At 39.7% G+C, this 144,179-nt stretch overlaps 2 protein-coding genes and 1 non-coding gene across 6 annotated transcripts; 1 reads left to right on the top strand and 2 right to left on the bottom strand.

Annotated features, from left to right (window-relative positions):
• Positions 1–39,700: 39,700 nt before the first annotated feature.
• Positions 39,701–40,963, top strand: GPR151 (G protein-coupled receptor 151). Its single transcript, XM_028119046.2, has one exon. The coding sequence runs from the start codon at positions 39,707–39,709 to the stop codon at positions 40,961–40,963; it is 1,257 nt and encodes a 418-aa protein (XP_027974847.1). The 5' UTR covers positions 39,701–39,706.
• Positions 40,964–43,999: 3,036 nt separating this feature from the next.
• TCERG1 (transcription elongation regulator 1) lies at positions 44,000–104,141 on the bottom strand. 4 transcript variants are annotated; one of them, XM_088023308.1, is made up of 24 exons: positions 104,056–104,141; positions 97,489–97,714; positions 95,093–95,245; positions 93,794–94,211; positions 93,395–93,484; positions 92,895–92,918; positions 89,063–89,305; positions 84,663–84,725; positions 83,308–83,508; positions 82,478–82,590; positions 81,629–81,717; positions 73,612–73,772; positions 72,134–72,190; positions 71,729–71,795; positions 69,090–69,225; positions 68,176–68,265; positions 59,897–60,015; positions 55,593–55,743; positions 50,964–51,128; positions 50,523–50,705; positions 48,418–48,597; positions 47,666–47,749; positions 46,254–46,354; positions 44,000–45,071 (listed from the first exon to the last, which is right to left on the bottom strand). In XM_088023308.1, the coding sequence occupies exons 1-24, from the start codon at positions 104,112–104,114 to the stop codon at positions 44,870–44,872; spliced, it is 3,375 nt and encodes a 1,124-aa protein (XP_087879434.1). In that variant the 5' UTR covers positions 104,115–104,141; the 3' UTR covers positions 44,000–44,869. The 4 variants fall into 4 exon arrangements, 3 of the variants coding, with proteins under 3 accessions (XP_087879434.1, XP_027974865.1, XP_027974867.1); XR_003611664.2 differs by lacking the exons at positions 92,895–92,918; positions 93,395–93,484 and adding an exon at positions 45,348–45,441 and having other exon boundaries at positions 44,986–45,071; XM_028119064.2 differs by lacking the exons at positions 92,895–92,918; positions 93,395–93,484.
• Positions 104,142–123,780: 19,639 nt separating this feature from the next.
• LOC114221033 (U6 spliceosomal RNA) lies at positions 123,781–123,887 on the bottom strand. The gene has a single exon (XR_003611669.1). It is a non-coding gene; the product is annotated as a U6 spliceosomal RNA (small nuclear RNA).
• Positions 123,888–144,179: the final 20,292 nt, after the last annotated feature.

Here is a 144,179-nt window from a genome sequence, read left to right as displayed (position 1 = left end):
AAAGTATGGATCTCAGGGCACCTGGGTGGCTCAATAAGTTAAGCGTCTGCCTTCGGCTCAGGTCATGATCCCAGGGTCTGGGATTGAGCCCCATGTTGAGCTCTCTGCTCAACAGGGAGCCTTCTTCTCCCTCTCCTTCTCTCCCTGCCACTCCCCCACTTGTGCTTGCACTCTCTCTGTCAAATAAATAAACAAAATCTTTAAAAAATAATAAAAAATAAAAATAAAAGTATGGAACTCAATCTCCTATTTTAGATCTTTGAATTTTTCAGACCTTTGAATTTCATGAATTGTACCCACCCAGCCCCAAAATGGAGATCCACAATATTTAGGGGATTCGTTGTTGTTGTTGTTATTTTGCCTTTTTGTCTTAGTGGGGAAAAAAGAGTAATATCTTACTTACCTTTACTATCATTTTCTTAGAAAGATAACAAGGGGCATCTGGCTGGCTCAATCAATAGAGCATGTGACTCTTGATCTCAGGATCATGAGTTTGAGCCACACTTGGGTGTAGAGATTATTAAAAAAAAAAAAAGATTAAAAAATATAGCAAAGGTAGGAAGGATATAGTCTCTGTAAAAAAACAAAACAAACCAAAAAGAAAACTTTGAAACAGATTCCACTTTATGAATAACAAGACATTCACTTGATATAGAGGAGCCTGAGAAGATGTCAAAATGGGAGGACACTACGCTCACCTCCTCCCATGGATACACCTAGATAACAGCCACATGAGTGCAGCTAACCCAGAAAACTACACAACCGGCCAAACAGAGTCTCCATGGTTAACTGTAGCGAGAAAGCCACACTGAAAATTGTAGGAGAGGTAGAGGCTGTATAGGGAACCAAACTCCCAGCAAAACTAACCAAAAGTGGGAGGGACACCACAAGCACAGAGAAGAGAGAAGAGACCCCAACCAGGCACCCCAGACACAGGGGACCTGCACTGGGAAGGTAAGTCCCCATAACATTTGGCTTTGAAAACCAGTGGGACTCACCTTCTTGAGTTTACACAACCAATGGAGTTTAATTCAAGGTACCTTAATTTTTTTATTATTTAAATTTTGTTAGTTAACATATAGTGCAATATTGGTTTCTGGGGTAGAATTCAGTGGCTCATCACTTACATACAACACCCAGTGCTCATCACAACTGCCCACTCGAATACCTATCACCCATCTAGCCCATCCCCCACCCACCTCCCTCCATCAACCCTCAGTTTGTTCTCTGTCATTAAGAGTCACTTATGTATGGCTTGTTTCCCTCTATCCGTTTTTTCTTTTCCCCCTTCCCATATGCTCATCTGTTTTCTTTCTTAAATTCCACGTACATCCAGGTACTTTAAAAGTCAGCCGACTCAGCTCTGAGAGAGCCATAAGGAAATAGGAAACTGAGTCTTCACCCTTAAAAAAGGCAGCATAACAAACAACCCCACTGAGAGATCATAGAAGCAGCGGTGTGGAAAGCACCTGGAGTATAAGGGAAAAATATTTACTAATCTCAGAACATGTGCAGGAGAGGCAAGGATCCTTAAGAGAACAAAAGAGTTGTCTGGTGCCATTTCTCCCCACCCCCATAACCTAGATAAGCTGACACCTGCAAGAACCAGCTGGAACACTCTCCACCTAGCTTGGTAAAGCTGTATCACACCCCTGTATTCTCCTGCGGATCCACCCCCTCTGGGCCTTCCAAAACAATGCCTCACATAACTCATTCTACAAGCAGGCATGACAGCAACCAGTGCCCCAAAGTGACTCCTGCCCTGGGGAGAGGGGAAGATAACCACACACACCAACTCAACTGCAGCCCCAGCAGTGGGGTGGGGGCAGACGTCTAGTCTGACTGCAGGCCATACCCACCAAGAAAGCCTTTAAGGGGATAATGCAGGGGAGATCCCTGCAGTTCAGTGTGGTCACAGCCCCCACAAATGGGCTAAAGGCAAGCATTTGGTCTGACCCAACTATAAACCCAAGGAGGCCCCAGACTTCCCCCTTGAGAGCACAAGGATCAGACCCCAACCACAATAGGCAAAGAGTCATTGCGGATAATTAGACCAAAGAAAAATGTGGCTCAGCCACAAGAACAGGGTGCATGCAACACACATAGGAGACACCAATGAAGTGCCTGGTTTTGGTGAGCAGGAGTCATTGTCCTACAGGACACTAAAAGCCCCCTTCTTCAAAGGGCACTACTTTCAAGATCAGGATATATAGCAGACATTTCTAACACAGAGAAACAAAAACAGAGTTAGACAAAATGAGGAGATGGAGGATTATGTCTCAAATGAAAGAACAGGACAAATCACAGCAAAAGAGTTAAACGAAATGAAGATAAGCAACATGCCTGATAGAGAATTCATGTAATAGTCATAATGATACCAACTGGTCTTGAGAAAAGAGTGGAAGATGACAGTGAGACCTTCAACCAAGAGATAGAAAATATAAAATAGAACCAATCAGAGCTTAAGAACTCTAATTCTGAAATTAAAAATACACTAGAGGGAATCAAGAGTAGATTAAAGGAAGCAGAAAAAAAAAATCAACAAGTTGGAAGATAGAGTAATAGAAAGCAACCAAGCTGAACAGCAAAAAGAAAAACAAATAATAAAAAATGAGAATAGGTTGGGGCACCTGAGTGCCTCAGTTGGTTGAGCATCCGACTCTTGATTTCATCTCAGGTCATGATCTCAGGGTCGTGGGATCAAGCTTCATTTCAGGCTCTGTACTCAGCATGGAGTCTGCTTGTCCCTCTCATTCTGCTCCTCTCCCCACTTGTGCTCTCTTTCTCTCTCTTTCTGTCTCAAATAAATAAATAAAAACTTTTTTTTTTAAATGAGACTAGGTTAAAGGAATGCAGTGACATCAAGGGTAATAACATTCATATTATAGGGATCCCAGAAGAAGAGAGAGAAAAGGGGGCACAAATTTAATTTGAAAAAATAATAGCTGAAAATGCCCCTAATCTGGAGAAGGAAACAGACGTCCAAATCCAGGAGGCACAGAGAGCACTCAACAAAATCAACCCAAGGAGGACCACATGAAGACATGTAATAAATAAAATGGCAAAGAGTGGTGATAGAGAATTTTAAAAGCTACAAGAGAAAAAAATAGTAACATGCGAGAGAAACCCTATAAGGCTATCAGCTGGTTTTTCAGCAGAAACTTTGCAGGCCAGAAAGTAGTGTAATGATAAGTTCAAAGTGCCAAAATGAAAAAAAAGTGCAACCAAGAATACTCAAGTCAGCAAAGCAATCGTTCAGAGTAGAAAGGTAGAGTTCCCCAAATACAAGTTAGAGTTCATCACCACTAAACCATCCTTCCGTGAAACATTAAAGTGACATCTTTGAGTAGAAAAAAAAAAAGGCCAAAATCAGGAATAAGAAAATAAGGAAAGGAAAATATTTCACAGTTAAATACTAACATAATAAAAGATGGGGCACCTGCCTGGCTCAGTGAGTAGAACATGCAACTCTTGATCTCCGGGTCCTGACTTCAAGCCCCATATTGGGCATAGAGCTCACTTTAAAAAATAAAAATAAAAAAGGATGTCAAGTATGATATCATATAGGTAAAACCTGGGAGGAAGGGGTGGAGAGTAAAAATTTAGTGCTTTAAAATGGGTTCAAACTTAAGCAATCATCAACTTAGTATAGACTGCTATATGTAAAGGATGTTACATATAAACTTAATGGCAACCACAAATCAGAAACCTGTAAAAGATATGGAAAAAATAATAATTCAAGCATATCACTAAAAAAAAAATCTATCAAACCACAAGGGAAGAGAGCATGAGAAAAAAAATAAAAGAACTACAAAACCAACTATAAGTAACAAAATGGCATACCTCTCAATAAGTACATTAAATATAAATGAATTAATGCTCCAATCCAAAGACAAAGGGTGACTATATGCTACCTACAAGAGATTCACTTCAGACATAGACACATGAAAACTGAACTGAAGGGATGGAAAAACATTTATCATGCAAAAGAGGCTAAAATAAAGATAGGGTAGGAATACTTAGGTCAGACAAAATGACTTCAAATCAAAGACTATAACAAACTGAATCCAACAATACAGTATAAAAATCATTCACTGTGATAAAGTGGGACTTATTCCAGGGATGCAAGAAAGATTCAAAATTCACTAATCAGGGGCATCTGGCTGGCTCAGTCAGTGGAGGTCTAACTCTTGATCTTGAGGTCATGAGTTCAAGCCCCACAGTGGGTGTAAAGATTACTTAAAAATAAATAAATAAGTTTTTAAAAATATTTTATTTATTTATTTGACAGAGAGAGACACAGCAAGAGAGAGAACACAAGCAGGGGGAGCGGGAGAGGGAGAAGCAGGCCTCCTGCGGAGCAGAGACCCCTACGCGGGGCTTGATCCCAGGACCCTGGGACCATGACCTGAGCTGAAGGCAGACGCTCTACGACTGAGCCGCTCAGGCGCCCCTAAATAAAATAAGTTTTAAAAGAACAAAATTCACGAATCAACTGTTTATATATGACATTAACAAAGCCAAGGACAAAAACATGATGACCTCATCAGAGGCATCAAAAGCTTTTGACAAAGTACAACATCCATTCATGATTTAAAAAACTCCTAACAAAGCAGGTTTAGAGGGAACATATCTAAACATGATAAAGGCCAAACAGGAAAAACCCACAGCTAACATCATACTCAAAGGTAAAAAACTGAGAGCTTTCCCCCAAAGATCAGGAATAAGAGAAGGATGTCCACTCTCACCACTTTTAACACAGTACTGGAAATCCTAGCCACAGCAATCAGATAAGAAATAAAGTATCCAAATTGCTAAGGAAAAAGTAAAATTTTCACTATCTGCACATAATTCTATATGTAGTAAACCCTAAAGACTCCACCAAAAAACCACTAGAACTGATAAATGAATTTAGTAAAGTTGCAGGATATAATAGCAATGTACAAAAATTCATTCAATTTCCAAACACTGATAATGAAGCAGCAGAAAGAGAAATTAAGAAAACAATCCCATTTACAATTGCACCAAAAATAATAAAATACCTAAATAAAAATAATAATACATATAAACTTAACCAAGGAGGTGAAATACCAGTATTCAAAAAACTATACAACACTGATGAAGGAAATTGAAGATGATACAAACAAATGGAAAGATATCCCATAGTCATGGGTTAGGAGAATATCGTTAAACTGTCCATACTACCCAAAGCAATCTACAGATTACCTATTAAAATACCGACAGCATCAATTTAAAAAAAAGTAAAATAAAATGCCAACAGCATCTTTCATAGAACTAGAACTAGAACAAATAATCCTACAATTTGTATGGAACCACAAAAGACCCTGAAGGCCAAAGTAATCTTGAGAAAGAACAACAAACCTGGAGGTAAAACAAAATCTCAGATTTCAAGATATACTATAAGGCTGTAATAATCAAAACAGTATGGTACTGGCACAAAAGTAGACATAGAGATCAATAGAACAAAATATAGAATCCAGAAATAAACACACAATTATATGGTCAATTAATCTACAACAAAGGAGGCAAGAATATGCAATGGGAAAAAAAGAGTCTCTTCAGCAAATGGTGCCAGGAAAACTGGACAGCTACATGCAAAAGAATGAAACTGGACCACTTTCTTACACCACACACAAAAATAAACTCAAAATAGATAAAAGACGTAAATGTGAGGGGCCCCTGGGTGGCTCAACCAAGCATCCAACTCTTGGTTTCCACTCAGGTTGTAATCTCATGGGTCCTGAGATCAAGCGCAGTGTCAGGCTCTGCACTCAATGGGGAGTCTGCTTGAAGATTCTCTCCTTCTGCCCCCCCACCCCTGCTCTTGCTTGCTCACTCGCTCTCTCTCTCAAATGAATAAATAAATCTTAAAAAAAAACTAAACGTAAGACCTAAAACCATCAAATTCCTAGAAGAAAATATAGATAGTAATTTCTTTGACATCAACTGTAGAAACATTTTTGTAGGTATGTCTCTTCTGGCAAGAGAAAAAAAAAGCAAAATTAAACTATTGTGGGTATACCAAAAGAAAAAGCTTTCACCTACCATAAGAAACCAGCAACAAACCATCAACAAAATGAAAAGGTAACAGAGTGAATGGGAGAAGATAAATGTAAATTATAATTCTGATTAGGAGTTAATATCCAAAATATATAAAGGATTTATATAACTCAACACCAAAAATAATCCTATTAAAAAACAGGCGGAGGACCTGAAGAGACATTTTTCCAAAGAAAGCATACAAATGGCCAATAGACATAAGAAAAGATGCTCAACATCACTAATCATCAGGAAAATGCAAATCAAAATGCAGTGAGTTAATCACCTCACACCTGTCAGAATGGCTAAAATCAAAACACAAGAAATAACAAGTGTTGGTGAGGATATGGAGAAAAAGGAACCCTCATGCACTGTTGGGAATGTAAAATGGTGCCCCTGTGGGAAACACAGATTCCTCAAAATATTAAACATAGAATTCCCTGCAATCCCTATCAAAAGACCAACAACATTTTTCACAGAGCTAGAACAAACAAAATTTGTATGGAACCACAAAACACCCCAAAAAGCTAAAGTAACCTAAGCTGGAGGAACCACAATTCTAGATTTCAAGTCATATTACAAAGTTGTAATAATCATAACAGTATGGTACTGGCACCAAAATAGACACATAGATCAAGGGAGTAGAAAACCCAGAAATGAACCCACAATTATATGTCAATTAATCTTTGACAAAGTAGGAAAGAATGTCCAGTGGGAAAAAGAATGTCTCTTCAACATAAGGTGTTGGGAAAATCGAACAGCAACATGCGAAAGAATGAAACTGGATCACTTTTTTACACCATACTACACAAAAATAAATTCAAAATGGATTAAAGACCTACATATGAGACTTGAAAGTAAAAATCCTAGAAGAGAACACAAGCAGTCACTTCTCTGATATCGGCCAAATTTCTTTCTACATATGTCTCCTGAAGCAAGAGAAACAAAATCAAAAATACGCAAACAATGAATCATGGAACACTACATTAAAAACTAATGATGTAATGTATGGTGATTAACATAACATTAAAAAAAAAGACTGCATCAAAATAAAAAGCTTCCGCACAGTGAAGGAAACAATCAACAAAACTAATAGGCAACCTACAGAATGTGACAAGATATTTGCAAATGACATATCTGATAAAGGGTTAGTATCCAAAATATATAAAGAACTTATAAAACTTAACACCCAAAAAGAAAATAATCCAATTTAAAAATGGGCAGAAGACACGAAAGGACATTTCTCCAAAAAAGACATCCAGATGGCCAACAGACACATGAAAAGATGTTCAACATCACTCATCATCAGGGGAATGCAAATCAAAACCACAATGAGCTACCACCTCACACCTGTCAGATTGGCTAACATCAACAACACAAGAAACAACAGGTGTTGGCAAGGATGCGGAGAAAGAGGAATCCTCATGCACTGTTGGTGGGAATGCAAACTAGTGCAGCCACTCTGAAACACAGTATGGAGGTTCCTCAAAAAGTTGAAAATAGAACTACCCTATGCACTACTGGGTATTTGCCCAAAAATACAGAAATACAAATTCAAAGGGATTCATGCACCCCGATGTTTATAGGAGCATTATCTACAATATGCAAATTACGGAAACTGCCCAAGTGTCCATGGATCGATGAATGGATAAAGAAGATGTGGCATATGTGTACACACACACACACACACACACACACACACACACACACACACACACACACACACACACAGGAATATTATTCAGCCATAAAAAAGAATGAAATCTTGCCATTTGCAACAACATGGATGGATCTAGAGAGTATTATGCTGTGAAGTAAGTCAGAGAAAGACAAATACCATATGATTTCGCTCTTAACATGGCATTTAAAAAACAAAACAAATGAACAAAGGGACAAAAAGAGACAAAACAAAAAAAACAGACTCTTAACTATAGAGAACTGGTGGTTGCCAGAGGGGAGGTGGGTGAGAGGATGGGTGAAATAGGTGATGGGGATTAAAAGTACACTTACTGATGAGCACTAGAAATGCATAGAATTGTTGAATCATTATATTGAACACCTAAAACAATATTACATTCTATGTTAATTATACTTGAATTTTTTACAAAGGTATTTGCCAGATTTTTTTCCAGACTTTACTGGAGAAAGAAAAACATCTGAAAGCAGCTCTAGTGCATAGCCTTAAATGCTGGTCTTCTGGAAATCTCAATACTTTTAATCTGCCTCCAACAAGCTCACATACGCGGAAAAGAAAGAGCTCAATTTTTTTAATGTAAAATATTAATTCTTTTCTTGCAGACTATTTACTTTGACTATAGTTGAGAGAAGGAGTAGATCCAAGCGTTCTTGCTTTCTTTCCACCTCCTATGGCTACTTAGAAGACTAATCGAAAACCAAGAAAATACTTGGTGATTGATTAAAGAGCGCTCCAGGACTTACGAAACAAGAGAAAATTCATAAGCGTCTCCAACGTAATAATCTGGAGTGGCCACAAAAACCCGTTAAATACAAAACTGCTCATAGGTACTTGGGACTGAGTATCACTACCCATCAAACACTGGAGCAATTGCTCCTCACCTGGATTGCCCTACTTCCCCTGCTAATGGTGGGATAGGAGATAAATAAATATGGCAATGCCATTTACAACAACGTGGATGGAGCTAAAAGTGTGTTACACTATTACACTAAGTGAAGTGTATTACACTAAGTGAAGTCAGTTGGACAAAGACAAATACCATATGATCTGACTCATATGTGGAATTTAAGAAAGAAAACAGACGAACACATGGGCAGGGTGGCAAAAGAGAGAGAGGGAAACAAGCTCTAAGAGACTCTTAACAATAGAGAAGAAACTGAGGGGTGATGGAGGGAGGTGGGTGGGGGATGGGCTAGATGGATGATGGGGATTAACGAGGGCACTTGTGATGAGCCCTGGCTGTTGTATGTAAGTGATGAATCACCGAATTCTACTCCTGAAATGATGCACTGTATGTGAACTGCCTAAAATTTAAATAAACAAACAAACAAAAACATAGCAATGGGAGGGCTGGGAAATTTTTTGTTTTTAACCTGTAGACCAGGGGTTGGCCAAATGCAGCCTGCTGCCTGTTCTTGTATGATCTTCAAGCTGGGACATGGTTTTTACATTTTTATCAGTTCAAGAAAATCAAAAGAATATTCCATGACACATGAAAATTATGCAATTCAAATCCATGTCCATGAATAAAGTTTTATTGGAAGACAGCCATGCTCATTCATTTACAAATTGCCTCCTACTGTTTTATACTCTAACAGCAGAGTTGAGTAGTGGCCACATGGCCCACAAAGCCTAAAACATTTACTATCCGGCCCTTTCCAGAAGTTTGCCGATCCCTGCACTAGACTAGTACCAGAAAGACAAAAGACTATGTTCTTGTTGTCAGTATTTGGTTATTTTGCTGCCCAGCATCCATCTCCTTCCTTCTGCAGGCCCACCCCAGTTCCTTTCAGGGGGAGGCCTTCCCTCTCAGCACAGTCCTTTGGGTGGGGCCCACCTCTGTAAGGCCAATTATTAAGCCAGTCCCCTTGGATTCAATAGTGGGGTTGGAGACACTTGTCTCAGTTAGTCCAGAGAGAATCCCGGGACTTTCAAGGGTTCTCTCACTTTTCCCAAGGACATGAACCTGAGATGTAGAATAGGAATCACTGGTTTCAGGTTTGAACTGAGCTAACACAGAGCGAAAAAAATGCAGGCATAGAAGCAGAGACACACACCAGATGCCTACTACATGGTTGGAGCCTGGATCACACCATATCTGAAGCCAAATATGCTCTTCAATTCGAGATAGTTTTGCTCTTATTTGAATTTTATCTTCTGTCACATGAAATTAAAAAAAAAAAAAGTAGTCTTCACCAATACAATTCCATTTCCATTTGATTCCTGACAGCACCCAGGTCCACAGCATTAACACAGGAAGGCTCTGTAAATGCCCATGAATTGGGATGACAGTTTGAACAGTTGAGAGCTAGGAAAAGGAATCCCTGCAGTCCTTTAGATGTACAGAGGTTAATAAACACAAAGAATGTAGAAGCCTCAAAGGCAAGTCAAGTTAAAAGTAACAGCAGCAGGGGCGCCTGGGTGGCTCAGTTGGTTAAGCATCTGTCTTTGGCTCAGGTCATAATCCCAGGGTCCCGGGATCGAGTCCCTCATCAGGCTCCCTGCTCAGCGGGGAGTCTGCTTCTCCCTCCCCCTCTGCCTGCCTCTCTGCTTACTTGTGCTCTCTCTCTCTGTCAAATAAATAAATAAAAATCTCAAAAAAAAAAAAGAAAAGAACAGCAATATCAATGATCATTGACTGTCAACGTGGGCGCCACATTGTGGCACATATTGATTCAATGTGATGTCTTACAACAACATATTAAAACTCCATGGAACAGAGAAACAGATGCTGGGAGGTCTTATTTGTCACACAGTTACAGGAGGAGATTGAAGCCAGGTCTGCCCAGTTTGAAAGCCCATGCTCACAAATGCTTTGACTATTAGAGGTCCTCTTCCTCAGACACAGGTCCTCTGAGGTAAGGCAGCCTACCAAGGTGACCTAAAAACTGGGGTCAAGGTGTACTGATGATCCCTTCCTATGTGACCTTCAGCAAGGGACATTTCCACATCCCTATTTCCTCACTTATAAAATAAGGTGGTCATCCGCCCATATCAAAAAGTTGCCTTGAGGATTCAAAGACCAAAAAAAAAAAAAAAAACCACCCATAAAGCTCCTAGCACAGTAATTGACACATCCCAGGAACCTGAGAAGTACCCATCTTAGGTTCCCATGCCTGGGCTGGGTCAGGGTGACCCTGTTGCCCTGAAGCCTCTTCACAACCACAGTTCAGCAGAATTCATTCCAAAGGAACATGCCCACACTTAGCTGCTCTTGTGGGACCCAGAGCAGGCACTAAACGCTGAGAGTGTATCCTTCACTGGCTCCTAGTAATGAATTGTGCTTTTAACCAGCCTGACACAGCCAAGCCTCAAGCTCCCAAGCTGAAGTACATTAGCATACACAGTCCCATTTACTGATAAATACATGTGATTGTTTCCAGCATGTCACCGTTTTATGGCTGCTTCCTGTCTTGGGGCTCAAGTGATGAAGTTTTATGCAGTTGTGGTTTTTTTTTTCTTTTAACTGGAGCTTGAGATTTCAAGAAATGAAAAATTTGTGTTTAATTTGAAATCTCTCCTGGGTTTGCAATCCTTTGGTGCATTTAAAGGGAAACGCGAAGAGGGAAAGAATGAGGGTGACATCTAATAGATCAACCCGGCTAAAGAAAATCAAGGCAGCTTATCTCATCAAATGAAGGAAACACCTTGTCACGTGTCCTTTGTGAAGACTAGGCCATTCTGTTGTCTTTCTGGGATGCTGTGACCATGCCTAATGGACCAGGGAAGCAGAGCTCAGGGTCCCTTACCCTGGACAATGGATGGTCAATGGAAGCAACTTATTCTGATATCCATCGTCTGTGAGATACCCAGCCCTGCAACATACTTGTACATGACCTTGGTCAATAATTTATGTAAGTTTCAGTTTCCTGTTCTGTGAAAGAGGTATAAAAGTTCTCAGTTCATAGATATGACCGGATACTTGGCTGCAGTCAAGAAGACCACATGGGAATCTCCAGAAGTATAGATGTGCACACATGGAAGATCAGCAGGAGCCCCCAGTGCTCTACAGACAGGGCAGTAAGTCTGTCCAGAATGCTACTGACAGCAGCCCAAACAGATTTCATCATCCCCATCTTTGCCCTCTTGTCTCTTAACTCATGCTCAAGTTCAGAGAAGCCAGCCTGGGTGTCTGCTTGGCTAACCTGCCTGCTACAGGCAGAGAGAGAGGAAGTGTGACACCCCTGGAGGTAGGGCACTACCCCACACCACAGAGAGTCCCATGAAGATATGCACCAAGCCAACTCTCCCTGAGTTGAGACATGTCCATGACAACAGGATGGTTCAAGAATAAACAACCTGACACACAGAAAGCCCTTAGCAACCGACTAAGAATGCAGCAGATGGTCAATAAATGGCAGCTATTATTATTGCTATAATTAGCATTATTTTTAGCAACTACCACTCTGGCCACCAGGGGTGAGACAGGCAGGTGATAAAAACAGACTCATTTTTTATGAATTCATGATGAGGGGTCATGAGGAGAGGGTACAACTATAGACAGTCAACAGAGGCCAATGCCTCAGAGGACTAATACCTAAGAATACCAAAGCTACTCCTGGACCATTCTTGGTATGTATCATAGTCCACCTGGACACTAGAGGACCATCTCCAGTTCTGCAGCAAACCTGGTGCTGTTATGCCAGGGCCTTCCTTCCATTTTACAGATTCCACCACACCATGAGCGGGGTCCTCAGCTCTGCTCATGAAGTTTCTTCCATTTGAATGATTTGCCTCAAGTCCCAAGTGTAAGCAAGATAGATCTGAGGTCCTCTGAAGTTAACATGAGGGCTCAAACCTTATAATTTCAAAAGAATATGGGTATGCTTGTACACTGTTTGCATCAAAAATACAGAAGTCTCAATATTAGCTCAGTGTAACTAGGCAGAAAATGAAGGTTGACATGGCAATTAATTCTTTGCATCTCTCTGCTGTGTACAATGGGGATTTTTTTAAGGGCAAAATTCTCACCATGGTTCAAGCCCTATTCATCAGTGGCTTTGAACTAAAATCAAAAGTGAAGTAATACCTTGGAAACTGTGGTCTTTGTAACATCCTAAAAAGGGATTATTCTCTTCAGTGTGTGATTTGAGTTGCTTCTAGCAGTCCTAAGATAACTTTGTATTACTTGGTTCTTCCACATAGCCAAGGTATATGATCATGTGTTAATGATGAACCTGAGGGCTTAGAGGACTCAGAAGAGACATCACAGTCAAGAAAAAACAAAAACAAAACAAAACAAAAAAACAAAAACACCCACACATTCAGTGTTGGGTAAGATTTAGTGAAATTAATAGAAAATTAGCATTGTGTTTAAGGTACTATAACCTAGAATATATAATTATTTAAAGATACTCCACTTCCCCACTATGCCAGATCTTTCACCCATCGTAATATGTTCAAAATGTAATCCAAGTTATGATAGTGACAATGCAAAATGATGGGGATTAATTAATCAAAATTTAGTTAAAAGTTAATATACTGGGTACTCATTCCTTCATCCAAACAGTGGCTATTCAGTGTTCCCATTTGCTGGGAGAAGTAATGTGTTCTGGAGATGCAATGAAGAGAAAAGGCAGTCAGGGAATGCTGGAAGTTTCCAGACTTTTGGAAGAAAAACACAGTGATTATAGAAAGAAATGCAAAATGTAGAAGTTATCACTGCTAACAGAAGGGTAAGCTCCCCAGGTAAGACAAATAAATTTTCTTCAACCAAGTGTAGCAAACAAGCTGAGAAGCAAAGAATATGAATTCGTACCCAGGTCAGGAGTGGATGAGGTAGGTAGAGAGGAGAAGTTTTATAAGGCAGTCATCTAACTTGCCTTATCCTCATTCCTTCCAAGGAAATTCCAAAGCCTCTGAACATCATTGTTAACTGGGAACTATTTATGTCCCTAGACCCATCCTTCGCATGCCAACCAACTGAAGGACAAAAATTCTCAAGTCCAGTGCTATTGTTTAAGCCTCTATGAATAAGACAAAGAAGATTATACAGATGACAATAAGATGTGGTTCACCCCTGCCATCCAAAAAACCCAATCTAGTTTTGCAAACATATCTATAAACAAAAATCTAACTGTTAAAAATCTAACCCTCATACATTGCTGGAGAGAATGCAAAATGGTACAGATACTCTGGAAGACAGTTTCCAAAGTTGCCAAAAAAGGAAGTTTCTTTTGAAACTAAACATGTTCTTACCATATGATCCAGCAATCACACACCTTGGTATTTACACAAAGGTGCTGAAAACTTATCTACACACAAAACCTGCACTTGGATGTTCATAGCTGTTTTATTCATAATTGCAAACACTTGGAAACAAGCAAGACATCCTTGTAGGTGAGTAGATACATTGGTACATCAAGACAATGAAATATTATCCACTAAAAAGAAATGAGCTATCAAGCCGTGAGAAGAGATGGAGGAAACTGAAATGTCTAATTCTATGTGAAAGAAGCCAATTTGAAAAGGCTACTTTTAAAAAATCATACTATAATTCCAACTATCTAACATTCTTGGGAAAAAAAAAAGGCAAAACTTGGAGACAATAAAAAGCTCAGTGGTTGTGGGGAGGCAGAGCATGTGAATAGGTGGAACACAAAGGAATTTTTAGAAAATTAAGAAAATACTCTGTATAGTATAACAATGGGTACGTGGCATTATATATTTATCCAAACCTATAAAATGTCCAACACCAAGAGTGAACCCTAAGGTAGTCTATGGACTTCAAGTAATTATAATTAATGGAGGTATATTCTTGTAGTTATCTTTGAATTTCAAGGACAAAGGCTTGGCTAATTGCTAGTATGTCTAGCAATACACATTCTGGTGAAATATACACATTCTGGTGGGGGCTGTTAGTAATGGGGGAGGCTATACATGTATGGATACAGTGCATATATGGGAAATCTATGTACTCTTGATTTTGTTATAAACCTAAAACTGCCCTAAAAAAAAGAAGAAACATGGGGTTTTCATTGGGTCTTCACAGGGAGTAGAAATTGGTGAAAAAGTGAAGAAATATCCCCAGGAAGATTTGATGGAGGAAATAAAGTCATAGATAAGAGACTGAATATCCAGTGTGATTGTAGCTGAGGAACTGATCGAGTTAGCCAACTTCTGCCTAATCTGTACCCAAGGCAGACAACTATGACTGATCTCCATTCTATTCTTTTCAGATTTCTAAAAATTTTTCTTTCCAGGCAACCAATCCTGAGAAGTTGAAATACAAAACTTACCCAGCAAAATGATGGCACCACTAACAGAAACAAGGGAGAGAGGAAAGAGAGCTGAACTTTGAGAGAAACAGAAAAGACAGATTTAATCTTTTAGTAAGGGTATGGCTAGGAGCAAACTAGTAAAATTCAGCAAGGCCTGTTAACCTGGGAACCAGCGTCAGAAAGGTGCTTCCAGATCAACATTCACTCTCAAGCCCTCTTTGCTATAGGAAAACTACAAACTACAAAACTTACAAACTTTGGATGGGGATGAATAAGCTCTTCAGTGAAGAGGCTTCAGAGTTGTGGAGACCAGCAGAAGTATGCTAATGGACTGGATCAGGGTTTTTCAAACTTCATTCATTAACTATTCATCAGTGTGGAAGAGGTAGTAAGAGACATACTAGCAATTAGCCAAGACTTTGTCCTTGAAATGCAAAGATAACTACAAGAATATACCTATGTCAGGGGCACCTGGGTAGCTCAGTCGTTAAGCGTCTGCCTTCGGCTCAGGTCATGATCCCAGGATCCTGGGATCGAGCCCCACATCCGGCTCCCTGCTCAGCGGGAAGCCTGCTTCTCCCTCTCCCACTCCCCCTGCTTGTGTTCCCTCTCTCACTATCTCTCTCTCTGTCACATAAATAAATAAAATCTTTAAAAAAAAAAAAAGAATATACCTATGTCAGTTAAAGGCTACCTATGTTCAGGCTGTGTGCTGCAACAAAACCATCTATTGGATCATTTCTGTCTCGTATTTTTTTAAACACTGGACAATGTGTAATTGAGTAAAATTTATTGATCATGAACCAGACCATTCTAAAAGATCTATGCTCAAAATAACTCTCTTATACAAAAAATACTTCCAGTTTATATATATATACATATATTACATATATGTATATATATATAAATATATGTCTCATTTCATATATATATATGAAAATGAGACAGAGAGGTTAAGAAATTCCCAAGGGTCACACTAGTGGAAATGGTAGAGCTGAGATTGAAACCCCATCAACCGTGCTCCAGGGGCTACCCTCTAATTATCAGACTATGCTGGCTGGCCAGAGAGAGTGGAGACCCTCTGTGGAGTGAGGTCATGGGAGCTTGAGCTGTGAGGCGGCTAAAGGGGTCATGCACAAGAGGGGAGGGTCTCTGGAAATCCAGAGTTCTGATGGATGGTATATATGCCATAGTTACACAAACATAAGAAACAGCATTTAACTAATGGAGATGGTTAAGGTGGGAACTTCACAGGTGAGAACATTATGGGATTAAGCATTTTCAAAGAATATAATTTAATATATAGTATATAAACTAACACAAATTCAAGATAGTATATCCGCATGGTGAGTATACGGGGGCAGGGGAAACAGGTTGTAAGGTTGTATTTATTTACTGGTCAGAGTTTGGTACAGAAAACAAAAACCACTCTAGATATCTTGAAAAGACTGGGATTGAATTCAGGGATTAGATGCTTACAAAAAAAAAAAAAAAAATCACTCCAAGAGTTAGCTAAGTGTAATTTAAAAGACTGCCTCTAGGCATCTGTGAGGGTCTTAAGTCCTGCTCACCCCAAGGAGTTCAGCTCTCCACCTCTGAGACCACTTCCTTCCCCTTGGTGTTTAGTGAAACTTGTGACTAGCTCTGATCACTTATTTCTTAGAGTAAGAGACATGCATTGCTTCCAGGTCAGAGCAGTTGATTGCCAGGACAACATCCCTCCACCCCGCTTCATCCCTCTGCCATAGCACCCGGCAAAGACTGAGTTGATGGCTACTTCATCTGTCTCAAGATTAGAGTGAGGAGACACAAAGCACAGCCCCTCGCCAATCCACATGGGGCAGAGAGCATAAACAAGAAATAAACTTTTGTTACGATAAACCACTTAAGATTTTGAGGTTGTTTGTTACCCAGCAGAACCTCACTTAGACTGACTCAAACAGGTTCTGCCTTGAAGATGATCAGCTATCACAGCCACCATCCAGGGAGCAGGAACTATGATTGCCAGGGAGCTACCAAGCAGTAGCTGTTTCCGTGGCTACCACCACAGCTGAAGCCAGACAACAAAAGTAAAGAACAAACAGTGATCATGGAGTCCAGCTGCTACCAACAATCACATTTATTGGCAGCACAAAAATCTCAGGGCAAACAAAAAAATGGTCTTTGCCTCCATACTACCTTCAAATTCTCAAGGTCATCCGCTGGCCAGGACCTAAATTCCATCAAGAATCCGAATGGCCAGAGTGACAGGAGAATGTGGATTTTAGCTTCCTCATCCACATGAGGGAGGAGTATGGGGACAGAGAAGGTGATAGACACCAAGGGCCAAAACACAAGAGTCTCAAAGCTTGCTCCAGGGACCCTCTGCCTCAGAACCACCGGGCGTGCCTCCCACCAGATGCCAAAAATACATAGTCAGAATTCCAGGGGGCTGGGCACCTGCATTTTGACAAGGACCTTGAGTAATCCTCATACACACTGTAGCTGAGGTCCTCTTGACTATGGCCAAGAGGATTTGCCTATAAAAGAGACCCCCCCCAAAAAAAATCCAAAGCAAAATGGCTCCTACATGAAAATTATTTTACTATTTTAAAGACTGCTATAAATTCCATGTTTCTTACATAGTTTTAAGTTGGAGATCATGAAAATTTCATTTAGACCTCAAAAAAGTAAAATAAAACCCAACTCTTTCATTTCACAAACAAGGATAATAAAGCACAGACAGGTTAACAATTTTGCTTCAGATGAAGATTTGTAGTGAGACCAAATGATTGAAAACCAAATAAATTAGATTTATCCTCAGAAGTCAAGTCTATTCACCAGCCACCTGAGTATTACCTGCAGAGAAAACAGATTTTGGGAAACCGTTCATCCAAAGCTACAAACGGCTAGGCCTCAAGCCATAGACATATTTTTTTCTATTTATTTATTTTTTATGTAGTGTTCCATGATGACATATTCTTTTATTATATACTATGTACTCCTTTAACATTTGAGCTAACATCTAAACTTTGGGAGATTTCACATAAAAATCTGTATACCCAGTTGCCTTTTTTTTTTGTTTTTTAAGATTTTATATATTTATTTGACAGAGAGAGAGAGAGACAGTGAGAGAGGGAACACAAGCAGGGGGAGAGGGAGAGGGAGAAGCAGGCTTCCCGCGGAGCAGGGAGCCGGATGTGGGGCTCGATCCCAGGACCCTGGGACCATAACCTGAACTGAAGGCGAATGCTTAACGACTGAGCCACCCAGGTGCCCCTCCAGTTGCTCTTGAAAAATTGAAAGAGCTGACCATTTGGGGCCCACATTCCCACTGGCTCCTCTAGAAAGCAGCTGCCAAACCCCTGCCCCAGCTCCAACATTTGCTGCAACTCCCACCAGACCCACTGTCACCTGGAATTTCAAACTGACAGTCGAGGTCCATTTATCGCCAGGCTTGTCTTTTTTACTACTAAGAAAGATTTCTTCTAGTTCAATCAAAACTATAGTAACAAATATAGACAATGATGCTGTGTGAGTTCCTAGACCTTCCCATTTCTTTCCCCCAACCCACTGCCTGGCCACTAGGGACAATTTGCCACCGTGGCTTGAGAGTATCTGGTGGCTTTTCCCACCTGAGGACAGATTTGAGGCATGCAGTCTGAACTCCAACTGAGGAGAGCCCCCACCTGGTCACCCTGGGGAGCTCACTAATTCTGTCTTCTGGCAGGCGGGGCAGTTAGACGTGCTTCTCCATACAGAATACCACAGCGCTGTGTTTGAGGTAATTAGTCTGGCTCTAAAATTAGCAGTTAAATAAATGTTAATGAACAGCTGTTCCCAATAAACAGAATAAATTGAAATTAATAATTGCCGTATTCATTTAACAAATGAATTATCCACTTTTTAAATACACCGACATAATGTGTAATCTCCTGCCAAGCCAGGCCAGTCTAACAAAATTTATTTAGTGGCAAAATAGGGCAGACTGGGAACTTAGCAGGCAGATGCTATGCCACCCACCCTAAAGATACCAAGAAAACAGAGGACTGCTTTGCTTGCATCTACTTTAAAGGTAAAAATAGCTGATTGACTAGGATCCAAACACGAGGGAGAAGAGAGTAATTGCTTTTTGCTGAAAGTAGGATAAAGTTGTGCCAATGTTTCTCAAAGGGACTTGCTTCTGACACCCTCACCCTTATTTTTTATTGAAGGCACTACTTGCTCAGGAATCTTTAAGGAACCCAACTGGACAGTGTCAAAGAGGTAGAAACCCGCTAGAAATCTTGAGTTCTCAAGCAGTGAGAAGGGCATGAGCTTGGGAGGGCCAGCTCTAGTCCTAACTATGCCCATTACCTCAGCTTCCCCACATGCCCGAGGGAAACAACAGGTTCCTCACGGGATTATGGTGAGCTTCACCTGAGATCATATAGGTCAAATAGCGTATTTATCTGCCACATAGTAGTTGCTTATTGGAGAATCATTTCCCCCTACACTGATTCCAAGGAACCAGGTTGCAAATAAACTACACCTTGATCTGCTTGAGCCTCTGCATTCATCATTCATACAACCACCTTTCACTGTGTCAGACTGTTCCAGGAAGGGATGCGAACGTGAACAAGGGCTCTGCGTGGAGCTGTTCATACACAGCCGTCCTCATGGGCCAGACACGCTGGTGAAGCCTGAGGACTTGTAGGTGAGGACCCTCAAGGGAGGAGAGGCGGGCAGGGGGAGAGCGGCTGCATGGTTATCACTGGGGTACCAGGACCTGGGGGAAACACCTCCCTGCAAGGAGCCCACGGCCTGCCTTGAGAAGATCTCCAGGAAGGGCATTCCAGAGAAAGAGCAAAGGTAAAGATCTTAAAATGAGAACATCTGGCACATTCCAGCAAGAAGACAAGTGTCATCAGAGTATAATGACACTGTATGAGTCCCATTTTTGAAAGGCCACTCCATGTGTGTGAGACAAAAGCAGCAGGAAGGAGAGGGGGTAGGAGGCTCTTGCATACAGTGGCTTCAACACAGGTTCTCCAGAAATTGCCACGACCTACCTCCTCCCATGCAAAGGGGTCCTCACCGTCCCAGGAACTCCCCTAGCACCCAGCGTTGGCTACACGATACAAGGTCGATATTGACAGAAGGTGGGACGGCGAGTACTAGCTGAGTCCTACACTCTCATCCCCACTAGCAGCTGGCCCTGAAGGCAATGACTGGGCTGTCTGCACGACCCTTAACCCTCCCATTCACTCCTCTGTCCCTCTCCCTACTCACAACATCCACAGCTCTCATTATCAGAGTGCTGTGCATATGGAGAGACTCAAAAGGGTGGTGTGTAAAATATTAAATGGCCACAGGCATGTGTAGCGTTTCAGGTTGCGTACGAAATCTTAGCCAGCCTGGTTGGAATCCCAATGCTGCCATTTCTTCCTGGGAAACCCTGGCCAATTTACTTCCCCTCCTTGATGTATTGGTTTCCCCATCTTTGGAAGTGGGGAGGACGGTCCCTATCCACCAAGAAGGTCAATGATAACACGTAAGAAGATCTTTGGACATGAGCATGTCAAGCATATAGGAAATGCTCAGTAAGGGTCAGCTGGTACTAATAGGCCCTCAGGACACAGAGTTCTTCTCTGATTCACACAAATCCCGTTGCCCCGATGATGCAGATGTAGCCATGTAGGAAAGAGCTGCCTTCCAAACTAGAAGCGAAATTAGTGGTAAAATTACTTAATGGACAAGAAGTTTGGAGTTGTAGATAAAAACTAATTTATAGATCTCCTGGCAAACTCTTTAATCTCAACAGGCATTTCTTTGAGGCCAATATGAGGGACCCCAAACTTTGCAGTAATGTAACATCTGGTGTAGGCAAAGGTAAGTGAGCCAGAACTCTCACCCACAGATGGAGGAGGTATCCAATAGGATGACCAGCTCAGAGGCAAAGTCGGCCTTAGCTGATAACACAGTGAATGTGCGTCAGTTTTGACTCAGCAATTTCACTTCTCAAACTCTCTTCCTTCCGAAGACACCTGATACCGTGTGAATATTTAAGCCCTCCCCAAAATCGCATGTTGGAATCCTCCCACCCACTGTGAGGGTGTTAGGTGGTGGGGACTTCGGGAGGTCATCCGTGGTTAGGTCATGGAGGTAGAGCCCTCAGAAACAAGAGACCTCACGGAGCTCCCTAGCTCCGCCTGCCACGTGAGGACCCAGCAAGCTGTCAGCAGCCTGCAGCGCCAGAAGAGGGCCCTCACCAGAGGCAGACCGGGCTGGCACCCGATCCTGCGCTTCCAGCCTCCAGAAATGGGAGGAATAAGTCCCTTTCATTTGTAAGCCACCCAGGCTGTAGTATTTTGTTACAGCAGCCTGAAAAGACTAAGAAAACACCCAAGTGTGCACAAGAAACATCCAAGGGTGTTCATGGCCATACTACTAATACTGAAAAGCTGAAGATAACCTAAGTGATTTCCCCTGGAGAAATAGCTCAACCAATCACAGTATTTTGGCAATGTGGAACACTATGCAACCACGAACAAAATATAAAATTGTGTGTCCTAACATGCGAATATCTCTAAACATACTAAAAAAAAAAGATGAAAAATTCTATGTGTGATAATGATCAATAAAAATAAGGCGACTTACTTTTATACACACACGTTTGCATGACAGAATTGCCAGTTGCCTTCTCCGCTGTTTTTTCATAGCAGAATCATGACTTTATTTATTGCAGCAATGAATTTGCCTGGAAGACTACAGCTCCCAGGATCTCTTGCAAATAAGTATAGCCTAATGACTAAATTCTGGTCAATGAGCTGTATTCAGAAATAAGTGCAAGTAAGACCTCCTTCCTTCCTTCCCCGTCCAGCCTTGGACGTGGAGAGAATGAATAATGCTCTTGCCACCATATTGGCCCAGGAGGTGACCCTGAGGATGGAGAAAATGGACAGAGGCTGGCCGACAGGTGCCTGGATCCCTGATGACACCTGCGAGCCTGGACCGCGTACACCCAGAATTTCCTTATGTGACAAAGAAACTTCTAACTTACTTAGGCTATTTGTATTTGAGTTCCCCTATCATAGGCAGCCAAATCTAAATCCTCAGCAATACAGAAGCCAAATCCAACAGTCTGCAGAGATACTTTCAGTTATCATCTCTGGGGAAAGGAGGGCAAGGCTGCAGTCACAGAGAAGGCCAAGGAAACGCCAGCTCTTTCCCATTTCGGTTTTGTTTTTTGTTTTTTGTTTTTTTTTTTAGCATTCATGTATCTGTACATCTGAGAAATGATTTAAAATAAAAGGGCAGCATCCATGTTAAATGAAAATGAGGGGCGCCTGGGTGGCTCAGTCGGTTAAGACTCTGCCTTCGGCTCAGGTCATGGTCCCAGGGTCCTGGGATCGAGTCCCACATCGGGCTCCCTGCTCAGCGGGGAGCCCACTTCTCTCTCTGCTCCTCCCCCTGCTCGTGCTTGCTCACTCTCTCTCAAATGGATAATTAAAACCTTAAAAAAAAATGAAATGAGGGAACGAGGCAGAGCCTGAGGAAGCAGCACCTGGCAGGGCTCAGGGCCTCAGGTGCTCTGGAGCTGCTTCTCAGCAAGCTACCCCGCCGCAGCCACAGAAGGGCTGGGCTGTTTCAGCAACCGCCTCCGCAGGGGACTCTCACCCTCACTTCAGCTGGGTAGCCCCTCACACACTGCACCTGCGGACTGACCGCCAGAAACCCCCAGCGGGCAACAAGCCTGGTTCCTTCCAGAGAAATAGGAATCCCAGCTGAGATATTTGCAGGGCTTTGTCGTCACTAATCATTAGGTCCCAGAAGGTGAGAGGTTCATTCACTTGCCCTCTCAGAAGCGTTGTCTTTTACCACCACTATTTCTAAGTCAGAGGGAGGCGTATGGATGTCACAAAGATGATGTCATGTCGGACTTCTCCTGTGCAGTAAGAGCGATGCCCTACAATTCCATCCTGAGTCAGCCAAGGGCCTGGGAAGAAAGCGTGACCTACATATTCTGCTGCTCTTGTGGACCCCCACACCCCAACCGACAGAGATAAGGGAAGCAAACGGAGTATGTCACTAAGATTTCACATCCAGTCAACTCACATTCACCAAGTTCAGATTATGTATTAGCAAAATCAGCAAGAAGCCCCAGATGTCTCAACAACAGAGCAGAAATGAAGAGCAATTTTTCCTGATTTCAACATGTCTGACCTCTTTTGTTCCAGATTTGGCAAAACCCCAAGCCTGAAGAGCCAACCATCAACGTCCTCTACACACACACCTGGGAAGCCTTGCCCGAGCAGACCGGAATCCTAATAAATCAGCATCCCCCATCTCAACTAGGCATTGGACCAGCTCCAGCAATTCTACTGTTTCAGAAGGACCACATCTTCACGCGTCCCAAGTCTCACATCTTCCACCTTCAGTCCCCCTGTTACTCGGCGGTCCCTATCAGAAAGACAGTGCTAGCCAGCAACTCCCCCACCTGACACTGCAAATGGAAAACCTCCCTGCCTCTATACCCATCTCCTGGTTCGGCACAGTCACACAAAGCAACTGCCACCTGTCTGGTGTGATTCATCTTCCTTTGCATCTCCACCATGCTTCCCAACACACGTTTACTCCAGTGAAGTAGAAAGGCTGGTGTTGTTAAGAGGAGACTGGGTCTCCTAAGAAATATCAGGCCAAGTTTCCCAGAAGAAGCAATGCTTGAACAAAGACCTGAAGAATGAGGACAAGTTAGCTTGGGCAAGAAGTGGGAAGAATATTTCCGGCAGTGGGGATTCACAGGCCCAACGACAGAACAACGTGTTCACACAGGACTTCCAAATTCATCTATTAGAATCACCCATGTATTTTTACTTGCAAAAATAAAGTCCTCCTGGCACTTTCTTAACCACCAAGTCATCTTCAGCTGGTAACTCTATTCATCTGTTCAGGCTGTTATAACAAAATACCACAGACTGGGAAGCTCGTAAACAGAAATTGATTTCTCACAGTTCTAGATGCTGCAGTCCATCATCAGGGCACCAACATGGTCAGATGAGGGCTCTCTTCCCCGGCATAGACTTCTTCTCATTGTAACGGGAATAATCACGTTCAGGAGGGCTCCACCCTCATGACCTAATCACCTTCTCCCCAAGGCCCCACCACCTAATACCATCACCTTGGGAGTTAGGATTTCAACATGAGTTGGGGGAAGGGGGAGACACAAACATTCAGACCATAGCAGTAGCCAATACACACATGTGGCTAGTCTAGTTAAAATTAAAAAGTTTAATTAAATAATATAATTCAAATTAAAAGTTTAATTAAAAATTACAACTAAGTATTCAGTTCCTTAATTGCACTAGCCCATTTCGTATTGGGCACTACAAAAGGAGAACATTCCCATCACCACAGAAAGTACTATCAGGAGCTGATCTAAACCACTGGGAGCAGAAGAGTGGATCTAAGATTCAAAATAATGTTTGTTTTTATTTTTAAGTGTATTGTTTGGGTTAATTATAGGAAGATTAGTTAACTCCTGGTCTTTGGTTAATATCACAAATTTAGTGATCAATATTCTTCTACAAACGTGTTAACAAATGCTGTTTTCCTTACAAATTCAAGTAGTTTCCAAGATACAAATCCACAATCCTCAGAAGATAACTCCTTAAGCCAACCACTGAGTATTACAGAAAAGTTCTTTGCCCTTTTTAAGTGAACACTTAGAAATTTACCTTTATGCTAAAAAGATGATCAATAGAGATTTCACTCAAATTTTGTTTCCCAGTGTCATTATCCTCTATCTTTTCCTTTATGTCTCTAAATAAAGGATAAAGAATAACCCAAATTCAAAAATACTTGTGTTGGGGCGCCTGGGTGGCTCAGGTCATGATCTCAGGGTTCTGGGATCAAGCCGTGCTTCCATCACGCTCCCTGCTCAGCGGGGATTCTGCTTCTCCCTCTGCCCCTCCCCCCACTAGTGCTCACACTCGCTCTAATAAATAAATAAAATTTTTTTAAAAACCTGTGTCGATATCCCCTTTACTCAGCATTTCTCATCGTGTGCCGCAGAGCTTACAGCTTGTGGTTTCAACTCTAACTAAAGCTCTATTTTGGGGCTTAAAACAGTTTTGTTCCAAAGCTGTGAGAGGAAGAAAATGTGGTAAATACGTGGCCAGGTGGCTGGAGGGCAGAGCGGAGGACACGGTTAAGACCAATCGGGGGAGCAGGCATGGGCCAGGCTAGGGAGAGTTTTCACTTTAACCTAATGAGCAGTAAGAAGCCACTCAAGGGTTTCAAGAGTAAGAAGGAACACGGAAGCAGGAAAAATGAGACCAAATTTGAATTGCTGCGCAGAGAGCAAGAACAAAGAACCGTCTGGAGGAAGACCAAAGTAAATACGGACACACCTGTGGGGAGGCAGGTGCAGCAGGAGTTGAGGGTCCACACTGGGGCACGAGCCGGAGGGTCACCACGCTTCCCGAGTCGTGAGTCAAGAAACCACGATGACACATGTGCAGTCAGGGGAAACCAGACAGAATATGTGAAAGACAAACAATCCCACAAACCTAGAGTGTGTGGTCATCCCCACAACAGGAGGCTTACTGGAAATATTGCTAGGTATAAATACTGATGAATACTCAAAAAGGAATATGTTGAAGGAGAATTCTTGACTAATAACTCCCACGTCAGGATTCCAAAACAAAAGTTTATCATCTTGAAATTTTAATCCCCGCAGGATTCAAGACTGCATGACTTTCCCCTGAAATATTAAAGCAACCCTACCTTTGTTTTCTATATGCCACTCTCCTCCCTTATACAGAAAGACCAGGATAATTTCCTTTTCTAAGAAGAGGCGGTAAGTCTGGGCCATTTATAATCCTAGGATTCTATAGGTCTTGGCAGACCACAGGGCAAATTCAACCCACAAACATGTCTTTTTTTGTCTGAATGATGCTTTAAAAGAAATTAAGAACTAGTTTTCAATCAGAAAATTTCACAGAGAAATCTGGAATACTTTCTTCTCTTGAAAAAGCACATCTGACCAAAAATGGGGCTGTCTTCATACAAGGCAACCAACAGCTAGCAACGAGTGCAAACTGGTCCTTTGAAATCCAGAGCCCCGCTCCAATTCGTGGGGGTCTCCACTGCCCACACATGGTGTAGGTGTTAGAATTCATACCTGTTACCCAGCATTTGTGTCCTCGCCAGCAAGGGACTTTTGTCCCTCGCCCTCTGCTGGCAAATCCATGCAACTGCATAAAGCTACCACATTAGTCCAGCTGGCTCATTACCAGCCGCAGTTAGGTCAGCCTCTCAAAAATTCTTTCACCATATTCTTGAACTTCTTCTAGCATCACATGATAGGTGTTCAAGAAATACAAACTGAATTTGACTTTAACAGACAACCATTTAAGAAGCGAACAGGCATGCCAAACATACAAATTACTCTTATTACGTTTAAGATTTGCGAAGAAAATTCAGAATTTTGACATTTGCATAACAAAGCCTCGTGGGTTTTTCCCAAAATAGTCAGTTTGAAATAATTCCCCCCCATATCCCTGAATGTGATTAACACATATCGATTTAGTCCTCAAGTTTAATGAGCAACACTGCACTTAGCCACCCCAAAGACTGGAAGCGTACCTTCTTGTCCCAACATGGTGCTCAAAGGAGCTGTGTCACAACAGAAAAGGGGCCAAAACACAAGAGGCTCTTTGTCCCTGAACTCATGCTAAATGCAGTTCTCCAAGCAAGGCATATCACTACCTTACAAGGCCTTCCCAATCAGCATGCAAAGATTTTTATTTTTTTTTAAAGATTTTATTTATTTATTTGAGAGAGAGAGAATGAGAGAGAGAGAGCACATGAGAGGGGAGAGGGTCAGAGGGAGAAGCAGACTCCCCGCCGAGCAGGGAGCCCGATGCGGGACTTGATCCAGGGACTCCAGGATCATAACCTGAGCCGAAGGCAGTCGCTTAACCAACTGAGCCACCCAGGTGCCCAGCATGCAAAGATTTTTATAGCCCACTCCAACTTAACACACTTTGAGAACTTAATTTTGTTTTTAATTTTTATCTATTTATTATGTTTTTTAAGTAAGGTCTCTACCCAACGTGGGGCTTGAACTCATGGTCCCAAGATCAGGAGTCGCAGGCTCCACCGACTGAGCCCGCCAGGCTCCCCTGACAGTTCTATTTTGAAAGACATATATTTAATTAGAGGTTTCTGCTCTATTTTTACCACCATTCTCTTCTCTCTAGAAGATAAAATATGACAGGAAAGCCAAGCAATGCTTTGATCCCACCCTGCAAGTTAATCACCACATTCCTAACTAGCAGCAGAACAGCCCAAGAATGTAAAATGCCAAATATTTTGCAGCTGAACTGAAAGTCTAAAGGTAATTTGCCAAGTGCACCTAATCAAATTAAAATTTGAAGACTAAAATTAAAAGACTTCCGTGGAAATACGATAAACCCCACAGGTGTGTAAAACCAATCCGAATTAGCAAAGCTGAGAAGTCAAATGCTCACAGAGACCATTTCATGCATTACAAGTACAACTCGGGGTCCCAGCAGAGCCCTGGCCCATTAAGCAATTAATTAATCTCAAAGAATAGTTTTTGCCTTCAACTACATCTATTTGTTTACAAAGAATGTATTCTCATCTTTTAAACCACCAGTTTCCTGGGAGTCCCTGAGACCCTTACAGGAGGCCCACGAGATCAAAACTCTTTTCTAATAATACTAAAATGTTATTTGCCTTTCTTACTCTCCTGCTTTCATGAGTGTACAATGGAATTTTCTAGAGTCTACATGATGAATGATACTTCAACAGACTGAATGAGAAGCAGATAGGGAGAATCCAGCTCTCTTCTATTGAACCAGGTATTAAGGAGATTTGCAAAAACATACAATACTCCACACTGCTCACTAGATTTTTTTTCTCTTAGAAAGTGTAGTTATTTCTTACAAAAAAAAAACTATTATGTATATTAAACATACCTTTAAATGAATTAATCTTTAAAATTTTTCTCAGCTTTTAGTTTCTAATAAGGTCAATATTGACAGATACAACCCACATCAACAAAAGCTCCGAGTGGGGCCTCAATAATTGTGAAGAGTGTCAAGGGATCTTCAGACCAAAAGGTTACAGAACCACTGTTTTAAACAGATATCCAGTTGTTTATTAGATTAAGCAAGATTTCTGAAGACTGGTTTCATCTTAAATAATCTTTTTTGCATCACTAATGAAGAGGGGTCAAGTTTGAGAATTTGGTCCTCAAAGCTCCCCCAAGGCCTTGGCACCCGGGCCCCAGGCCCCACCTGCCAACCCTACAGTCTTTGTGTCTTCTGTTGAAGCATTTCCATTCCATCCGCTTGCTCAAAGACCGTGCTGTAGGATTACAATCATCACGACCCGGCATTTTTTCCACTGGTGAGCGTTTACCGTTTGCTAGACATGCCGCCTGCAAGATCTCATTAAGAAGACCTCAGAACAGTGCCTAAAACGTGTGAGCCCTCATTCGACGTTGGCAGTGACGGGGGTGATGGCTGCCTTACAGTAATCCAAAGTCTTCCTCACTTACGGGTAAGGAAGCGGAAGCACCTGTTACTTGCTCAAGGGCACACAGCTGAGGATCGGCAGAACCCGGATTCCAATGCAGCTCTATCTAAATCTCAAGTCCAAGAGCTCAAAACTTCTGCTGTGCACCAGCGTTTCTCACACTTCACAGCGCAGATGAATCATCTGAGGTTCTTAGTAAATGCAGATTCTGACTCCGTGACCATGGGGTAGGACCTGGGATTCTGCATTTCTAACGAGCTCCCAAGAAGGCCAAACCTGCCGCTCAATGCAGTTTAGAACACTATACACCTGCCCTCTCATAAGAATCTTTAACTTTTTTTTATCTCTGTGTTCGTTTTCCTCTGTCTACAATGAGATGTCTTTATCCCAATTAAAAGTATTTTTCATCTTTGTCCCATTCAACAATAGTCCCTAGCCTTCATTCCACCCCTATTTTTGCCAGTTACTCACAGGCACTCAGCAACTACCTTTAGAACATCACATTGACTCTTTTTCCCATCAGTTGAACCAATACCTCCAGCTGTCGCCAGGGGGCACTGCCTGCTCATCAGTAGTTCAGGCTCGGCAGCAGTGTCTTGGTAGAGTTGAGTTACCACATTGTGTCATTACATGAACTTCTATTAAAAATGGATGGGAACTGGAAAACTCAAATTGCAGGTGGTGACCAGAAGTATAGGTCTCAAACACAGCACAAATTAAATAGCAAAAGACATCAGTAAGCACACCAAAATGTATTAAAAACTATCTGGCCTTGGTGGAGTGTAGGCTTTATGACCGTCAACTCTGTTTGTCCATGTAAGACAAAAAACAAGACCAAGAACTTACTTGATTCTGGGGCACCTGGCTGGCTCAGTTGGTAGAGCATTCAACTCTTCATCTCAGGGTTGTGGGTTCAAGCCCCACATTGTGCACAGAATTTGCTTAAAACAAACAAACAAAAACTTGTCTGATTCTAGGAAATATATCAATTAATTCTAAAGACAAGTTACTGGGTTTTTTATAATATTTGTTAATTGCACTTTGAACAGAGCTCTGCCCCACTTTTCCATAGGTCACCTCCATTCACACTCCAGGCATAAAAGCCACTTGTACCACTTTGTTACAGATATTACACAGCCAAAAACAAAGATTCATTCATGATGGAATCTACTAGGATCCCATTCACAACTGGATATATATATATATATATAGGTTTATTTCTAAATATGCAGAAATATATATGGAAAGTCTTTACCAAAGTGTTTTATATAAGCAGTCCTGTCTGTCCAATGAGAAAATGTCTAGATTCTAGTCATTATCACAGGAGAAATAACTAATTCATATCAAACACAGAGACAGTGTCTATTACACACATTTCTACCATTCCCCAGGAGCGGACCCCATAGCTCCCTTTGATAATTCATTACTTAGAGTTACAGTTATTAGAAAGAAAATTTATTTTGGAAACATTAATGTTTTGGAGCTCAAATGCCAAAGATAGACCACCTCGGATCAAATCCTAGGCCTATCACTTACTGACCACATGATTTTGAATTAGTTACTTCATGAAATGCAATGCTCAAGATTCAGTGGGCAAAGACCTCGTAATGGATAATGTGAAGAACTCAAGGATTCAATATTCCATTGTCCAGGTAATCCCAGTACCCACATGATACAGGAAATGCAAATGACCGTAGCAAGATTTAAAAGCCCAGTTCAATGATCTCCAGTGTCATGTGACATTTATGGGCAACAATGGCTCTTTAGTCATTGCTAAGTCTGGTTCTAAGTAAGGACTATACCCAAGTTTGATGGGAATGGCCTGACTTCAATCAGTGACGTGAAATCCTAAAAAAATCTCTTCCTCCCAAATTTATACCCTGTTCCGCACAAACACGTGACAGAACACTCAGCATCCATTTTAAAGATGTTGATCAATTGTTCAAAGTTATTTATGACAGAATATGAAAGAGCAAATTTACAAAGACATCTAGTTTCATCTTTTCAAAATTACATACGAAATATATTTGAAAATATGCATATAAAGTCATCTGGGAGGTGTCACATCTCTTTTCTCCCTTGCAGCCTCCCCTGAGAAACCCAGAAGCTCTCCTGCCTCTGAGCTTTTAACCTCTGTTCTAGATTCTGTCAGTGACGGATATACCCTGGAGTTTCCGAGACGTACCTCACAAGCCTCTATAGTAAGTGAAGGGGGCTCAGATAATAGGACCATGATTCACTCAACTGCTTCAAACAGAACAGCTCTCATTTTATCTGTGACAGATATTGGGCTCCTGCCTAAGATTTCATGTGAAGAAAGGTTTTCCATAGCTAAATTAAGAGTCAGCACCATTGACCACAGTATTAACTTGGTACTTGCTTTGCATTTCTAATGGTATTGTTTTTTGCAACATGACGGATGATCTTTCACCAAAGTACATACTGTCTCCTCAAAGAGACTAGCTTCAAAGACTTTACAAGACCTCAGTCCTACTGCCTTGATTTACCCACAGTTACATAGAACGGCTTCATAGAGTCTTGAACAATTGAGAATACTTCCACTAGGACATTCATGTTTACAGGACACTGTCAGATAACCAACAACCAAGATAGGTGTATCAAAGACTGGGACTCAATGGTCTACAGATCTCCACTGGCTTTTCTCATGACGCCTGAAATCCTGTTTTACTGTCATCTTCCACCCAAAAGCACATCCTTCTCAGAAGGATTTGAGAGAGCCCGAGCGTGCATAAGTAGGGGGAGAGGGAGCGGGCAGAGGGAGAGGCAGGCTCCCCACTGAGCAGGGAGTCTGATGCAGGACTCGAACCCAGAACCCTGGGATCATGACCTGAGCCAAAGGCAGAGGCCTAACGGACTGAGCCACCCAGGCACTATTATTACCCCCACCATGTGACTATTTCTATTTAAATAATTTAAATCAAATAAAACTTGCAATTCAGTTCCTCAGCTATCTTAACATTTCAAGTGCTCAATTGCCACAGGTAGCTAGTGGCTACCATATTGGCAAGTAGAGATATAGAATATTCCCATCATCACAGAAAGTACTACTGGTTAACATTGCTATCAAGGCCACCAAGTTTATCATTTCATAAAGTGTTCTGAAGAACACTAGCCTGGTAAGATGCTATAATGCTGGCTAGGTTCATCTAGAAAATTCTGCATCCACACCCCCTGCCTTACATATCAGAGTATTAACACCATGGAACTTCAAGACTCAAGCTCTAGCATCAGATAGATGTGAGTTTGAATTCTAGCTCCACCACTTAGAGCAGTGTGACCTTGAGCAAGTCATTTACCTTTGAACCTCAGTTTCTTCATCTGATGAATGAGAATAACTGAACTCCTTAGTATCGTCACAATGAGATAATCCACGTAAAATTTAGCAAAGTGCATCACAAATACAAAAGTTTCAACAAATATAAACTCTAATATTTTTTTAAGTGCTGAGAAGTCCTATTTAACTTTGTTTAGTCCAGCATTTCCCAAATTCACTACCACTGAACTTTTTTCTTTTAGAATACATGGAACAGAGAATAATACCCCTCCACCAAAGACGCCTGTGCTCTAGGAACCTGTGAATATTTACCTTACATGGCAAAAAGGACTTTCCAGGCGTGAAGTAAGGATTTTGAGATGAGAAAATGATCCTGGATTATCCGGTGGGCCTGATGTAATCACAGGGGTCCTTTCTATGAGGGAGGCAGTAGGCTCAGAGTCAGAGAAGGAGACGCCATAAGAAAAGCAGAAGTCAGACGGGGGTTTGGAGGGAGATGCTGTGCTGCTGGCTTTGCATATGGAGGACAGACCACAAATCAAGGAGTGCAGGCATCCTCTAGGAGCTGGAAAAAAAGAAGGAAATAGACTCTCCCCTATGGCTCCTGGAAGGAATGCAGCCCTGCTGACACTTCGCTTTAGGACCTTTGGTCTCCAGGACTGTAAGATGGTTTGTACTGTTTTAAGGCACTAGGTTCATGGTAATTTATTACAGCAGGAATAGGAAACCAATAGAGAATACCTGAAATCATCTGTCCAGGTACTGATGTCCCACTGGGAGGCTTACCTGGTAGGACAAGCTGGAACCAGAATCAGGAATCCCTCGTCTAGCTCAGTCCCGCAGTTAACCCACTTTGTAACTACTATCAGGTCAAAATCTCCGGGGTGCTTCATTTTCTTCTACAAAGTGATGATATTATCAACTCCTTCACCTTAAAAAATTTTTATGACAATGAAAATTAGAGACCTACTTCATGAGAGTAATTCCAACTTGCATATTTCAACTCTTGTCAATCACAAGTCCTTAGCAGGGGAGTAAAATAATGCATAAAGTAGAAAAGTTTTAGAAGAATGTCCTGAACTTTCATCAAGGATTTATAATGAAGGGCTGAAAAAGATTAATTTTTTTAATGCACTCAGCCTCAAAGCTACCCGAACCAACGTTGTATACCCAGTTGAAATATTTGGAACCAACTCCTTGCCTTCCTTCCCCTCCATCCAAACATTTCAAAGATTTGCAGTATGATAGTCATTAAGGATGTTTAACAAAATTTTTTTAAACTTTCTTTCCCTGCCAGAGTCAACAGGAAGGACAAAACCTACAGATCACAAGAGCTGCCTCTCCCATTTTTAAAAGAAAAACAAATCCCAGACTCAGGGATGGCAACGTCCTTTCTTCTTCCTTAACCTGCTGCGGAAACCAGGTGACCACCACACGTCTGAACACTGCACGTTCCTTCCCCTGCTCATCCTGTGCTGGGAGGTTTGTGACAATGCCAAGCGCCACCTGCTGGATTTGGCGGCCGTGGAAACAGCTTTAGTCAGTGCCGAGGAAATCATCCCATCAGGATGGGCACCCAGGTGCCAAGAGTAAATACAAAAAAACCACTGAATTGTACACTTGGCGCTGCTCGTATGGCATGTGAATCATAGTTCAATCAAGTTCTTTTTTAAAAAAGGTCAAAGAAATGGACATGGCAAAGGAACTGTTTTTTTTTTTAATTAGATTTTCCTCTAAATGATTGGACCTGTCATTCCTTAAGGACCAGCCACAAATGATATCCTAACAAAACAAAAGAGCTGGAGCCAGGGATGGGCTGACTGTGTCCAAAGCAGGATTTTAACCATTCTGGGCCCAAAGAAATATTTGTCTTTTACTTGCTGAAAAGACTCTGTCCTCCTAAGACAATGTGCACCAACAAACACCGACCTGTGTCATCTTCACAGTGGTGACATCAATCCCTGAGACTCCAGGGTCTTTTTGACTGGGCCTCTCATGACATTATAACAAAGATCATAGCTACAATTATCATTTGCATTTTAACAACAGAAAACAAACTCTCATTAAAAAAAAGATCAAAGAAAATACATCACGATATCGACCACAGCTGTGTTTCAATGGGACTAGCTAGGAGTGATTTTTTTCAAGTTCTGCCTAAGCAGGCAAGATGCATCCTATATTCTTACCATTCTCACGCTTTCCAAAGAGACTTCACATCCACATCCAAATTTTATCGTCCATAAAAATCAAAACATGAATTATTCACAAAGACAAAAATCCCTAGCAGGACAAAGTCCAAGACGATGGAAGAAACAAGAAGCCACTTGGCCTCACGGATCCCAGCCTGTGCCCTGCTAGCCAGGAGCCAGTGGCCTTAACAGGACAAGTCACGTCCACGGTCAGAGCATCTGTCTTCACAGCTGGACAATGAAGCTTTGACCCACACAATGCAGAGGGGCCTCTTTCGGATATAACAGTCTCGTTTTTTTCAGGGCAGGGTTCCGATCTCCAGACTCGCAGTCTGTGGAATTTGAAATCTACAGGATAGTCATCCAGACAGTGGACTTAAGAGGCACATAACAAACAGCAGAAACAGGAGGAGGGGTGCTGTTTTGTAGGAGTGGCCACCTAGACCCAGCCAGACCTAGTCAACACTTAACCTTAGAGACAGATTTTCACTCAGCTTGCACCTGAAGCCTGAAACAACCCTCCATGACCCTAAACCTGCAATAATGGGATGTGCCGGTCAGGAAGACCCCCAGCCAAAGTGACTCCACACCAACAAGGTAACTGTGGTCCAAAAAATGGCATGACCGGGGCACTGGGGAAAGCAACCCTCAACACAGCAAAGCCGTCAGCAAAGAAGGAAGCACCAACAGTGCACCGTGACCCCTCTTCAGCAGTGGGAGGGGGAGTGAGGGGATGGCAAGGAATTTGGATCGCTGAGGGCTAACTTACAGAGTGCCCGCACAGCCAGAGCGGAGCATGCTCAGCAAACTCCCCAGCTGCAGCTGGCCAGGAAAGCCCAGCCCGATCCACTCTGCGCCTCCCAGAGCTGCACCTGCCATGTTCAGAGACTGCACCTACAGGCAGAGAGAGACCTTAACTCTCGGAGACCTGATGTCAACCATGCTAACTTCTCTGATAAGAAAGAGCTGTTTTCTGCTGGGTGTCATACAGGGATACCGAATACACAGCACGCATGAACTCCACAAAGGCTCTAGCCGAGACGCGCAGGGAAGGGCAGGGCTGAGGTCCTGGCTTAGATTTCACATCTGCAGGAGGCTTTTGCCAGACGCTCACCACCGACTCTTGGTTTGCTCTAGGTGCCCCCACTCAGGCCCCCACAACAGCCAGCCTCTTACAGCCCTGTCTCTGAACTTTCCTGTAGGTTCATGCCTCTACCTGGATCGCGGCTCCTTAAGAAAAGGGACTCTTCCACCACCTGGGGGGCCAAGGTCTAGCACAGATGTTTGGTGTTCGGCACAGAGGAGTGGCTTGGTAAATATTCACTGAAAGGAAAATACACAAACTTTATATTCCCAGAGCCAATGGGCTCAATACCTGTTGTTGAACTGAACTCTACCAGCTTCAGAATCGTGATGAACAGGAAATATCCCACAGCTAATTCTTTAGGAGGGCAGGATAGCACACTATTTGTGGACACCACTTCTGGGTCCCTAACTCTGGGTCCTGATCCCAACTCTGTCATCTGTTGGCTGTGAGCTCTACAGACCCACAGGCAAATAATTTCGGGTCTCTGGGCCTCAGAGTCCCCATCTGTAAGAAGGCGGTCGGAGCAGCCCCCTCTCTAAGAGCTGTCCTGAGGATTCCGTGGGTAGAACGTGGAGCACCAAGGTTGGCACTGAGGACTCCCCCAGTAAATGATTGTTAGTATCACTCACCATTCCCTGGACCTGAACTATGGGGTAAGCTTGTCCCAGCCCCGGAAGAGAGCCCACTCAGCTCTGCTTTTATCAAAAGCCACTTTAGCACACCTGAAACTAAGGTAACACTGCAGGTTAACAACACTGGAATTAAAATTTTTTAAAAGCCACTTAAAAACATGGCCACTAGTTTGCTTTGTCTGGGTTCTTTTGAAGTTTAAGCTGGTTGAGGTCCTTTACAACTTGAAATTTTTTTAAAGATTTTATTTAGTTATTTGAGAGAGAGAGAGAGCACGAGTGGTGGGGAGGGGCAGAGAGAGAAGCAGAGTCCCCGCTGAGCATGGAGCCCGACACGGGACTCGATCCCAGGACCCCGGGATCATGACCTGAGCCAAAGGCAGACACTTAACCGACTGAGCCACCCAGGCACCTCTGCAAATTGAATTTTTTTTTAAATGTCTATGCCTTAAATTATCTGTTGTTTTATTAATGCTGCTCCATTACCAGGGCTTCCCCTTAACATCATTGCTATAGGTGGTATCCCTGTCAGGAAAAACAGCCTGGCGCCCGCGGAGGCTTTTGCTGGGAAGGAGGTGGTAGCTGCACTGTTTCTGGGGCCTCGCATGAGTGTGGAGTAGAGGGAAAAGACTTTGTTGGGAGTCCATTTCCAAGCTGGGAACCAGCACCAGAGACAGCAAATTCTGAGACGTCTCCCTTTCTCCCTGCTGCCCTCTGATAATCCTCCTTCCCTGCCCAGGACTGTCTTTTGGTTTGGTCCTTCTAAACTGCAATCCCTCTCCCTGGCTCTACCCTTTGTTTTTGTAGAAACAGTCTCAGATTAGAATATCCCCTCTACTGGAGCCTCCTGAGCATTCTAAGAGCAGGGACATATTTGCTCTTTACCTTTACTCCATCCCAAATAACTCTTAAAAAAAAAAAAAAGCTTTATCGAGGTATAATTTACATACCATAATATCCACTCATTTTGAGTGTACAAGTCAAGATTTTTAGCACATTTACAGAATTGTGTAACCATCCAATTTTAACACACTTCCATCACTCCAAAAAGATCCTTTGTGCCCATTTGCACTCACTCCCTTTCCCACCCCTGGCCCCAGGAACCACTATCTACTTTCTGTCTCCAATATTTGCCTTTTCTGAACATTTCATATAAAAGGAATTTCACAACTGTGGTCTTTGTGTCTGGCTTCTTTCACTTAGCATAGTATTTTTGAGATTCACCTCTGTTGTAGTATGTGTCATTCTTTTATATTGCTGGATAGTATTCCCTTGTACAAATGTAGCAATTTGTTTATCCATTCACCAATGTGGGCATTTGGGTTGTTTCCAGCATTTTGGGGGTGGGGAGGCTACTTCTGCTTTTCATCCCATATAACTCTCCTTTTTATTTCTGTATTGTATTGCTCAGTCTACCTCCCCCACATAATTTCTCCCCATGATCCCGTCTATCAAACAGGAAAGGGATTCAAATACTAGGTAACTCCCCAAAATAAATAAAACCAGGGAAACCTGACAAATGTCCATTATGCATACAACTTAATCCTGTATTAAAGTAAATGTGTTATCAACAAAATCAACTTACAAATAAGAAACATGCATATAGTGTTTTTTTTTCCTTTAGGTTTGCTAAATTACATTTAGCCTTTAAGTGGAAATGATATTAAAATGAAGAAAAAGTGGACACAAGCTACAGATCACACTTGTCAGTACCTAGAGGCCCAAGTGCTGATAGATCAAAAGAGAAACAGAAACTGGGACTTGGTACTGGGGCTTGCCAAAGGAATCTTTTTGCTACAAGCACGTAGTCTCATTTTGATTTCTATGGTTAATGATGATTCAGGAAGAACACTCAAAAACTCATTTCTAGTTCTCAGAGGGTTCAGAAAATAATAATATGTATGTGTATTTATACACATACGGGCACATATACATGAGAGAGAGAGAGCAAATGTGCCTAAATGTTAATAACCAGTGAGTCTGGATGAAGTATATATGAATTGCATAAGGTCTTGCATTTTTTTCTCTAAGTCTGCAATTTTTTCAAAATATAAAGTTAAAGTGCATTACCTCCAAAAACTGTGGAAAACTCAGCCTTCCCATCCTTCAGGCCAAACATTTGGTCTCTAGCTGGAGCACCAGGGGATCCTTCCCCAAGTCCATTTTAGTAGACTGGGGGAGAACCACATGACTGACGGGCCTTCGTTTCCCTAGTTGTCTTTTAAAGATCAGACTTTTGTGACGTTAAAGCCTTCTGGAACTCATTTAGCTGTCTGTCACGTGTCTTCGGGAGCCTGGAGCGTCCTAAGCTTTAAGCCAGGATGTCAAGGAGTCTCTGTCTCTGGTCCTGAATGGATGTCCTCCACATACACCAGGTAGTCTCTAATTCACACCATGTCCATTTGCTCCAAGTAGTGCTCCAGAAGTTTCTCTACAAGCCCCTCGCCCCTGTTTTCCTCCTTAGAAGATGGCGTGACCTCTTTACCCCCACAAGGGGTACTTTTGGGGTGTGCGCATATTATTTCCCTGGCCATAGCTCAAACTGAGAGTTATGGCAGTTGCTGGGACAAGGCACTGAGCCAATTACTGTTTCTGAAGTACCCTGACTTTCCAGAGGGAGAGAGAAGGCAGACAGACACAAAGAAACCCGGTGCCACAGACAGCCTTTCCAAAAATCAGGAGCTGTTTATTCCATCCGTTCTTATCAGGTGAGGTTGGGGCTTTGAGGAATTCTGAAGTGTCATCCCCTTACTTTCCAGAGACAAATTGGTGAAAGCAGAGCTAGTACCAGAACCCAAAGGTCGTACTCGCAGCCCAGCACATTCTCAGTGCCCAATACTAAGCATTTCTGGTTCAGCTACACTCCGAGCAGGACGCATCTTCACGGCAATCCCACAAACCCCTTTCCCTGAACAATTCTCCTCTGACTCCTCCAGAGCATCTTTCCACTGCCCACCATAAAGTGTCAAGACTAGCACTAGGATAATTTTTTTTCCAAGAACTTCCTCGTTTTCCAACGTTAACATGTAACTTTTTTTAAAACGCCTTAAATGCCTTCCACATAGAAATTGTTTTTCTTTTATTCCTCTTGTCTCAGTAAACCTTCTAGGAGTTCTCGCTGCAAAGCAGCCTAACTCATCACTTGTTTTGCCTTCATCATCATCATCACCTGTTGAAATCATATTCCACATAGTCTAAGTCAGAGTCTAAAATCACTTCTAAAAAACTCACAATAGTTGGATACACTAGACTAAACCTGTCTGTGATTAGATTTTTACATAGGTCTTCTTTGCAGTTTTCGTTTTCCTTATCCAGCTCTGTGCGCTTGACCTCAGGTGGCGGCTGGTGGGTAGGCTGGGTCAAGGGAGGAGCTCCTCAGTGCAGGCGGAAAAGCAGCACTCGTTCTTGCTTTAAAACAGGGCAGTCCCCCCCACTTCCCGCCCAACCCGCAACATCCACAACCGCCAGGAACTTGTTGGAAATGCACATTCTTGGGCCTTACTCCTGACCCACTGGATCAGGTATGCAGGTGATTCTGGGGCAGGCTGGAGTGCACAAGTCACTTCTCAGCCACAGTGTTTGCTGATTTACAGACTGCAGTCAAGATTTTAGAAACAGCTGGTTGAAAATAATTGCCTGACTGGCTCATGACCCCCCAGGAATACATCCCACTTACACGTATGTTGTCCTCATTTATCATTTATGAGTATATGGGGTTTTAGCGCCACAGGGCTGGCAATGTGACACAAAGCTTGCTAATGAGCAGCACCCAAGCGTCCCCACTGCCTGCCGTTCAGTGCAGCGGTGATGTCTCGCATGCAACAGAGCAGAGGTGAGCAATCAACCTTCTTCCACATTCCGCTCTCAGGAAACAAACAAGGGGGAGGGCCCAGAGGTGTCACTGGACACTCATGACAGTGTATTTATTTCCTAAGCTAAAGAGCTGAGGCAGAAAGACAAAAAGAAGCAGACTTCTGTAAGGACAAGCTGTGTGGGAAAGGTGATGCTGGCAACCGCCTTTGCAGGCTCCAACTCCAGCACCATGAACATGTCGGCTCATCTCCACTTTGCCGGAGGGTACCTGCCCTCTGACTCTAAGGACTGGAGGACCATCGTCCCAGCTCTCTTGGTGGCCGTCTGCCTGGTGGGCTTCTTGGGGAACGTTTGCGTGATGAGCGTCCTCCTTCACAGCGCCTGGAAAGGAAAGCCGTCCATGATCCACTCCCTGATTCTGAATCTCAGCCTGGCCGATCTCTCTCTCCTGCTCTTTTCTGCACCTGTCCGAGCTACAGCATACTTCAAAAGTGTTTGGGACCTCGGCTGGTTTGTCTGCAAGTCCTCTGACTGGTTCATCCACACGTGCATGGCAGCCAAGAGCCTGACGATCGTTGCAGTGGCCAAAGTATGCTTCATGTATGCAAGTGACCCAGCCAAGCAAGTAAGTATCCACAACTGCACCATCTGGTCAGTGCTGGTGGCCATCTGGGCTGTGGCTAGCCTGCTACCCCTACCCGAGTGGTTCTTTAGCACCACCAGGCTTCATGCGGGTGTGGAAATGTGCCTCATGGATGTACCCCCTGTGGCCGAAGAGTTCATGGCCATGTTTGGTAAGCTCTACCCTCTCCTGGCATTTTGCCTTCCATCACTCCTTGCCAGTTTTTATTTCTGGAGAGCTTATGGCCAGTGTAAAAAACGAGGAACTAAGACTCAAAATCTTAGAAACCAGATGCGCTCCAAGCAACTCACAGTGATGTTGCTGAGCATTGCTGTCACCTCGGCTGTCCTCTGGCTCCCTGAATGGGTAGCCTGGCTGTGGATATGGCACATGAAGGCCGGAGGCCCGGCCCCACCACAAGGTTTTATAGCCCTGTCTCAAGTCCTCATGTTTTCCATCTCTTCGGCAAATCCTCTCATTTTTCTAGTGATGTCAGAGGAGTTCAAGGAAGACTTGAAAGGCTTATGGAAATGGATGATAACCAAAAAGCAACCGACTGCCTCAGAGTCTCAGAAAACACCAGCTGGTGACTCAGAGGTCCCTCCCGACAATGACCCATCTCCCGAGTCCCCAACATCCATCCCAGAAAAAGAGAAAACCGGCTCTCCCTCCTCTGGCATAGAGAGAAGTGAGAAGGCACAGATCCCCATCCTCCCTGATGTAGAGCAGTTTTGGCATGAGAGGGACACGGTCCCTTGTGTGCAAGACAATGACCCTATTCCCTGGGAACATGAAGATCAGGAGACGGGAGATTGTGACAAATAGATTGTTTCAAAGCAAAACAAATTGTGATTATTGTATTGACTTGTCCTGCTGCTTGTCCACACTACAGCCTTTACCATATACAACACAATACAATTACTAACGCTAGGAATTACAAAAATGCTTCCCAGTATGCATTTTCAAAATGTGCAATTTGGTAAGTAGAACACCATGGTAGGGATAATGATTGCATTTCAGAATTATATCCTGGCTATCCAAAGAGTTAAACTAAGTGTTGTGTGAAGAAGATGCTTCCGGCACACACACTAGAAATTCCAGATATTTTGTCCCTTGTTCACAATCGGTTCTACTGGGTACTCCTTAGGTCCACCCTGTCTGTACTGGGTGGAGCAGAGCCCATCTTTGCCAAAAGCTGAACTCCTTTCCTTTTACTTTCTTCCTGAACCTGCTAGCCTTAACCTTAACGTTCCTTATCAAACTTTCATATAACCAAAACTCAAAAACTACTTCCACTTAAGAGATTTTAAAAACATTAATGAATGTTAAGGAGTTACCTTCATTTGCTTAATCCATGTAGAATTTCCATGACTGAAGGTTACAAAATAAGGAAGGACCACCACCTTAATTAATGGGGACTGATTTCAAACCATGGCTTATTTTTGCCTAAGTTTAAGTAAATCCACACTTCGCCTTATCCTAAACAACCTGCTTCACTTGTCTTTGTAAAGCCACCTGTCTTCAGTTTCTAAGTCTGAGGATTTTAGCAGCTTAGCATGACATTCTAAATTCTGATATGGAGAGAGAACTTTTAGAACTGTCCTTCTTTCTCTTCCCAATTACCTGTTCCTCCCAATATCTCCTTTCAGTCAAGATAAATAGAAGCTACAGTCAATGATAAAGGTAGTAATTGCTGAAGGCAACCCTCAAGTATGAAGGAATAGGGATGGTCATCTTTCTTGTTAAATGGTACTAAATGTCTCCTGAACACTGAACTTGAACCCTGCCCAAATACCTAAGGGTCTTTGTTATAAAGATGATCAAGAGTAACAGGAAAAGTGTATATTATTAAAAAAAAGAAAATTAGTAAGAAAAGAAAAACTCCATGGACACAAGACAGAATTTGGCTAAGAACAGAAAACAGCACAAGGGCGATGCAGAAAGAAAAGCAGTGCTATTAAATTTTGTGTTCCCAAACATACTACCAGTATAATTCGAGTAAAAGGCAATTAACTATTCATTTTACAGCAAGGTAAAGTATACCCAATAAACATAATGATTATGATACATTTCTTTTCCTGTTGGCTATAAGGACACTTATCCCCAATTCTTGATTACTTTGTAATGGAACTCTGGGGTATTTGCACTGAGGGTTTCCCTCAGAAAAAAACTGCCTTTAGGCCAAGCCATGGAGAACTTAAAATACAAAAATATGCCATGGATGGAACTTTTATCTTTAAAACAACGTTCAGTCTGTGGGTTTTTTGGTTTGTCTTTTGTCTTTACAAATGGTTGTGGTTTGCTTTTTCAACACAGAAGATAGGGCTGTTTTCATTTTACTTAGTTCATTACAAATTTTATTTTAAGGCTCACAAGATCACAAAGTACAATTTAACCCAAATATCCAAATATTGTTTTGTGAGACAATAGTTATACAAAGGGAGTACCTTTAAAATTGTCTGTGATGAACTATTTGATTTCAAGACTGTTCATTATATATAGTAAATGTTGGATGTAAGCTTCCAGTGTTTGACATTTTAACTTGTAAACAAATAAAAACAATTGCTTTATTTCAGATAGTTTTGGAGACCTAAAAAGCTGTCTTTGTCTTGAATGCTCCTTTCAAAATCATCATTTGGCACAATGGGGCTTTACGGGGAGGTCAGACCTTAACACTGATATAGGTCTCAGGGTAAACTGAATCAAGTATTTTTAAGGAGTTTGCTGGTAAGCGCCAAGTCAAGATGGACATTTTGAGACAGTGTAATTACAATGACCTTTTCATTAAGAACCTAATACACAGTCCTGACTTGATCTTTTAAAGAAATCTGCATAGTAAAGTTTGATTTGCACCTTAAATGAACAATCAATCCCAAATACAACGGAAGTAGGAAATTAGAATAGATATCACCAAACCATTTTTTTTTCCACACTTTGCAACTGTGAAAAACAGAAAGTAGTGAGTGGGCAAACAATACTATGTGGAATTTAGAAAAATAAAACATTCTAGAAAGTTCACTTTTGTAGGTTATATTCCTATAATAGTTGTGTTCCTTTTGGCAAACATTGCAGTTTCATTCCTCACAGAACTTAAAAGCCACTCAGTGGAATTATAAAAATGACCTTCGAGAAAAGGGAGAAAAATATCTTAATTTTCAGTTGTAGAGGTTAAGACCTTAGGTAATTTGTTTCCTATACACAATTTCTGTGGCACTTAATATGCTTAAGCTAAGTACTAAGTAACATAAGTGTGAATGAGTCTGTGTATGCACGTGATGTGTGTCTGTGTGCACATGACATACAAATACAGATCTATTGGTTCTTCCTCATTTTCTGTTTTGTTGCAATCACAGCTGGTGTGAGATAACAGGGAAAACAAATTATCCAGTTTAACATATTTTTCTTAAGCATTTATGCGGTACTCTGAAATGAGAAATCTATGAAGGAAGGAGACAGAGAGAGGAGTCTTTAAACTGGGGAGGTACAGCTAGAAAGAGCAAGTGGGGGTCAAAGGTGGGTATCATGGTATGATATGCAGGACCCACTGAAAGGATGCCAAGAAGGCATCAATCAGCCACATGTAACATAAAAAGACAAAAACAAGAGAATAACAAATCCGCATCTTCTTGCTACGAAGCAATAAGATATTGCTGAGAGACTGAGCACCAAAGTGGTTCTTTACATTCCTTCCCTTTTATACTGCAAATAATTTATTATATTCAAACCTTTAAAAACTACGTGATATTTAAGATGTAAAGTCAACTTTCTTTGTGCCAAATTACATTTGCTACTGCTTTTAAGAACAGGTTTAAAAGAAGTTTTTTTAAAAAATTCTTTAACAATAATCATATACAATCCACATATATAAAAAGGGTTGGTTTATTGTAGTTCAAATACATAAACTGAACATTCAAACATCTTAAAATTAAACTTTAGAAACAAAAGTTTAACATTCAAACAGGAGTATAGTTTACAGGGAACACCCAAGAAAGGTAATTTGTTGTCTAATCCAGAATATTGATAAAGATCACTTAATGGTAAATAAAATGTGTTTAACCAGCAGTCCTATTCTGGCCAATATGTTAGTTATGACCATGGTTCCATACCTGAGAAGACATTACTAAATAAATCTTCTCTTAGGCTAAACAACAAGACTTGGCCTCTAATTCTGAGGGGATAATCAAAGCACATAAGTGAACAAACAAAACTAAAGTGTTCTTTAGAGACAAAGGTAAAAGTATGTCCATTATAATAATCTTAGCCTCTGGAAGATAAGAATTCAATTTTCAGTGTTTTCTCTTTTACCCGCTTTAAAAAACAAAATCAAAACAGAACAACCCCCAACTTAGGTTTTCTTGGAGTATGTGGTATTTGCATCCTGCAAGTTCAAACCACAAATGCTCTTACGTCTTGCATGTTTAACACTGCTAGAAAGAACGTCACCAAAAGTCACTGACTTCCACACCTCATAAAAGGATGATTTTTAGCTTCGAGATTTTAGATTTACTAGAGACAGCCTATATTTGAGTATGTATGTCAGTCATGCCACACAAGAAAAGCATAAATTATTTCCAAAGTGTTCTCTGTTCAGAAACGGTTCACGAATGCTTCTCCTTCTGTTCGTCAGATGGTTCTGCAATAGTTTGACTAATGCACATACATGTAAAAACCTGAAAATTGGCTCATGCAAGCGTTTTGAATGAAGATCCCCCTGTGGAAGAGTACTGAGAATTATTTTGTTGATCGTCTCGTGGGCTCTGATGCTGTGGGAGGCGGGGGTGGACCCCGGCGGTCCAGGTCATCCACATATGCCACAATCAGTTTACGCCTCTCCTCGGGCACACAGTCTAGTACTAGATACCGTTTGTCGTTCTGCAAGATTTTTTCTACATCTTTCAGGTGCTGATCAGATTCCTGGATTAGCTTTTTGGATCTGAAATAAGAAAAGAAGTCCAAGAATTACTGACTGCTGTTCCTAGGTCTTTCAGAAATGAGCTGGAAATGTCCATCTAGTTCCTAATCGTGTTTCCATTTTATTTATTTATTTTTTTAAGAAAAATTTCACTGCAGTGGTCACCTTTGTAAGTCGCCTCAGCAAAGACTCCAAGGAGTGAAAGGGCCTCAGAAGCTGAATTACCCTCCCACCCCTACTGGTGGTCCCTCCAGATCAGGGCTGAGGGTGGGTGGGTAAATCTTGCCCGTGCTGTACCTGTTCTGTGGATGAACAGAGGACTTCAGTCTGCGGGGCTGCCAATCCCAGCATCTCTCACAAGCTTTCACTTTCACATCTTTCACTAAATTAACTATAAAAATGTAGAAAGAAGTCTTACTTCACATCTAATTTAAAAGCCCAAGCTGATGCAAAACATTAAGGATCCTGACCAAAAAAATCCAATGACAAAATACCTAAAAACCACACCCTCAGCACTATCTATCCTCCCGTGCACATACCCTTCATTAAGATGTTTCCAATTTTTCTCTTAAAGGAAGAAAAGCTGGAGCATGAAACAAAACTGTTTCCTGTGCACTGACTGCTAAGCAACGTTAACTTGTTTTCCTGATGGTAAACTGTTGGGAATGTGGAACTACCGGGCATGTTACAGAGAAATCTTGTTTCAAAACTCTGACTTTATCATTTAAAATTTTTAAAGTATCCAGCAAACTGCTATCATCTGGAAAAAAAAAAAGTTTTTGCTGAGCTTAAATAAGATGATTTCAAGCTTTCAAACTATTCCACAACAATGAATAGTCTTTACAGGAAGCAAAGATAATGGATAGTGAAGGATTATTTTAAAAGTCTCTTCACGAATACAATTCTTAAATAGTTAGGGGTATTCCTAAAAAAGCAGTGAAGTAAAAACAAAAGTGTGTTTAAAAAACTGGATGGGTGGGTAACACAAAATAAGAATTGACATCTGGGCCCTTTCTTTAAAAAAAAAAAAAAAAAGGTAACGTAGATATGGGCTGTATTTGGCCTTTGATAAAAGTTGGCTTCTTCTTATTCCTAAAAATTAATAATGTCAACATGTGTGTGAATGCAAAGAATGCTTTGACCATTAGAGTAAGAACTAGTAAAGACAATGACTGCTGATATGAAACATTTCATTGCACACACCTATAGGTTATAAATTTGGTCTCTTTCAAAAGCGTCCTGAAGTCAGCTTTGGCTGTGATGTATTTGTCTCTGATGTATTCCTCAAATTCTCTTTGTTTTTTCTGCAAAAAGACAGTAAGATTAGGAGGGAAAAAAAAAGTCCAAATTAGAATCAATTATTTATTAAACCAGTTCTTTGTAAGTCACATTATAAATAATTCAAAAGAAAAAGGCACTAAAGTGCATTTTTGTTCATGTAACATTTCCTAAAATGCAAGACGCGCAATGTACATTTTTAAGGCCGAAAGAAACCAAGAACAAGGTCCCATACACTGTATTAGTAGTAGCTAAGACTCGAGGGGCTTGCTAGGTGCGACACTGCTGAGGGTTTGATGAGGCTATCTCCTTTCATGTTCCTAACAACCTCAAGTGGTAGACACTCTTAAAAATAAGAAATTAAGGGGTAAACGTACCTTTCCTACAGACTGTATTTATCTCTTCCAGCACAAAGACAATAATGTGGTATGACTTTGGGAGAACCCCAACTAACAGTCATAACTTTACTAAGTGATACTGAGCATTTAGCTCTTCTAGTAAGGGAACAGGAATGATGCGTATAAACTCTTTGCACAAAAAAGTAAATAAAATTAAATAAAATTTAAAAAGACCTTATTATTGTCAACTGTAAACAATCAGTGAAGTTAGAAACTGAGACTGGACCTGTCGGCTATCAGTCTACTACTCTTTCCCAGCCGTGTGTACTTTGTGGACCGCACATCTATAACCCAACTTATTAAAGTAAATCTATGGGGGCTGTGCACTCTAGACTCGGAGAAACCAACCAGACAAGGAGAATGAGGGGGACAGGGAACAAATGAAAGGCAAAGGGCTAAAATAAGACAGCAGTCAGCTACGCTTCCCTTGGCCTCATTCACTATTTCAGAAGCCAGCTGACTTCGCTTCCGACACAGGAGGCAGAGTGCGCCAGAACGAAGCTCGGCTTCTAAAACTTCACTCGTCTGGCGTTCCTCTACTCCAGTCTCTGGAGCATACAGGAACAAGAGGTGGTGTTACGGCGTTCCGTCAGCATGGCTCAGGGGCTCGGACAGTCTGGTACCAGCATTAATGTTATCTACCTAGTGGGACCTGACTATACAATGAATAAAAACTACAGCTTCATTAAAGTGCTAACATCCCCAAACACAGGCTTGACCCCAAAGATTAAATTTTTAAGTTTATCCTGTGCTTTCTTGTTTATGTATCATGCAAGACAGAAAATATGAATTTAAACTTCAGATTTGTTTCTCATACACTTAAAAGTTATTCACTTAAAACCATCAATTTCATTTTGGTCAAGATCTTAGAGGTACTGACTGAAACCCAATTAATATTTATAAACTGACAGTAGCAAATCTCAGACAAAATCCTCTTACCCTGTCACTGGAGGAGAACTTAATGCACCGAGGATCTTCCTTAATGATTTTTTTTACTTCTTTCCATGTGGATGTTAAGGTAATCTTTGAAAGGCAAGTGAATAAAAAACATAAATACAACTCACTTTTATTGAGAGGGTCAAACGGCAGCACATATGGTACGTGGTATCACACACTGACCTGCCATCTCTTGTAATGCCCAAAAGTAATTGGACAGGGAAGGAGCTTTAATGCAATTTCTTTTTGGCTTGCCACAAGTTATTTTCATGGCCACGAAATGTGGCCTGAGACTATCACCTGCAAACCCTGTGTCTCCATAGGTAACACCATAACTTCTAAAGAAACCATCACCAAAAAGAGATTACATAATCAGGAGAAAACCTGAACAGAGGGTACACATTGCCAAAGGAGCAGGCCATGGTGCCAAACTGAAAATGGAGCAAAAGATGGAATCTATTAAATATCTCATCAGGAGGGATCAATGATTACACAGCTAGGGACATTATGAACTACCACAGGAGCAGAAACAAATGTTGAAACTGCAGAAGGAAGTAATTTCTACATAGTTAAGGATGCCACGAACATTTTACTTTAAAAAGGAAAAATAAAATCAAAGAAGAAAGTGTCATAAAACTCATGAATTCTGGTAACGGATCTAAAGACCATGACGCTAATAATCACATCAATGTTTTACTTTTGGAATTATTCATGAAGGCCCATCTAGATTAAAACAGGGAAAATAAGGGACTTACTGCAGAAGTTTCATCCAGAAGTTGCCTAAAGTGCTCCCTCTTCTTTTTGGTAAGTGCTTCAATGTGTTCATTAAAAAGCTTCTCTTTCTCCTCTCTTTCCAACAAGGATCCAGATTCCCAACGGTGATCTTTCCGCAGAGTCCTCCGAGTATCAGACCATGACACATCTGAAGAACGTACCTAAAAACGTACCAAAAAATTGTATCACCAGAGACTTATCTTCTCATATTTCAACAATAAAAGGCTTATTTACTTAATTTAGGAAGGATACATTTAATAATAAAAGAAACTTCTGCTGATTCCACCTTAAGCAGTCACTGAAAATCTTTTTTAAAGCCAGAAAGCCCACTGCTCAGAGCTTCCCTAAACTGTCAAGTGATTTAGAGGTAGAGAAGGATGAAGAGAAGAACTTCTATTTAACATCTTACCAACTTTCAGTAGGAGAAATGGATACAAACAGAACAGGAAATATCTTACTGTAGTACTAAAGAGGTCACAGGAAAAAAACAACAACAACAAATCTTGAGCTCCAATGTGTACTTATCAACCACATACGGGAAGTGACACTTCCAAGTATAAGCAAGAATTAACATGGCTATCGAGAGAAGACATGGTGGATCAGGCTGGCTCAACAACCAGCAGAAAGGTACGCTTCATGGCTTCAAATGGCATCACCAGTTATTACTAGTCACACTGCTGCCAATGCTAAAGAAATATGGGAGGCTGAAAAGACAGGTAAGAAAAAAGAAAAACACGAAAACATTTATTTAACCAACATTTATCAAGCATCTATAAACGTGTCAGCTGAACACGGAGCTTGATACTGGAAAAACAAATAAGACACTATCCCTTCCTTCAAAGGACTCACTTTTTTAAGGGAAAAGAGGCGTATAAGCAAGTAACTGCAACTGCATGTAGTAAGGGCTGCAGCGGTGTATGCTGAACACAGGGTGGCCAAGGGGAACAGGAAAAACAAATCCGCCTTAGATGGGTCAAGATCAACCTCACAAAAGAGATCTGAGTGTGATCTTGAACAATGAGTTTTCTAACTGCAGCGGGAAGCATCCTACCTGGAGGGACTGGCCTGAGCAATAACAGGATTCATTAATGTAAGTGTGGTTCGTTAGAGGTTAAGTTCAGAAAGGCTGGAGCATAGGGGGCAACAGAGGAAACCAAAGAGGGTAACATAATATGAAGGTGAATATGAATAATATGGGGGAGGCAAGAAATGAACAGCCTTATATATTATGCTAAGTAGACAGAGTTTTAAATGTAGGCGACCACTAGAAGCACAGAGAACCTTCTCCGCAAGCCACAGGGAAAGTGACAAAATCATTTGGTTTTTATGATGACTTCTATGACGGCGGTAACGGGGGAAGTAAAAGCAGGGAGAACAATCAGGGAACGACTCTAACTGTCCAGAGAACAAAAAGAGGAAAACGAAAACAGATCATCAGAAGAAAGGGAAGAAATCAGAAGACGTGACAGTAGTAATGAAAAGGGCCCTTACAAAAGAAGAGAAGAGAAACAGGAGAGACGGTGACAGGGAGAAGGGATGAAACAAGTAGAACACCAGAACGGCCTTGGGCACTCACTGTACAGAGAAAACCCTACACACCTCAACAACCCTGGGTGATACAGAAGGGTTTGTCAAGAAAATTCCAGGGTATCTCCTGAGGTCACCTCCAGTCCTAGATCTCACACCATCTACATGTACAATAATTCATCATCACAGTGATGACCCTAAATCATCAAGAAAAAGGTTTAATTACGTTCAGCACATTTTGTTTATTACTACGGCATGTCAGTGTGTGATAATTTACGATGACTTCCATCAAGAATAAAGAAGTTATCTTTGGGACTAAGATTACAAATTTTTATATATACAAAATATCTAACCTCTGAAAATGTTAAATAACTAGGGTTTTCCTATTCTAATGGTGCTAATGCCAAGAACTCCATTTTAAAACACCTTATAGAACAACTTACCAAATTATATCTCAGAGTCAATTTAAATATGAAAATTTTCACTAACGAGGTAATGTAATAGATCTCCATGTCCAGTACTATAAAGGGGTGAGGGGGAAAGCAAGAATAATATATACCATGTCAGACAAAAGAGCCTTGAAATTCTGGATAGCTTCTTCTCGTTTGTGTTGCTCTCTCTCTCGATCTATTTCTTTTGTTTGTTCTGAACGAGCCTTTTGAACCTCTCTTTCTCGTTCTCGAAGGCTTGCCTCAATGCGGGCTTGCCTTTCAAGTTCCTTTTCTTTTTCTGAGTCTAAATTCTGTAAAAGTAAAATTACAGGATCAAAATAGGTTCCCACAGAATAACTAGTTTGCCAAAAAGAAAATTTCAAACCTGGTTTTTACCAAGAAAATTCCTAAACGCTATACCTCGTTTCCATACCAACTACTAGAGATCTTATATTAAGAATACCAACAAGAAAAATTCCAAATCCCAACCAGGAGTGAATACCTTTATAATATAGCAATTAAGAATTTTATTGTTCCATGCTTTCAGTACAAGTAAACACAAAGGTTACCTTGGCTATTTTTTCAATATACTGTTTGAAAAGGTCTTCTCTCATCGATGAACTGTCCACTGCTTTGTAACGTGGATCACTTTCTACTTTGTCTTTCACTTTGCTCCATCGAGACTGACTGTCCAAGTGATGATTTGATAACAATTCAAAGAAATCCGATTTAATCTGTATTTCAAAACATGTAGTGGGATGGGGGGAAAATGTGCCATGAGAAATTCCTCCTATGCAAACGTCTGTAACCAGAAAAAACTATTCACTTACCTTGAAGATGGGAATAGTAATAACTTTTAAATGCATTTATTTAGAGTGGAATAATTTTTAGAATTGCTCTTTTAGGAAAAATATAAAGAACAACACATATATAAGCTCTCATTTAAAATCTACCAAGTTCAAGATAAATCATTTTCTCCAGTGAAATTATTCAAATGCAGAAAAAAATCTTAGGTCGTTTTTAACATTTGCATTTCAGAACTGCCATTTTTTTATAAGAAATAAGAACTCACATTTATTTTTAGGTAATATTCAGGCTTATGAACTGACAGTAAACGATGCATTAACATCAAGACACTAAGAATGACTTATTTTAAAAAGTACGAGTAACATTTTTTGTTACGAAAAGGGGAATTTAGAGCTGAGCACAAATAAAGTCTCATTCATTCGAAACTTGAAACTATACTGAAATGTCTAAAAACAGGTAAAAAACGGTAAATTTTTGTATTTTAGTTTAAAAAAAGCAATGTTTGCACCCTTACATATAAATTACAGAATTTCTATGGTCATAATCAAAGCATTACATAAACTGTATTTAGATTTTTTGTATTTAGCCATTAAATATGTATGCCTTTACCATTATACAACCAATCAAGTACCAAGTTAGTAACATTATACCAAGGGTATGAAATGGTATTAATCCTTTAGTGTCAACATATACAATACTTAGAATCCCTCTCCCAACTGCAATTCTCATTTTTTTAAATAGGGAAGAAAGGGATAAACAAGGCATTTATTTTTATGCACCTTTGAGGACCTGTTTTAAAATTTAGTCTCATTTAAATTATCTTGTACTCCTACCAGGGGAGATACCTGAGGTAGCAGTCAATTCAAAAGAGGATTCTGGCCATGTCAAGAACCTCTTCCCCCCCATAGGGGTTAAACATGTTGGCTTCCCACCTGACCAGGAGAAGGAGAAATTAGGAATGGAATCATTCCTTCTGCCTATTCCAACCCTCACTTGAGAGGATTAAAAGGGAGGATGATGTCCTTTCTGGAAAACATGGTAAGGTTGTAAAAAAGAGTTTCCCTATTAAGAGATTTTTTTTAAAAAGACAAGAGCTAACCAACTGTGGATTTCTTTACTACTGAACTTAGCTCTTGCCTTTGTTTGGAACAGTAAGAAATACTCATAAACCCAGTATTTCTAGACAGTAAAAAAGAAACTAGTTGATAGAGTGATTTTACAATTTTTCTGTTCATCTTGTCTACTTTGTATCTGACATGATGAACACCCAATTCCTAGATGCATATAACTACAAAGCAAAATTGACAAAATTTGTATTAAATAAAGCATGCAAGCTCTATCAAATAGGAATCTTTCCAAGCCATAGGAATTTATATTGATTTAAGACAATTTTCACATATTAGACACGAAACCTATAAAGTAAGGATTATCATACAGGTTTTAAAAAATGTGTGATGTATAAACAAAGTGAACTTTAAATGAAGTTAAACTTCCTTTCACTGTGCATACTACCGTGACAGGCTATTACATGGCTTACCAAAGCTGCTATTTGTATGGGAATTATTTAACAACTGAGTAAATGTCAAAAAAAAAAAAAATGTAAGTTACCACTAGCAGCAATTTAAGGCCCTGTATCCCCTATTTTCTTCTGTCTCCAAAAGGAAGTACCTTACCATCTAGGCTGTTCAGTTTAATAGGGAAAAATAGTCTCCCTAGCCTAATAATGTACTGTAACAAAAATATTTAATTTGTTCAAAATGAAATTTAAGGGAGGGCAGAGAGAAAAATGCCAACTTTATGAGAGGATTAACTCTATTATATGCAACTTCAAATGTGTTGTTCCAAAAGGTATGTTACTTGAGCCAGAATTTTATAAAAACTGGTTATAATAAAAAATTGTAATAAAATAAAACAAAAACTTGAGGGTAGCTATTTTGGCAAGCAAAACAGCCCAGTAAAATAAGCAGAGTTTTGGGGCACCAGGGTGGCTCAGTCATTGGGCGTCTGCCTTCGGCTCAGGTCATGATCCCAGGGGTCCTGGGATCGAGCCCCACATCGGGCTCCCTGCTCAGCGGGAAGCCTGCTTCTCCCTCTCCCATTCCCCCTGCTTGTGTTCCTGCTCTCACTATCTCTGTCAAATAAATAAATAAAATCTTTAAAAAAAAAAAAAAGCAGAGTTTTAGGGACATTTTTTATAAAACTGAAAATAACCAGTAAAAGCTCCATGAAAATGATTTTACCCTTTAGCTTAAAAATGTCTACTGAAGGAAGCAACTTCACCAAAAATCAATGTCCTTCCACAGGCTTTTGACTCAGCAAGTAATTACCTTTAAACCTTTACTATTCAGCTATTAATTGCATTACCTCAATGCTACAAACGGCAGCTAGAGAATCACAAGAAAGAAACTCCAATATACCAGCACCATGCTACTAGTACTAATCCTACCATTCAATTAGTTAAAATGTGATTTTAAAAAAATGGTATAGACAATATACTTCATAAAAATAAACATTTACTGTACAGTAAAAGTCATGAAGAAAGTGGTAAAACTTCATTAACCAGCTACTTCTCAGAATGTGAATATAAAATATACTATATTTAAACCCTTACTTTAGAGATTTTTGTTTCCATGGCCTAGTTAGTAATTTTGCATTCTTTAAACTGGCTGAGAGAGTTTCACTTTAGTAATCCGGCCTCTTTTTAAAAAATTAAGTAATGATACAAAACCAAACCTGTAATTTAGAGAATTTTATAATCAAAAGAAAATAAAGCTGAATATATTAGGTTTATTTAGATCTAATGTCTATTTAATTTATTTCAATTAACACATTCTGGGCACAACTCTCATCGCTTCATAAGGAAAAAGACTAAAAAAATGTAAAGTACCGGAACTGCGGGAGGCTAAAGTCACCACACAGAGATACCAATTCTTTCCTCACTAGTGAATCCCATAATACTTTGCGTATCAGTGTTTGACAGCGGTCAGACTGAACTGATTGAAAGGCAGTACAGCACAAAACTGTAAAGTCTATCGACTTGTTATAAAACAGGATACACAAAAATAGTGACAAAAAAAGTGTTTAGAAAAAGAACATTAGTTACAAATGCAAAGACAAAAACATTCAATTTGTATAAAAGCAATCACACAGCAGCATTCATTTATTCACTTGGTTTTCTTTAATAGGTTATTACTAAAAGTCAAAAGTAGCAAACAATTCATTAGCATGACTCTAATTCAACACTCAATTTTGCACATTTCCTGAGAAGCATAATCATTTGAGGGAAAAAAAAAGTTGACAGTGAAAAAATTCTGGAAGGATCTACATTGAAGCCCAATGTAGCATATAATCAGGAAGTTTCAGGTATTTCTGACAAAAGTCATTTCACCCAATACTATTGCTATTTACAGTGAAAATGGCTTCTTCTCAGTAAGAGTGGTATTATTTCCCTAACAACATTTCTTAAAAGAAGCTGTGATGTTTTAACTTTCTGGGCTAACGGGCCATTTTAAATGTCAAAAATGATTAGGCTTCAGAGGTCCTTTTTCTCCATTCACAAAGCACACAGGGACACTGAGGAGAGTGGCTGTGTGTTCTGATGGCTCACGCACCACTGGTGCCATCCCCACCAGTCTGCTTCTCCAGCGGTGGGCTCCCCTCCATTCCTGACACTGCTATCACATGACATTTGGAATTCATTAATCTTTAATAGCTGACCTTTATTTCTGATAAGCAATAATTTATATGTAAGATATGTTTACTAGAAGATGAGAAAGTCACTAAAATGCTATCTTTTAGAAAGCAAAAAAGATAAAAAACCTTTTTGAAATTTAAAGGTTACTGCTTATTAAGAATCTTGAAATCTTAGCAGGCACCAGTGAATAAACAGACCTAATAAAAGTCAGTTCTGGGTTTACTGGGCATCTCAGTATTAATAAATTGTAAATGCAAAATAAAATGTAAAGTACATCTAGGTAGTTTAGTGAAGTTATTAAAATAAACATCTTGGGGCACCTGGGCGGCTCAGCTGGTTAAGCGTCTGCCTTCGGCTCAGGTCGTGATCCCGGGGTCCTGGGATGGACCCCAACGTGGGGCTCCCTGCTCGGCGGGGAGCCTGCTTCTCCCTCTCCCTCTCCCCTTATTTGTGCGCGCGCTTTCTCTCACTCAAATAAATAAATAAATTTTTTAAAAATGAAAAATAAAATAAACATCATGGAAATAAAGGGACAATTCACACATATAAACGAATATAAAAGTTAACTGATAAAGCTAAACAGTAAATGTGGGTCCCGTAATTTGTGCTCATGAACAAGATTAGCAACACAGCCGCACATCAGTCCCTTCCTACTCACACCCCATCAATCGCACCCCCGGGACTAAAACCATCTTACCTTCTCACCTCTGGTCTTCGAATCTTCTTTCTCTTTCTTCCTTGCAGCTGCCACAAATTCATTAAACAAGGCTTCTCGATCTTTCATCTTTTCGATCGCTTTGAATCTTGAATCTTTAGCATGCTTGGCTGCAAATTCACTAAAAGTAGCTCTGTAACAAAATGGCAAGTGTGCTAACTTTGGTAGAGCTATTTCTGCTTGTAGAAAGTGTATAGCAGAAGATACCATTTTTCCAGCAAGAGTATGTGCCAAAGAGCCACTGAGCCCCAACATCTGCCCAAACAGTAAACAATGAGCTACAGAAAAGAGTAAAAAAGGGCTAAAGGGTGAAAATGTGGTTAGCGATTTGTATACTATCAGCATACTGTGGGATAACACATCAGAGAGCAAAAAAATGTATGTGCTCCAAGAGACTTCAGAGCTCATCTATTTTCACACTAGGAAGAGGCTCAGTCTTGCTTCCAGCCGTGGAGGAGTAACTTTATTGAATTAGCTCTCCTTCCAGCAACTATGAAACAGGACAAAATACATGAAGCAACTGATTTCAAAACAGTAGACAACAGGGAGAGTACTAAGACTGAGGAAAGCCCCACTGCCCTCTGCGTCAGGACAATTTCCCAAGAAATTGTACTCCAAGCAGAGTACAGTGGCCTCAAAAGTCAGAAGCAGTGATGATCAGAGTTCGGGTGCTAAAATGGCAGAGGAAAAAGCTATAGGAAGAAAGTACCCCATAAGTATACCAAAAAGCAATTCCCCGTGTGTGTATGGCCAAGGCTGGACTGCAACAGCACACTCCCCACCAAAGTGCTACATGGGTAAGAGCAAAAAAGAGATCTTAGAAGTTGACAGTACAGAAAAAAGAACAGCATTAGGACAATAAAGTCCACAAAAGATGAACAAGGGAGACAAAGCTGGACCGCTGAAAAGCACCTTCCACCTTCTGAGATCCACACTAACAAAGCCTTAAATCAAAACTAAATTAACATAATCAGCCTGTAATAAAGTGAACTGCCTGTGAAAACAAAAATCCAGAATTTCCAATATTAAATCAGAAAACACTAAACACACTAAGAATGCATAATCCATACCAAAAAAATTTTAAATCAACAGAAACTAAACCCAAAATGCCCAGATGTTGTTCTAGGCAGAGACAAATTCTTTAAAATTATTATAATTATACTGAAAGGATTAAAGCAAAATAGGTTCAAAGAACTAAAAACAAGGTCTTAATGAACAAAAAAAGGGAGTTTCAGCAGAGATACAGAAAACAGAAAAAAAGAACCTAAAGCTAACTGAAAGGAAAAATTCACTGGATGGGCTTAACAAAGGAGGAGACATAGAATAAAGAGCCAGCAAGTTAGATCAGTAAGTTATCTAATCAAAAGAGTACACAGAAAAAAAATTAGGGGGAGGAGAATAGTCTCAGAGATGTGTGCGATAATACCAAACACTTTAAAATAGATGTAATTAGAATTCTAAAAGAGAAAAGAATGAATCAGAGCAGAAAAAATGCTGATCAAAAATTTTCCAGATTTGATGAAAACATCAATGTACAGATATGCAAAAAGCACAGCAAGCTGCCAAGCAGGCTATATAAAAACATGAGGCCTATGAGGGCTAATGAGGCTCAGCATAAAAAACATTTTTCTTCACAAATAAAAGGCATTTATATAGCCTTCACACGTTTGAATATACCTCAATATTTGAAGCTTTCCCCTTACATAATAATAATTTGCTCTTATAATAAATACTCCCACATTTAGCATGTTTTTAGAGGGGAAAAATAAACCTTACTTTCTCCTTTTTAAGAACTATTTAACTATTTCAACACACATATAAAACACATCTTCTCAGGTGTTAAAGGTTCTACTACAACTTTGATTAATAAAGAAAAAGTTGGTTAACTTCAGAAATTAGAATTTAAAACATCAACTGAAAACTAGGAGTACCACTCACAGCTAACATTTGCTATTTTTACGCTTTGGCAACCAAACTCAGATTATAAAAATCTTCTACATGCAACTGTTATTACCTAGAATACCTAATTTCATTAATTCAACATTTTTAACAACAGGATATATTGTAAACCTAGTCTGAATAATGGAAATATAACTTTAATAAAATTTTGAAGTAAAAATTGCATGTCCCAGAGAAGGGATCACATGTAGCCCATCAAAGTTTCTTTTCATGATAAATTAAGCACCTTGCATTATAGTTTTAAGAAAGAAGAGCAATTACTACGATTAAAGAATAAACCTTTCTTTAAAATGTAAAATCAACTTATAAAAGTGAGAATTATTTTATAGGTATTTCTATTACTTGTAATAAAATAGGTAAAATAATTATTATTTTTTCACCAGAAAAGACCAAGATGAAGTTTTAGCATTAGATTCAGATAGATTTTTATATGACTCATCTCTTAACTCCAAAAAGCACTGCTTGGTAACAGACATGTTACCCTTTTCTCTCAGGGAGAGTTGAGGGTGGACAGTAGTAGTAGGAGACCAGTAAGAGTAGAGGGACCAGGACTTGACCCTACGGGGAATGCCTTAAGATTTCCATCAAAATAGAAAAAAGACAAGAGAATGGGCACTGAGGTAATTCTCCCCATTCTTTCCCTTAGAATAAACTCCAGGGCTTCTTATCTACAAATTCTACTAAAAAGCTTTGTTGATAGTAGTCTTTTTCCATTACAAAGTGGACTTAAGTTAATGGGCACTATTTTCTCCATTTTAAGTTTTTCCTCATTTTCTGCCACTCACTAAAATTGGTGCTAATCTCTATTCTAGTGCTGAATGTGTTAATATAACAATACAGCACAATGTCCCCAGTGCCAAGACTTCTAGTTATGTGCCTCATGGCTTTATTTTTTGAAGTAACTTGCAAAGTACAGATCACTCCAACGATTCTATGAGCCCCAAAAGAACACCAACAAGATACTGTGACACAGCAGGACTTTGTCAAATCCACAAAATGGAAATCTCTTCAGAGTCTCAGTTATTGCCAGATTCATACTGGTTTTGATAAATAGATACATTTTGCTCAATCACTTCAAAACAAGCTGCAGACATGCAGACATCATGAGACTTCATCTATAAATATTTCGGCATGTATCTCCCTCGGAGTAAACCTTTTCCCCTCCACAACCACAATACCCCAAAAAACTATGAATTCTCTAATATGTACTAACAAACCATGTTCAAATTTACTCAAGTGCATCCCAGTTGCAAGTACCTGACCCAACAACTCACCCTTCTGATTAACCAACAGAAAGGCCCAAGACCCCTCAGAGAGTCTAAAACTCAATTACCCCCTGACAAATATTACATTCTTCAGAGCCACAAATACTGTTAGCTTCATTGTCTGAAATGCATATTAATGCCATAGGTTTCTCTTCATGTTTCAAACATAAAATTGTAATACCAAATACACTTTCTCAAACAACATCACTCTTAAATCTCCAATGACAAAAGTAACTGTTTAAACAAGATGAATTTTTATAAAAACTACCATTTAACCCAGATGCTCTGTGATTCTACCCTATAGTTTTGGAAATTCTCCATGTTATGAGGTGTTCACAGCAGCCTAATAATACAACTGTTAAAACTAAGCCATAAATAAGAAAGTAATTCTCCCTTGCCTAATCTGTGCTTAGCACCGGAATCTAATTGAAATCCCACATTCACTTGTGCAAGTTATCTAGCTTACTCTTACTTTCCTCATCTGCAAAATAGGTATGAGAGGAGTCCGTTAATAATGTGTTTAAGTTTGTACTTTAAGTTTGTACATATATCTTTAAGTGCACATAAAATAGCCACGAAATGATGCCATTATTGTTATGATGCTATTCACGTAAGTTTAAAATGTCTCATCTTCTTCAGCCCATTACGCGTACTCACTACCCATTAACAATCAATTGAAAATGTCAGACAAAAATATTATCTAGACAAGAGAGGTCCTTCACCACTTCAATTCCATCAAAATAATGTCCCTGTGCTGCAAGTTATTAGGTGTAAAACTTTAAGATGGAGATTTTTTTTTTTTTATAATCATTTACCAGTTTCTAGAGAAGGAAATTTATTCCCACAGGGAAGCTTTTATAACAAAGGTACCCTTCTTGAAAACCAATGCCTCTCACAGGGCACAAGAGATCCCTCTAAAGGAAATATATTAAGAATGAAAATCAGAAATGCAGCCACCAATAATCAAATAATCCAATTATCCAAAAGATACATATTCTCTTAGCTGATCTTAGGAGAAAGCACATAAAATATTTTGAAATGTTACAATAATGAACCATATACCTTGGATTAAATTTTGCTTCTTCCATCATTTTTTTGAAATCTTCCTTGGCTTGCATTATTTTGTTTTTCTTTTCCCTGCGTTCTTCCTCAGCCCTCGTCTTTACATACTGATCAAATACCTATCACAAAAATAAACCAATTTGACAAGTTAGTCTTTTGTATAAATAATTTAATTACCAAACTACAGAATCTGTGAGAAAATACTAAGTCAATATCTTTGTCCAAAATGTAATAGAAAAATACACTATAGATATCTCAATTATATGCAGATTATCTATAGCAAGTCTCAGAAGCCCTCTGTTCAGATTTCCAGAACAAAGTTAAAAGCCCCTGTAATTTTCATTTTCCCTGATTACAAATTGAATACATGTTTACTAAAAAAAAATTTCAGGCAATATAAAATGTATAAAAGAAATTATAGTCCTTCCAAATCTCTTCTAGAAAAAAACATCAGCAGTATGGGTTTAAATTTATTTCTGTGGTTCTCTTTTAAGGCATAACTATTTTCACCAAAATGTAATACTTTACATCTATAATATTTTCCCACTTAATAACATATAGACAAGATAATAAACTGAACATGCACACCTATTTCCTGTTTTCTTCAAATGCCAAAAAATGCCAATAGAGGATTTTTTTTTTTTTTTTTTTTTTTTTAGATCACAAACCAACAAGAACAGGCCAATGGGAAAAAGAGAGCAACTCTCGATGGTGAAAAGCACATGGATAAGTAGTAAAGGACTTGGAGGACATGAGAAAGCAGACCCTAATTTAGCAGTCAAAAAACAAAGAAATCAATTCTTTTTTTTTAATTAGAGACTCCTCAAACAGCTCCACAGGTGACAGCACCAAATATCCATAGAAGTGAGGGTAGAGTATAACTATACTAAGGTTCTTCAAGAATGAGTCAGTCAGTAGATCCCCCTTGCCAACTTCATGTACCGGAGGGCATGTCACTCCTGAACCTCAGTAAAAGGCAGGTGATTAGTCTCTAGAACAAAGGATGGCAACTCACAATCTGCCAGCCAAATCTGGCCTGCTGCCTATTTTTGCACAGCCCAAAAAAGTTTTAACATTTTTAAACAGTTAGGAAAAAACACACTAGAAAATTTCATGACATTTCATGACACATGACAACTAAATGAAATCCAAATTTTAGGGTTCGTAACTAAAGCTTTATTTGAACAGTCATATTCATTCCTTTACATCTATCTATGGGTCCTCCTACACTAGAGCTGCAGAATTATAGTATAGTGACAGAGACCAGATGGCCCCCAAAGTTACAATATTTATTATCTGACCCTTTATGTTAAAATTTTGCTGATTCTTGCTCTAAAAGGTAAAGTGGTATCTCTGGCCTGAGTTGGGGGGGCGGGGGAGGGACAACATGAATTAGAAATGAGGCATACCAGAGAAAACAGTGAATTAACCAGTTACATACCAAACATAAGACACAGTTCTCCCAGAACAAAAGCAGTAAGGACTGTGTCCTCTCATCAGGACACTAAAGGTTCTTATCAAGAATCTGACCAGCCTAAAAATCACCTGCACCAGGAGATCCTCAACAAACTGGCTTATATCACCCTACAGCAGGATTTTTCAACCTCAGGACTTATGGCACTTCAGCCAGATAATGTTTAACAGCATCCATGGACACCAGATGCCAACAGCAACCCCTCAGTTGTGACAACCAAAAATGTCTCCTGGGGCAAAAGGGCCCCTGATTTGAGAAGCAAGGCTTTACAGTAAAGCCAAGTTATGGGAGCCCAATTAGATGCTCAGAGTGCCCAAAGAGCATTTTAGTGCTTCATTCCTAATCATGAGAAGTCCAGGTCTCTTTAAAGACATCTAAGGAAACTCTCCAGCATGAAAAATAGAAACCAAAATAGAAAACAGAAACTGTGTATAAAAACGAAAACTTAAAAAAATCCTCAACAATCTCATAAAACTAAGATACTATAACCATAAAACAAGAAAAAGAAAAAAGAAATCCTAGAAATTAAATTATGACAGAAGAAATGAAATATTAAAGGATCAGACTATAAAGATGAGAAAGTCACCCAAAATGTTTTTTTAAAAAAGGGCAGAGGTAGAAAACAAGAGAAAAAAAACTTTAAGGACAAGCCCACCAGGGCAAATTTAAACAGGTGGAAACAAATCAAAAAAGCAATACAAGAAAATCTCCCAGAACTGAAAGATACAAATTCACATACTAGAAGGGCCACCAAGGGCCCAGCACAATGGGCCCCTTCCACAAAGGCACATAATCACCCTGAGATTTCAGAACTCTGTACACTAAGAGAAGGATCCTACATGCCTATGAAGGAAAAATAAACACGTCCATAAACAAAGGAACAAGTAAAGATGGATTCAAAAACAATGAAAACTAGAAAAAGCAACATCGTCAAAATCCTGAAAAAGATTTCCAATTTCAAATATCTTAACCAAACAATTCCAAATTAAGGATATACAATAAAGGTGTTTTCAAATATGCAAGGCTTCAGAAATTTATTTCCCATGCATGTTCTCCCAAGAAGCTATTACACGGATGAAATGCGTCAAAACAGAGTAAACCAAGAAAGAAAAGACTTATGATGGAGGAAACAGGTAAACCCTCCCCCCTCACACCCCCAGCCCACCAAAAAGAGAGAAGAGGGAGATTCCAGGATGACAGTAAAGATTGGTCATCCTCAAAAATGACAGCTATACATCAGGTGTAGAGGGCAACCAGTCCAGAATGAAGCAAATCAGAAGGCTCTGGGAAGAAATGTCTTCAGAAAGATAAAACTGGGGCAGCACTCTAATATTTTTCCTAGCATATCTTATATAACTATTTGACTCTTTAAATGTGTGCATGCACATCTTCAGAAAAAGTCGAACAAAAAATGCTTTCTTTAAAAAACTTCAAACTTCTTTCCAGGTCAGGCCATATATATCTACTAATCTTTAATAGCTATACAGAAATATCTACAATTATCTCACCAGTCTCCTGCTAGGCATGTAGGTCATTTTCAGTACCCTCTAAATATAGCACTGCAATAAATCCTGAAAGCATTTGCATGCTGACGGAAATGGGAAAGAGGGCTCTTTTCAACCCCTCTCTCCTTTCTTGGTACATACTTTTTCTTTTTTTTTTTTTTTTTAAAGATTTATCCATTTCAGAGAGAGTACACGGGGGACGGGTAGAGGGGGAGGGGAAGCCAACTCCCCACTGAGCAGGGAGACAAGGGGGGGTCAAGGGCCCCAGCCAAATGAGCCACCCAGGCACCCCCTTGGTATGTACTTTCTTATTTGTAAAAGTAATAAATTAGAAATAAAACCCAAGTGAATTTATGTTAACTTTCTTTTCAGAAGCTCGAGAAAACTTCACATCCCCTCTCTGGGATATCCCACACCAAGGTTAGGAATTAGGAGTTCTGTTATGCTTCCAAGTTTCTCCTAATTATTTGTGTCATGCCTCCCAATACACTTGGGCTTTATGTTCCTACTTTAAGCAGTTATTTTCTTACAACATCAACTTGTGAACAAAATGTTGTAATTAACACCATGAAAGTTAGTAAGTTTTTAAAAACTTCCTAGTTGACTTTTATAGGTATAATCAAAACCATCCAAAATAAAGGGCTATACACTGTCTAAGCCAAAGCAGCTTCTAGGGTGCTGGTAATATTCCATTTTTTTGCTTTTTTTTTACATCACTTTATTGACGTATGATTGACATACAAAAAGCTATACACATTTAATGTATACAATTTGGTAAGTTTGGAGATAAATATACATCTGGGAAACCACCACAGTCTATGCCAAAACCATATCCATCACCTCCAAAACGTTCCTCCAGCCCTTTTAATTTATTCTTATTTTATATGTGGTATTAAGAACACTTAAGATTTATCTTCTTAGCAAAACGCTGAGCATCCAATACAGTACTACTAGCTATAGGCACTATGCAATACAATCCTCTAGGACTTAGCTGTCTTGCATAACTATTTATGCGCACTTTGTGAAACTTGGGATTTTTAGACTTTTCTTTATGTGTATTTTTCTTCAAAATATAAATTTGTGAAAAGTATGGGTGTGATATTGTGTTGTAAGAAAACATAAAAGTAAAAAAAAAAGAACAGAGAAGCAAAAAAAAGAAAAAAATATATATTTGATAAACAACGAATGAAGTATTGCCATTTGCAACAACACAGATGGAGCTAGAGAGTATTATGCTAAGCAAAATAAGTAAGTTAAGAGAAAGACAAATATCGTATGATTTCACTCATACGAGGAATTCAAGAAACAAAACAAATGAGCAAAGGGAAGAAAGAGTGAGCAACAAACCAAGAAACAGACTCTTAACTATAGAGAACATGCTGATGGTTACCAGAGGTTGGGGTGGGGGGGAACGGGTGAAATGGGTGATGGGGATTAAGGAAGGCACTTGGGATGAGCACCGGGTGTTGTATGGAAGTATATATTGTGTACCAGCAACTAGTATTATACTATATGCTACCTAACTGGAATTTAAATAAAAAAGAAAATATATGTATTTGGTCTTCATCCTGGCTCCTGGCCAGAGTTCCCAAAACCCTTATAATTTCCTAAGTGTTAAGAACAATTTGATGTTATTCATAACAAGGCCCTTTCACCTATACCTAAGTTAGTGTCAGTGAAATAATTTCTGGAAAGCTTCTAGATAACCACAGGTTGGCAGACAGTCACCAGTGAAACCAACCATGTCATTTGAGCATTGAAACTTCCAAGGGCTGTGACTCAGTCCAATCACCAATGGTCAATGACTTAATTGATCATGCCTATGTCATGCTGCCTCCATAAAAATTGTAACCAAAGGGGTTCAGAGAGCTCCTGGCTTGGTAAACACTTCCATGTGCCAGGAGAATGGCACACTCCCAACTCCACAGGGACAGAAGCTCCAGCATCCAGGACCCTTCCAGATCTCACCCTATGTACATCATCTGCTGTTCAATTGTATCCTTTATCGTATCTTTTATCATATCCTTTCTTATATTATAAACCAGTAAACATAAGTGTTTTCCAGAGTTCTATGAGCCATTATAGCAAATTATTAAACCTGAGGAGGGTACTATGGGAAACCCTGATTTGTAGCCAAACTCAACAAAAGGGTGCAGAACCTGGGAACCTACTACTTGTGATTGGCATTCAAAGAGAGGGCAGATCTTGTGAGACTAAGCCCTTAACCTGTGGGATCTGACCCTAATTCCATGCAGACAGTATCAGAATTCAACTTAATGGTGGGTCAGCCAGCTACTGTCAGAGAACCGACTGATGTGGAAAAATACCTACACATTTGATGTCCAAGTATTCAATGTGTAGAGAAGTTTTTCCTTTTCAACAAGGCTCCATTATTTGATTCTCACTTCAATTTAATTCAATTTATAATTTGATACTGACGCAGTAAACAGTAGCCAAGATGGCCAGTTGACAGTCAGTAACTATCCTGGTAATGTATTACCATATTCTAACACTATCGATCTTAAAAAGCTCTCAATAACACATAACTATATTAAATGTTTATTTTTGAAATAAAGTATTTATTTTAAAGTGTTAGCCTAACTGGTCTCTATATCAGAGCCTAAAATCCTGCATGGAAATGGTATGATTCTGTTGAAAAATGTTATTCACTTTTAAACTTGTCAAACATGGGTGCCTGGGTGGCTCAGTCGTTAAGCATCTACCTTCGGCTCAGGTCATGATCCCAGGGTCCTGGGATCGAGCCCCGCATCAGGCTCCCTGCTCTGTAGGAAGCTTGCTTCTCCCTCTCCCACTCCCCGTGCTTGTGTACCCTCTCTTGCTGTCTCTGTCAAATAAAATCTTTAAAAAAAATAAAATAAACTCGTCAAAACAAAAAACAAAAACAAAAATATTTCTGACTCCTTAAGTTATCTTTTATCAAAAACAAGATTATATAAAGAAAATCTTAAGTTAAAATTTACAGTTACAATTATATAAAATACTTCTTTTATAATGATGTAAGATATACATAAATCCAAAGAAAACTAGAAAAGGACAGAAGTGAAAGAGATGTACTTTTAGGTTATGAGACAGTTCCAATGAAATTGTTAGTTTTTTTAAATCAAAACACGTATTTCAGAAATGAAGTTACAAAGTGCAAATATGTAACCTAGCACTTAACAGGTTTCTCCTTGATTTTATACTCTTATGCAAATAATAAAACTAAGTACTGAAAAAGTACATGGATTAATGCCAAATGTTAGGTTCCCCATTCATTTCTTACAACTGCAGTTGTAAGAATTCTACTCAAATGGCATGAGAACATTTAAGTAAAATTTTTATTTAAATAAAATAATGCTTGGTATTTTTCCTCTTTTTAACTATTACTCCTAATACGAAGTAACACCATCAGTTTACCAAATGCCTCCTAAATTGGGAAAGAATTTTAGCTCTCAATACATGCTTGTAATTTAACTCAGTAAGAAACTGTAACACTCAGTAGCATGAAGAGAAAGTCTCAAAAATTTTCAAGTACATCTCCAGAGATATTTAGGTTAAGCATTGTTCCAGACATTACACATACAACAATGAACAAAACAAAGTTCCAGCACTCAGAATTTATATTCTGCAGTAGGAGGAGACAGAAGATAATCTTAGATAATCAGAGCTATGAGTGCGATAAAGGAAAGAAGGCAGAGATACACTGATCAGAAGGCATCTGCACAAGCACCTGAATGACAGAGCATACACAGACACCTGGGGGAAGAACATTCCAGACTGAGAGAAGTACCAGAATGTGCCTTACTTGTTAAGGCATAAAAAAGGAAGTGTGGCCAGAATGAATAAATCTAAGAAAAGAGCTTCAAGAAGTATGCAGTTAAGAGTGTTAACCATAAAGAATTTCAATTTTATCCTAAATGAAATGGGAAGCCCTGGATATTTTTTAAGCAAGGGAACAGTAACAATGCCTTAATCTGTCACTTAAACTTTAAAATTAGTGTGGCTGCCATGTGGAAAAAGAACTTGAGTATAGAAAAAGCAAGAACGGAAGGAAGCAAAGATATCAGTCAGAGGCTACAAGGATGCTGAGAAATGGTCATGGTGCCTTGAAATACAGTGAGTGGCGGAAATGGTGAATAAGAAGTTGTATTTACAAGCTTTTAGAGGTAGATTTTGCTGACAGACTTGAAATGTGCAATGGGGAGACGTAAAGAATCAAGGCTGATTTATACTTGATAGGGTCATCAACCCAGGAGAGAATGAGACCATCACACAGTTTAAAACAAACAAAACCAAAAAACCCTACTATGCTTGAAATGCAGATGCAAATGTATCTGGAAGTCATGCTTTTCTATTACACATACAAAATATATGTCTGGCACACTATAAATGTTCTCTCATCATAAAAGTTTGTCATGAGACCTACATGCATAATGGCACAAGCAGTGTAGAGAATTATTCCAACTGTTAAATTGTCAATATAAAGGACGGACTATCAAATGAAATCCTGTAGCTCAACAGCCCTATAGCAAGTGGTTCAACATACTCACCATTCTAAAGAGATCACTGTCTGGGTGGTCCAGGTAATTCAGAAACTATGTAAGTTGAAAGTGTGCAATGCTTTAGAGGAAGAAGCAATCATTGTAAGATGGTATGTACTGCCATGGGAATCAATGGCAACTCAGTAAGAGGCGACTCTAATTCATGTTAACTCTAGTTCAGCAGACACCCTCAAGTATCCATCAATTCTTTAAGTGTATAACGAAAAGACATTTAACAGCTGCCACTTAGATGTAGAATATACACATGAAACGTAAACATGTCTTTGAATGTTGTCTATCTACAATACACACACTCTCATACATATATATTGGCACTAACAGGAAGGTTAAAACACCAGTAACCAATCATGGTCCCATCAGTTGGGTAAGACTGTAGGTGTTTCTTTTTCCTTTCCATCCATCTGTACTTTTCTTTTTCTACTCTAAATTTGCATCATTTGCCCAAGAAAAAGTAAATTAAGCACAATGAAATGCAATTTGAAAACTTTAAATACAACCTCAGCATGTATGAGGCATAAAGACAAAATGCTGATGAAGCAACAGCCACGTCCATAATAAAGGCAAAACTAACAATTTAAATGTCCACATAGTCAGGAACTGTGTTCTCAGATATAAGACTATGTTTTTAAAGTACTGTGTTACGGGGCGGGGGGAAGGATGGTATTTTATTCCTTACATTTTTAAAAATTATGCTGCTAAGAGATATACATTTCTTAAATAATGTTATTTTCCTTTTACCTGTTTTCTCTCTTTAGGATTGAGAAGTAAGTACCGAGGATCAAAAACTATCTTGTGCAACTCCTTCTCCCATGTTGAAAAAGCAGACACCTTTAAAATAAAAATGTATTGCCTCATAATTAAGTTGGCTCTAAAAACATAAAGGTCATATAATTTTCCTTGAAATCTACAGGACATCTGCTTAAAAAGGAGACATAATAAAAACCATACTGAAGTTTCCATCACTAATAAATGACAAGCAGTGGGAGGCTAGCAACAGCAAATTTCCACACTAATTGGCTCTGAACATTTCTATATTATATAGAAATAACACACACTTAATTAGTCATTAAAATAACCACTACTGTGTGACATTTTAAAAATCAGTACATCAAAAAAAGCCTTGAAGATTTGCATTTTGATTTCCCAGGCTTTCTCCAATCTTGTGAACAATGTTGTGATTTTAAATTGAACAAATATACTTATTCAAATGAATATGTAAATATGTGAACCAAAAGGCTGAAACCCCCTCTCAATTAAGCTTTATTAATAATATCATAAAATACCAGTTCTCCTTTAACCAAAACCATTCTGGGAAGTATTAAAGAATTATATATGCCTTACCTATCCCTCGTAGTCCGCCATTCTGTAATGTTAATACTCTGTTAATACTCATCTTATATTACTCACCAAAATGTAATGACCCAATAAATGTTAAATGTTATTTGTATTTAAAAGGATAGTAAAATGGCATTTAGTTAAACATGACAGGATGGGCCAAGAAAAAGGCTGTTTGAGAGAGTACAGTAATTTGATAGGCTTCCCTTATCCCCCCCCCCAACATGAGCACTAACCTTAGACTTGACCTTTTAGCAAGACATATTTATATTACTTATACAAAACAGAAATATCTCCCCCAAAGATTGTTTTCTGACCCCTCTCTCTAGCAGCATGTCCTTGAACTGCTTCATTCGGGCCTCCAGAGGGACAATGGCCCTTTCTCGGGCAGCTTTAATTTCAGCTTCCATCGCAGCTTCTTTCTCTGAATCAATGTCTTTATTATCGTCTCTCCTATAAAAAAAATAAAATATAAGGCATCAACTGACAAAATATTAATATGGAATCTTACTAAAATCTTTACATCAATGGAATACTCAAGACTCACTACTGAGCAGCATATTTTTGGCAAAAAAAATTACACTGAGGGTTTCAAATGAACTCTAAGGGATAAGCAACTTCCATTACAATAATAATAATAAAGTTACAATGAGCTTCTAATGATGTTACAATGGCTATATTGTTGTGCTGTCTCTCTCCCTGATACACAGAATAAACTACCTTACTTTCAAAAACAAAAACAAAAAACTAACATTGCAGTAAAACTCTATGTGTTAGAAACAAACAGCACAAAATGTAATTTTTAGTTCTTGAAATGATACAGGAAAAACAGTATTTTCCAAAATGTTTTATATTATAGATACATAAAATATTTCTTAATTTAATAAAAATTGGATAAATCTTAGTAATCTCAAATATTCATTTTGAAAATAAAATGAAAATATCTGCAAACTTGGCCATTTGGATATGTGAGATATATACCTTACCTACCTGACATCTTTTTTACTCACTTTCTGGGTGGTAAGTTGAGATTTAAGTTGAAGGACAGGTCCCAGAGAGCAACATAGGCCCAGGAGTAGTTAGTTGGAATTACAACTGTTCACCAATGACTAAACTACTTCTTTTTCCTCAAAAAATGCACCTCAGGGCTAAGGACAACCCTGTTGATATTGCTCTCACTCAAGTGAGATTGTAAACATGAAATCGAGTCACCTCTCAAACATCTGCACTATGAAGAAGGCCCGTTCATGTGAATAATCCAAAACAGTAAGTAATTCAATAATATTCGTGTGTGTTTGGGCAGATCTTCCTTCTTAAATATGATCTAAGTATAAAAATAAAATTGGTTCATATTCCCTACACAAACTTAAGGGAATCAGGAAAACAAAACATCATCAATTTCAAAAGCATGCTCTATAGGGAAGTGAAGGTAGCCCAGCAGATTTAAATGGAACTAAGGCTAACCCACAAATACATGTTAAGTGAGAGGTAATTAGCAACTTAGAGAATGAATCAAAAGAAATAGAAGACACAGTCCGTGACCTGCAGGAACTTAGCGAGATAGTCTGTGACCTAAGATATGCACAAAACAAACAGGTAAAAGTAATTTGCCAAACAATATACCCTCTTATAATAATTTATTTAAAAACTATTTAAATAAAGAATTAGAAGACATCCAAGAAATATAACTAATGAAAACAAATAACCTTTATAGAATTACACTAAATGGAAATGTCACAATACAAACTATCACTATCTATCTCAATAAAAGAAATAAAGAAAAACTAAGCCAGGAAAAATAGGCTTTTAACTTTGTACCTAAATAGAGAAGCTCGGGCAATCCACATAAAGGACTTCTTTGACATTCTCCTGATAAAAGCAGTTAAAAACCTTACAGAGTTGTCTATAAGAACAAACAATTAAAAACAACCTAAAAGTTTAACATTGTAGGAACATCTAAAATTATGTTTATATAAACAGAATGAATACAGTCATTTATAACTATTAAAAAAACAAATGTTTTATTCTACATTTTATTTAAGGACTCAAAATCAGTTGATTACAACTAATATTTACATATTTGGTCAAGAACTAAAAAGTCAACTGCAAAAATGAAAACAGCTATGTTACTTCGGTTGATTATGACTGACTCTCTTTAATATCTTAATTCCTTTAACATTGTTGCTAACGATTTTTTAAAAAGAACCACCCTTCCGAGGGGTTGTCTTACTGATTCCTTTGCCATAATTTGGCTGCATTCAATCTGTCCTTTTTAGATAAGGACTACGGTTCATCCAGTTCCTAATAATGTCGTCAAACTTTCCTTTTTGCTGCTAAATAATGGTCCCATTCCTCCCCCACCCACCCACATCGAGCCAAGCCTTTCATCCCCCATAATTAGAAACATTCATATTTTACCCAATTACAGAGCACTGGCCAACCTAATGCTCCTGCTTATGGCAATCTCTTTCTCCCAAAGCATTTTCTAAGCTCACAGGTTCCCTCTTCACCAGGTAGCAATGACACAGACTCAAGGACTGGCTAAGTGACAAGTACATAAAAAGAGAAGTCTGTGTGTCTGTATTTATGAAATTTCTGGAATGGTGTCTTTTGGGGTCTACATTAAAGAGGAAATTCAATTTTTTTATAAAATTCAGGCTTAATGAATGACTGAAAATAATTTATCATCTAATTCCTAAAATGTCACTTGGCTTTATAATACTTTTTTAAGTAATCAAGTATTTAAGTAATCAAGTATTCTGCACATCTAGCAACAGAAGGGACACCATTTCTACATTCTAAAGCAAAGCTTTCTAATATTAGGCCTTAGCAAATCAAGACTTTTGTCTCCTAAAATACACATTACCTGTCCCAACCACAAACCGACTGGGACCTAATAACTTTTGAAATAGTATTATAATCTCCCTGAATTACATGAACTGTAAGTATTACTTACTTCCGTTTTTTGGCTTTAACAGGTTCATCTTCATTAAGTTCTTCCATTAATTCTTGTTCTTCTTTAACTGTAAGATCAAATTTAATTAAACCTTGTCAGAATAAAATTCGGCAAGCAACAATTTAAACATTTAAGTCTGAATCCTAGCAACTACCAGAACACTTGCTTTAATAGTATTAAAAAGTAGCTACATGGGCGCCTGGGTGGCTCAGTCAGTAGTTAAGCATCTGCCTTCGGCTCAGGTCATGATCCCAGGATGCTGGGATCAAGCCCCGCATTGGGCTCCCTGCTCAGTGTGGAGCCTGCTTCTCCCTCTCCTCCCCACTCATGCTATCTCTCCCTCTCCCACAAATAAATAAATAAAATCCTAAAAAAAAAGGTAACTACAATCTATAGTTTACTCACTTGCACTCATAGAGAATTGCCATTTTTGGATGGACAGCATTGTGGGGGTCGGGTGTCCTGGCAAAAATATATCAAATATTATTATGAATAGTTACATGCACATATTACACAATATTTTCTTTTAAAAAGTTACTGTTTATATAAAATACCCATCCCATAATACTCTCTCTTTTATAAAATATTAAACAATTCTAAACTTCCTAAATTAATCTTCCCTTTAAACTTCCAATTCATTTGAAATGTTTATTCATGAGATATATTTATCAAATAACTGAACTGAATATTTGAAAAGTCATAAAAACAAAAGCAAATCTCATACCTCCTTGGCATAATTCAACACTAGGATTATAAAGTATCATCAATATCACAGCTATAAAACAGATACTGCTGAAGGGAAAAAATGGTGCCTAGTGACTTTACCACTAGGCAGGCAAAGTTTCACTGATTTGGAAATGACTTACAGGCAAAAAATGTAGCACCACATATATATAACCCATAAAGATTGCTCAATTATTAGGACATATATTTGGATTGATTTCACTGGAAGTATTAGGTGATTCATTTATGCTTCTATAGCACATGGGGGGGTTCTATAAAAACACAATCATGTCAATATGAGGGCAAATTACCAATAAAAAACATGCAATAAAAATTATGTAAAACTATCTGTGTCCATTATATCTACTGAAATGCTGTCTGAACACAAGGTACCTTAAAAGACAATCTCTTAATAAAGTTTGTTTCTCTATTGTCAGGAATAAGGCTTTTATTCCCTAAATTTCATCTGCTTGAAAAGAGTAAGCTTTTGGGGCGACCATGTGGCACAGTCAGTTAAGCGTCCAACTCTTGATTTCAGCTCAGGTCATGATCTTGGGGTCATGAGATTGAGCCCTGTGTTGGGCTCTGCGCTCAGTGGGGAGTCTGCTTGGGATTCTCTTTCTCCTTCTCTCTCTGCCCCTCCCCCCACCCCACCCCCCACCACACACTCTCTCTGTCTCTAATATAAATAAATCTTTAAAAGAGTAAGCTTTTATAACTTTACAAAATTTTGAATTTTATAAAAATTTAGTAAACAATATTTTTAAAATACTCTGTACAGTTCTGATTATTTCAAAAAATATATTACTAGTTATAAAAAGTGCTAAGAGAATCACTGAGGAGTGTTTTAATATTTTAAGCAAGCACAGAGCAAACCTTAAGCAGAACCAACATAACCTGGACTAACTAAAAATCTTGGCGAGGACAGTAAGTTAAAAACAATATACATGTAAATATTTTACAAAGAAATAATTGTCCAAACTTTCTAATTTTTAATATCTCTACTACTGAACTCAAACTAGCATGACGGTCTTCCCATTTCTCAAATTTCTTATATTCCTTGAAAACAGCAAGTTTCCTTCCTAAACGGCCTCAAATTTTCTGTAAAAATATTAAAAAAATAATAAAATTAGAGGATAAATTCCTAATTTAAAACTTACTTAGTTTCTTCACTTCTTCCATTCCTTTTTTATGAGGAGGCTCCTGAATAATTTTGTCAACATCTGCCCTTCCAATCAGATCATCAGGTCGGTCCCACATAGAAAGACGGGTGGTAGGATTATAAAAGAAGACCCGCTCATCACCAGTCCAAACAACACACCTACGAATTGATTCAAATATCAGTTTCTTCTGTTATGGAACATATTTGATAGGTAAGTCTTTTACTGTCATCCTGCCTAAAGGAGAGGTGGAGGGGTGGTGAGGACACCTTCGTATTTAATAGTTACAGGGCCAAATACAATTTTTGGAGGAGAGAACTGAATGGCTAAGGTTAGAACAGCAGTTCAGTATTTTAACTGAGAAAAACCAAGACAAGCAAAGTAATTCATAATCAGTGGTTAGAGCGCTCAAGAACTTGGTGTAGCTGGCTCAGTCTGAGAGTGTTACATTTTAACCTATCACAAAGGATGAATTCAATGGCAACAAGAGTGCTATTAAGCAGTTCTAAAACTAAAGAACAGACCACAGCACAATACCTATTATGTAATACTTCTTAGTATTTCTTACCAAATCAGAATTTTAAAAACTCAAATGCAACCTACTATGAAGTCTTTAATATCTTACTCTATCTGGTATAAAAAATAAGAAATATTGATTGCACTATGACACCAGAGCCCACTAGAGCTCACTGTTCCTGTTCATTACAAGAAATTCAGACAAAATAGGAAAAAAGAGAATGTAAGGACTGTGTACAGTTTTTAAAAATAAATATAAGTATGGAAGAGAGTTAATATTTACAGCAGCAACTGCAAGGGTGTAAATTTCCCATTTTTCCTCCCTTACACCTCTGCCCTAAGAGCCCACAGTCACACGGTACATGATGGTGGCAGCACAGGCAGTGAAAACTCCCAACAGAAACCAGGTACTTATGGCCAGATAATGACAAGTTCATCAACAGCTGCCAAGCCAAGCTGATCTAGATGTTGAAAATATCAGATAAAACCTCTATTGTTGAGAAAATCGAAGACTTTAAAGCAGCAATTATAACTAGAGTTCATGAGATGAAGAAAAAAACAAAAACTTGAAAACAGTTCTCATTAGAGAAACAGAAACTGCAAAAAAAAAAAAAAAAACTTTAGAGATGAAAAACACACAATTGAAGCAAAGGGAAAAAAAAAAAAGGAGACAAGGCAAGAAATGACTCTTAACTACAGAGAGCAAAGTTACCAGAGGGGAGGTGGGTAGGGGGACCGGGATTCAGGAGTACACGTGTCACGAGCACCGGGTAATGTATGGAAGTGCTGAATCACTATATTGTACACCTAAAACAATATCATACATTAAAATAAAATTAAGGGGTGCCTGGGTGGCTTAGTCGTTAAGCGTCTGCCTTCGGCTCAGGTCATGATCCCAGGGTCCTGGGATCAAGCCCCACATCAGGCTCTCTGCTCCACAGGAAGCCTGCTTCTCCCTCTCCCACTGCCCCTGCTTGTATTCCCTCTCTTGCTGTGTCTCTCTCTGTCAAATAAATAAATAAAACCTTTAAAAAAATTAAATTAAAAAATTAAAAAGAGAAAAAGAAAAATACACAACTGAAATTAAATTTCTTTAGATTGGCTCAAGAACAGAATGGAGATGACAGGGAATTATCAGTGAACTAAAAGTACATCAGTAATTATCCCACCTGAAGAAAGAGAGGAAAAAAAGAATCAATAGGCTTTCAGGAAACCCAAGGGACTATATCAAAATGCCTTACATAAATGTCACTTACGTAGATGTTTAACTTTACTTAAAAAAAAAAAAAAACCTACCCTAAATTTTCTACGTCGGCTTCTAAATATGTCACACCACAAACAGGCGAACAAGTCCAATGACGCTGGATGTCTTACCAGAAACCACAGAGGCAAGAACAAAGTAAAGCAACATTCTTAAAGTTCTGGGGGTGGGGGGATGAAAATGGCTAATGAAAATGTTCTAAAACTGAATATGGTAATGGCTGCGCAACTCTGTGAATATATTAAAAATCATGGAATTGTACACTTTAAATGAGTGAACTGTATGGGATGTGAATCATCTCAACATACTTGTCGTATTTTTAAGAAGCGGCTAGACAAAAAAAGTATATGATTCTTGACATGACATTCTACAAAATACAAAGTAATCTAAAATAACAGAAAGCAGAAGGATCCTTGGGGATGGGATTAAAAGGAGGGATGCATAACAAAGGAACACAAGAAAACTTTCAGGGTTACTGGAAATGTTTATTTTAATTGTGGAAATGAAGTTCAAATATTTCTGCTCATCGTACTTAAATTTTACTTAAGTAACACAAAAAAAATGAGAAAATGGGGGCTCCTGTCTGGCTTAGTCGGAAAAGCATGCAACTCTTGATCTCGGGGTTCTAAGTTCGAGCCCTATGCTAGGTGCAGATATTACTTAAAAATAAAATCTTTTTTTAAAAGTGAGAAAATGTATAATGTACTACTAAATCAAAATCTTTTGTGGAAATGGGACTAGATGCATTTTTTTTTTTGTCATGGAATCCAACAAAAAACCAAGGCTCAGTGATCGTAGGGAAAACAAAACACTTCTACTTTTGACCTCTCTTTACAATTAATTTTAAGCGCAGGTGTGGGGGCCCCTGGGTGGCACAGTCAGTTAAGTGTCCTGACTCTTGGTTTCAGCTCAGGTCATGATCTCAGGGTGGTGAGATCGAGCCCCACGTCCAGCTCGGTGCTCAGCATGGAGTCTGCTGGGGAATCTCTCTCCCTCTCCCATTGCCCCTGTTGCTCATGCTCATGCACTCTCTCACTCACTCTCAAATAAATACATCTTTATAAACATAAATAAATAAAAGCAGGTGAGGGGTAAACACATGTTATATACTATGTTCCATCAGAATATAATCCTGAGAGGGGCACATGGCTGGCTCAGTCGGGAGAGCATGTGACTTGATCTTGGCGTTGTGAGTTCAAGCCTCACATTGGGTGTAGAGATTAAAAATAAAATCTTAAAAAAAAAAATTAAAAAAAGAACAATCCTGAGATACTTAAGCCATCTTGACAGATGTTTAACTTTACTGCGGGGAAAAAAAAAAAACGACCCTAAATTTTCTATGCCAGTTTCTAAAACACTATTTAATTATTAACAGTAACTACTTTAAGAAAGAGATGCTATTTTACTAATTCATGCGGGTTTCAAAACACCAAAGTGTGCTAATATACTCCATCAGTCCTAACAATAAATGTGGAGTGAGAAGCTGTCAGAACATTTTAGAACTAAGAGAAAAATTATGAACAAAGAATTCTTGTACCAAAAAACTGCCCTGTGCTGGGGCACCTGGGTGGCTCAGTCTGTTAAGCATCTCTTGATTTCAGTTCAGGTTATGATTTCATGCATCATGGGATCGAGCCCTGCATCGGGCTCCAGGCTCAGCAGAGCCTGCTTGTCCCATTCCCTCTCTGCTCACTCTCTCTCACTCTCTAATAAATCAATAAAATCTCAAAAAAAAAAAAAAACCTGCCCTGTGCTAATAATATGGATGTACGCATGAGAAAATGTTTAGGGATGAAGTGTACTAATATGTGCAACTTTTAACCTATCAAAAAAATGACTGGCAGATGCACTGAGAGATGGTAAATAAATAATAACGCAAATAGAATAAAATGTTAATTGTAGAAGCTAGGTCAGTATATGGGGCTCACTGTTCTAGAAACATCCTTTCAACGTTTCCATAGGTTTCAACTTTTTCATAATAAAATACCAGAGCAAAAAGCTCTGGAAACAACAAAAACCTACAGAAACACGGGAGCAAATTAATTAGTGGCCCCGTACTATTCTCAGTATATGCAAAAGTGAATAAAACTTGAAAGATCAATTTTCCTAAGTTAAAACCCAATACAGAGTATACACAAAGAAAGCACGGCAAATACAAGCAGCCCTCACTGTGCACTCTGCAGGACACTGTAAAAGTAACTGCAAGCTAAAGCTCTAGGATTTAATCTCAGTAAACAATGGAAAAACCAAAATTAGTCCATAACCTTTATTTTTTTTAAAGATTTTATTTATTTGTCAGAGAGACAGAGAGCACAAGCTGGGGGAGGAGCAGGCTCCCACTGAGCAGGGAGCCTGATACAGGACTCGATCCCAGGGCCCCAGGATCATGACCTGAGCCAAAGGCAGACGCTTAACTGACTGAGCCACCAGGCATCCCAGTCCATAACCTTTAAAAACTTTTGTCAAAACATTAAAAACTCTCTTAGACCAGAAACTAAAGTTTACTGATCCTAAGGAATAAAAAATGCTTCTAATTTTGATCTCTCTCTATTTTAAGGAGTCAAACTAATGCTGTAAAATACCATGAAAAAAGAAATCCCGATATTGAAGGAAAATATGAAACTTGATGTTTTACACTTAGCTTCTTAACTCTAAAGAAACAGTTACTTCAAGAACAACATTTAAAGATATGAGGAGATAGAAACACTAATAAAAATCTGATTATCCAAATGAAGTGGCATAGCCTGCTTATTAGCTAAGAAATTTGTTGTGTCTCCTTTCTCCTCTTTTTTCTGAGTAATCTCTACACCCAACATGGGGCTGAAACTTATAACCCCGAGATCTGGAGTCACATGCTCCACTGAAAGTGCCAGCCAGGCACCCCCTGAGTAATTTGTTTTGCTTAAAGTTAGCATTTGCCCATTTTATAAGAAATAGAAAAAAATCAAGGAATTAAAGTTCTACTGACAATACATTTTTCTCTGACAGAACCTGGAAAATAATTTACACAAGCAGTTACCTTACATGTATTCACATGGACTATAAAAGCACTAGGAACATATAGTTGCACTGGGGGGTGAGGGACAGTCCCTAAGAAATACCTAGAACGTAGAAGCTATAAATAAAAGATCAATAAATTTGATCTCATTGAAATATAGAACTTATGTGTGACAAGACATCAAAACAATAATCAACAGGTAGGGACAAAGTATAATGTATGTAAAAATCAAAGAGGTTAATAGCATGCATAAAAAGGTCTCTTATGGGGCATCTGTGTGGCTCAGTAGGTTAAGCATCTAAATTCAGCTCAAATCATGATCTCAGGGTCGTGGGATCGAGCCCCGCATCTGGCTCCACACTCAAGAGGGAGTCTACTTATCCCTTTCCCTTCCCCCTCCCCATCTCCCTCTCAAATAAATAAAATCTTAAAAAAAAAAAAACTCTCTCCTATCATTAAGAAAAAGACAGGTCCATAAAAAAGATGAGGGAAACTGTGAAGGAAGCAATCCACAGCCAATGAACATGAAATAAACTGAATTACACCAACATTCTGAAAACACGTAACGGGAATCTTTTTCTCAAGAGGTTACAAAAGATTTAAAAAGAATATGCCACACTGGTAAGAGGGAGAGAAAACTGGTACTGAGGCTACTGCTGGGAATATTAACTGGCACAATCCAGCCTGCCCCGCCCCGCACCAAAACCTGAGGTCAACCTAGCAGTATCTACGGAAATATTAAATAACAGTATCACTTGATTCAATTTCACTTCTAGGAATCAATCCAACAGAAATACTTGCATGTGTTCACAAAGAAATATGTACAAGGATGTTCTAAACAGCAACAGCAACTTTTGTTAATGCGGGGGGGGGGCGGATAGGAAAACCTCATCATCCACTTACAGAAAAATTCTGCATTTACAGAAAACTATGCTATCACGTAGATTTTTATTTACAAAAATAGCAAAATTTCTGAGATATATTTAGTAAAAACCACTGACGAATACAGTTTTTGAGACACTTTAAGATGCATGCACACCACACATACAACTCTGTACACATGTACACAAAACAACAAAGGGTCCAGAAGGCATATGTAACCAAACTTTCATTAATGAGGCTTGGGGAAAGTGGAATTCTTTAATTTTTTCCTCCATTTAATTCTTTCATATTGTATGTTTTTATGGATTCACATATTCTTTTCTAATAATATCAGATTAACGAGAAAATAACTGAAAGCAGGACACAAAAACCATAGATATAAAACATACAGAAAAAGAGGTTTAGAGGGTGATAAATATAAGAGACTTGACATGCAAATAACAAATGTTCCAGAAAAGGAAAAACAAACAGATAAAGAGAAGCAATAATTAAACAAATTCCAAAAGAAATTCCACTAATGTGGGGACAGACTCAAATCTGAAAACTGATGAGAATCCACGAAGCTTCAGACTGGTGGGGTTTGGAGGTAATGACCAGCTTTTCATGTACAAAACTCAAACTCAGAAACCACAACCTAGGAACATATTCTTGAAATAGACTGTTTCCATAACTTTGATTTTGGATCCAGGTAAATATTTTGCTTACTTATTTTTTAAAATGAGGCTATGTATCAAGTTGGTGGAATGAAATATACAGAAAACAATTATTCCAAATGCCTTTAAAACACAGTAATTTGACTACAAATCCCTGGAGTGACATACCCTGAAAAAACAAAAAAAAAACGGGGGGTGGGGAGGATAATAAAGGTTAAAAAGTGTCTTCAGTGTCACACTGTTAGTGACAGTGCTGGTACTACAATTCTGTGACTTGTGTGTGAGAAAAGCAAATGAGTAATTATGTTGCTATCACTCAGCAAAAGGATTAAAGGATTTTGAGCAGGAAAGGGGATGCTGAATTAAAACAGATGATGAGGTTCAGTAAAAACCTTGTAAATCTGAACTGCAAGTAATGATATGAACACATGATGTATCTTTAAATGTGTGCATCTTCACTCTGTGTCTACCAAAGAGGTCTAAAAATAACGACTTATTCAGTAATAACTATCCCTAGATCCTATAAATGCCACGTCCCACAAAAAGCAAAATGGCCAAATCTAGGTCTGAAACAGGAAATACATGAGAAAGCCAGGAACACCTTTTGTCAGAGTAGAAAACAAGAAAGGTATCAAAGACAGGGTTACAACAAAAAACCCCAGTCAACCTTAAGAGGCTTCACCCAGCCCAAGATGAAACAACTGAACTTCAGTAATGATAACAGATGGAAGCAAAGAAAATGTATTTAAATCTATGAATTTGTATTACTCAAACCAACTCATTCTTGTGAAAATCTCAGCACTACTGACATTTTGGGCCAAATAATTAATTCTTGTAGGGAGCTCTCCTGTACCTGGTAGGATATTTAGGAGCATCTCTGCCCTCTAACAACTAGATGCTACAACGCTATTAATCCCTTCCAAGTTATGACAACCAAAAATGTCTCCAGACACTGCCAAACATCCACTTCTGAACTAGTCTTGCCAAAAAGATCACATGTGAATCTGATCAGGTCTCTACATATACTTGCTAGTTTGCAAGAAATTCAGGAATAGGAGACTAAAACAGTACCAAGGGGATGCAACAGTAACATTCAGACTGAGTCTCCATAACATATTTATTTTTTAAATAACAAAAACAGAAAGGAAAAAGCAATGAAAACACAATGAAGGGAAACCTATAGATCACAAGATGTAAGGAAGAACTCCCTGCAATATGTGGACTGTACGTGGATTACATGGGCTGGAGCAGAAACAGGAGAGAGCACTGACAAAGGGAGAAGAAGAAAAGGGAAAACCAAACCAAAGAAAAGAAATAAATTAAGTAAATGAAGACTTAATGAAAAAATAAACTTAAATACTTTACACAGTTCTATAAATACAATCATGTATGTGGGCATAGGTACAAAATTAACTTTTAAATTTCAATAAAAAGGAGATTGAGGATCTCACAGCAGTTCAAGTCTATAATTATGTACAATAAACATTAATGGACAGTACCATGAAAGGAGAAAGACAATGTAGCAATTGAGTTTTAAGAAATAAGAACCAAAATATTCATTCATTTGATAAAAACGTCTACTTGGCATGTATTTTTTTAAAGCACCTTTTATTTCTAATATGATAAACCATGTAACAATCAAATATGGCAAAATATGAGCAAACAAGAATGAAATAAAGTAACTTACTAACTAAGCCAAGTACATACCATGGAGTACCAGGAATAGGGGTAGTAGCTACTGGCTTTGCCTTCTGGGCAGCCTTTTCTTCTTCAGTCATCTCCTCCTCTTTGGGCTCCTATGGGAAATGATGTTACTCCCATCTCATTAGTATCATAAAACTATACCTGAATCTTACACAAATACAAGTAAAACTGTGAATACCTCAAAGTGCAACCAACATAAGGTCTGTTACTAGCATAGTGAGGACCCTGAGTAGGAATTGCTAAGAAAGTTCTAAATCCTTGCTCCCTAGACAGAGCTGAATTCTACAACAGCAGACCCCAGCAACAGCAGATGGTCCTATCTTACAGACTCACTAACCATCTGCTTAGGAGCAGAAATGGAGAACTAAGGATAGAAAATCAGATGAGACCTCTTCATTTAAGGTTATTTCTTTCTCTTGCTAACTTCCTTACTAATAAAACATGACTACCATTAGTCCCTCACTGAATAAAGAAAGCTTCCAAAAAGCAGGGCTTTTTTAGTGCTCTACAGAGATCATTGCATGCCAGGAGAAGACAGATAAAACATCCCCCAAATATAAAATTGTACATATGATTTTTACCATGTGCCAGTCTATAAATCAGGAGGTTGGGATTGGGGTCAATGCCCTGGCCCAAGGCCCTTTCTTTCTAGGGGCCTTGGTTTACTCTAAGTAGTAATTTAATGAAACTTTCACAGGAAAAACTGAATTACAAACTTCAAAGAACCCCAAAATTTCAGAAATCAGACTAAGGACAATTATCTAAAACTGTATCAGATGGGTTTTCAATTACAAGTAAATTGTACCCAGCAATTAATGCTGGCTCCCAGGTTAACAGGTCATGGCCCTTTACCTCCTTTATCTCCTTTATGGGCTCTTCTTTAGGGTCCTCCTCCTCCGTCTCCATTGGAAGAGGTTCTTCAGAAGGTTCTTTAATTGGCTCTTTAATCTTCTCCTCTAATTTTTCTATTACCAAGTTAAGACAATGTCACTCAATGGTTTTTGGTGTAATTTTCCAAGAACTTTCAAATTCTAAGCAATTAAGATATTCCATAACTAAAGTTACTAACCACAAAGATAAAATGTTCTTCTTTGTACCATCAATTTCAATATAACGTCCTGGTCAACTTCAAATACCTTGCTATACCATCAGAAAACTGTCACTAGAAAAGAAATCACTGACTGCACAGGGACACAGTCTTTCAAGTCATTCGTGTATCCTTTGTAGCAATGATTCATTTTGCTCAAAGGGACAAGATACTAAGATACTTAGAAACAGGAATTTGTGATACAGAAAATTATATGAGTTTTCCTCATCCAAGACTCCAAGGGCCTACATTTCTTTCTTTAGAACAGACGCAATACAGACATCTCTTCCTGAGAGTACTATCAATCTCAGTAATTACACAGGAGAATAATTATGCAATTCCTAATACAGAAATATATGTGTACAGATGTATAATTTAATTTCTCCAGATGGAAAAATCATGGACAAATATGTTAAGTGGAACTGGCTTTTTAAATACATATATATCAATTTGATACAAATAAATAATCCAACAACTATGGAATTAGCAAATTCTTCAAATGTGTTAAAAAAGGAATTAACTCAGAATTTCAAATAGCATTCAATTTATTGTATCATAACTTTTACTACATCTCAACAAGTCATGAAAACTATACCTTTTTCCTTTAGCTCTTGGGGTTTTTCCCAGGTTGATTCTAACGTTCTATTATTATAGTAATACGTCTTTCCATCCGCTGTTTTATACTCAGTCCACTCAGAAACTGCCGTCGCTCCAGCTAAGGTAGCAGGGGAAGCTGCAATAGCAACCTGGGGGTGTATCATAGGTACGATAGGAGGGGCCATGCCTGGCAACACACCTAAAAGAAGAATAATACAAAGTTAGGTCCAAGTATCAAATTGTATAGCAAAATGAAACTTTAAAATATGAGCTACATCTTTCTATTATACATTAATAAAAGAATGAGCCAGTTGGAACAAAAACAACTCATATAAAATGTGATTTAATTAATTAACACTATTTCCCTGGTTTAGTTCTAAGATCTAAATTCAATTAGATTCAGAAATTCAACCCAAGAAGTACCTTAAGAACAGTCAAAAATTTGGATTGAAGGTATGATGAAGTCCTAACAATAATTATAAAAATCATGACACATTCTGTACGTGTGACGAGAAATATATTTTTATAAAGAATTTCTCAAATTCTAATGAAATCAAAACAAACATATTTACTGAGCATATTTCCTGAGGCAAATTACTTTCTAGTTCTAAGGTACCTAAAAGGGTATGAATAAAATTCTCAGTTTTAAGGTAAATGACTGAGTTTATTATCAAATCCACGTTAATATAGTGATTAAGTTAGATGTCTCTGTTAACTCTTTTGTCAGTTTAGTCTTTTCCCTAAAAAAAAAGGCAGTTTCTTCTGTTTTTTAAAAGATAAGCCAAAAGTAGTATTTTTTTTTCCAAGACAGCTACACAAGCTGACATTATACAAATAATTAAGGATATACAAATCCAAATTGAAAAAAAAAAAAACCCTCATATCCTATTCCAGAATTTAAGTTTCAGGTAGCTATCTTCAGTAAGTTTCAAATGTAAATTTATACTATATACACAAATATTCACACACATATACTCACTAGCATGCAAGCATAATCACATCACTTTACACATGGAAATGATTTTTTTATATTTAACTTAAAAACACACATCAAAAATAAAATTAAATGTTATGAATATGAGAATGAAGTTGTTTACACTTATTACAAAAATTAAGATATAAAGTGATCTGACCTTATTTGCTTTTGTGAACCAAAGAAGCTAATACTACAGGCAATTGGGAAAATTAAGTGTTGGCCAAATATGACAACTGCATTTATACTGCTCATTAAAAAGAAAAATATAAAAAAATCCACTCACTTGGGCAAAAATAAATAAATAAAAGGATAAACAACAACATTCACTACCATGCCAACTTACAGACAAAACAAACTAAGATGGTTTTAAAAATTACCGGTCTTGGTGGTAGCGACTGTCTTTACATACGGGCAGCTGACTATTTGCATCATTGCTACACCTGTAAAATGGATAAGCAAGCATACGTTGGAAAGCTGCCATGGTATGTCGGCTACCACTGGGATTCAGGGAAGTAATTTACCACTACAATTTAGAATGCTATTTCCAATGAAAAAGACCAGGAATGGAGTAGAATTTCTTTTTGTTTGACATTTTGTGGGAAGTGGTGCCAAATCCAATGATAACTAATTCTAAATTATAGCATCAATTACCTTTTTATCAAACCAGCTCTGATAATATTTGAAGGAGTCTTGAGAGTTTAAATTCAATGAAGGAAGCCCCTTCATTACAAATATATAACAAGTTCTCATGTGGGACATTTTCCCACAGGACATCAAACCCATGCTGCTGTTGCTTAGATACCAGTGAAAGGCAGATGCAGCATGACACTGACAAGACGCTTTCTCTGTGCTGCTAAGTGGGAACTACATGCAGAAGCTGAGGCATGGAGCATAACCATGCAGAAGGAGAAAAAGAATAAAATGGGACAAAGAGGGGTACGAAAGAAAGGAAGAAAGTAAGGTATGAGATGGATTCAAAATTCCAACGCAAATAACATTTTAAATAAAAGGGCAGAGATGAAAAGAAGGGTAGCATTCAACTAATGACAAAATATCCATGTTTAGGACCTGCTCTATGGAATGTCACAGGCCTGAAACAGTGTGGAAGCAGGCTAACGTGTGAAGAAAAATACAGGCCCTTTAGTAGCACTAATGACTACATGGGCTGATTGTTCAGAAACCTCTATTATTTAAGCCAAACTAAAGAAGCAGCACTTGTATCAAAGAATGGAAATTACGTACAGTTCTTAGAAGAATGAAGACTCATCATGATGCATTACAATGGTGATAAAAAGGGAATGAAAGGAAAAGCTGGAAAACTAAGACTGATTAATTGAAGAAATCCAAAATTAAGTGTGAATTAGGAAAAAATTTTTAAAGAAAAAGGCTGAAGGCTGAACGCAGGAAGAAAAGGGGTTGGGGGACTTAGTTTTAATTCCTATTTGTTTGGCTGAAAAAACTAAACCTAGTTTAGTACCAATAAAAATTTAAAATAATATACTATTTTCCCCACTAAAGTATAGGAAAAGAAATTTCTCTTAGAGTTAAAAACTGAAATTAAACCCCTGGGTTTGTAAATAATGTACCTAAGTTCACGCACACACACACAAAAATACTGCCAATTTTTGAAAAATGCCTTTAATTTCTTATTTACTATTTTAAGTGAAGAATATTAGAGCTAAACTTTCTATTACCTCTGAAACATAAAACAAAAGCACTGGATCATAAAAGCATGCTGAGTTAAGTCGTATGTATGGTTCTGTTTTCCCTAATGTTAAAAGAAAGCAATGGAAAAATTCATTTGGTTAAAGAAGTTACACCACATATTAGGTTTAAATTAGTATAAATACTGCCATCTGCAGGACCACTGAACCTAATAAGTCAGCCCTGGAAATTCAATTCTTAGAATACGTGAACTTTTTTTCCCTCAAACAATGTTCTCCAAAACCACCCCCCAAAAGGTAATTTTAACTATTCAACTTAAAGAGAAGAAAATCAAATCTATTCATATTTAGGCCTAGGTGCCATTGTTAAGGATCAACTCGGCCAACACAGAACTCCTATATTTGACTGACAACAAAGAGACCATACTGAAAGGTCATACGTGTTTCTTTTCAAGCTAAAAAGATAAACTTAAGGTTTTCTTTGAGGGTAATTTCATACATAGGACTCACAAAACTGCCACACATCTAAATTTTTAAACCTCTATTTAAAGGGAGCATCTGGGACGTCTGGGTGCCTCAGCTGGTTAAGCATCCAACTCTCAATTTTGGCTCAGGTCATGATCTCTGAGTCATGAGATCAAGCCTCATTTCAGGCTCCATACTCAGCAGGGAGTCTGCTTGAGGATTCTTTATCTCCCTCTCTCTGCTCGTGCTGGCTCTTGCTCTAATAAATAAATTTAAAAAATAAAATTTAAAAAAATCCAAAGGGAACATCCATTCAATTTTCCCGTAACTTTATTCTCAAGTTATGTTCTACTAGGAAATTAGAAAATTCCATTGAGCATTCTGAATAGTTCTGATGTCAATAAGTTTCTTAAAATTCCAAGTAAGATTTTATAGTCTTAGACTTAATTCTTCCACTCTTTTCCTTCATCTTATTTGATTATCCTTTCCTTAATCATCCTCATTAAAGCCATACACTGCTATTACAGGGAAAACTTAAAGCTCCAGGATAAATCACATCCAAATCTTTCCTGTTTACCTTACTGCCAAATTGATAAAAAGAAACAAAAAGAGATCAATCCCACTGTGTATAAAAGATTTGGGGAAGAGAAAGACAAGTCTTTTCCTTTTTTTTTCCTCCCACTAAAGCACCTTGGAGAACTGAGTTAAAAGGGAAAATGAGAAAATGAATTCATAATATCAAAGATGCCTTACCATATAAACAAATATTATTATTTTCTATAAAACATTAACTCTTTAAGGAATCGTGGCATCTTGGACAAAATTTTACAGATTATCTAACTCAAGCTCTCTTCCAAATGACCTACAAAATGACATTAGTGACTGTCATTTATTAAATGCCTTTTACTGCTAAACTTCATAGGTACCACCTCGCTTGATCAAATGGTCACCACCATCTGTTTTAAAACGTAAAGATGGGGTGAGGGTCAGAGAAGACCATATCAAAACAGGCCTATAAGTGAAGGGATTTTATTGTGATAAAATTCCACAGTCTATAGAAATGAATTTTGCTACTCTGTACCTTTCACCCACTGGTCCCTATTAAGAACCTCCAAAGCAAAGCAAAAGTCCATTTACAAAACCTCTCAAATACTTCGGTAACATCACTATGCTATGCCCCAATCTTCTCTCTACAGAATTCACAACCCCAGCTTCTTCAGGTGATTCAGAATCCAGTATATGGTCTGAATACTGTCCCTGATCCCAAAGCAGAGCAAGACTGTGAAAGCTTATGACCAATGTCAACCTAGTCTCCATGTATCACCTGGTTTTCTACCAAAAGTATATCCAGAGGCAATTATCCAGCAGCTTGTCTTAAAATCTAATTTAGAAGAAGGGTAATCCCTAGTATGAGGAAACATTTTTGGTTTTCTTCTTACTTTTAAATGATTTGAGTTTCTTAAACATCGCATATTGGGTATTTAATTATCTAACACTACATCAATAATGTGCAAAAGGTTTTCCTTAGGGAAAAAACCTAATTCTTAAAATTTTTGGTTTCTTTCTTGCTAAGGTGCAATACCTAAGTGGCTGCTTCTTTTCCAAGCAGTCACAAGGAAAAAGACAATTAGAACAATAGCGATATTTAAAATATGTACAAATCTAAGAAACAGCCGGACTACAACCCTATTCTTACATAAAAACTAGTACAATAAAACAGCAATAATAGATAGCATGAAGAATATGAAACTGGGAGACAAGAGGCCTACATTCTATCCATCTTTGCTACACACTAGACCTATGAACTTGAGCTAAGATATAAAAGCTTCAAACTGTAATACTAGGAGAAAGGACCATGGATTAAGGGTTAAATGTGTTTGCCAAAAGCATATGCATTCAAATTAGGATGCCCGACACTATCCCTGTTTAATCCCTACAGGAAAAATTCTATGCCACAATCTCACTATACCTATTTAAATGTTTAAATGATGCAGGTTGTACTTCACTTCACTTCATGTTACAAGGAAAAGTTCTGGTTTTGCTTTAGATGAATTTCTTATAGTTAAGTGATTCACGTTTTCTTCCCAGTATAGTACAGTTATTAAGAGCATGGTATTCGGGTCTGGAGCGCTCAGCTCATATCCCAACATCATCACTTATCAGCTATGTGACCATGGGCAAGTAATTTAACCTGTCTGTGTACCTACCTCATACGATGGTTGCAAAAATTAAATTGAGTTATTACATGTAAGGTGCTTAGAACAGGGCACAATATATAAAATCACTCAATTTGTATCAGCTAGTAATGACTTGTAAGTTCTCAACTTCACAGACTCAATCCTTTAAAGATATTGCATTTGAACATAGTTACATGAAAAGATGATCATTTTTTAATTCACTGAGGCCATTATCCAAAAATGAGTGTAACTTCAAATGTGGCTCTAATTTTAAGACATGTAAACAACAACAAAAAAAGGACATTTACCAAAACTGAAGAGAAAATATTGCAGTTAGCCATGAATCTTTCAAAAAACATTTCAAACAGGTGAGATTCAAGGCAAATTTCAAATGCAACAGACACATGAGAACAAACTAACTGACAATATGAAAACATAGCTGGAAAGGACTATTAGAATCTATTGGTTTACCTGGAAGTGGAATTGGCATGCCAGGAAGGGGAACACGAAACGGAGGTACCATTACTGGTGGAAAAGCAGGTATTGCTGCTGCTGGCTGAGGTACTGAATGAGGAACAGCAGGAGGTAACGTCTGGGGATGCGGCTGGGGAACAGTTTGCACAGGTGTGGCTGTAGGAGCAGGAGTTGAAACACTAACTGTAGGCGTGGCAACTGAAACAGCAGAACTTGGGGTCTGATCTTGTGTTGTGGGTGCTGATAAAAGATAAAACAAAAATATGTATCACTCCTTCATAAACCATTTTGCTATATTCATTCATCATTCACTCATTCAGTAAGTATTTAAGGGCCCATTCCATGCACTGCAAGAAATTTGTAACAAGGTCTCTTGTCTTCAAGAAGCTTGAAAATAGGCGGTTAAATGAAATACAAAAAATAACTAAAATACAAAGTGAAATGGGATAATAGTACAGGAGTGTAAATCAAGACACAAAGACCATTTCTAACTGTGAGAGGTACAGAAAATTGTACACTGTGATGACAGGCCTTGAAAGATTAGGATTTCAACAAGGACAATGACAAAGTAGGAGGAAAAAATAAGCAAGTAATGGGAAAAGTGAGTAAAAGCAAAGAGGAGATAACAAGGAATTATTTAGAAAATACAAAGCAAGCAGTCAACTAGTAAAACACTAGGCATATCAAAAGAACCAGTGAGTTATGGCTGTAAAGGCAGGCCAGAGGCATAAAGTACAAGGCTCTGGCAGAAGACTAGGGAGTCGGTACTTTACTGGGTAGTGAAAAGAAAGAACTAAGGTAAATGCACAAAACTGACCTAATAGAATGCACACCAAAATGTAGGTACTCACTACATCTGTGTATGCCTTTCACATTTTGCTACATATCCTTCATTAGAGTTTAAATTTTTTTTAAGAATGCATTCATGTGTTATTCGTGTGACTTCATGAGCATGAAAGAGGTCTAGGGGAGGCAAAATGAAGGTTTCTGTATGGAAGAGAATTAAGCAGTGTTCATCTGATGAATTAATCTGACAGATGAATGGGAAGAAAAGGAAGAACAGAGGTGGGAAAATCAACTTCAACCTATCTGGAACTATCCAAGCAAGGAAAAACAGTGAGAAAAAGATATGCAATAACTGATGACTGAGTATGAACAAATGGAGTAAAAAACAAGTTGCGTTTCTCTACAATTATTTCAAAATAAGAAGGTAAAAAAAGAAAAAACAATAATAACTCATGTTTCCAGTGTGAGAGACCAGGAGAATATGAAATTCGGGATAATTTGATTCTAATACATTATTTTTAAGCAGCAAAAATAAAACATTTCATCTCTATCACATTTAAAATCAAACTGTGACCCAAAAAATAAAATTTGTATTTTATACTTTTTAAAAAGTTTCAGTTCTCAAGTATTATAAAACATTTTTGCTATTTATTTATAACCCACTTAGTTCCAAAACAAAATTCATTTTGGTAACTCATTGGTAACAAATACTTCATTTTTAAACTACCTATACTGGACTAAGAATGAATTTATCAAATTAAATGAAATAAAATAGTGCATTCCCAATCTTTATGCCAATTTTATTCTAAGGGAAAGCACACTATTGAATACAAGCCACCCAATAATCCACCTGACAAAATTTGTATCTTTTTTCAGCTCCTAATAATGAAAAACTCACTTAGGCTGGGAAGATGTGAGCAATTTCATACTTGTTAATGAGGGACTCACCTTGGCTAAATAGACAGCAGGGCCAAACAAGTATCTTCAGGGGCCCAGGAATGAATTGTTGGTCTAGCATAGACCTAGCCTTAGGGTACAGTATCATATTAATATAATTTTATAACAGTGTGAAAAATACAAATTACATGCAACATTTGCCCAGTCCCATAAATATACCACTTAGCATCTGTAGTCTACTGTAATGGCTGAAAATATGTCTATTCTTCCCAACTTCCCTGAGAAGGAGGATTTCATCAGCATTTCTCACAAACTTGCACAGGATAAAATGAGTTTATGCTCAACTGGGGCTAAAATATAAATTTCTTAATTTTTATTTCTATTCACCCGCAGGACTATACCGCAGTTCATACAATTACATTTTTTTAAATGTTATGGTAATAATACTTAGATATAATCAGAAGTACAATAAAAAGTACTATACTCAGGAAAAGAATAGGAGTTACAAAATCATCAAATTTCAAATGGAAAGGAACACCAATGGAGATGGCAAAAAGTTATTCACTCAACCCACTCCTCCTGCTGACACAGGATTTTCTAAATCTGATTAGTGGCCATGAGTCATGAGAGGAAAGACATAAAGGCAATGAAAGAATTCAATGGGAAACTGGGAGAATGGGAGCTAGAACTTAATGGTCACTAAACTCCTACTAACACCTTTTGCTAAAATAACTAGTGAAAGGCTAGGCCCCAAATATACACCTAATCCAGCCTCAGATCTTAATTAAAAAAGACAAGTGACTACAACAGATGGAGAAATACTAAGACTGTAGTATGACAACACTTCAGGATACTGAATCAAGTGAAATAAAAACAGACATCAGGAATACTCAGAAAGAACATCAAAAGTGATGGTTAAGGCCAGTAAAAAGAACATGTTTTTGCTATTCTGTTCTTAGAATAAGGGCCTCCCAATTAGTGAACGGCAGTGCAAAAAATGACAAACCAGAGTTCTGAATAGAATAGTTCATAGCAGCAAGACAGCTATGGACCTCTGGACAGACCACTCTGATACAGAAATGGAATACATATACGACAGTTAAAGTATTCTGCTACCAACCTTCTTTAAAACAAAGTACTACCACTTCTCCTTCCTAAGAAGGAAGGGAACAAAAGCATAAGCAACACAGAGCCTCCACACAGAACTGCAATGCTTTTATTAATCTCCTTCCGTCATTACCACCACAGGTACCCCATAAAAATTGGCAGTTTCCTGCCTTACCACACAGGTTTTTAGAAACACTAGCCTATGAGAAGGGAAACCCCTCAGCCAGCTAGTAACTGCCAGTTATACTTCCATATCAGAATTCACCTTAGCTAATCAAGATGTAAAGCATTATTCACATCTTCCTACTAAGTGCATTTTCCCCCAACCTGTCTAAACTATATCAAGCACAGCTATTAAAAAACTGTCTCTGTATTAGGTGTACCTTACTTCTTCAGTTACTCCAATCCAATCTGAATCTACTATGACTTAATCTCTCTCACATATTTCTTATAGGATAAAAGACATTAATAATTCCCAAGTCCCTGAAGCCTTCTTTTCTTATTCTCATCTATTATCCAGGTAGCAAAATAATCCAACTTCTAATCACCTACAGGGTTAACTATGTATCTTCATACCAGTATCAAAACAAAATAATCAAATCAATAAAATCATTATTTAAATATTTTGGGGCTCGGGCGCCTGGGTGGCTCAGTTGGTTAAGCGACTGCCTTCGGCTCAGGTCATGATCCTGGAGTCCTGGGATGGAGTCCCACATCGGGCTCCCTGCTCAGCAGGGAGTCTGCTTCTCCCTCTGACCCTCTTCCCTCTCGTGCTGTCTCTCATTCTCTCTCTCTCAAATAAATAAAATCTTTAAAAACAAATAAATAAATATTTTGGGGCTCAACCTCAGCCTGAAAATTAAGTAGTACCATATATATAAAAATACAAACAAAAGCCTCCCAAAACTAGTAGTGTTAATATTAATGACAATCTTTTAAGCAAATAAATAATTCTTCTCTTCTCATTCCTAAAATCTGCTATAATCCCCTCTCATCTTTTTAGCAAAGGTCTAACCCTGGGGCCTCTGTGACGTTATACATGAAAATCCTCTTTCATTTCTGACTGCTTCTATCTCCGCTCCTCAGACGTCTGCCTGTATCCCATTCCAGGACCTACCTACCTCTACACAAAATTACTAAAAAGTTCCTAATAACTTTCCCTGATTTCAATAACTACCCCCTCCCCCAAAAAAAGAACACCAGAAAAATGTTCCAGAACACTGCACTTATACTGGACCCCTGGAACCTACCTGCCTCACCCATATGACTAGTTCTTAAAACTCTTCGTAACCTGGTCTCGCTCTGAATAAATGTGTTAACCAATATAAACCACCTCCCACCTCAGAAGACTTTCTTAACAATCCCATAAATTGCATTTTTCCTCACCTCCTGACCTTTGTTTATGCTGTTCCCCCTACCAGAAAGATCTCTCTTTACTTTGAAATCTACTCAAATCCTACCACACATCCTTCATGATCAATCTCAATACCCACAGTCTGTCCACCCATTACTCATCTCTCCCTTTTCTTAAATTCCTACCGTCTTCTATTTTCACTGTGTAACTGGACACACTACTCCCTAATTGCTCCACATACATTATTCTCGCCTCAGTTAGAAAAACTGAAAGTCCTATAAGGCAGGAACAAAGACTTAACACTTATTTTACAAACCCCACAGCACCCAGCATTACTGTTGGCCGAGATGGAATAGCTACCTCTGCACTTCCCAGTTTAGCTTCATGAACGCCAACAGGACAAATAATTTCTTCTACTAATTTAAATTCCTGTTCTTTTTTTAACCCAGAAGTCTTAGTGTCAAAAATGTATTTTAAGTAACAGCAAGGATAACACCTGAAACACTAGGATCATTTTGCAATGCAGTCCCTACTTGTCCATTTCTCTAGCCCCTAAATGAAAATACATGCTGGCTGGTACTCACTTGATACTGTCTGCGAAACCGAAGAGGCAGTTGTTGTGGTAGAAGTGGTAGAGGATGGGGTGGATGATGATGTTGAAGTGGACACTGCAGGTGCTGGGCTACTGGTTGTAGGGGTGGAAGCTCCTACTGCTTGTGCTTGTACTTGCGCCTGCACCTGGGCCTGAGCTTGGGCCTGCGCCTGAGCCTGTGCTTGTGCCTGAGCCTGGGCCTGTGCCTGGGCCTGGGCCTGCGCTTGAGCTTGTGCTTGTGCCTGCGCCTGAGCCTGCGCCTGGGCCTGGGCCTGGGCCTGCGCCTGGGCTTGGGCCTGAACCTGAGCCTGGGCTGCAAGCATAGGTGTCAGTTCTGACTGCTGAATAACCTTAACTCCATCTGGTTTGGTCCATGCAGATTCACGTGTCCGAGCATTATAATAATAAACCTGCAGAGGAAGCAAAATCGTTGGTATCCCAGAATCTGTCAACTATCATTTAAAAAAAACACTAATGCAACTATACCCTGTCTTAAAAGGTATTTTAAAAAAACTTAGAAAAGAGAAGTACATGGAAATTGGCTGTTGGTGTATTGATACTAGAGGTAATTTCCCCCTCCTTTCTCCCCTTCCCCTAATTTTCTATAATGAGTGCTCTGTATTTTTAACACAAAAAGGAAAACCAAGGTTGTATTTTGTGCACAAACTTAACTGAGAAGGCTTCAGACTGCTCTCCTTAGAAAGCCTTGCTTGCAAAGTTGGCCCTGACTGGCATGTGGACACCTGAATTTTAGAAGGGCTCCCACCATTCCCTGGAAACCCTCAACTCCTTGGCTCAGGCAAGCTTCCTTGGTAGACAACACTTCACACGTATTCTCACAATTCCATGCTGGAGGAATTAAATTGTTCAGTGTGATTCCACTGAGGGGACTCTTGGAAGCTTATGCTTGGTTTCCTCCAGTTTTCGCCCCATACACCTTTTTTTCTTTGCTGGTTTTGCTTTGGATCCCTTATAATTAGTCTTAGCTATAAGTACTACTATATGCTGAGTTCTATGAGTCGTCCTAGCCAAAACCAAACCTCATTGACACTATTTAAAATACAAGCTTCCAGAATCACAGGTAAACTTATGTAAGCACTCCAGGCAACCTTATGTCTGTGCAGAAATCCAATCCAGTGAGGCTTTCTTGGAGTTCTACCCTATCCAGTGCTTGTTTGAGACTCATTTTCATTGGCAAGGATACTGTCATTTATCTCCATTTGCCAGAACTCTTAAATTTTACTCTCTTGTCACCAACAAGATAACGACCTAAATACATTTTAGAATTTACCTTCCCATCTGGAGTTTTATTTTCAACCCATATCTCCTCAGTAGGAGGCAATGCTGGAGTACCAGGAGCAGTCACAGGAGGCATTCCTGGTGGAAACATCATACCCGGAGGAGGAGGCATGGTTCCCATGGGTGGAGGCATAAAAGGTGGTCTCTGTCAATTAACAAGAACAATAATGGTCACTTGTATTTATCTTTTTTTTCCCTTCAAATGACTAAATTCTACCCAAAAGTAAAGTACTATAAGAGAAACTAGTTTTATAGCCCATTCAAATACATTCATCTACGTTGTATAAGACAAGTTTCTCTTTAACAAAAATGATACTCAAACAGATTAGAAAGGAATACATCAAAACACTAACAGGAGTCCTCTCTGTGTTACGGCATCATGGATGAATCAATCTTGCTTTTTCTTTATACTTTAACAGCATTATTTCATACACTGGGTACTGGATTATTTTCAAAAGGAAAAAACTGATTTATATGTCTTGCTGAACACCAAGCACACCAATGCCTCCATACCTCACCTACAACAGGAACCAACTGTAAAAGAAACATTATTTTATAAATAACACAGCAATAACTGAAAAACCAGCTATACATAACCCTTTATTCTCTTTTCCCATTAAGAAGTAACTATAAGGTAGGAAAATAGTCATCATTTCCTTTTTTTTCAAGTAATACTAATAATGTAGCTCAAACATACAAATATCAGGAAGTTTAAAAGACATGGTAAAAGCTGACCATTTTACTTTTAGTGAAAGTAAGAATTTAAATGGTATGTATTACAATTTTTAAACAAATTTCCTGGAACCATTACTGATCTAATCCTATCTCTGATAATTCCCTTATTGTCATTCTTCAAAGATTGCTGACACAAGACCCCAAACCAAACAATTTAAGTGAAACTGCTACATCTTATTTACTAAAGCCGAAATGTGGCCTGGTATTTTAAAAACAGATTCTGAACAGGAATTAAAAAGATTTCCTCTATAATCTATAAGTTACTTTAAAATTCAATTATCCAAAGCACCTTAATCTGTATAATGGAAGGGACACTATGCTAATAATATGAAATTGCATTTCCTTTTCCTAAAACTGTCTTCTTCCCATATTCCAGCTTTTTCTGGATTCAGTTTAGTCTTTCCAGCAACAGCACACAGACCCTCATTCTATGAAATAACTACCCCAAATATGTCTCATGCACCATTAGCTGGAAAACATCTGGATTTAAAGTAAAACTACACACTTATCCATCAAGACCAAGAAAAGTATCAAAACATTAGAAAATATCACATTACAATAACTGATTTATTTCCATTTGAGGGTCACATTAGTCCATTACATTTTATAATATTCTACAAGTAGATTTAAATCTTAAAGGCACAAGTTAGAATAAATCCACGTATTATTACAAGTTGTACCAGAATCAGTAGGTCAAAAACCTATTTCTTATTCTAATCTTCAAGGAAATATAAAACCATTTAACACTTTGTTGGGGCGTAGGAACTATCCATTACTTAGAAGACAATATAATTATTAAGCAAAATATTAAAACTCTGTCTCTTCCATAAACATAACCCTATCTAAACTGAGTTAACTTCACTTAAATACTACCTCATTACCCTTTTCTATTTTTAGTAAGTTCATTCTTGATTATCTAAGCTAATGGAGGGCAGATGACAGCACTGTATTTATTTGGTTTCAGAGGTATGCAGGCTGGATAAACATGAGAACAGATACATACTCAAACAAAAAGAAAAAAAACAATCTCAAAAGTAGACATTTGAGAGTTGATACCTTCAGGACACCATTTCAGACAATAACTGAGTCTACATAAACGAGAGAGGAATATTATGCTTCAGGTTAAAATACCAGAAAAGTATTTATTTAAAGAAATCCCACAATAATTCCATTTCTAAAATTTTAAGATAATCCCTTTTTTCCCCCTCAGGGAGAGAAAATCCAAGTATTATACTTATGTCTTTGTTGTCACTTTGTAGATTCTATCCTAAGCATCACTTCTGGGGAGAACTGCTCAGAAATATATATACATATATTTACATTTATTGGCAACATGTATCACTGAAAATAAATTTCACCCACTCTATATATTAAGATTTCAAATTTCATATCCCATAAAGACAGATTACTAAATTCTCAAGAGATAAAAGCATGTAAGAAATACATTGCTGAATCCTAGTTTTATATGTATGGTTTTCTATCACCATCTAAATTCCCATTCTGAATTTCTATACTAATTATGTTTCCACTGCTTTTGGACAAACACATTAACAGATGGATGTTCTCTTCAGCTCCCCCTTTCCTAAACAGTGAAACGAAGAACTAGTTTTTAAGCAAAACTCACTGACAAACAGCAAACTCTACATTCTTTACCTGGAGGTGTGGAGGGCCCATCGGTGGAGGAATCCCTCCTGGAGGAGGCATTGGCGGCATATTAGGATCAAAAGGAGGACGTCCAAAAGGGGGCCGTGGTGGTGGTGGAGGGCCTCGCATCATACCAAAAGGTGGAGGAGGTCGCATAAGAGGTGGTGGGCCTCGCATCACTGCATTTGGTGGGGGAGCCGGGCCTCGGAACCTCAAGGCCTGCTGTTGAGCCATCCTGTGTGGGAAAGCAATGTATAAATTTTTCCTTCTCAAAATTACAAAATGTAGCTATTAATCTCTAGTTAAAATCAAATTTAAAAGGCCCTTAAGAGCAAGTGGAGTTAGAAAGTCATCATTTTGCAAACATGATAAGTGCATCGGTAAGAATGATAATTGGTCACCAAATCCAGGAGGAAATTTGGATAAGGATGATATTTGGATGGTCTTAAAATGTCTCCCCACATGCTATTTACAATTGCAGGGTAGGATGAAGAACTACTAACTACATACTAAGGAAGTTGGGCAACAGCCTGACCAAATGATCAAAATTACTATCATCTAAAAAGGATAAATGGATATCATGTGACTTAGAGGGACACAGTATCACCTATTCTGGGCAAGAATGTATAACCTCAATCTAATAATGAGGAAATATTAGACAAACACAAACTGAGGAATGTTCCATTTTTAAAAAGGGAGAAGAAAGGAGGGGTGCCCGGGTGGCACTGTCAGTGAAGCGTCCAACTCTTGATTTTGGCTCAGGTCATGATCTCAGGGTCGTGAGATGGAGACCCGCATTGGGCTCCAAGCTCAACACAGAGTCCGCTTCAGATTCTCTCTCCCTCTCCCTCTGCCCTTCCCACTCATGCATGTGCTCTCTCTAAAATAAGTAAATCTTAAAAGAAAAAAAGGAGGAAGGGGAGTGTATTCTTTACAAATGTCAATGTTATACATAAAAGACGAAGGAAGGCTGTGGAAATGTTCCAGATTTTAAAGGAAGCTAAAGAGATGACAACACAATACTAACTCCAGACTGGATTCTGTACTAAAGAGATGAATGTTATACAGGACATTTTGAATTAATGGACAACACTTGTGATATGGAGAATAAGTACTGTGTCAGTGTAAATTTATGAAGTTGATAACTGTGTTGTAGTTAAGTATCTCCATTCTTAGAAAACAGACACTTAAGTATTTAGGGGTGAAGGGCCATGGTGTATGTATGTTACCCTCAAATGGTTCAGAGTAACAGAGAGTATGCATATGTGCAAATAATAAAGAAGAGATAAAATATTAACACTAGGTGTATTACCTTCATTTCTGCACCTTTTTGAAATTACTTCCAAATACAAAGTTTTTACGGGAGAGGTAGGTAGCAGCTTAAGAGATCACAAGTATTCTTTAATTAAAGGAAAAGCCTTTCACCACACTGCGCCCCACCCCATCCCTCAATCTCTAAACACCCTGGTTTGTTTTCTCCATGGCACTTAAACAGATAGATAGTATCACCTAAGATGGTATTATCTATCTCCTCTCACAAGTGTTTCTTAAAAAAATTATTAATTCTGCTTACTATGTGTCAGGCAATGCTCTAAGTTCTTTTTAAGTCATTTAACCACCGTAACAACCCTATGAGATGGATGCTACAGTTGACCCTTGAACAATACAGGTTTGAATGGCACAGATCCACTTACGGGTGAATTTTCTTCAATAAATTCAGTACAATACTAACTTATGTTCTCTTCCTTATGATTTTCTTAACATTTTCTTTTCTTTAGTTTACTTTATTGTAAGAATACAATATATAATACATATAACATACAAAATATGTGTTAATCAATTGCTTAGGTTATAGGTAAGGCTTCAAGACAAGAGCAGGCTATTAACCTTTAGTTTTGGGGGAGTCAAAAGTTATATTCGAATTTTCAAATCACAGAGGGTTTGGGGGTCAGCATCCCTAATCCCCACAGTGTTCAAGGGTCAACTGTATGATCCTCATTTTAAAGATGAGGACAGACGAGATCGGGCGTGTTCAAGGTGGTATGACCTAGACTTAAAGATGAGGACATTAAGGCACAGGAAAGTTAAGTATCACTTGTCCAAGACCTCACAGCTGGTTCAGTAGTAAAACCAGGATTTGAACACAGGCAACTGGCTCTTAAACACTACACCACACTGTCTATATAAGTCCCTTTAGAGCAGGAATTCTGTCTGTCCTGCTCTCCTGTATATTCCCAGCACAGAGTTAGGTCTGCACACAGTAGGTCTCAGTATGTGTGGAATCAACCAATAAATACCTAGGTGATATCGTACTTAAGCTACCTTATAAGTAGGGTATGGAGAATATTATAAAAATTATTTTTAATATAATTTGCCTTAGTCTTCTCAGTAGCTACTTTAACTCTCTTATATATGAAATTTACATTTCTGTGCTCACAAGATTAATAGTTATATTCCTTATGTATATTTGAAAATAATCATTTTTATATTCTCCTCACCAAGCTCTTCCAACTTTCCTACATTTTCAACCCTCTGCTTAAGATTATCCTCTGAACTTTCTCTAAATTTTCCACAATGTAGTTCAACTGTCACAAAAAATCCTAAGAACCAAGATGCCTTCCATGAGAACACTGGGATTATAAACACATCCAAGAACTACTATACAAGTGTATTTAACCAAATTTGCAAATGATCCTGCACTCAAGGTTACAAAGTACGATGTAAAAATGGTGACTACAAAAAGGATTTTATCAGAATGATCAGTCTTCAAATTATATGCACTCCCCAAAGACAACCACTGTTACTGAAGGAAATCTTAACCTTTGAGCAGAAAAAAAGTTAAGCACCAAGGAAAAATACTCTGTTTCAGCACTGAGTTAATAATGTACCTTCATCTTCTGATTTCCTTGGAGTCTGCCTCTCCCTTTTTGAAAAATTTACAGTAATTCTTTCTTTAGAATTTCACTTACTAGTTCTAGCTTGAAGTTAAGCATTTAGGCTGCAGAATCACAGAACAGTCAAATCAGGGCTCTGCCTCTTGTTGTAGGCTGGTTACATTTTTTCTGAGCCTGAGTATACTCAGATGTAAATTAGCAGGAGAAGAGAAATAAAACTTATCTCCTATCTCTCCGTTCAATGAGATAATGACCGTAAAACATTTAGGATAGTTATCTGGTACACACTAAACTACTTTATCACTACTTTCCTTCCCCCACAAAACCTAGCACAGTGCTCTACTTGAAAAGGCACTTCACTGTCAATTTGACTCAACAGCTTAGCTATGAAGTCTGCCACTAAAAATGGTAACAAAATTCACAGAATTTCCTCCATCAACAGCCTGAAGTTGCCATCTTCTGATGTTAGATCTGTATGGCACACGTGCTGAGCTCTCTATACCACTGTTTCATTCCAAAAGCCTTTACTAGAAACTGCAAGGAGGAATAAATGAGCTAATAAAGCACTGGGAACAGCACCTACCACTTAAGTCCTCTGTAAGTATTAGCTATTATAACTGTGGCTATAACGTCAGTATAGTAAGATTAGCAAGTGTTAAATGGCATTAATATTAGAAAGTTAGCTATACTATAGTGTTAGCTATATTATTATAATTACTATTATCAGACTCCCTATAACCTGACCCCTCCATAATTGACCTCTCTATAGACTCCAGTCTTCTTTTTTGATCAAATACTTCAAAAGTTCATTACCTTGAAGCCTCTGCCTGGCATGCTTTTCCCAAGATGTTTACATAACTGGCTCCTCATTATTCAGCCTCAGTTCAAATGTTACCTCAAACTCTTTCCCCATCCCAAACCTCTCCTAGCCCCTCTCTGGCTCATTACCCAGTCTGAATGTTCAATTATGATAAATGCTACGAAGAAATTTCTCACTTGTTTACTTTTGTATTATCTCTACCCAGTAGTATGTAATTTCCCCTTAGTATACTGCTGCAACCCAGTGTTGATAACTGTTCAAGCATTAGTCTTTTAATAATGATATTATTATGAAATGGAAACTGTGGCAAGTTACATGGACAGTATTTGTACTAACTCTTTTATGCTCACCACAACCCAATAAGGTTAACTTTGGCACCATTTTTACCAATTTTTTAAGGCAGCTGGCCAGTGGTAGGACCACTGTATTCTTATTCACATTTTACAGTTGAGAAAATTTAAATTGCAAGTACCTTGTCATAAGACATAAAGCATTAATAGGTAAGTAAACAAAGGCCTTGGATAAAGGATCTATACAAATACGACTCTATAAAAGTTTCTTAATGGTCCCAACCATTAAGGGATGGATGGCATTTGGATCTCTGAATACAAATTCTGTCTACTGTGGGTTATTTGTACCCCTATCACTTTCAACCTTTTTGGAAAAGAGAAGGCTACTTACATGAATAGAAAAGCAATTTTTTTTTACAAGAACAAATGTACTTCCCTACAAGTATTCTATCCAGATATGCAATGTCCCCAGTGGTGAAGACAACGCTGCAATTCCTTTAATAGGAGCAAAAATAGAGGGATGCTATTGATGGGAGTCAAATTAAGTAGTAAGACTGTAAGGAGACCTAGACCCTGCCGATTACTCAATGACCCTGCGCAAGTCTCTTCACACTTGCAGGCTGATCATTTGATGAGGTTAGTTTAATTTAGAATTTAGACCAACCTTAATTAGCATGGAAGGTCCTTGAGAACAAAGGTTTCTGGTCAGCTTCAAGGCTCTACAGTACCTGCCAGCAGGTACTGAGGTCAATGACCATCACAAAGCACACACTAAATATAGGTCCAAAAAGGAAACCATCTCTCAATCTCCTTTATTCATTTATTTACCATATATCCACTGAACACCTCATTTGCCAGGGACTATGACAGACACACCATGATATACGTAAAGGATAACAATACAAAAACTAAGCCTCCATTTCTACCATCAGAGAAGCCACATAAACAGGTGATTTCTCTTAAACCCTGAGAAATGCTAAAATAAACTATTTAAGTGAAAGAGTTTTTACAATACACTCTGGAAGCAGAACTTCCAACCCAAGAGGCCAAGGTATAAAATATGTGCAAGAGAACACCTAATTAAAAACCCTATTCAAATCAGTTCTGCAACAATGTCTAGCTATTATTAATAAAGTCTAAAAGGCTACTCATTGTAAAGCTCTAAAATGCAAAGTAATGTTCCCAATATGACAAGCTAAGTAACTAAGTAACTCGAGATCACAATCAGGAATAAACTTTCCATTACTAATATCGAACCACCCTGACAATGCACTTTGATCACTCATTACTGAAGTGTACATATGGGGTTTAAAGGATGTGAAATTCATTTCTGAAAGAAAAGATTTTATTCCTGTCAAATAAGGATTTTTGTGTGTGACGATTCAGAATTTAGAAGACATTTTTCCTGAAACCTTGGGTAACAATACCCATTTCTTTATACAATGTCATCTTGAGCTCCAGACAATACTAAAGAGTCCTCATAACCTACACTGCTCTTTTTCATGTTCAAATGCTGACAATGGCACAATTCAGAATGAGAGCTGAACATCTGAAATGACATTTTTCCCATGCGGGGGGGGGGGGGTACCAAAGATACATAAAGCTCCGTACCTCTTGTCCCCAAATATCACTGACTAAAGAATTTTACTTTATCAAGACACTTTTACTGTACCAAATCTTAATTACAAATTCCATAGGCACTGAGATACCGGAGGAAGAAAGGTCACTGCACTCTTTAGGGCAATGGCGTAAGCAGAAGAATGGAACAGCGATCCAGACTGCAGGCTCTGGAGCCCGACTGCCTTGGTTCGAGCCACTTCCTGGAGCCACAGTTCCACCAATGCGACCTTGTCCCACTTCCTCAACCTCTACGGGGTTCAGTTTCCTCACCTGTAAGATGGGCAAGTAACTTAACTGAGGAGGGGCCTGCAAAATGACAATAGCAACTACTCCAAAGGCACACAGAAGCACGTAACAAACGGCTGTTGCTACTGCTGTTATTCACAAATGCGGCATGAGGAATAAAATGAGAGAAAGGAAGGAAACACACAGGAAGTTCAGAAAAGCAAGCGATGTGGGGATGAAGGCACAGGGCAGACGTGGAGACCCCCGAGGGCCGCGGAGGGCGTGAGGAATGCTGAACCAGAAGTGGCGAGGAGTCCCCGGGAGTTCAGCGCGGAGTGGAAGGGGTCGATGAGGAAAACCGGGCCCGCGGCGGTGCGAAGCCCAGACGAAGGCTGAGAGGGGCCGAGGCGGAGGCGGCACGCGGCTGAGGCGGGGCCCCAAGGCGGGAACGCCGGACCCCGCCCGCAGGCCGCAGGCCGCGAGGGGCGCTAAGGACCCGCGAAAACCGCAGGGAGCAGCCGGACAAGGCGCAGGAGGCCGCGGCCCAGCCCCGGCCCGGCTCTCTCATTCAAGCCACCTTCCCCTTCCCCCTTCGCCAACCCCATGCGGTCCTGGCCCCGAGCCGCCGCGGCTCCTCCGTCCACCTCCCACCGCGGATCTCCACGCCACAGGCCTACCCCCTGGGACTCCACTGTGCTGAAATGTAAGGGAAGGCAGCGCCCCTTACCTGAGCTCCCCCGGGTTGAATCGCTCACCGTCCCCCCCGTCCCCGCCACGCTCCGCCATTACAGAGGGCCGCGTTCATCCACCCGCCGACTGAGCGTCCCCTATTGGCCGGACGGATCGTCAATCCCGTGCGAGCGAGGCGGAGATCGCAGAGATCTATGAGATGATTGGTGAAGCTTTCCATCAATCCTCGGGCTGGGGGCGGTATCTGCCTTACGATTGGTGAAAGGGCCCGCCGACTTTGAAAGCGGTATCGAGACAGCCAGTTGATTGGTCACTCGGAGGCTTTATGGGAAATGAGACTTGAGCACCGAGGAACCGCCGGCGCCCTCTCGCGGTAGGGAGAACTAGGTCCTCCCACGTCCTCCGGGCTGCGGTAGCCACGTGTCCGCCGGCTTCCAGGAAAGCCAATTGTGGAGCCATGTTGGCCACATATTGGCAATACTGGCTCAGGCAGAGTCCCTTTCCGTGCGAGAGCCAATCAAAAAATCGACCTGGGTCGCGCCTAAGCCAATCGCAGAGTGGCTGTGGAAATAAGCTATTTCCCAGCTTTTCAAACTCGAGTCTTAAGCGATCACGCGATTACAGCCGCGTTATTAATAATAGATTACTAACTACAAAAGTACCTCCTAAATTGTATTGCCGGCTGGTGAGTGTTATAAGTTGCTGTATTAAGACAAGCTGGAGGTGGCAAGCCTCTGCTCAGTTTACAGCATATAAAGCATCTGTCCTTCAGTTTCGAAATAGGCTTGTCTGAAATCAGCACATCCTGATACCCCGAAGGAATTCTGTTTATTTCTTTTTTTATTAAAGGGGAAAAATCAAAAATAAACCTTTAGACTCAGATATCATAGGCATAATGAAGATGAACCCTATCTATCATTAAGGAACTCAAAATATTAAAATAATAGATAAACTGAGGTACAGAGAAGTAACTTCACAGAACCAGTAAATGGCAGAGCGTGACCAAGGCAGTGCGGCAGCTAAGCCCCATTCTTAAGCACCACCTCCAAGAAAATTGAAAACATACTCGCACACAAAAACTTATGCAAAGTGTTGATAGCAGCATTATCTATAATAGCCAAAAAGTAAAATCACCCAAACGTCCAATCAAGTAATGAACATATAAAAAAGTGCTATATCTAATCTATACATAGGAATATTAGTCAGTCATTAAAAGGAAGTACTGATACATGCTACAACATAGATGAACCTTGAAAACATTTAGCTAAGTGAAAAAAAACAGACAGAAAAGGCTACATAGTGTATGATTCCATTTATATTGACTGCCTGGAATAAACAAATCCAATACAGACAGAAAGTAGATTAAGGATTTCCAGGGGGTAATGGCATTACTAATTGGTATGGGATTACTTTTTTGGATGATGAATATGTTCTGGAATTAGTGATGATTGCACAATTTGGTAGTATAGTAAAATGCATTGAAATGTACATTTTTAAAGGGTGAGGTTTATTCGATGTGAATTACATTGCAATAAATACCTGTCATATTGAACCCCAGCAAAATATTCAAGATCAATTATGATAAAATGTAATCAGGGCTGAACCCAGTTCCGAGGTGATCAACTGGTGAAGGAAAGAATGGTTAAAATTTCAGTAAATATGTGACATTCAAACAAACTAGAGTCTAAGAGTGAGAGGTCAGGTCCCTTTTTCAACGTTAGCCTGCATCCCCAAATCCTGGCAAACTATTCTGAGAATAACACTGGTATAGATGGCTGAGGACAAACTAATCCCCACTGCTGGGGGAGAAATAAAACACCTCAAAATAGTTATAGAAAGCAAATCACTGGCATGTATAAAAAGTGAAAACAAACTATCAGCTTGAATGAATGGAAGAAACTCTTTGCAGTTATAATGAAAGTTTTATCATTTGAGAGTTTTATTATTTGTCTATATATAGACATTAAGATATTTATATCTTACTGGATTCTCCTCTTTTTAGATATTTAGAGTGGGCATACATACAGATGTATATGTATCATATGTACATGATTATTCATATATAATCATTTCATTGTTTCATTGCCACAGCTTATTCAAACGAACATGAGCTTGGAATTCAGTTATTTTGCGCTCAATAGTTACACAAATCATACTGCAAATATCTGATCTGAGCCGAAAATACAGTGAACCATTTTATTGAATCAATGTGAAATAATTAAAGGGACTCATTGCATCTTTCAAGAGACAAAATGCACTTCCCTATAGTCAAAGCTTGATAACTCAGGATACTGAAAATGTACATAGCTACACAGAACAGGAAAACAAATACCACCCTTGCCCAATTGGCAGCAGTTGAATTATATACCCTAAAACTTACTATATCAAAGTGAGGTAAAGAGACAGTGTTTGTTTAAGACTAATTAATATCATCGGGGCTTTAAGTTTTAGCTATAAAGTCACTCTTCAGAAGTGACTCTTAAAAAGTGGTTCCAGTGCAGAATCAGACTTTTCTTTTTAATAACTACCATTTTGGAACACCCGTCTTAAACCTATGGTAGGTACTTTGCATATACTATTTTAATCCCCTCAGCAGCCCTGCAAGGCAGACCTATTGTCACCATTTTACATATGGAGAAACTGAGGCTCACAGAAAGTATAGAACTGGCTCAGAGTGACATCCACACAGCTGATAAGAGGTGAAGCTAGGATTCAAGCAAAGATGTATGTCACACCAAAGCCAACTGGGGACTGCTAAATCCCACATCTCAGCCAAACCAGAAAGATAGCAGAGCTAATAAACAATTTCTTCCTCTCTCCTCTGGACTGAAATACTTTGAAAGGACTCTGTTTTCTTCACTGAATCCCTAAGTCCTAGTAGAGTATTCATTCCACTATAGGTCAGTGGTCAGTGGTATCTACTGTACTGTACAGCTACATTATTCTTTACTGGAAATACTGCTCTTTGAAACACTGAAAGAGAACTCAGAAATGGAGAGACATATTCTGAGTACCTAAGAGGCCACATGGATAGCAGTTGCTAACAGGGTTCTCATCCTGGCTCTTCTAATTACTGGCTGTGTAATCCTGGGCAAATTACGTGACTTCCCACAGCTTCAGCTTCTTGTTTTGGAAAAGGAAGAGTTGCTGTGAGGTTTTATAAGTAACCATTCACCATGGCCTAGGCAGCAACTAACAGGCCTCAATAAATATTTGTTAACTGAGTTGCTCTGGGGCATTTTCCTAGCCAACACTTTACCTAAATGGTTAAAATCAAGATAGTCTTCAGCTTTTTTGCACCCATACATGTGAAGATATTGAGCTCTCAGCCAAGAACTAGAACAATATTTGTCTATTAACAGTAAATATCATACTAAATCAACATAAGGATCAGAGCAGAAAATAATCATAGTAGGTTACCTCTGCCCTTTTTCCAGCCAGGTAACTCTTTCTTACCTGTATTAGTTATCTATTCCTGGGTATAACAAATTGTCCCACAATTTAACAGTTCAAGGCAACAAAATTTATTATTTCACAGTTTTCACAGGTCAGGAATCCAGGCGCAGCCTCTGGCTACAGAACTCTCATGTGAGGAGAATGTCAGGCTGTCAGCCAAGGGAGAAGACTCACCTGAAGTTCAAGGATCTGCTTCTAAGTGTTCTCATCTGGTTGTTGGCATGTGTCACTTCCTTGCACATTCTTAACAGCTGAGGACACACCCATGGGTCTCTCCATGGGGCCGATGACAACGTGGCAGTTTGCTTCTCCTAGCAGAAGCAATCTAAGGGAGAGAGAAAGAGAAATGGAGAGAAAGGGGGGCGGGGAGGGAGAGAGACAGAGAGGGAGGGAGAGAGAGAGAATGCCCAAAACAGAAGCCACAGACTTTTTGTAGCTTAATGTTGGCAGTGAAATTTCATCACTGCTGCCCATATCCTGTTCACTAGAAGCAGGTCAGTAAGTCAATCCAGCTCACCCTCAAGGGGAGATTACCCAAGAGTTGAATACCAGCAGGCAGCAAGCCCCAGGGGCCATCCTACCTGCCACACTGTCTTTTTCAGGTCTCAGCTTCCATGTTACTTCCTCCAGAAAGCATTCTTCAGAGAGAAAATCGGACCTCCTGCTATGCCCATCTTGGTAATTTCCCCTATTCACCCTTCATGTCTCTTAACATTCCGACCACTCGTTACTACATATTGTAACACTGAGCATTATGTATATGACATGTTTTACATATACTGTCTTATATCTTTTCCTGTCAACATTTTTGTTTTCCTGTCAAATTTTGTCTTTTTAATGTAAATGATGAACATCCTAACATTCCACGACTAAATACATCAGTATGTATCTTTCAAAACAAAAAACCCTACAGTTTTCTACGTATCAAGAATAACATTTTCACACTTAACAAAACTAACAGTAATGCCAAATCCATATTCACATTTCCCCCAGCTGCCCCTAAGATGTCATTTTCAGCTGATTTGTCCACATTACGATCCAATTCAGAACCATGCAATGCATCTGGTTGCCATGTTGCTTATGTCACTTTTAACCTAGAAGAGTTCCTTTGGTCAGGACACTGACTTGCTGAAGATCCCAGGCCAGTTCCACCTCCTGGATCTGCTTGATCGCTCCCTCTTACCCTGGTATTTCTGTAAGATGGAAATTAGATCTGAAGACTTGGTTAGATAGAAATTGAACATTTTTATGAAGAGAACTTCAGAAGTTGTGCTGTTTATTTCCGTTATAACACACCAAGAAGTACACACGTACATGATGATCCCACCCTTAATGATGCTGAGATTGACACTGGGTTACAGTAATGACAGCTCTATCCTTCCACTGCAATCAGAATACTATCTGCAGTATGAATAGTTACATCTGGACTACAGTCAGAAACCAGGACTATTTCTGGCAAAGTTGGATGAATGGCTACCCTGCCTATCAACCATTAACTTAAATGGTTTAATGGTTTTGTCTTTTCCTGAATCAATATTCTCCTTAGGGGGTGGCAAAATAATGAGTTCCTAATTATATGTTACCTTCTACATTTACTAGCTAACAATTCTGTAAATTAGAGATTTCCCTGAACAATAGTGGCTATTTAGTTACCCCAAAATATAGTTTCTATTTTAAAAGGTAGATAAATGCTTAATGCTTTCCCTTTATTTATCAGCCTTCAAAATAAAAAGGTGGTTTGATAGCCATCTCAACTAGAGACAAATTAGTTTTTTTCCCCTGACTCCTTTCTTTAAGTATTAACATGGACTCGCAGGTTTTCAATAGATTGAATCCATTTCAATTAACTAAAATCAATAATCATTTTCAATGCTCAAATTTCCATAAATTATCCATTTGTTCTTCACAAGGATCTTTTAAGTAAGGTATCATTACTATCCCCTTTTACATACCAAGAAACTGGGCCAAAGAGAAGTTAAGTAACTAAGAGGTGAAGTAACTAAGGTGGCTCGGATAGTAACTTCAGTGTGCAATTGAATCTAGACTCCAAGAGAGCAGGGAATGAATTCATGTTTTTTTCTATTCATTTCTCTTGAATGTAGCTCAATGCCAGTCAATAAATAAGTCGATGAGCAAATTAATTAATTGATTATCATTTCTAGTTGACACCAAAAAACATTCTAATACCTACTGAAGACTTTCAGATTAAACAATGTAATACCTGGGATTAGGTTCAAGATAAACAAGGGTAGGAAGCTGCAAGGCAGGGGAAAAATTTACAGATGAAACAAGGTTGACTGTATGTTGAGAAATGTTGAAGCTGGATCATAGGTACATGAGAGTTTATGATACTGTCCTTTCTACTTTTTAATATTCGAAATTTTCCATTAACAAAGAAAATATTCTAAGTCTTTGAAACACTGAAATGTAGGGAACTACATAAAAGTATTTAAACTGATACACAGCAAAATGTATCTGCTTACATTTGTAGTCTGTAGTCTAACTAAAGGTAAGAAAGTAAAGTGAACAGGGTGCCTGGGTGTCTCAGTCAGTTAAGCATCAGACTCTTGATTTCAGATTAGGTCATGATCTCAGGGTTGTGAGATCGAGCCCCGCATCCCACTCTGCGCTCAACAGGGAATCTGCTTGAGATTCTTTCTCTTCCTCTCCCTCTTTCCCTCCCCCCACTCATGCTCTCTCTCTCTCTCAAATAAATAAATCTTTAAAAAAAGAAAGTAAAGTGAACTGATGATACCAGCTAACCCAACACAAGCTAAATTAGATATGCAAAGAGTAAGATGCTCCTTAAAGTCATAGATGGTAACTACACTTAACGTAGTGAACATTGCATAATGTATAGAATTGTCGAATCACTATATTGTGCACCTGAAACTAATGTAACATTGTATGTCAACTATACTTAATAAAAAAAATTTTTAAGAGTAAGAGCATCCTATAAAACAGATTAAGATAACAGAAATCTCATGTTTGACTTTTTTGTTGGAAAGCTGACAACAATGGTATGTGTAATATTGTTTAAATGCCAAGACTTAGAGAAAATCTGATCACTACAAAAGGAATGGGGAAAGAAACCTGTGAATCTCTCTTCTAGAAGAAAAGATGTCAAGGACTTATCCCTGGTTACCAAGTTCAGAAGCCAGATAAAAAGATGCCAGGTCACAAAACACTCTGGGATACAAATAGATATCCATTAAAAAATATTGTTTCTAATAAACATAGAAAGAATGAGAAAAATAAAATTACCATTAGAATACCACAGTAATTATGCTCTAGGCAGGTTCGTCTGAGGCATGCTAAAATTAGTAGATGAAACTGTAAAGAGAAACAGGATATTGTATAGGCTCAAAATATCTCCACCCAAAAGTTATAAAATAGTGTGGTGGTTTTAAGATACACCAATGAATTTGTTGATACTCCTCCCTCCAAAAGATGGAGCTCAATGTCCCTCTCCTTGAGTGGAGGTTGACGGTAGCGACTCTACCTAACAGCATTTACACTTACAGTGGAGAAATCTGGCGCACAGCATTTCAGCCAAGGGCTGGGTTAATATCTTCAGTGACGGCCTGCATTCCTGATACCATGTGACAAGAAGGGCTCTTCCCCGAAATCCATAACATCAGTCTAAACCCGAGGAAACATGAAACAAATACAAACTGAGAGACATTCTACAAAATACCTGATCAATATTCTTCAAAAGTGTGTAAGTCGCCTGGGTGGCTCAGTTGGTTAAGCAACTGCCTTCAGCTCAGGTCATGATCCTGGAGTCCCGGGATTGAGTCCCACATCGGGCTCCCTGCTCGGCAGGGAGTCTGCTTCTCCCTCTGACCCTCTTCCCTCTCATGCTCTCTATCTCTCATTCTCTCTCTTTCAAATAAATAAATAAAATATTTTTTTAAAAAGTGTGTAAGTCATCAAAGAAAGGTAAGGACTGAGAAACCATCACCAATTTAAGGCAACAAAGGAAATGGGACAACTAAATGCAACGTGGTATCTTGGATTGCATCCTGGAGCAGGAAAAGGACACTAGTGGGAAAAACTGAGGAAATCTGAATAAAGCTTGTAATTCAGTTAGTATTGTACCTCTTAGTTTTGATAAACACACTATGGTTATGTAATATGTTAACATTAGGGGAAGGTGGATGCAGAGTATCTTTGTACTTCGTGTTTCTTGTGTAAATCCAAAATTATTTCAAAATAAAAAATTTTTCAAAACATATCATAAACTTGCAGAAAGCTAGCTCTCAGTGATGCCAACTAAGTGCAGAACATGAAACCACAGTCATTTTGTGATGTATGCCTTAGTTTGTCCATCTATGAAATGAGAGGACTGGACAAGATGCTCATCCAGTGATAAGAGCAAAGCAGTGCAAAATGTCCCTAGAAAAGCCTCAGCTCCATGAGTGCCAAGTGATCTCCCAAGGTACCCTTGACCTTGGGAAACAGTTGTGGTTAAGGATGGTATTCCCAGCTTTACAGTCTCCCAAATAGATTTCCTTGGCAGAAGAAGACCAAAACTGAAGTCAGTAACACTCACTTTAAACTGCGCACACAAAGATCCATTTCCATAAACCAGAATGCCAATTTATTTACAGAGAATTACAGTAGTCAAGTGAGCAAGGTGTCCCTGTCCTCTCTGTGGGCAAATTTACAGAGCTAGCAAAATTATCAGAAAACAGCTCAAAGAGACCAGAAGCAGAACAAGGGCAGTAAGTTATTTGATTTGAATTTTTAATAACATTGGGTCATGACAGCCTGATAATTCACTGTTCCAAATAGAGAAATACCTTCCATTTAGACCATCTGTGTCTGCCCTTGCATTGGGGACCTCTCTGCCCTACCCAAGAAACTCTTCTTTCCATGTATATCTAAGCCTACTTCCCTAGCTAGAAGGACATTTTAAAAAGAGATATGTTCTTTTTTTTTTTTTTTTTTAGTTGAGATGTGTTCTTTTCTATTCTGCTCTATAGGAAACAAATAGAAAGGAAGTCATTTTTATCATTAACATCATTGGTTGATTCAGTCAACACACAATAAATGGTTAATGAGCTCGTGAATTTGTAGACCCTTAAGATAATTCCATGGACCACCAGGGATCTGTGAGCCACAGAGTGGAGATGGTTTAAGACAACCATCTACGTTTTGTTTCCACAATTTTTCCCCAGTAAGATACCATGTGATTACTTAGGCCTCCACTCATTAAGTGATAATCACATTCCCTAAGATTACCCTAATTTGGATTTGTCCTGGAATAGCCACCCACTCATGTGTGAGCTTTTGGTTTATAACCCAGATGACTAGATCTAAGTCCACTATGTATATGCACTGTACTAGTTTAACTCACAGAACCTTTGGATTTGTCCCCAAATACTCAATGACACATTTACAGTATCTTGGTTATTAACACAAATAGTTCATCAAACCCATTGTGTAAAGTAAACATTATTTCTTTTACTGGATTGGTGGGAGGGAGCCTTTCTCTTTCTTTTATTAACAACAATCATGTCTTTTATGGCTCATTCCAGCTCCAAAATCATACTATCAAAATTTTTTTGTTTCTCAAAATTAAAGTGACATCGTATCGGGAATCCTCATTGAAAGATAATATTTAAGACTCTGTTATAATGCATTTGTTTTATATACTACCTGTCATATGCAATTTCCCCAATTACTACTTTGACAACTTACAAAAGAAGTTGATTGGAGAGCTGAAAGGAATCTCTGATATCATCTGGCCCAACATTCTTTGTCTACAGAAGGAAACAGAGACCCTGGCACTTAACTTTCTCATGGTCACATATCCAGTTAGTGGCAGAGATAGGGCTAGAACCCAGGTCTCCATGACCTTATGCTTCCTTAGTTAAATCTGACCAAAAGCTCTGTCTCTTAGAATTTATGAAACTCAACAACTGCAGTGTGTCATTAAGCAACCCACCAGTCTCGGGACAGAGTGAAGTAATAACTCACCATTTTAGAAGTTATTTGAACTCTTCTCCATTACACAAAACATATCAGACCAAATGATTCAGAAGATAATTAACTTGTCCATTTGGCAAATCCATTCATTTGTCCATTGAGCAAACAGTTAATGCACACTCATTTTGTGTGAGAAATTATCTTAGTTGCTAAAGAGGCAAGAGTCATTGTACACAGTCATGGAGTACAGAGTCTAGAAGAGGAGGTAGACTAACCAAATCTCGGCCAAGACAGCGACTAGTATTCACAAAGGGATTACTATGTGCAAGCATTTTACATGGAACTTCTCATGGAACTCCTCATAACAATCATACATAGCGGCTACTTATTATCCCCACTTCACAGATGAGAATTAGAAAGGTTAACTGAATTGCCCAAATGACTATGGTGTAAGTGGGCCACTCAGGCAATTCCACACATCTGCATTTGCTCCAAATGTCTATGCCATACTGCTTGGAACTCAGGCAGAAACACAGGAGGTGGGGGACTATATTTGGAGGGAGACTCCACTGTGGACACAGAAACTGAGGCGGCAAAAGACCTAGGAAAGGATGCATTAGGGACAGTGTTTTAGAAGTAATTTTAGGAACTCCATGATGAAAGGACCAATGTGCAGGGGAGTGGCAGGATCAGATCTGCTTGGTAAAATGACCACTTGGACTACAGGGGGAATAAGGAGTTAAAACAGAGCAAGACTGAAGTTAGGGAGACAGTAAAAAGCTTTTGTTATTCACCGTGATGAGACTTTAAGCTAAGACAATGACAGCTGGATGGAGAAGAAGGGACAGGCTCAAGAACCATTTAAAAGATAGAATCAGGGCACCTGGGTGGCTCAGTAGATCAAGCATCTGACTCTTGATTATGGCTCAGGTCATGATCTCAGGGTCGTGAGATCGAGCCCCATGTCCGGCTCCAGGCTGAGCATTGAGCCTGCTTGGGATTTTCTCTCTCTCCCCCTCCATTTGCCCCCCGCCAAAAAAAAGATAAAATCAACAAAACTAGGTGATGGATTGGATTGCAGTGTGGGACAAGTGGGGAGTTCTAGGCAACGTTAGGATCTCTGGCTTGGACTGCCTGGGTAATACATAGGGATAACTTCTGCAACATTATAGATCAAATATAGAGTCCAGTATGTATGTACACACATGCAGTGCAGTACAGATACACATTCTAAATAGACTTGTTCTGGTTTTAGACTTTAATTTACTCTATTACATTCAAATTCCCTTGCTAATGAAATCTGCCATTACCGGATACCCGTAGGATTTTTAGAACAAAACAGAAAACAGTGGAAATTAAATAATTTCCCCCAGCCCAGTCACTTGCACCACAACATCAGAACTTCATGAGCTTTTAATTAGGAAGTTTCCAGAACTGCCATGACAGGTCACAGGCCCCTTTATGCAGAAGAACTTGTCAGGCCAAAGTAATAGCACTAAAAAGTAAATAATAAAGCAAATCACTATTAGTGGAATTCACTATTAGTGAAATGACATATTCATTCATTCAGGAAATTTCATAGCCTTTTTTTTGTTTAAGATTTTATTTATTTATTTGACAGAGAGAGAGACAGCGAGAGCAGGAACACAAGCAGGGGGAGTGGGAGAGGGAGAAGGAGAAGCAGGCCTCCCGCCGAGCAGGGAGCCCGACGTGGGGCTCGATCCCAGGACCCTGGGATCATGACCTGAGCCGAAGTCAGATGCTTAACAACTGAGCCACCCAGGCGTCCCTCATAGCCTTTCTAGTAATCTGTACCAGTCTGACACTAGAACATGGAAACAGATATAATGAAACCTAACTCCTGCCCTTAAGGAGCTTGTGGTTTAAGGAGGAAGATGAAGAAGCAAAAATGGCAAAATAGATGATAAGATCTCCAGCAAGGATTAGCTCAGATTCTGGGAAGCCCAACAGAAGGGCAGAGCCCCAGCCCTCCCCTGTGGGCAGTGGGCCCCTCCTCCTCCAGGCCAGGCCAGCTCCTCTATAGGAAGCATATAATTGCATTAGGTACAGACGGTGTGGGAGGGCATTTCAGGTTGCAGAAAAACATGGTGTGAAAGAAGGACATTTTGACTCATGTCACCATTTTGTTCCAGAGGACGTTCTGATGCTACAATACTGAGAAATAAGCAATAGTGTATAAGGACCCTTGCAGCTTCTCTGTCACAGACTGCCTAGGCTTGAATCCTGCATCTGCCCTCTACCGGCTGTGTATTTGGGGACAATTGATTTCCAGTCTTTGTGCCAAAGCTTCCCCATCTTAAAATGGAAATAATAATTATATCTCTGCAAAGAGTTATTGTGAGAGTTAAATAAATGTAAGCCCATTTAAAGTATTTAGAACAGGGCAGATAGTAGCTATTGGCTGACGATCAAATCTTCAAGTGCATATTTGCAAAATTTGTCTCAGGAAAGTTGGATCTGGTAGAAACAACAGTCACTAAAGAACCCTCACAAAAACAATATAAAAATTGGTAAAATTTGATGCAGGCAAAGCTGCAGGATGATTCAAATCTTCACTCTGCAATTTAAATGAACACTTAATTCTGTCAGAAAGACAGAATTATTACTTTACTATTATTATTTATTATTACCTTAGTAAATAAAAAAAGTATAGCAAAAACTGTAAAAACATTTTATAATATAGAAAATTGATCCATAAATTTGTTGATGTTTTGGGAGGGTTTATCATTTGTTGGAGTTTATTGGAAGTTATTGGGGCTCTTGGTGTTTGCTCCTGAAAAACTTTTCTCAATGAACATGTAATAATGTTGGTATAATTTTGATTCAATGTCAAAATGCACTAGGGTCCAAGAGTTGGGATGGGCATATAGATTAAGGTGTGTGTGCGTGTGCATGCACATGCAAATGTGTAGAAGAAAAGTTAGGAAAAAAACGGCAGCATGGGACACCTGGGTGGCTCAGTCAGTTGAATATCCAACTCTTGATTCCTGCTCAGGTGGTGATCTCAGGGCTGTGAGAACTGAGCCCTGACTCTGGCTCTGCGCTTAGCAGGAAGTCTACTTGAGATTCTCTCTCTCCCTCTCTCCTAACACCCCCAAATAAATAAATAAATCTCTAAAAAAAAAAAAAAAGGCAGCATGGCTTCAGAGCTGAAGCAGCATGCCGAATATCCCCCATGCCATTAGGAATCTCCTGTCACCCCAACTGATGGGCCAGAGACAAAGCAGTGCACAGGCTTCAAGATCAGGCCAACTTGTACTGAGAAAGGGTTCCAGCACTCACCAACTCTTACCCTGCAATAGTCATCACCTCCCCAAACCTCCGCTTCGTGCAGTCGGGCCTCAGTATGGACGTTGGCCACCATTATTTCGATCCGACTTTCTCGGAGTGTATGTGCTCCCCAAAGTTACTCAGCGGGCAGTCAGCTCAATGAGTACCTCCTTCTGAGCAGGGCCTTCAGATCATATTGCAGGCCCCTCAGCCCAGTTTCCAGGACCTCAGCACAATGCCATGCTTATCATATGATCCCGGGGATGTTGAGCCGTATGTTGAACGCATAGTAAAGAGAGAGAAATAAAAGGGGAGAAATAAAGGGCATTGGGGTCGCGGCTGTTAGACATATGGGGTCCATCAAAGGGATGTCAGGCAGATGGTGAGCAGGGGAGTGGCTCAGGGCAGGAAAAACACCTGGGTAACGTGTACTAATTAGCTGACAGGTGGGTCAAGGGCTGGAGGAGGTGGGAAGCAGTATGTTGTTTATTCCCCAGAATCAGAGGCTGCCCGAGGCCAGATTCCCTTAATACCCCTCCTCCTCCTGGCTGAGTCAGTAAGAACAGTTACAAAGAACCGATAGGAAGATTAACTCTGCCTTCAGACTCATCAGTCAAAAAGTAAGAACAAGAATGTGTTCTACTTCACCTTGAAGAAGCCCCGGGCCAGGTGCAGGGAGGCTTTGCTGAAAGGTTTGATAACTGGGCCTTTCAAGAGAGCCTGGGAGCCACTCTGGCCTCAGCCAGCACTCCACTTCCTCCGGTCATATCTTCCCCGAAACTAAAATACACCTTGCAAAGAAGGCTCGGTGCCCTCACAGTCGCTGTGGCTTCCTCAAGCCACGACGCACTCTCTCTTTTATGAGGTTGCGGGGCTGTAATTCTCATCCCCTGACATTTATGGGAGGCTTCATATTAGCAAAAGGCTTTACAGCCATTTTTATGAGGAATGCCTCCCTGAGACCTACCAGGTATAATCACCCGGACTGAGCCGAAGGAAAGAGAGCAAAGCACACGAGGGAATGGCCCTCACCTGCTGGCCCACAAGGGACGAGGGGCGGAGGCTTGCAAATGTCAACCGCATGTCAGAGCTGACTTTTTTTGCCCTCGTAGCCTTGGCCGCTAGCTCTCTCTCACCCTCTTCCACCTGCGACCCATCCCCAGGTCCTGCAGGTGCAACTCCCAAAGGCACCTTGGGTCCATCCGTTTCTGTCCACCTCCACGGCATCGCTCTGGCCCAGCCTGACTCCCACACAGCCCCATCCGGCTCCGCATCCTTGTCTTGCCCCCAGCCCTACCTTCCATTATCCACACAGGAGACAAAGTATGTTTGCTCATTAGATATTCACTTATTTACTTAACGTATACACCTTTGTAAACTTTCTGATACTTCTGGAAACATCTTTATTGATATCCCATAGTAAATATGTTGCATCAAAAAGAATAATCTTTTAGGGGCACCTGAGTGGCTCAGTTGTTTAAGCGTCTCTTGATTTCAGCTCAGGTCTTGATCTCAGGGTCATGGGCTTAAGCCCCATGTTGGGCTCCACGCTGGGCATGGAGCCTACTTTAAACAAAACAAAACTAAACAAAAGAATAATCTTTTAAAAACAAAAATAGCAACCTTCAATAGCTTCCTTTACTGAGTAAGATTAATTCAGAATAAAACCCAAGTTCCTTTGCAGACTGCAGGGTCCCATCATGACCTGGCCTTCCCTCCACTCTGTCACCTGCTCCGCACTGGGTTCAGGACCCATCAAGCTCTTTCCGGCATCCTGAGTTTACAGCCACTTCTTGATCTGCCTGGAAAGCCTTGGGTCCTGTTCTCAGCACTGCTGGCTTTGTCTCACCCTTCCATCCTCTGCTCACGTGTCACCTCCCGACCCGTCCAATCTTAAATTGTCCCCTCTTCCCCAGTTACCCTGTTCATTAGTTTCAGAGCATTTTGAACATCCTTAAAATATTTCTTATTTCTTGACTAACAGTCTATCACCTTTGCTAGAATGTACATCCCATGAGAACAGGGACTTAGTGTGTATTTCTCACGACTGTATTTAATGCCGAGCCCAGCATCTGCACAGAGTATAAGCTCAGTAAATACGTGTTGAAAAAATTCAATGAAGGGATGAAGCACTCTGCTGAAAAGCCTCGCCTTCCCTGAACCCCCTGCTAGTCTTCATTACTATCAATAGAGGGCAGCAAAGACCCTGAGTTATCTACCTTCTAGCGTTTATGCTGGGAAAACTCCAGAGAGCGTATTTCCCTTTGCCAAATAGTAGACGTGGTTTTATCAGGAATTTCAGGAAAATGTCCAGCCTTACAAACTCTTTCTTCTCCTTGTTCCTGAAGCCTTCTCCGCTCTGTACCATTTATAGATTTTTTTTTTTTTTTTTTTTTTAAGATTTCGGGCTGACAACACTCCTCAGGAAAGGAAAGCAGATGCTATACTGACTAAGCCAAAAAGAAACCCAGTGGCCTGGAGCCTCTCCCTTTCTGCCTGACAAGTTAGTGTTAGTTGTTTGGGACTTAAGGATTTACAGCTCTCCCTTATGGTGTGTGGGGAGGAGCAGATACCAGCTAGGCAGCTGCTGTTTGTGTTTGGAGCACCTGTAAGAGCCAAGGGTGTGGGTTTATACTTCTGTCTTCCCCTTGTATGTTTCTGCTTATTCCAGCTCCTCTTTTTATTGAACAGTCCCCCCACCCAGGGCAAGAACCTCACGGTCTCCTGCCTTTGTGGGCTCCTGCACCAAGAGCGCCCGCTGAACCCAGGTAATCGGCTGCAGAATCAGCAGCCACACACATTCTAAGGAATGGTGTTTTCATTGACTCTCTTTCCCACAAATACTGCCCAAGCCCTATGACTTACCAAGCCTGGGTCTGTTCTTCGTGGGTACAGATACTCCACTTGATTAAAAGAATAGTTGCCAGAATCAAAAGGGAGGCAGAGGTTCTCAATCTCAGCAATACTGACATTTTGGACTAGATAGTTCTTTGTTGTGGGAGCATCCTAGGATGTTTCACAGCATCTCTGGCCTCTGCCCGTGAGATGCAGGTAGCACCGACCCCCTAAGTTGTGATAACCAAAGATGTTTCCAGACATTGCTAAAAGTCCCCCTGGGGGTGTCCAATTTCCACCCAAAGCTTGAAAACCACGATCTTAAAGATCATGACGGATAACTTTGGGGATATGTTTCCAGCCTGGGTCAATGACCCCTTTCTCTTAGCACTGTCTCTTCTCCATGTCCCATGCCTGGCTGCTGGGACCTGAAGCCTATGGACTTGGTACATTGGTCATCTGACCCAACTTAGGCCTCTCAGCTTCTCTCCTGTGGGAATTTGAAACTAGGACCTAGGGACTGACTACCACCTGGGTTCTTTTGGGGTCAAGACTTGAACGCAAATTTAGAAGAGTGGAAGAATGTAGGCTGCCATCGGGCCAGCAAGCAGAGATATCCTACTGCAGAGAGAAGAATGAAATAACTCCAGAGAAACACAGAGGAAGAGGCAGGGAGAAGTCACCTAGTTCTAGCATTTTCCAAACAGGCCAAATTTCCTGCCTTTGGGTCGTTTAAGATAGGCCTGTACAATTACAACTAATTGCTCTTTCATGCTAGGGCAGTTTCTTGTTTGTTTGTTCTGTAACTGGCAAATGAGTCCCAACTGGTATGTTCTCTGTGGCCTGGAACTGAAATCATAACCGGGAAACAAGGGATCTCGGCATTTGAGGGACAGTTTCTAGCCCTCAAGGCAGCCCCACCCTTCTTGGCACAGGTGCTATGTTCTCCTTTCCCTACCAGGTGACTTCCTCACCCTCTCTGTAGAGTTTTCTCTTGTCCTAACCTTGGTCTGTACACAGCCTGGCATGCCATGGCCTAGACTCAGCTTCTTGTTGTCCATTCACCAAGAGCATGAATGCTAACACCAAACGCAGGCCAGGTTTCTTGGCTCAGATTCCTGGCCAAGTGAGTCTGACTGGCTCATATGGCAAACATGGTTGGCTGCCCATCCAACAACCATCCCTCCCAGTCAGTTTTGTTCAGGAGAACAACCCCAAATGGTGAACTAAATTGGTTTGGAAGGGCGAAGAGATGTAAGAGGAATCTTCAGGAAAGGTGGGGAGGTTTAGGGGAAAACATTTTATACTTGATCCCGGAGGGCAAAGCCTATGGAAGAGTCAGCCCCAGCACTTCCTGCCGGCTTTGGACATGTCATGTGAGGACGTGATACTTGAAGCTGTGGTAGCCATTTTGCAACCATGAGAAGTAAAGCCGAGAGAACTAGAGAGGAACTGACAGAGGGCTATAAAATTCTTGAGCTGACGAATTAACCAACCCTGGAGCCATTTACCTTTAGACTTCTTGTTACAGGAGGTAATTAGATGTCCTTACAGTTTTAGCAACTTTGACTCAGGTATCCTGTTACTTGAAGCCCAAAGGATCCCAGCAGATACAGTACAGCTCATCTTTTCAGGCCAGGTCACTCAGGTCCTAGGTCACTAGCTGGCTACCCTACAGATTTATTGCCTTGGAGTCATGTACCTATACCTCCAGTCCATGTGTTTATCTCCCACCCAACCTCTTATTATGAAAACTTAAAAACCTACAGAGAAGTTGAGAAAATAATACAATGAACGCTTATATAGGATTCATTCATCAGTTGTTAACATTTAGCTACATATACTACATACATTGTACATATTCCCCTATATAAGGACTTTTTTTTTTTTTACTGAATCATTTCAAATTTAGAGACTATGAAGCTTCACCCCAAAGAACTTCAGGATATACCTCCTAAAAAACAAGGACTTTTTTTTTTAAAGATTTTTATTTATTTGACACAGAGAGACACAGCGAGAGAGGGAACACAAGCAGGGGGAGTGGGAGAGGGTGAAGCAGGCTCCCCGCTGAGCAGGGAGCCCGATGTGGGGCTCGATCCCAGGACCCTGGGATCATGACCTGAGCCGAAGGCAGACGCTTAACGACTGAGCCACCCAGGCGCCCCAACAAGGACATTCTTCTAAATAACCAGTAATATCCTTTGGAGCTTTTCTGGGTTTGTCTTTGTTTTTGTTTTTGTTCTTATCCAGGATTCATCAAGAATTAGATGCTGTTTTAAAGTCATCCTACAGTCCTTTATTCCAAAACCATTCTCCTGCTTTTTTTTTTTTTTTTGTCTTTCCTGTCATTGACTTTCAGGGCCAGTTTTTTATTTACTTATTCATTTTTTAAAAAGATTTATCTACTTATTTTAGAGAGAGAGAAAGAGAGAGTGCAGCAGGGAGGGACAGAGAGAGAGGGAGGGAGAGTCTTAAGTAGACTCCCCACTCAGTGCAGAGCCCAACGTGGGGCTCAATCTCACAACCCCAAGATCATGACCTGAGCTGAAACCAAGAGTCAGATGCTTATCCAACTGAGCACCCAAGTGCCCCAGGCCAGTGTTTTTATAGAATGTCCACAATTTGGGTTGTCTGGTTGTTTCTTCATTATATCCATTTAAAGATTTTCAGCAAAAACTCTGCAGAGGTGAGACTGGGTCCTTCTCAGTGCATCACAGCAAAATGCACACGATGCCATTGTGTTCTTTCATTGGTCACGCTAAGTTTAATCAGTTGATTGAGGTGCTGTCTGGTAGAACTCTCCATCGTAAAGGCATTTCTTTCTCCTTTGGATTAATAAGTAACCTGAGGGATTGTACTTTGAGACTATGAGAATATCTCATGACCCCACAACTTTCAGCCACGGTTTTAATCAATAAGGCTTGCCTGAATCAACTATTATATTAGTGATTGCAAAAATCACAATTTTAAAAAATTCTAACATTTTTTTTCTACATTCATTACCTGGCACTCCACTGTTTAAGAAAGTTTTCTCTTCTCTCACACACACTTTTGCAATTTTCTTTTTTTTTAAGATTTTATTTATTTATTTGAGAGAGAGAGAGAATGAGAGATAGAGAGCATGAGAGGGAAGAGGGTCAGAGGGAGAAGCAGACTCCCCGCCGAGCAGGGAGCCCGATGTGGGACTCAATCCCAGAACTCCAGGATCATGACCTGAGCTGAAGGCAGTCGCTTAACCAACTGAGCCACCCAGGTGCCCCTACTTTTGCAATTTTCTTGAGTATCATGATGAACTCAGAATATTCATTACCACTTTCTTTTTGATTTTCAGTTTGTCCCAAAGTTGTCCCCTTCAAAGCGGGAGCCCCTTTGAATTGGTTTCTGTATCCTTCTGACACATTCCTATCTGTTTTTGAGCACTTCTTTGCTCTTCTAGCAAAGGAAGTCCCAAGCTCATCTTGTACTTTCCTTGACCCAGACCTGGGATCAGACCTGGTTCTTTTCAGTGAGAAACAGTTGTTAGAAACCAAGAACTGAGTGATAAGAGTGCTCATGGCAAGTGGGGTGTCACTGGTTCTAGGCCCTTTCAGGGGACAGAGCCAGGAAGTGTATTTTATTTTATAGATTTATTTATTTGACAGAGAGAGAGAGAGAGAGTGCACAAGCAGGGGGAGCTACAGGGAGAGAGGGAGAAGCAGGCTCCCCGCTGAGCAAGGAGCCCAATGTGGGGCTCTATCCCAGGACAAGGGGGATCATGACCTTAGCTGAAGGCAGACACTTAATGACTGAGCCACCCAGGTGTCCCGCCTCTGTCTGTCACCAACATTAGTATATTTGCTCATTTACTGCTCTCTACAATACAGTGAATAGTATCAGAATTACTATGTCTATACCACAACAAACTTACTGACAAAGTACAAGATTATTTGCAGTTTTTATTTTATCCTGAGAATATAGCTCACTAAAGGTAATGGTGTGTCTAAAAGCCTCTAAACCTTGAAATAAGTTCATTTGTTTCTCTTCACATTAGGGTTTTCCTCTCCATGTTGATTTCTTTCTTTTGTTTTTCTTTCTTTGTGGTAGTGGGCTTTTTATTATTTTTATTTTTTAAATTTTATTATTTTTTTTTCCAATTTTATTGAGATATGGTTGACATTGTGTTAGTTTCAGGTGAACAACATAATGATTTGATATATGTATATATTGCAAAATGATTACCACAATAAGTTTAGTTAACATCCATCATGAAAATATGGAACACCTCATGAAGTTACATATCATGTTTGGACAAGGACCATGCTATTCTTCTCTGTATCATTCCACTGTTAGTATATGTGCTGCTGAAGGAAGTGCTAATATGATTTTTTAATATGTAAAACAGTACCATAATTCAAAAGTCAAAATCATATGAAAAGGTAACTCAGAGAAGCTTTCTTCAATCCCCATACATAACAGATTTTATTAGTTTCTGGTTTATCCTTTCTTATTTGCAAAAATAAGCAAATACATACATATATGCATATACATACATATGTCCTTATTTTGCCTTCTTTTTTATTCAAATGGTAGTATATGGTATATACTTCTTTGCATGGTATTCTTTTCACTTCCTATTGTTCTGTATTACATATATGCAAGTCTTTCATAGCACTAATTTTTCTCTGTGTGGTCTATTTTATTTGCTTTCTCAAATATATTTGTACTTACTTTATTTTAATGATGAGTTTGTTGTTGTTGATGTTGTTGTTAAATAGACTCCACATCCAGCCTGGAGCCCAACACAGGGCCTGAACTCACAAGCCCGAGATCAAGACCTGAGCTGAGATCAAGTGTTGGATGTTTTAACCAACTGAGCCACCCAGGTATGCCTTTAATGGTTAGTTTTGTATTAAAGCTAAAATAACCTTAGTTTCCCCACACACACACACCATCTTATTTTTGTTATTATCTATTGGTTCCCCAACAATATTTAGTTAATAATTTCTTTCCTGTCATCCCAATTTACCAGCTCCTCACTTGAATAAATATCCTTTTACCCCATCAGTAACTATAAAACAATCAACAAGTATATTCTGTTTTTCAAGTGGAGTGTGCATGTACTTTTCTTATAACCATCCTAGTTTTATGGGTAATTACATATTTATGCTCATCAATAGTCCTTTAGTCAATGTCTTTCCCTTTTGGTTGCCTAAAAAACCTTTCCTCATGAAAGGCACATGGGAGCTATGTTCTCCGATTCTCTCATGTTCATAACTTTTAACATGTTGTCTAGATATAAAATCTTTGCCTATGTTTCCCTTCTTTGAATATTTTCAACATGTTGCTCTATTTATTCTGGAATAAAGTCCAAAGACAATCACTTAAGTCATGATATTTTGACTAAATGCCCAAATGACTTTTTTTTTTTGTAAACTCCAGACATCTTTTAGAATATATCTTGACAATGATTATTCAGTACTGATTTCCTAGGTACTAGTGTCAAATCTCTATTTTTCAGGAAAGTTTTCTTAAATGTTACCTTCTTAAAATTTAAATTACTTTTTAAATTTCCATTACTTTTTATTTTCTTCTTTGTAGGTCTTCTAATAGGAGATTATTCAACCTATGTGTATGTGTGTTGATATTCTTTGCTCACCTTCTATATCTACCACTTTCTCTTAAATCTCTTTGATTTGTTGAAATTCACTCCTTTCACCTCCTATTTATTTTAAGTCATTATCTCCTATATTTATTCACCTTTAGATTCCATTTTAGTCTCCATTTCTCAAATAATATTAATTCTGAGTTCTCCTACCTCATTTCTGAGATTTTTCTAATTTTGATTATAGTTCTTTCTTATTTAGTGTTTTACTAGTTTTTAAGCTCATCTTGAAATAATAAGTTATATTTTTCAGCTGTTGTATAAGCATGTCTTTCTGATATGTTTTCATTGCTGGACTGTTATGTGTTTTATTGTCTTTTTTTCTATGATAAATTACTGTTAGATTTTTTTTCCCAGTTTGAGATACAATTGACCTATAATATGGTGTAAATTTAGGGTATACAATTCAATGATTTTATGTACGTATATATTATAAAATGTGAAAATTGTAAATGTAAAAAAAAATTACAAAAAACTTGTCAAATGTAAAAAGTTAACTCATCCAGCTACATGTTGGATTTGAACACAATCTAATACTATTGTTTCTTTTTATACGAATTCAGTTTTTCTTTATGAAAAAGGGGTGAATCAGGACAACTTTTCTGGCTTCAGTGCTCTAGGTCTTCCTCTTACGGCATCCTCACAAAGAAATCTTTTTTTAATGGCCTTACGCTTTCTGAGATGTGATTCCTCTGCTCTTTCATTTAGACTTTCTTTTTCCTTTCTTCTACCCTGTCCTTTCCCATTTGGATTCTACTCTCAGAACTCTCCCCTTGGTGTGAGACTTTCTCCTGAAAAGGAGCTTTGTAATTTTGGAAGTTCACGGAGCCAAGACTATACCAGCTCCTTCAGATCTTAGCTTGGACCCGACCCAGCCACAGCTTTGTTGGAGCGTGCAAAACTCCTCCTCATTCCAGTTGTTCTCAAATTGCTTCACTCTGCATTTCATTGTCAGTTTTAGAGTTCTCAGGTCTGTCAGCTACCCGCTGCTTCCTCCTGCGACATGGATAGACACTGTGTCCTTAGTTATTGGTAGTTTTCCTTCACCTGCTCCTATTTTGGGGTTTATGAAGATACCGTGTTCATCTAGATTTTTTAAGATGTTGACAATGGGCCTTGGATTTTGCCATTAGAGTTTATCTGTCTTTTTTTTTTTTTAAGGGGATTTCGGAAGATTTAAAAACCTCACTGCCCCTGCTACCATCTTCCCATCATTTCCATTGATTTATTTGTTCATTCATTTATTCAGCAAGTAAGTTTGAGCCCTGAATTGTAATCTTATGCCTCTTCCTATTCTCTTGGTGCCATTAACTTCAGGATCCTGCTGCATGTAATTACCTGATTCCACTTAAGCCCAGAGGTATCTGCCACCTTGGGCTGATCATTCATTACTGAGAGAAGTCAAGAACTCTCTTCCCCACTACCTCTATGCAGCCAAACCGGAGAGCTACATGTCCTGTGTTTCTTGCTTCTCTTGCCACATCTGAACTTTACTATAAAAGCATAGTGTATTGGGGCACCTGGGTGGCGCAGTCGGTTAAGTATCCAACTCCTGATTTCAGCTCAGGTCATGATCTCAGGGTTGTGAGATCGAGCCCTGAGTAGGGCTCTGAGCTCAGCGTGAATCTGCTTCTCCCTCTCCCTCTGCCCCTCCCCACTCCTGAAATAAATAAAACAAACTCTTAAAAAAAAAAAGCATAGTGAATTTAATCTAGCTTCCCAAATGGCTACTAAAAGGATTGCATGAGGTAACTTGAGGCACAAGAGAGTTAACTCTCCTTGGGGCAAACCATGACTAGTGGGAAACAGAAAAAAGGATGGAGCTGGGCAGATAGATTCCCTCTACCTTCTTCCTACCTGGGACTGACTATTACAAGGCACATGTTCTTTGTTCTGCCTATCCTGAGATACCCATGGGGTTCACTAAGGCACCATCTGCCAGCCAAGGAGTGCTCCATGGCTGGAGCTCCACTTGGAGGAGGTGCCTATTCTAATTCACACAAGAGTCAGTTATAGGCTGATGCTGCCCACTGGAGTGTAGAGATGCATGAACAATGATGAGCACCTAGAACAAGCAATAGGAACTGGGAAATCATTAAATCATCACCCATCACCCAGTTCCTTCTAGTGTATCTTTGCCAGATGGTCCACACTCTGCTGAACTGATCCCTATGAGATGTTCACTATGTCATTTTTAGCTTTGTTTGAAACTTCTCCCTTTTTCTGTTTATTAACTTTTAACTTATATTTATTGATCTATAATTTGATGTTATAATATATATGTTATATTAAAATAAAACTATAATTATATATAAGTTATATACAAGTATATAAACTACAAATAAAAATACAAACTATAAATTATAATTTATATTATAATAACATTAACTATATATAGATATATATAACTATATACAATAAGTATAAATTATAATATATACTATAGTATATATAACATAATTATAAATTATAGTTATAATTTTAAATTAATATACACTATAGTATATACTATACATTATACATATTACATATTATATACTATATATAATTATAACATAAGCTATAATTTATAATTTAATCTGTAATTAAACCTTTTTTGGTGTGAAATTAAATGGGTTCTGATGGGGAAATCCAAATCAAAACCTCCATGAGATACCACCTCACACCAGTCAGAATGGCTAAAATTAACAAGTCAGGAAACGACAGATGTTGGCGGGGATGCGGAGAAAGGGGAACCCTCCTACACTGTTGGTGGGAATGCAAGCTGGTGCAGCCACTCTGGAAAACAGTATGGAGGTTCCTCAACAAGTTGAAAATAGAGCTACCATACGATCCAGCAATTGCACTACTGGGTATTTACCCCAAAGATACAAATGTAGGGATCCGAAGGGGTACGTGCACCCTGATGTTTATAGCAGCAATGTCCACAATAGCCAAACTGGTAAGAGCCAAGATGTCCATTGACAGATGAATGGATAAAGAAGCAGTGGTATATATACACAATGGAATATTATGCAGCCATCAAAAGGAATGAGATCTTACCATTTGCAACGGCGTGGATGGAACTGGAGGGTGTTATGCTGAGTGAAATAAGTCAATCAGAGGAAGACATGTATCATATGACCTCACTGATATGAGGAATTCTTAATCTCAGGAAACAAACTGAGGTTTGCTGGAGTGGTGGGGGGTGGGAGGGAGGGGGTGGCTGGGTGATAGACATTGGGGAGGGTATGTGCTATGGTGAGCTCTGTGAATTGTGCAAGACTGTTGAATCACAGATCTGTACCTCTGAAATAAATAATGCAATATATGTTAAGAAAAAAAAAGAAGAAGAAGATAGCAGGAGGGGAAGAATGAAGGGGAGTAAATCGGAGGGGGAGACGAACCATGAGAGACGATGGACTCTGAAAAACAAACTGAGGGTTCTAGAGGGGAGGAGGGTGGGGGGATGGGTTAGCCTGGTGATGGGTATTGAGGAGGGCACGTTCTGCATGGAGCACTGGGTGTTATACGCAAACAACGAATCATGGAACACTACATCCAAAACTAATGATGTGATGTATGGTGATTAACATAACAATAAAAAATTTTAAAAAATGGGTTCTGATGAATGCACATACAACTGTGTGACCACCAACACAATAAAGTACAAACATTTGCATCACTCCAAAAAGACCCTTTGTACTACTATATAATCAGTCCCCTCCTCTTAACACACGGCAACCACTGACCTGATATCGTCGCTATAGTTTTCCCTTTTAGTGCATGTCATATAAATAGAATCATGTAACCTATTGTGTCAGACTTCTTTATTTTTTTTTAATTTTTTAAGCTTTTTATTTATTTATTTGACAGAGAGAGAAAGAGACAGCATACAAGCAGGGGGAGCAGCAGAGGGAGAGGGAGAAGCAGGCTTCCCGCTGAGCAGGGAGCCCGACAATGGGGCTCTATCCTAGGACCCTGCGATCACGACCTGAGCCACCCAGCACCCCCAGACTTCTTTAACTTAGCAAAATGCTCTTGTAATTCAGCCATGTCATTACATATATCAGTAGTTTTTTGCTTATCTCTGAGTCGTATTCCCTTGTAATGATGTACCACAGCTTGTTTATCTAGTCACCTATAGATGGACATATGGACACATGGACTGTTTCCAGTTTCTAGTGATTATGAATAAAGCTGTTATAAACATTTGTGTACAGATTTTTTTTTGGTGGGCATATACTTTCATTTCTAGTGGGTGCAATTGCTAGGTCATACGGTAAGTATATGTTTAACTTGATAAACCACTTCCAAATTGTTTTCAAAAGTGGCTGTGCTGAATATTGGTATTCCCAGCACCTATGTACAGGACTATTTTTCATTAATTTTTAAAATTTGACCAGTACTCCATGAACCCATTCTCATCATTTAAATAAATCAATCAACACAGAGATGCAAAATTCCCACTTCTCTCATCAGTCTCTCTCCACTCCTTAAATGTGGTCACTGTGATTGGTTCGGTGTGTATAAAAATTCTTTCTTATTTTGAAAAGAATTAAAAACTCTTTGAGGCGCCATAACCACCTCCAAATTCTAATCCCTACTAGAAGGCATGGCATGATGGCAAGACTACTGGCATTGGTGTCAGCCAAACCTGGATTTTGATCCTGTATCTGCCACTTTCTAGCTCCAAACAAAGCATGGAAATAGCAGCATGCATATGCTGTTTATAATTAAGATGGAGATATACATCTCTCCTTATAATTAATACATGAAAATAAAATATTTAAATATACATTACATACATATTTGAGTTTCCATTTGCCATTCCTAATTAATATAGTTTCTAGTTTTCTGCCATTTTTGGACAGTAAAGGTTAACACATTAATATATGAGACTGCCTTGGATCCTAGACAAGGCACATTAGTGTGAAATATTCATCTGGAACTTTGTTGTCCAGAAAAGTCTGCAGGAAAGCCTTAAGATGAAAAACAGGAGTAGAGGTTACATACAGCCCATTTCTAACATTTATAAATCAGCTGTAACTGACCAAATGCAGTCATGAGTCTAAAAGTAGTAAAAACCTAGAACCGTGAGCATGCCAGGGGCTGGAGGGGAGAGGAAAATGGGGGAGGTGCTGTTCAACAGGTATAAAGTCATGCAAGATGAAAAAGTTCTAGACCGGCTGTACGACACTGTACTTGTAGTTAAGAATACTTAACTATGCACTTGGAAAAGTTGTTAAGAGGGTAGATCTCATGTTATGTGTTCTTACCACGATAATAAAAAAGGAAAGGGTATTAGTGGAAAATTTGCTGAAATCTGTACTTTAGCCGATAATGTTGAATTAATGTTAATTTCTTAGTTTTGACAAATGAATGCTGGTTATGGAAGATGTTACCATTCAGGGAAGCTCGCTGAAGGGTCCACAGTAACTCTCTGCACTGTCTTAGCAATGTTTCTGTAAGTCTAAAATTATTCCAAAGGAAAAAGATTATTTTTTTTTTAAGTAATGAAAGCCACGTCACCCACACAAGGGTATTCGCTGTACGATTTTTGTAATGGCAAAAATTGAGGTTAAAAACCAGGGACACCTGGGTGGCTCAGTGGGTTAAGCGTCTGCCTTCGGCTCAGGTCATGATCTCGGAGTCCTGGGATCGAGCCCCGCATCAGGAACCCTGCTCAGCGGGAAGTCTGCTTCTCCCTCTCCCACTCCCCCTGCTTGTGTTCTCTCTCTCGCTATGTCTCTCTCTCTCTCAAATAAATAAAATCTTTTTTAAAAATTGGGGTAAGAACCATTTAAGAAGTAATTGACTAAAAAAATTAGTGCGTATCATGTAGTTATTAATAAGATAAAGTTGATGCTGAGTATTATGTGACGACATGGAAAGCAGTGCATACTATATTGTTAAGTAGGAAAAGAAGCTTACTAAAGCTTTTATAGTATGATCTCATTTGTGTATATGTGTATTTTTTATCTTATTTAAATTTACATATATCTGTGTAGGTTAGTTTAAAAGATGCCTAGAAAATTAAACACCAAACTGTTTACACGGTAATTTATTCAGGTACTGGTCATGGAAAGCTATGTCTCTTCTATACGTATGGGTTATACGTGTAAGTCGTGGTGAATATTTTATTGAGCTCAGGACAGCCCTTAGGCCTGGCCAAGAGAGGCTCCTACCTCAGACCTCATGGGTTACAGTGTGGAAGTCACAAGCACACAGTGCAAAGGTAAATATATTAAAGAACCTAAGGGATCAGGTACTCACAGCTGACACAGAGCAGTCATATGCTAGAGTCCACGCTGGGACTCACACCCCATAGGCCACAGGAAGGGTTTCTCTGCATCTCTTGCCCTCTGTTCTCAAAACAATTGGTGACTTTCTCCAATGTCCTGAGGCATTGTAGGTTGTTCTGCCAACATCCAGGAAGGACATTGCTTAGGAGTGTGAGGAAAATTTGAGCTGTAGAAGCACTTAGGTAAGAGAAGAGACAAATTAATTAGCTTGTCAAATCCTTCTTCTCGCATATCATCAATGTTATAGATTCTCGCATAATAAAGTATCTTTTCCCAGGAGTGCTTAGCATGTGTTTTCTTGCTTTCTTTAAGTTCGGGTTTACAGACCTGTAAGTATTCACACATTACTGCAGTCTTAGCAATAGTTACATATAGCAACCAAAGAACAGTTTGCAATATTAAATAATATCATTCCAACTGAGCCACCCAGGCGCCCTCATTCCTAATTCTTTTTTATGCATAGTCTAGACCTGGCATGCTTGAAGCATGAAGCATAATCCCAATTTTTTGCATTAACAACTGATGGTCATGCACACAGGAATTGCATGCAATTTTATATTTATAAAATATATAAAATATAAGTAAATTTTTTAAAGATTTATGAGAGAGTGGGGGAGGGGTAGAGGGAGAGAATCTCAAGCAGACTCCCCACTGTGCGCAGAACCCCCCCCCCCGAGACAGGGCTCAATCTCATGACCCCAAGATCATGACCTGAGCCAAAATCAAGAGTTGGAGGCTTAACTGACTGAGCCACCCAGGTGCCCCAAGATACAAATTTTAAAACAAGTAACTAAATTTTATTTGAATAATTTTTTGTTCAGATTTTACTCATCATTAATTATTCTTTTTTGCTCTTTAATAACTTTTTGAGACCATACAGGAAAAATAATTTTAATTTTTCAATATTTTAACATTTACTTTAATTACATTTTTGATGAAGTACGGGCAAACTTGGAATATTTGACTATGATTACATTTAATCTCTTAATCCCATTGATCATAGAGAATGAGAACAAGGTGGCATTGGGATACAACCACACATAATGAAAGGGGAGCTCAGAAGAGGAAGGGCTGAAAAGAAAATGAACAAAAAAATGGGCTGCTTCAATGTTTTTAAATTGCAGACAATGAAAGTAAATAGACTTCCGCTAAGCATGACCCACATACAATTTACAAACATTACAAATTATTTACTGAACAAAGACTTACTGACTGAGCAAAACAACAAAATAAGGAAAGTATTCTTAGCAAATCTACAACCTGAACAGTCATATAAAACGACTGTGACTTTGTGTTCTCCTAAAGGGTTTTTTTTTCCTGATCAAAAGATGACAATGAAAAAGGTAATTTTTTATATAAAATTCACAACTTAGAAGAAATAAATGCAATTCTGGCCTGCCCATTAGACAATAAAGAAATTACCAAAAAAAAAAAAATGACAAGTTGGATGAGAAAAATAAAAACTTTGAATCTTTTTTCTCACATTATTTTTATTTTATTATGTTAATCACCATACATTACATCATTAGTTTTTGATGTAGAGTTCCATGATTCATTGTTTGCGTATAACACCCAGTGCTCCATTCAATAGGTGCCTTCTTGAATACCCATCACCGAGCTAACCCATCCCCCCACCCCCCTCCCCTCTAGAACTCTCAGTTTGTTTCTCAGAGTCCATAGTCTCTCATGGTTCATCTCCCCCTCCAATTTCCCCCCCTTCATTTTTCCCTTCCTACTATCTTCTTCTTTTTTTTTAACATATAATGTATTATTTGTTTCAGAGGTACTTTGAATCTTTACCGTTTACGGGAAAGTGACCCTACAAAAAGTCTGTCGTGAACTTTTTAAATCGTGAGAATGCTTCCAGAACAACATAAGCTGATTCAAATGACTGCCTAATAATTTTCCACTGGGTAAAGATGGGGAAAATGTAATATTTCATATTATAATAAAATATTTTTTTCAAATGGAGAAACTGTAGAAACTTTGTTAAATTTTAAGTTCAAAGACAAAGTATTTTGTTAGTATTACTACACATTTCCCAGCCCGTCTTCATAAGCAGCTCTGGCCAAGGAAAGTATTTGGGAGTGGAAATACTTAGGTTCTCAATTAAAAGAACACATAATGTTACTTACAACCGAAAATACATAAAGAAACAGAACAACACAAAAAAAAACCTGCCTATGCAAATACAAGAACTGTAAAAAAAGTCTAAAGTAACAATAACTGAACAAGAATAATCAACAAGGAAACTCATAAACAAATAGGGATATAAGATATTGCTGTGATATTATTAAGAGAATAGATGTTGTGTATTTAACCTTGTGTGACAATAGCAGCACAATATTCATTGAGTTTTTCTTTTTTTTTTTTTTGACAGAGAGAGAGAGACAGCGAGAGAGGGAACACAAGCAGGGGGAGTGGCCAATAATAACTAATATTTATTAAGTGCTTATTATGAGTTAGGCACTGAGCTTGTTACTGCTTATACAATGGTTCACAACACCTCCATGAGGTAAACATTCCAATTTCACTTTACAGCTAGGACTATGAACTGAGGCTTGGAGAGGCAAAGTTGCTTGCCCAGATGCTGTCAAAGCTGAATCAAGTGTACATTCACTGTGCCCATCCTGATGGGGACTGGCTGCTAAGGGCTGATGGAACACCAGGGAATGCAGGGCCTCTTCGGGGAAAGATCTGTCTCTCTACCCCTGGAAGGCCATCATTAGGCACCGCTAGCTTTTTGTTTCAAAGACTTTCCAGTCTACAAAAGAAACCAGTGAAACTAGAAACACTTCCAGGGGGCCTAAGATGATAACATGCGAAGCCAGTAGTATTTCTCGTACTTTTTCCACCAAAATAACCCATCAGACCGAGAGTGAATTCTTAACTCTCTGGGTTCAGCCCTAAAGATTCTGATCAATTTCTTGTACTGTCTCTTTAAAATCATACACACATTTTTCTCCGTCCTGAGTGTGTGTATATAATGTTTTCCTCCCAGATCTTCAAGTAAAAATGACACCTCAGAAGGGATTCTACATTCATCTTAGAGTTTAAGGACTCTTTGGCATTCTGTCTGCTCCTCTGGTTTGACGAGCGGAGCCCTCAACTGCCATCAGTGGCTACCGTGGTAGGGTTTACTTGGCTGTTCGGTGAGCTCAAAGCCCTGCAGGTAAAGGGGAAGCTAGATTAACTCCTTCCCAATTTAGTTCGGGACCTGTCCTGTTTGTGTTGTACTTTAATCATCCTCCTGGCCTGCCTCTGACAGTTTTGAAGGGGCGTGAACTCCTTGCCATTACAGTTGTCCAGTCGGCTTGCTTGGAGAGCTCTGGGGAGGACCGCATTGAGCAATGAATGAAGGAAACTTTCAAGTTTGATATCCTAGGATCCTGTAATTTTCTAAGTCTTCCACAGCAGCAATTTCAAGAATCAGTAAATATTTATTCAGCTCTTTTTAAAGGGCCAGATACTATACGAGGCAATGATGAACAGCACAGTCTTCTTGAAACTCAGTTTCCTAGGAGAGGTATAAACAAGCAGGGAACTATAATATAGCTCTCACAAGAGAAGCATGGAAGCTCAGGAAGCTCAAAGGAAGGTCACCAAGGACAGTGGAGATGGATCTTAGCAGGCTTCTAGGAGGAGGTGCCAAGAGGTTTGAAGAATGTGCAGAAGTTTGCCCAGGTCCTTCTGAAAGGCCCTGGAGTTGAGATTCATTTCAGCGAATTTCAGGTCCCTTCCCTGCCCTCCTGCATCTTGTTTACCCATTCTACTTGGCTGCTAGGATATTTAGGAACAAAAGCGCTAACTTTTTAATTATCAGTTGTAACCATGGACGTGAAGAGAGAATAAGGAGCCCATCCCATCACACAAAACTACATCAGAAAGAGGGACTAGACTCCAGGTTTTTGGCAACAAGACTACTGGGTAGATCCTAAACTCGCTTTAGCCGGTCACAGCTGTTAACCGAGGGGAAGGGAGGGGCGATTCGGGCTGCATTTGCCTCCTGCGAACACAAAGGAAAGAAAAAATCGTTCTGGGAAGAAGCAAGCTTCTCCTTCTAGTAGTACGTGTTTTGGTCATCACACAGTAGATAGTCAAGACAATAACCCAGCCTGCAAAATTAGCAGCTCAAAAAAACCAAACCCTTTGAAGTGGCTAATGAATACACTCTTTTTAACTTACTCGGATCTCATTGCTCAGAGCTGTGCAGTTGCTCCTGGGCAGAAGTTTCACTAATGTAGGGATGTTGACTGGCCACTGCATCAAATATTTATCAAGTCACAGATGGGAATCTACAAAGAGTTTGCAGAGAGGTTTAGTGTCTCCCTTCGGTTCTCGGGGAAGCACGTCAGCCCCACAGAACTCAAGCCCACAAACACACACCTTTGAGCCGATGCTGATGGTGGCTGACCCATTTTAACCAGGTTAAATGAGGACCCACTTAAAGACATCACTGTTTTTTCTTAAAGTAAAAGTAGAATATCTTCACCGTCACCATACCATACGCACAAGATGTATTGTGCGTCTTTTAAATAAAACAAATGATACTGTATCCGATGTTTGAATGCATTTCTCTGTTTCGCTTTTCTCATTTAACAATAGATTCTTAACATCTTTGCAGGACATTGAGTACTTTTCTACAGCGTATTTTTATATATTTACACAATAATCTAGTGTATGAATGTGCCATGATTTACCCAACCAGTTTGTCGGGGTTGGCTATTTAAGTTGTATCCAGCTTTCCACTATGTAAGCGATGATTTTGCTGAACATCCTTATAATTAGTTTTTTTGCGCCCAGTGAGGATGTTTTCTCAGGCAAATGAGTGGAAAAGGAATTGCCAGGTCAAAGAGTTCATCTGTTATGCCGGCGTACATTTCCAAGATCAGAGTCTGAGAGGGGGTGGGGCTGGCACTTTTGGGGGGCTGTCAGCTCACCCATCCCAAGCGGGTCACTGAGAGCTACAAATTAGTCCAGGAGTTTGGGGGTCGGTTGGTTTTTATATTTGTTTGTTTTTGTAACAGCCTCTTTGAAACTTGAACTTTTTTTCCTCTTTAATTTAACAGCTATCTTATTTTGCTAATCTCCCATCTTTATTTAGTGACACTGGAGAGAAAGAAGGATCGCTTCAATGATAAACAGCCACAGCTGGTCTCAATAAGGAGTTATGGATTGCTGTTCTGCATTACTATCAACCACAGTTATTAGGCCGGGTCTATCAATATCTTTTTCCTCTAACAATAGAAGGCAAGCTGTTTCCTGCAATTGAAGTCTCCTTAGAGCAGAGGTTCAGTGATATGTAGAAAAAAGGCGAAGGGGTAGTTAAAATTGCCACCTTTTTGTTTGGCCAAACAAAGATATTAACAATAAACAATGGCCATTTACTATCATCAAGTAATCACAAAAGAATGAGCATTTAACACACAGGCACTTGAACCAAAAAAAGGAGGAGGAGGAGGAGGAGGTAATTCCAGAATAAAGCGCATTCTTACCTAGGACTGAACAACTGGCATTCTTGCACTGATACTCACATTGTTCTTATTTTTCTTCTCACCAAGGATTTGGAGACAACCTTTTGGACTGGCATCAGCCTGTGGACCCTGGCTTGAGAATCGCTGTCTGACAGGCTGGCGACCATGTCTGCTACACGGAGTGGGATCTGACCCAGTCCTCTCCCTCCCTGGACGAGAGAGAAGTGAGAGAAACCCTCTCTTCCTTCCAGGAGTCTCTTCCTCCTTGCTTGGTCTATATGGCATTTCCAGATGGCGGTAATTTGGGTATCATTTCCATAGCTTGTGCATCTCCACAAACCACCTATCTTGTTATTTATTTAGCATTTGTTTTAAATCCATACTTTTTTAACTTCAAAAATAAAATTTTGCCCAAGAAACTTTACAAATGTTAAAACCATTATCATTTGTCTTAAGCAAAGTGAAATGATGTTATTAGATTCTAGATCTGATTTACCTGCCAAAAATTCCAAGATTGAGTCCTGTATTTCTTGGTTTCAAAAGAGAGCGAGCGATGAAAAAAAGAGAAAGAGCGAGCGAGAGAGATTGATTAGCAAGCGAAAGGTGTGAAAGATACTTTAGCACAGATATGAGACTCTGCCCTTGGCACAACTACAAGGATTGAAGGAGAATTGGAATGGAAATAAACTTCTCACCATGCGAGGTCATGTATTCATGGAAGCTCTTTCTGTGGGCCACTAGTAGGGGTCCCACAGTTTGGAAAGTAGAAAGAGAACCAGACTTGGTTTGGAGCCCTGGCCTGGCTGTTTGCAGGCTCTAAATCCTCAGGCAAATCACTTCACCTCTTCTTGAAACCTCGGCTTCCCCAGCTGTAAAATGAGATGATAATAATATCCATCAGGGATATCGCGAGAATAAAGCATTCTGTAATCTCTAAAATGCTATACATCTCATGGAGGATCAGCCAGCCTCACTTGTGAGAGCACTTTTATTTATGGGTATCAAATCTTTTCTCCAGAGGCCCAGAATACATTTCCAGGCTAAACATGTCACTACAGCCTAAAAGAAGTAAGTGGATTAAAACCTTTAAAAATGAAATACTTGATTCTGTATGATGTGGGATAGTCCCTAGTAGGATTGAACTAAGCATTTTTAGGAATTCTGATTACTTGCTCAGTGACTCTAATCAGGAGGGCAGGGACCATGCCTGTTTCTTTCTCTTCTATGTCCCTTGCACCTAGTTCAGTGCGTGGCACATCAGGAACGTTCAGTATATGGTGAGCGCATGCATGAGATAACATCCCTATGTTACACTTTGGTCTTTGTAGTAGATGTCTTTGGCTTTTTGCCACCCAGTGAGGTATTAATCGTGTTTTAATTTTCTATATTTTATGATGCTTTGCCATCTTGGGGCCTCGCAGACCCAGCAAGGGACTGCCCCTCCCAGGGGTACCTAATTCCTAGAATTAACAAACGACCTGCCTGTGAGCACCCTTTTAATATGCAAACCAATCCATACCCCACGCCCCCATCCACCTCCTTTTATCAGGCTCCTGCCGTGGACACTATCCCCTTGCCCTATATCACCCGAAGGCCAGGTATGAGATAGCTAGGGACCACCCCTGTAGCCCAGAGCCCACTAAAATAATTCCATTATTTGAACTATCCAGTCCTAAACCTGGCCAGCTGTTGATCCTTTCTTGCCCATTCCTTCCCATGAAAACCACAACAAAGGCTTTGGCCCTGCTTTCTTTTCTTTACTCTTGCCCCTGTCCCCTGGGGCTTCCCTCTATGTGGCCCTGGTTGGTGTGGCTGGCCCCCTCGTCTTGGGAACTGTGGGTAACAAACTATCATTTCGGTGGCAATCCTCTCTCCCTGTGTTGGCCTGGCCTTAAGGGAATAACCAACTCCAAGTAGACTTTAAAACAAGGATCAACCTTGAGAACACTCCAAGTGTTCTCAATTCATGGTTAAAGGGGAGTTGGTCTCCCCTCCCACTCAGGGGGGCAGTATAAGGCTCAGGTCTGAGCCAACTGACCCATGGCATCAGGATAGTCTCAGAGATGAACACACGAGCACATTAAAGTGGCAACGAGAGTTTTACTGGGAGAAAAACTCTTGATTTTTTTTTTTTCCTGCAGGATTAGAAACTGGAAAAGCTTTAGGTCTGGAGCTATGCAGCCATTTTGCTAGCTGGAGGCAAAGAGCCTGTTTGAAATGGAGCCAATCTGGGAAAGCAGTGCCAAGAGAGGAAGAGAAATCCGTTCCTCACAGCATCATTTGAACCAATCCTACTTCTGCACTTTCCAGTTCCCTATTTTTAAGCCAATTTAGGCTGGGCTTTCTGTACTTACAAATAAAAGCATCCTAACTTACAGGGTTTTCTTTGCCCTCTTCTTGATACCCAAAGCCACATTTGGGGATATTTATAATTGCAGTTTTAATTAATTCAGTTCCATAGTCAGTGCGTGCCAGGCACTGGGCTGGGCCATGGTGACACATCTACTGAAACGCTTGGAAGAGCTTCAGTGTAGAGAGGTGGAAAGACATGCAAACAACCAGGGGAGAGTAGGATAAGAGCTTTCATGGAGGCTCGTGCAAAGACTGCGGAGCAGGCAAGGAACAATGAAATCTGCCCGGAGGTTCTCCCTCTTCCTGTGACTGTATTAGTCACAGCCTTGACTCAGCCCAGTCTTGTGGGGTATCTCTCCCACTCAAGGAGCATCAGCTCTATGGAGTGCTTAACATTGAGCGAGGGCTTCCTGCGCCACTGTGCCGGTGCCCGAGTCATTCTCTCAGTTCCTTTCTAGGGCAGACAGGATCTCCATTTTAGAGACGAAGATTCCTCTCTTAAGGGGCTTAGCTAGGGTGAACAACCCTAGTCAACTCCGTTGGTAGAATCTGAACTCACATGTGGACTATCTGCCCTGCTGAAGGCCATGCACTTCATTATCAAGCTGCTCAGTAGGTGCTCATCAGGCTCCACCCCGTAATTATAGAAGAGCCTTCCAAAAATGTTTCCTATTTTACAACAGAATTTGCCATAAGATGATTTTATATTATAGTACAGGGCAAAAGGTAGTCAATGTAGACAAATACTCTTTTCCCCACACAAGTTATTTTGAGAACCCCAGCGAGTGAGTAAAAGGAGGTGCACCTGTGTATGGGCACATCCTTGCTCAAGACCCCAAACTCTCATTTGAGTTGTCTCTCTGCCTGGTGGTCCTCTGAGAGGTAGAGCAGCCAGATGCAGTATTAAGTGGAGAAGAAGCCCCTGGGCCCCAAGATCAGGACTGCCTGCGGTTGGAAGGGCGAAGCGAGATTTCCGACTGGCACAGTTCAGCCAATGGTGTCTTTGCTTCCAGCAGAGCATGGGGGGCTTTGGAGAGTTTCACTGCACCTGATGGAGGCACTGGAGGCAGCCAGAGCCCCAGGCATATCGGCCACCTTGGCAGATTTCCTTTTTAAGCTTCATGTCGGCTTGTCAGCCTCATCAACCCAAACCAGTTAAACAAACAATTTATTAGACTGGCAGCCCCTCTGGATGCTGCAACTTTTATTTAAGGGACTGTCGGCTTTTCAACTTTCACCTACACTGTAACAATTTTCTTTCCAGAGGAAACAGGGTGGATCCTTCAGCCTGGGTAAGAAGTGTATATTATATGGATGTGGACATGGAATTCATATGCAGGCTATGAATATTTATAGGCTTTCCTAGACATAGCACATCAAATCTGTGTAAGGGAAAAAAGTATTTTGCTTTAAAATCAAAGCTGAGTAGGATGTTTTTAAATCATCATTAGGTTATTATAAATGAATGCATTTATTTTAAATCTGGATTCGAATTAGGAATAATTCACACAATGCATAATTAGATAACTTGCTTTCTCCCCTTCGTGGTATTTCTCAAAGACCTTTTTATGATCATTTAATTTTGAGCCTTTTGAAATAGATGTGAATAGACACACTGGATTTTGTAACACATTACTGCCTCCTTGATTTCAAAATTGCTATTTTAGGTTTCTTGACAACTAAGAATGGCCTTATTTCTTTCTGACAGTTTTTCCAGTGATTGGTCAGGATGACTGGGATTTCACTGCCCTGTTTCGTTTTACTTTATGTAGTCACAGATGTCCTTGCAATTCAGTTTTTACTCCTATGAAGTCCCGATTTTATTGTTCATTTTATTATTCATAAGAAATATACAAGTCCCCCCAACGGCAGTAACTACCATCTTCTCGAGCTCCCTCCGGGCCGTTCACTGTGCATGTACGTCACAGCTTGTCCACCCCTCAGAACGACCCGGGGAGCAGGATTCCATTTCTTTCTCACGTTAGAGTTGAACAAACTGCAGCTCCGAAACTTCAAGATATCTTGCCTCAGAAACCCTGCTCATGAGAAAAGGAACTGGATTATCAGCTCATCCCAAGTCGGCACACTTATTCTGCCCACTGGTTCTTTCTCTCCACACCGTCCAGAGCCCCTTCCAGCTCCAGCCACCATTCTCAACAGTGGGGAGGAGGGCAGACAGAGCTCCCTGACACCGACTGGCAGGCTCCCCAGCATCCCGATCGAGGCCGAATCATAAATGTGGACTTCGGTCCCCACCGGTGGTACAAGGGCCGGGTCCTCGGCCTGCCTGCCTTCCCTGGCTGGTCTCAACCCACCGCGGAGCCTTGCTCCGTTTGGGGCTGGGATTTATGTCGATGCAGACATTCTGAGTTCTTCATAAATATTTGTAGTTGCTGTTGGGCATTTGGGGGCTCCAAAAGAGGGAGAGAGTTGCTTCCGAGGAAAACAATTCATTTAAATATACCGTTAAAAGAGTTCCCGCTTTGATTTTCAAGATGACCTGAATTTGCTCTCCTTCTGCCTTCGCTTGCAAGCGCCTGACATGACTCTGAGGGTGGCTCAGAAGGCACTGACATCTCGCCCTGCACACCGGCCTTTCCATCCTTTCTGAGGCCCAGGGCTACCCTCCCCTCTGGCCTGAGCCCTCCCCTTCTGCCACTGCCACCTTCCAGGGGCCTGGTTGGCTTCTCACCCCTTCGGGTCTCCAAGAAACAAGAGGGGAGAGATGAGGGGGGCTGCTACCATCTCAGGCCTTGCCATCAGATGCATGCGCCTGCCTCTTGATCAGCAAAGAGGGGCAGATGAAAAGACCCATCAGCCCCGCCCGCCGGCTCCTGTCTCAGTCACAACTGCTTCTTTAGCTTCCAAAGCATTTGGAGCTTTCCCATGGCAGGAAACGAAAATGCTCTTTTCCCAGACTTGATAGCCGAGGTTCTTCCCAAGCCCTGGGACCTGTCTGTCTTCCGTTGGAATCTTTCATCTTCGCTTCCATTCCCTCCTTTCAGAGCTTCTTCCATAATTGATGGCGTTCTGAGTGGTACAGCCGTGGCATCTGCGTGGCTGAGTCAGGCTGGGCAGGATGGGGAAGAGGAAGGTGGCGCTGCTGTGGGCTCCTGCTCAGCGGCGGCCCACGCCCCCTTCTCCGCACCCCTCCTCCGGCGCCCAGGCCCAGCCCAGCGGCGTCCCCCAAAGAGACTCCACTCTGGTCAGGTGGTCTAGACGCAGAGGCCAAGATGGGGATTCTTATGCAAGTGTCTTATTGAGGGACCACCTTCAGGAGAAACCTGCCATGGGGGGGGGCGGAGAAACAGGGCAGGGCGGGGTTGGGGGGAAGTGTTGGACAAAGATGGGACTTAGGAAAATCTAGCCTAGACCTGATCCCCTCGCCCCACCCGTACCCCCGTCCCCGGAGCACTGCAGGATAAACTGCACCTCAGAGATGGTCCTGCCCAGGGAAAGGGGCTGGGCTGTGACGCTCCCCCCATCAGTCAGCCAAATGCCACACCTGCCCTTGGGATGCGTGTGAACTCCCAGGCATGTCCCACCGAGAGGCTCTGCCACCAAAAACAGCCCTTTGGTGACAAGTCCAACAGGTGCAGCAGCAGGGGGTGGTGTGTGCGGACCCGGTCAAGGGACCCAGGCTGGGTACCACCAGCAGCTGCTCCAGGGCTCAAGAACTAGTTGTGAGGATGACTGAGCAGTTCTATTCATGCTGCAGATACCTGGGCTCCTGCTCCCCTCCCTCCTTCATCCCTTCCCTCCTCTCTTTCTACTTTCCCTTCTTCTTCCCCTCCTTCCTCCCCCACTACTCCCCTTCCTCTTCCACCCTCTCTCTTTCCTCTCCTCACTCCGTACAACAGATATTTATCAGTAAACCAGTCCTGGGGCGCCTGGGTGCCTCAGTCCTTAAGCGTCTGCCTTCGGCTCAGGTCATGATCCCGGGGTCCTGGGATCAAGTCCCGCATCGGGCTCCCTGCTCCGCTTCTCCCACTCTGCCTTCTTGTGTTCCCTCTCTCGCTGTCTCTCTCTCTGTCAAATAAATAAATTAAATCTTAAAAAAAAAAAAAAGTAAACCAGTCCTCAGGGAGCTTATAGTCTCTGTAAGGAGACAGGCAGTGGACAAGCAAATGAAGAAACACACAAAATAATTCCAAACTGAGATCACTGCTCTGAAGGAAATAGAGTAGCGGGAGAGAGGTTAACAGACAAGGCAGGGAGGGACCCATTTCTGGTTAGGTAGTCAGGAAGGCTTCTCTGAGTAGATGACTTGGAAGCTGAGTCCTGAAGTTAGAGGAGGGCCCCAGTAGTGAGAACACAGGGCCAAGGGGGCTCCAGGGAGGGCAGGCAGCGATGCAAGTCGACAGGACGGAGGTCTGCGTGCTCTAAGAGCTGACGCAAGGCCAGAGAGGAGCTGGGGGAGTGTGACTTGGTCCAGACAATGCCAAGCCTTGTAGGCCATGGGAAGGTCCTAGAAGTGACCTACTTGCAGCTGAAAACCTGACTCAGCTGGATTCGGATGTGCAAGGAGAAGGTAGTCTCTTTACTTCCTCTCGTGGATCCAGACCTTAAGCTTCTCCTAACTCCAGTAGAAAGCTGACTTTTCAATATTTGTATCTCACACTCAGAAAATGCCAGAACACGTTTGCCCTTTTCCTCCCCAAGATAGCCTCTAGGGTATGGGGAGCTTACACACAATCCTCGCGATGGTAGGGGAGGGCCTTGGGCCTAAAGTGGGTCCTTCTGCGGGTCTCCGATTCTTTTCAGCCCCTGCGCACAGTGCTTGCTCTCCTCATCTGACCTCCCTGCTGAGCATGCCTGTTCTATCCCTAGTTGTGTTCTCCGTCCTCCAACACCCCAGCCTTGACCTTGCTGGTGCTACCCTTGATTCCCATTC

The sequence above is a fragment of the Eumetopias jubatus genome, unplaced genomic scaffold (genome assembly GCF_037043125.1).
Source record: "Eumetopias jubatus isolate StellerSeaLion01/CBP00866 unplaced genomic scaffold, mEumJub1_p1.0 scaffold_5, whole genome shotgun sequence".
NCBI lineage: Eukaryota > Metazoa > Chordata > Mammalia > Carnivora > Otariidae > Eumetopias > Eumetopias jubatus.
The sequence above is the reverse complement of the archived record's forward strand: the minus strand, read 5'-3'. Positions and strand labels throughout refer to the sequence as shown.

Coding starts and splice junctions, on each gene's coding strand:
- GPR151 (XM_028119046.2), top strand. CDS start 39,707: ATGCTGGCAACCGCCTTTGCAGGCTCCAACTCCAGCACCATGAACATG.
- TCERG1 (XM_088023308.1), bottom strand. CDS start 104,114: ATGGCGGAGCGTGGCGGGGACGGGGGGGACGGTGAGCGATTCAACCCG. Junction 55,744..59,896: donor GAAGCAAAATTTAATCCAAG/GTATATGGTTCA, acceptor ATTTTGTTACAG/AGCTACTTTTAGTGAATTTG. Junction 48,598..50,522: donor AGGCTCTTTTGTCTGACATG/GTATATATTATT, acceptor GTACGTTTTTAG/GTACGTTCTTCAGATGTGTC.